This window comes from Schistocerca cancellata, chromosome 5, assembly GCF_023864275.1.
Source record: "Schistocerca cancellata isolate TAMUIC-IGC-003103 chromosome 5, iqSchCanc2.1, whole genome shotgun sequence".
NCBI classification, from domain to species: domain Eukaryota; kingdom Metazoa; phylum Arthropoda; class Insecta; order Orthoptera; family Acrididae; genus Schistocerca; species Schistocerca cancellata.
In genome coordinates, this window is record NC_064630.1 from 599,696,628 (window position 1) to 599,840,806 (window position 144,179).

Sequence of the window (144,179 nt, forward strand, 5' to 3'; positions counted from 1 at the left end):
ATTGTGGTTCCTCCGGGAACTCCGTCCGGAACGCATTTTCGAATATTTCCACCAATTCTCTGTTCGCCACGGCTTTGCAGCTCATTGCGCAGACCAGTGAAAGTTTTGCTTACCCAACGCATGCGCAGTGCCATTTCCCTGATGCAGCTATGAACATCTGGGATGCTCTGGTTTTCCGCCACAAGAAACACGCAACTCCTTTACAGACGCCATTTTGATGGCTAGGTATAGCGCGGCCGACTGTCGTGACCTCATAAAACTGTAGGGTCTGAACCGGGAGTATATCTCGTTGTCCCTCAAACAATTCCGCATTATCTCTACTGAAAATGACCGAGAAAAAACAATGGTGCCATTTCTTATTGTACGCCCCTCGTAAGTATATAAATCACGCTCGCGTGTCAGCAAAGGTTGCCCGTGACTGCAATATAGCAGCAGAAGAGAAATAACAGCATAAATATAGTTGATTTTAGGCAAATTACACTACTTGCCATTAAAATTGCTACACCAAGAATAAATGCAGATGATAAACGGGTATTTATTGGACAAATATATTATACTAGAACTGACATGTGATTACATTTTCACCCAATTTCGGTGCATAGACCCTAAGAAATCAGTTCCCAGAACAACCACCTCTGGCCGTAATAACAGCCTTGATACACCTGGGCATTGAGTCAAACCGAGCTTGGATGGCGTGTACAGATACAGCTGGCCGTGCAGCTTCAACACCATACAACAGTTCATCAAGAGTAGTGGCTGGAGTATTGTGACGAGCCAATTGCTCGGCCACCATTGACCAGACTTTTTAATTGGTGAGAGATCTGGAGAATGTGCTGGCCATGGCAGAAGTCGAACATTTTCTGTATCCAGAAAGGCCCGTACAGGACCTGGAACTCGCGGTCGTGCATTATCCTGCTGAAATGTAGGGTTTCGCAGGGATCGAATGAAGGGTAGAGCCACCGGTCGTAACACTACTGAAATGTAACGTCCACTGTTCAAAGTGCCGGCAATGCGAACAAGAGGTGACCGAGACGTGTAACCAGTGGCATCCCATACCATCACGCGGAGTGATACGCCAGTATGGCGATGACGAATACACGCTTCCAATGTGCGTTCACCGCGATGTCGCCAAAAACGGATGCTACCATCACGATGCTGTAAACAGACCCTGGATTCATCCGAAAAAATTATGTTTCGCCATTCGTGAACCCAGGTTCGTCGTTGAGTACACCATCGCAGGCGATCCTGTCTGTGATGCAGCGTCAAGGGTAACCGCAGCCACGGTCTCCGAGCTGATAGTCCATGCTGCTGCAAACGTCGTCGAACTGTTCGTGCAGATGGTTGTTGTCTTGAAAACGTCCCCATCTGTTGACTCAGGGATCGAGACGTGGCTGCAAGATCCGTTACAGCCATGCGGATAAGATGCCTGTCATGTCGACTGCTAGTGATACGAGGCCGTTGGGATACAGCACGGCGTTCCGTATTACCCTCCTCAACCCACCGATTCCATGTTCTGCTAACAGCGATTTGATCTCGACCAACGCTAGCAGCAATGTCGCGATGCGATAAACCGCTATCGCGATATGCTACAATCCGACATTTATCAAAGTCGGAAACGTCATGGTACGCATTTCTCCTCCTTACACGAGGCATGACAACAACTTTTCACCGGGCAACGCCGGTCAACTGCTGTTTGTGTATGAGAAATCAGTTTGAAAATTTCCTCATGTCAGAACGTTGTAGGTGTCGACCTTGGCGCCAACCTTGTCTTAATGCTCTGAAACGGTAATTATTTTCATATCACCGCATCTTATTCCTGTCGGTTACATTTCGAGTCTGTAGCACGCTATCTTCGTGGTGTAGCAATTTTAATGTCCAGTAGTGTATTACGGATGTGCCAAAATAATAACCTTTGCTTCACTTCAGTCTAATGTCCCACGTGCCCATAGATGTAAAAAGACTATGAATAAAGTGGACACACAAAAATTGCATCGTGACCGCTGGTTGTCCATTTGTCGTGACTTCACCCAGCTGCATCACGACGTCTCGATCCAGTAGCCACTGGACACCGTCATCCGCCCATATTCTGCTCTCTTCCTGCCTCTGAATGGCCGAACACGGCACCTGTAAGCAACCCGCGGCAGGCGCTCGGTCAGCGGGGACGCAGGAATCCGGTGGCGGAGCAGGTAGGCCTACCGTATAACAAGCGGCTGCTGCTGCTCCTGCGCGGTCGCGGACATTCCCACAGCGTTCGCCGCCGACCGGGCGACACGTAAGCCGCAGCCGCAACAAAAGAGGACAAGCAGCGCCGCAGCCCCCAATGTTTCCTGCAGAGCTATGCGCTAATGAGCGCGCGGACAATGAGGCCATCCCGCGACTCTCGCTTTGTCCCCCACCGCCGCCGCTGATGACCTCCGCGCCCGGTCACGCGGCAGGCGACGCCGCTGCGGGTGTCTAGCTTCTGCCAGACGGTGCCCGCTGATCTGGTAAGTAGTTACCCTTAAAGCGCCCCGCTTCTGTAGGATTACAAATTTCACTGAAAAGACAGGTTATTAGTGAAGACATGCAAGGCGAGCAATTGTGAACATACAAAGTTGCAAACAGAATTTCATCAGCATGTTACACCCCCAGCGCCCTGTAATCATTATCGTTCAAATGGTTCAAATGGCTCTGAGCACTATGGGACTTAACATCTGAGGATATCAGTCACCTAGAACTTAGAACTACTTAAACCTAACTAACCTAAGGACATCACACACATGCATGCCCGAGGCAGGACTCGAACCTGCGACCGTAGCGGTCGCGCGATCCAGACTGAAGCGCCTAGAACCGCTCGGCCACAGCGGCCGGCTCATAATTATGTCTTCGGTGTCTTTAGTTACGTATAAAGGGAAGTCAACTAAAAACCAGACACCCGCAACAATCGGACCATGGAATGGTACCGTTCAAAAGCAGTCACGATACGCGTTAAGTCATTTGTCCCACTGGAGACGAGATGATCCATTCCTCTTCTGTCGAACGCAGCCCTCTTTCACTTCCTAGTCCAACTGAAACCAGCATCCTCGCATATCCTTCTCCATCGTTTTTAACTATGGTGCGTCGCAGTTTCGACAAATTGTGTTCCTAGCGCTGTTATTTTCATTGCGGTTTCACGATGAACCCGACGTCCAGAGGGCTCCCGCAGTCGAAGAAGGAGGTCATCGTTGCCTTATCGAAATTTGTATGAACAGTTTTGGATATCAGAATGAGATTTTCACTCTGCAGCGGAGTGTGCGCTGATGTGAAACATCCTGGCAGATCAAAACCGTGTACCGGGCCGAGACTCGAACTCGGGATCTTGGCCTTTTGCAGGCAAGTTTCTGCAAGATTCGCAGGAGAGCTTCTGTCAAGTTTGGAAGGTAGGAGACGAGGTACTCGGAGAAGTAAATCTGTGAGGACGGGGCGTGAGTCGTGCTTGGGTAGCTCAGATGGTAGAGCACTTGCCAACGAAAGGCAGAGGTCCCGAGTTCGAGTCTCGGTCCGGCACACAGTTTTAATCTGCCAGGAAGTTTCAGTTTTGGATATCTTTGGCAGGGGACATGTCGCATGTTTCCACTGTTGGCTTTGAAGTTTGTTCTCGGTCTGTAGGAATGCTGTAGAACGGGATCATCCTCTTGCGTGATAATGCCCGCCCGTACATCAGCAATCGTACGAATGCTATGCTTCGGCGATTTCTTTCGGAAATACTGCAACATCCTCGGTACAGACCGGATCTTTCATCGTTTGGTATTCACATCTTTCGTGGCCTGAAGTCGGAAGAGCAAGTGCAAGAGTGCACTTGTGGATCCACAGCGGATGGCTGCGTTCTACGTAACAGGAACTTATCTTCTCGTCTCGTCTCCCTGTAGGATAAATCTCTTAGCACGTGTGTCGAGTACTTTTGAATAGAACTATTCCATGCATGGTCCCATGTGGCGGGTGTTTCGTTTTCATTTAACTGACCCTCATGCTGTAAGTTTCTGTCCACAATCGGTATGACAATCAGGTAGAATCGTCGTGGTCATTGAGACAAGCATCCCACTGACGTGCCACGTTGAACATAGGTGTTTGGAAAAACACCGTGCACCGTTGCATGAAGAAGTCGGTAAATGCCTGCTGCACATCCCCGTCCGACAGGAGCCGTCAACCCTTCCACGCCAATTACAGTTTAATGGGCCGAAAGCTTGATAATCGCATGGGGAGAGATCAGGATTATAGGGCGGGTGCTCGAGTGTCTCCCACTTGACCTGACGTAACTTGTGCGTTACGTCATTTGCACTATATGGGGACGTGCGTTTCTTAATAGCGTCCCCAGAGTACACGTTTCCTCATTTACCGAACATATATAGGACAGGCGAATGCCAGTCTAATCTATTGCCTACATGTCGGTGCTTATATACCCTTATCGGAATCGTGCAACATTGCATGTACACTGCAGCAACGCCCTCAAACAGAAACTTTTTGATCACTCCTCAGTTCTTAGCTATCGAATTAGTTTATGGAGTAACAAATGCACAAAATACGAACACATTTTTCAAACTACATTAAAGGACCAGAACCAAAAATAACAGTCGACCTGCCGGCCGCGGGGGCCGTGCGGTTCTGGCACTGCAGTCCGGCGCCGCGGGACTACTACGGTCGCTGGTTCGAATCCTGCCTCGGGCATGGGTGTGTGTGATGTCCTTAGGTTAATTAGGTTTAAGTAGTTCTAAGTTCTAGGGGACTTATGACCTAAGATGTTGAGTCCCATAGTGCTCAGAGCCATTTGAACCATTTTTGTGTACTCTAATCTTAGTACAAATGAGATCAGTGACATGCCATCTGTGGTAGCACAGAAGAGGTATGAAGGGAAGAAATGTCCGAGGGAAGGGATTTATCATACATTTGAACATTTTTTTTTGATAATACTTTCCAGTGTACCCTACTTCCTCTCTTATGTCTATACTTAGATTAGTTCCCACGCTTAGCAAAGCTTTTTCACTATAGTATGTCACGTATTGTCAAACAAAATATATAGCAGTACGTTTGCATGCTCATCTGACGGTAAGTGGCGTAAAGCAAATTCACTTCTGAGGTATGCAAAGTCAAAATTGAATCTTTAGTAACTATCTTAAACTCCTAGGGTCTTAAACCCACCATGATAAAAAATATCGTATGCTGATCTGATAATAAGACCAAGCAGATAGAAACCAACATGGATGACATATTACTCTCACCAATTTCATGCTATGAGTGCTACTGACCATTTAACTAATTATTTCATTTAATTATTAAGGAGTGAGGTTTGTTTGAATTACCTAATCGAGTCAAATTATTTTAGTTAATTGTCTCATAAATTGCATAAGCACGGAGTATAACACCAATACCTATTCCTTCCAAATGAGTCAGTCCAAGAATGTCGAACAAAATGGGGTTCTATAGTCGATAATAGTCTTTTTTATTAAGCCTTATGTCTGCGATTAGAATGTAGAACAGCGTGAGAGACTTCTAGGAAGCTCGCGCATATAAAACATCTGGAGTCCTACGCGAATAATCAAAGATAAAGTTATCGAAAAGTACGCGATCTTAGCGACAAATGCACGTGATCTAAATAACAAAAATTACAGTGCTCCTCTCTCTTATCTGTGGACCCCATATTTACCACACAATCAGTCACTGAGTCCAAAAGCTATCTCTTTATTTGCTAAGCATGACAGTAAACAGTTCTACATTTTTACATCAATACTCCACAAGCCACCTGACGGTGTGTGGCAGAAGATATTTCTGATACCACTATCTGATCCCCTCCCCCCCCCTCCCACTTTCCTAGTTCCATTGGCGAATGGCGTATGGGAAACTATGATTGTCGGTAAATCTCTGTATTACCTCTAATTTCTCGAATTTTTTCGTTGTGGTTATTTCACGAGACAAAAGTAAGAGGGAATAATATGCTGTCCCATTATGTGCTCTCTCAGAATACCACCAGTGAACCGCAAGGGCCTTTTTGTAGCGTCTGACACTGGAGTGTGTTGAGAATCTCTGGAACGCTCTCGTGCCGACCAAACGACCTGTGATGAGGCGTACTGCTCTTCGTTGTATCTCCTGCGTCTCGTTTATTAGTCCTGCTTAGTAAGCGTCCCAGAGTGAATGGCAGCACTCTAAAATGTTTCAAAAAATAGTTTCTTGAGCCACTTCCTTATTAGATGAATTACATTTTCCTAAGATTCTTCGTATGAATGCCTAGGAGCTGTTTTTCTTACTCTTTCTTTTATGAGGGAATTTCACTTCATTTCGCACCAGGTGGTTGCTCCTACATATTATACGGTAGATATCGTTTACAGCTATGTGTCATAAATGCTTTAATAGTACAGCAGTAGATTTCTTCTCTTAATCAAGTGCAAAACGATACCTTTATACACGTTCGGGGTCAACTGGCAGTCACTTCTCCAACTGCGTCTTCTCTGCTCGTTCCCTGTATGTCGCTGCGGACAGCGCTATCGTCTGCACATAGCTTCGTGGTGCGTCCTACGTTATCCACAAGATCATTAATACAATGGGCGTTCAGAAAGTTATGCAACACATTTTTTTTTGAAAGCAGGTTGGTTTTATTCAGAATTCCCATACACCACATTATTCCCCTCTCTTTTGGGGTAGTACACCCTATTTCTCAACATAATCTCCGCTCAATGCTACGGCCTTACACCACCTTATTGGGAGGGCCTGTATGCACACATTGTACCACTCCACTGTTCGACATTGGAACCGACGTCCTGATAATGAATAAGCTCCTCACCATCCACGTACCGCTACCCGTGGAGGTCATCTTTCATTGGCCAGACAGACGGAAGTTGAAAGAATGAATGAGGAAGAATAGTCCAAGTTTTGTGAGCTCCTCTCAGGTGCGTAGATTTCTGTGAAGCCTTGCGTTGTCATGGAGAAGGAAAACTTCATTTGCTTTTTTGTAGTGACGAACACATGCAACCGTTTTCTTCAGTGTCATGAGGATAACACAACACACTTCAAAGTTGATCGTTGTACCGTGAGGATGAGTTTCAAACAGAACAACCCCTTCAGAGTGCCAGAAGGTCATCGCCGGAGGATGCGGCCTCGTAATGCGCAAACAATCTCGTACAGATGGTCGTTCGTTGCTCTTTATGATCTTTGAGTGCCCCCACCTGATAGATGAGTGTGTCAGCACTACCAATAGAGACTTTGAACTCTAAAGGATGGCAACGGCGCTACTGTTTCTGACATAATGCGCAGAGCAAGGGTTCACGACAGTGCAGACAACCCACGTTACGACATTAAAGCATTACGGCAGGAACAGCAGGTATAACGTTTATAACAGTGAAACGAAGTCTTTCATCAGTAACCTGTAATATTCATTTCGGTAGAAAAAAGGTACATGTGCCATTGTTGTTGTTGTTGTGGTCTTCAGTCCTGAGACTGGTTTGATGGAGCTCTCGATGCTACCCTACCTTGTGCAAGTTGCTTTATCTCCCAGTATTTACTACAACCTACATCCTCCTGAATCTCCTTAGTGTATTCATCTCTTGGTCTTCCTCTACGGTTTTTACCCTCCACGCTGCCCTCCAATGTTAAATTTGTGATCCCTTGATGCCTCAGAACATGTCCTACCAACCGGTCTCTTCTTCTAGTCAAGTTGTGCCACAAACTCCTCTTCTCCCCAATTCTATTCAATACCTCCTCATTAGATATGTGATTTACCCATCTAATCTTCAGCATTCTTCTGTAGCACCACATTTCGAAAGCTTCTATTCTCTTCTTGTCCAAACTATTTATCTCCCATGTTTCACCTCCATACATGGTTACACTCCATACAAATACTTACAGAAACGACTCCCTGACACTTAAATCTATACTCTATGTTAACAAATTTCTCTTCTTCAGAAACGCTTTCCTTACCATTGCCAGTATACATTTTATATCTTCTCTGCTTCGACCATCATCAGTTACTTTGCTCCCCAAATAGCAAAACTCATTTACTACTTTAAGTGTCTCATTTCCTAATCTACTGTAATTCCCTCAGCATCACCCGACTTAATTCGACTACATTCCATTATCCTCGTTTTGCTTTTATTGATGTTCATCTTATATCCTCCTTTCAAGACACTGTCCATCCTGTTCAACTGCTCTTCCAAGTCCTTTGCTGTCTCTGACAGAATTACAATGTCATCGGCGAACCTCAAAGTTTTTATTTCTTCTCCGTGAATTTTAATACCTACTCCGAATTTTTCTTTTGTTTTCCTTACTGCTTGCTCAATACACAGATTGAATAACATCAACCACTGCTTCCCTTTCATGCGCCTCGACTCTTATAACTGCCATCTGGTTTCTGTACAAATTGTAAATAGCCTTTCGCTCCCTGTATTTTACCTCTGCCCCTTTAGAATTTGAAAGAGAGTATTCCAGTCAAAAGCTTTCTCTAACTAGATACGTAGGGTTGCCTTTCCTTAATCTAGCTTCTAAGATAAGTCGTAGGGTCAGTATTGCCTCACGTGTTCCAACATTTCTACGGAATCCAAACTGATCTTCCCCGAGGTTGGCTTCTACCTGTTTTTCCATTCGTCTGTAAATAATTCGCGTTAGTATTTTGCACCCGTGACTTATTAAAGTGATTGTTCGGTAATTTTCATATCTGTCAGCACCTGCTTTCTATGGGATTGGTATTATTATATTCTTCTTGAAGTCTGAGGGTATTTCGCCTGTCTCATACATCTTCCTCACCAGATGGTAGATTTTTGTCCGGACTGGCTCTCCCAAGGCCGTCAGTAGTTCTAGTTGAATGTTGCCTACTCCCGGGGCCTTGTTTCGACTCAGGTCTTTCAGTGCTCTGTCAAACTCTCACGCAGTATCGTATCTCCCATTTCATCTTCATCTACATCCTCTTCCATTTCCATAATATTGTCCTCAAGTACATCGCCTTAAAAAAACGTAACTTCGTGTTCAATGAGATGTTTGTTTACTTGTAGGGGCTGTACATTCCTGACCATTGTTGACCTCCTGAGGTATATGCAACCATAGCCAATTGCATGTTTTTCATTGTATTTCATTTCGGAAGTAAATGAAGTGGCAAAGTTAGGTGTGACATCTTACATGCAGTACACTGTCGAAGGAGATGGGAAAGAGTATTTATAATACATCTGTTGAAAAAGGTACCCAAATGTGCTCCATAAGTAGTGTGCACTTCAGAATTCAAGATTACAGAACTCAGCCTAGGGGTTCATAATAAAAGGGGACAATTCAGCGCCCTATCATTTTGTAATTCATAATCACATTATAATGCTATAATACTTCGAAAAGAGTATCATGTGCTCAAGACCTGCTAATCTCATTCTACTAATATCAAGATCTCATTCCTCATGTTTCATGTTGACTAGCGGGTGGCCTTCAATAAGTAACGTAACACCTTTTTTTGGCCAGTTTTGGTTGAAATCAATGCGGAATTTGTTGAGGGGCATAGTGCAGTATGCCTGCTTCAGCCCGTATAGTTTCATGAAGTTCCGAAAGTATCCTTCAAAATCGAGTCTGTAACGGAGGTGCATTCCAAGTAGAGAGCTGTCACTGAGTTTCTTTTGGCGGAAAACCAGAGCATCACAGATATTCATGAGCGTTTGCAGAAAGTCTAGGATACCTGGTAGTGAACGAAAGTACTCTGTATCGTTGGGCGAGACGTCTGTGTGCGGACACTCTCAAACGATGTGATCGATTGGCCTCTGATTCGTCGTGTATACTGATGGCCTGAAGATGGCGCACTGAAGCACCGAAACTAGTAGCCATACAATAAATGACAGCATTAGGATGGCTGTAGGTGTTTCATTCTGTTACATCCTGATTTAGGTTTTTCGTTTTTTCCTATTTCTTCTAAATCATTTCAGACAAATTACTGGGTATTTCCTTCGACAAGGCCATGGCCGACAATTATCTTCTCCTCGTTGAAGTATCCTGATATACTGCAAACGTATTTTTGAACTGTTAATCTTCGTAGTATTTATGATGACAAATTCCCTGTCCTAGATGATCCCTGGATCAACAAATAATTGCGTCGTTCAGTCTGCAGTTACTCGCTCCTGTTCGACTGGCGAGTGCCGCTGGAGGCTACCAGCTGTGCCGCAGCGACAGTGACTCACGCGGAACCTGCCTGCTCTGTGCAGTCACCGCCGCGCGGTCCGAAAGCGTCGCTAATTCGGGAGTTTTGGGGGCCTGGTGGTCGTAACTCAGCAGTAATGGTTTCCAGGGCGCCGCGGCCCCTTCCAGGAACTCGTTACGGCCAAGGAGGCCCGCCCAAGGCCTCAATCTGGAATGCCCGTGCACAGCGCAGCACGCCGCGCGCAGTATAATGATGTCACCCGCTGACCCATCCGACAGGCGGTCCTCCAATCGACTCCTGGGCTGCCAGTTGCTGCGAAATCAGCCGAGCCAATACAATAACACTGCGTCGCATTGAGAGTCAACTGACGTCTCAACTCTTGGACTACGAATTGAAGTCACTGATTTAATCATGAGCTGCACCGGTGTTTTATTCTTGGGAAGTGTACTGCTTATACACTGAAGCGCCGAAGAAACTGGCATAGACATGCAAATACAGAGATATGTAAACAGGTAGAATACGGCACTGCGGCAGGCAGCACCTACATGAGACAACAAGAGTCTGGTGCAGTTGTTAGATCTGTTACCGCTGATACAATGGCAGGTTATCAAGATTTAAGTGAGTTAAAACGTGGTGTTTTAGTTAGCGCACGAGCGATGGGACACAGCATCTCCGAGGTAGCGATCAAGTGGAGATTTCCCCGTACGAGCATTTCGCGACTCTACCGCAAATGTCAGGAATCCTTTAAAACATCAAATCTCCGACATCATAGCGGCCGGATAAAGATCCTGCAAGAACGGAACCGAGGACGACTGACGAAAATCATTAAACGTGACAGAAGTACAACCCTTCCGCAAATTGGTGCAGATTTCAATGCTGGGCCATCAAAAAGAGCAAGCATGCGAAACATTCAACGGATCATCATTGATATGGGCTTTCGGAGCCAAAGGCCCACTCGTGTATCTTTGATGACTGCACGACACAAACCTTTACTCATCGTCGGGGCCCGACAACACCAACATTATACTGATAATGACTGGAAACATGTTGCCCCGTCGGACGAGTCTCGTTTCAAATTGTATCGAACGGATGCACCTTTACGGGTATGGGGACAACCTCGAGAATCCATGGACGCTACATGTCAGCAGGGGACTGTTCAAGCTGGTGGACGCTCTGTAATAATGTGGAGCTTGTGCAGTTGGAGTGATATGGAACCCCGATGCGTCTAGATACGACTCTGACAGGTGACACGTACGTAAACATCCTGTACGATCACCTGCTTCCATCCGTGTCCATTGTGCATTCCGACGAACGTGGGAAATTCCAGCAGGACATTCGACCCCCCATACTTCCAGCATTGCTATAGAGTTTCTGCAGGAACACTCTTCTGAGTTTAAACACTTCCACTGGCTACCAGATTCCCCAGACACGAACATTATTGAGCATATCTTGGATGCCTTGCAACGTGCTTTTCAGAAGAGATCTTCACCCTGTTGTACTCTTACGGATTTATGGACATCCTTGCAGGATTCATGGTACCAATCCCTGTACTACTTCAGACATTGTCAAGTTCATGCCGCGTCGTGTTCTAGCACCTCTGCGTGCTCGTTGTGGCCCTACACGATATTAGGCAGGTGTACCAGTTTCTTTGGCTCTTCAGTGTGGTTATTTAAAATGATCTGGACACTTTCAAGTGATTGTAATAAATATTTGTACAGAGGAAAGGTGTTAGACGATAATATGTATGGAAATAACAATTCAAGCAATTGTTTCGTATAGTGTCGGCTCTTTTTGTTTGGTGCCATGGAATGATCTGACGGGAAACTGGTTATCTTAATTTCCATTCCTGGCTGAAAATAGAAAAAAAATGTTACAGTTATTCCTTAATCGCTGATTTCTATTGTTCCTTTTAATATATCCTCTGATGATGGTGCCGTAATTCGTAAGTGCAATGATCACTGTGTTGTTAATTAAAGTAGGAGCAATTTCTGCCCTGAGAACATGTGAAACTATTTCTTTTACCTAAAGCAACGTAAACAAGCAGCACAGTATCGCCTTATGGAGAGAAACACAATGTTCTACCGTACCTCATACATTTCTTACGATATCTGAAAATGACCTCGGTGGTTGGAAGTAAAATACTGAATTCTAACCTTTGGATTTATTAACGGCTACTTTTACATTAAAGAAATTTGAATTATGTATCACGCAATGTACTTAAATGCTGTTGTCCCTTACAAAATGAATACTTGACAATAAGTTTGAAGAGAAATTTATTATCATGGGGGGAGGGGGGTGTACCTCTATGGTATGAAGGGAAATGATTTTAAGCTTCTGCGTGATCCAGCATGATGCAACAGAGATAATCATTGCTGAGGGCAAAGAGGAAGAGAAAAAGTTGTTATTACTCATTCGCAGAGATTTCCAGGGCTGATAAACTTACAGTTTCGCTGCCCGATTTATACAGGACAAAAGCAGAGCCAAAGTCAACCTAAAACAGGCCGATTTAAAGGCTGCAACTTACGACACATATGACAAGGATTTCAGCAATTCGGAAAGACTTTGGTACGGTGACTACGAAGAAACTCCGATCGCAGTCTGACTAGTAGTACACCTGGAAGCAGCTACATTGCGCCTGACCGTCATTGCCTCGTGATACAACTGCACAGCGTGTCCCCACCGGTCCACGGCATCTCCAACATCTCTTCAACTGCCCATCGTCTGCTCTTCAATACTCCCGGGAAGATGTTCTTTTTGGGGCTAGCTTCGAGGCGCAACACAATGACCCATCACTCCCGTCATAAAGCGCGCCTTATGGATCTCTTGCTCGTCGATTCTAGCTCACAAATTTTGTAGAAAGAGCTCGGAGCATCTACCACGAACTTCCAGCAACCAATGGAAACAATCGCCCACGGCATCAGCTGGAAAGATCGCTCCACCCGTTCGCTCCAAGTCAGCTATGCTAAGTCAAAGAGAACTGGGGTCCTCTGCCATCATTTCTCTTCTTGTTCCTCCATTTCTCCCAGCTGATATTGTTCTGTGCATTCCAACGATTCAACTCTCCGTTTCTAAGTTCGGAGAGTGCAGAAAATTCGCCTTAGCTCACAGCCGAACTAATAGAATGGTTTCCTGCAAATTATTGAGTGTTTATGAAATAGAGGCTGCTGATCATTAAGGGGAAGTCAGGATTAAATAAAACGCAATCACCACTGGTAACTTTCTGTATGAATCCGTCCGAAGAAAATGCGATAAAGATGGCGTATAAAAATGATAAAAGACTGTATCTAGTCGATAGGACAAACTCTAATGAAATATGTACTGAAATAAATGTACGTCTTTCATGATGATCTCCAGAAACATGACTGCCAGACCAACGGAGAAGTCATTCTGCGCAGTCAGTGACGCAGTTAGGAGAGGGCAGTGATAATATCAATTTTCTACATGGTGGTGCTCCGCTGTGCTTCTACAACGATGTTCGTGAGTTCTTGGATACTGAGCTACTACAACAATGGACCGGTCCCGTACCAGCCGGCATTCTCCAGTCACTGGCACGGCCCCCATTTCACCGGACCTAGCTCCGTGTCAGTCTTACCTGTGGGATTGTACAAGAGCTACTGTTTTCATACCTCCACTTACCCACAACATCGCTGACTTACGGGTACATATCAGGGCAGCTGTGACTGATAATGACACGGACAGTTCTGAAAGAGTGTGAACGGAATTGGAGGTAAACTGGAAGAGCGCCCGTGTGGCTAAAGTTTTACACACTTAAAATTTGTGGGGATAGGCAAAAGAACTTCTTGAGTATCAGTCTGCATACGTATCGTCTTATAGTACCTGACCTCTACAACCCTGTAAACCTATACATAGAATTTGGATGTTATTTCCATAACCCACAGTAATTAGTCTCATTTGGCAAAGAATTCAAACAATACGTTTGTTTCTAAACTCTTTTGCATGCCAAACTCACTTTTCCTCAATATTTAAATCACTGAATCAAAAGAATAACTTCATAAATAGTGTTACAAGCTCTCTCGTCGGCAGCACGAGAGAGAAAAGCTGTTAGAGGGCCAGGAGAGGTGACAACAATAATTACATATTTCAATTTAAACTGCTATCAGTCAAATTGATTACCTAGCGCTGAGCAGCAAAGAGATTGTACGTGCTGCTTAAAGAACCAAAGAAGTAAAAAAAAAAAAGTAAAAATTCGTCACTCACGTAAAAGTTTTCAATGTATTCAGACTCTTCAACAAACGTCACGCCCTTTTTAAAATATCATGCGTACGCCTGTGACTACTTTGCTCTGTAAAATAAAATATACCATTCCATGTGTAAGTAGGCTGTTTAGGTTCTTATATTGGTAACGCCGCCGCCACGTAGCGCTCTGTATGAAAATCACTGGCTGTGCTGTGTGCAGTCTGTGACTAGTTTGCATTGTTGTCTGCCATTTTAGTGTTGGGCAGCCGCAGCTGGATGTGAACAGCGCGTAGCGTTGCGCAGTTGGAGGTGAGCCGCCAGCAGTGGTGGATGTGGGGAGAGAAATGGCGGAGTTTTTATATTTGTAAGACTGGATGTCAATCATGATTATTAAGGTAAATACATTGTTTGTTCTCTATTAAAATCTTTCATTTGCTAACTGTGCCTATCAGTAGTTAGTGCCTTCCGTAGTTTGAATCTTTCATTTAGCTGGCAGTAGTGGCGCTCGCTGTTTTGCAGTAGTTCCAGTAACGAAGATTTTTGTGAGGTAAGTGATTTGTGAAAGGTATAGGTTAATGTTAGTCAGGGGCATTCTTTTGTAGGGATTTTTGAAAGTCAGATTGCGTTGCGCTAAAAATATTGTGTGTCAGTTTAAGCACAGTCTTGTATAATTTGTTCAAAGGGGACGTTTCACATGAAAGTAGTCTCAATATATCGTTTCACGACTTCTAGATAACATTATTCAACTTCACAGGAAAAACTCTTTTTGACTTCCACTCAACATTAAACTTTTTAATATGTTTTCACCGTGTTTAAAAAAGTGTCACATACTCCTATACAGTACTGGTCATAACGAGAATAAAAGTTCCTTTACTAATATGTCTGGAAAACAATGCCTGTTCAGATACGGGCACTTGAAGGTCCCCAGCTCTCAGCCTGCATTTTATTTACAGGTGGAGCATGATTGACAGGAGACGACATTGCAATTAACGACAATAAGTATGCGTAGACAGACGCAACTCATCAAGCAGTCATGAAGGTAAGGCATGTTGGTCGCTTCAGTAACAATCTATGGCAGGAATTGACGGTGGCAGACTCAAACGACCATGTGCTTTACCAAATAAATTAATAGGTGGTGTGTGTCGAGGATTTCTGTACAAAGAAATACCAACACTGTCGGAGAAGGTTACCCTTGCTGAAAAACAACAGTCTGCAGCTCGTGGTCGTGCGGTAGCGTTCTCGCTTCCCGCGCCCGGATTCCCGGGTTCGATTGCCGGCGGGGTCAGGGATTTTCTCTGCCTCGTGATGACTGAGTGTTGTGTGATGTCCTTAGGTTAGCTAGGTTTAAGTAGTTCTAAGTTATAGGCGACTGATGACCATAGATGTTAAGTCCCATAGTGCTCAGAGCCATTTGAACCATTTTTTTGAAAAACAACAACGGTTATTTACGCACAACTCGAACCATCCCATTTTCTGTGGATCGTATGACATTACTTCACCAAAACGTTTCACCGACAACAGACTGGTTAAAGAAGAGTGGCAGCATGGCCTTCCCGTTCACTGAACCTGAATCGGTTGGACTTCTGGCTATGGAGACATATGAAGGCATTGGTGTATACCCACCCGATCGACAGCAGACGTTACAGGAACGTCTGACCGCTGAATGAGAGTTTCTAACGCAATCCGAATGAAACCAGATGTATCTGAAAGACAACACGATTCACTGCGAAGAAGGCTGAAAGATCTGTCAGGATGTGTGGTAACCACATGCAGCACTGTACACAGAGTCTAATTCTATAGTTGGTTCACAGTGTGATGAACGAATTCAGATGGAGATTGGAGAGCGGAAGAAGGAAGCTCCACCCACCGGCACCCAGCACAATGGCTCCAAAGGTGTGAGAGCCGTTACGGAGCCAAAAAGCCATGGTTACGTCACATACTGCTGGCACTGCACTTGGCGCTAACGTAACAGTTTATGCTCTAACCGGCGTCCACAGTGCTATCTACTGATCACCGTATCTGTCGTCAATGTTACGTACTGCACTTCTGCGAAAGAAAACTGAGGCAGGACTGTAACAGAAGCTTACAGGATTCTTTCATGTTGCATGGTGGTGGTTATTGCCACTAAATCAGTTCCCATAGAAACTTTGCAATTAAATAAGGCCAGTAGTAGCACTTATATTATGGGAATAAAAATAATGATTAAAGTTTTGAACAAACTAGTTTCATTATGTTACTCATCTGCGCATAATCCACTATTATCTAGCTATTGTATGATTCAGCAATACCAATAATGATTTCACCTATTGCGAGTTCGAAACCGTAGCTCCTAAAGTAATCCTCTTCCAGTTATTCTACCTTCTTAACATACTCTTTCGAGTCAACAACAGTTACTGAGAGAAGTGGTTCACTGGCGGCATTAAATGTTCCGCTCTCCGAACAGCCTTTCCATTTTAGCCTACGTGAATTTCACTGTACTTAAATCACAGTTATAGGGCGCCAACCGAACAACCAGTAATCTTCTTCCAGCCGTTTGACATTCTTTTAATACCCCTCCCAGCCATTAACCACTAATGACAGAAGCGAGTTATTGACGAACTTACAGAAGTTGCCATTGGACATATCCACTGAAATACTTCACTCTCTAAACAGTCTTTTCATTTTTGAGCACGACAGTTTCACCACACTTATATCATCGTTATAGCGCAGTAAATGAACAGTTATATGGATTTTCTTCTCTTTAGCCGTTTCTCGGCCACATACATCTTTTTAACAGAGCTACGTTTCTGAATTAAAGATAATAGGGCTTCCTCGCTCACTCTGTCACTGAGGGCAACAGTCTTGCAGCCACTGCAGCTTCCTCTCTTTTGTATCATACTGTTTAGGTGTTTTGTCCACCTTTGTGTTACGGTAGGGATCGATGTCCATCACAATGACGGCGCGTGGGGGTATACTTTGGAGTCACATATTCACAAACCATCTGTAAAAAATTTCGGGATTCATCCGACAATGCCCGTGGATTTAGCCCCGGATTTTCAATGAGCTTCCGTGACGAATCCTTTCCTCGATGCACGAATTTCTACGATAAGACTCTTAGAGGAGGTTCCTCATCCCACAACGTCGACATCATGTTTCTGCCAATATTTCCCAGTCGTCATATTACCGTCCATCTAGGTTTAATTGGGGTGGAATATTTCTGTGACTGCATCCCCAATATGTTTCAATTCTACAATGAGAGGCCACCTCGACTCAAAAATAGCTCCAGGCTCTAGGAGTGAAGAACTCTGATTGCACTTTTACCCATGTAAGTCCCATGGGTAACAAAATATTCTGTAGATTTCCCATAACCGAAGCCCAGCCGATCTTTCCCTCGAATACTGATCGAAGTTTCCGCAGATTGGGTGCAATCTTCTGCACCAAGTAAAAGTCTTCGACTGGTTGTCTGACGACATCCGCCGTCAATGTTATCCAACTGGATTTTCTCTGCAGATCTTGGCCTAAGTGAAAGCGAATTTCTTTTTAAACATTCAGTAAGTAGTAATCCATTCAATGCAGAACGTATAACCGTACAACAACTAAGAAGGATGGGATCGACTTTTGGAAACCACCTATGGTTACGCTTCTATGTATCATACCATGCGATCAGAGTTAACTAAATAAAAATAATTATGAGATTCACTTCTACAAAAATATATAAATATATTTGCACCTGATAGGACCCGTCCCCACTAACTTCAGCAAATGAGTGAAGTAATTAGACAACAGCGGTACACGCACATTTATGCAGTATACACAATATAAACACTTATACTGAATTTTATACTTATTTTTATTTTTTCAACACTTTTGGCTGAGGGAAAGGGTGGTGCAGGTCTTCATTTCTGCTCCTATGCTAGCGACATTCAGCGACATCATTATTTTTCCTAGATCCATTTCGTAAAGCACCACCCTTTTCGCTTCTCCGAGGAGTGTAAAGAGTATCTAGCGCTGTCGATGACGAACCAGGAACCGCTTCGTCACTATCAAGATATGTATTGGTGTACGACACAGCACAACAGGACACCACGATCAGTTTCGAGATTTTAAAATCCCATCTGCAGGTGTATGAAATTATAGTATTTGGTAAAACACACCGCGACGTCGTATCAGTCAGTGCAGACCTTCCAATCATTGCATGGTAGTGGAAACTGTCCATCACCGGACAGCCGCACTATAGGAACGCCAACCACAACTAAATTAATTATCATGCCTTTTAGTTGCGTCTGTTACTTGATCTTTCTTTGTAGTTACCTGTCTTACAGCTGTAGCTGTCTGTACAGCTTCTGTGATTGACGTTTTTCGAAATGTTTATTCCTCTCAGCTGAGTTTCTGCTCTGGTGATCTTTTCCATAGTGTTTACAGCCACAGAGTACTTTAAGCGTACCTCATCATTCCTCAGTACTTCAATACTCTGTATCTTTCCACATTGACTTTCAGGACGATTGTCTCTTCGGTATGCTTTTCATCGTTACTACACTCCTGGAAATGGAAAAAAGAACACATTGACACCGGTGTGTCAAAACCACCATACTTGCTCCGGACACTGCGAGAGGGCTGTACAAGCAATGATCACACGCACGGCACAGCGGACACACCAGGAACCGCGGTGTTAGCCGTCGAATGGCGCTAGCTGCGCAGCATTTGTGCACCGCCGCCGTCAGTGTCAGCCAGTTTGCCGTGGCAAACACTGGTAGCATGCCGCGACAGCGTGGACGTGAACCGTATGTGCAGTTGACGGACTTTGAGCGAGGGCGTATAGTGGGCGTGCGGGAGGCCGGGTGGACGTACCGCCGAATTGCTCAACACGTGGGGCGTGAGGTCTCCACAGTACATCGATGTTGTCGCCAGTGGTCGGCGGAAGGTGCACGTGCCCGTCGACCTGGGACCGGACCGCAGCGACGCACGGATGCACGCCAAGACCGTAGAATCCTACGCAGTGCCGTAGGGGACCGCACCGCCACTTCCCAGCAAATTAGGGACACTGTTGCTCCTGGGGTATCGGCGAGGACCATTCGCAACCGTCTCCATGAAGCTGGGCTACGGTCCCGCACACCGTTAGGCCGTCTTCCGCTCACGCCCCAACATCGTGCAGCCCGCCTCCAGTGGTGTCGCGACAGGCGTGAATGGAGGGAGAGTCGCTTCTGCCTTGGTGCCAATGATGGTCGTATGCGTGTTTGGCGCCGTGCAGGTGAGCGCCACAAACAGGACTGCATACGACCGAGGCACACAGGGCCAACACCCGGCATCATGGTGTGGGGAGCGATCTCCTACACTGGCCGTACTCCACTGGTGATCGTCGAGGGGACACTGAATAGTGCACGGTATATCCAAACCGTCATCGAACCCATCGTTCTACCATTCCTAGACCGGCAAGGGAACTTGCTGTTCCAACAGGACAATGCACATCCGCATGTATCCCGTGCCACCCAACGTGCTCTAGAAGGTGTAAGTCAACTACCCTGGCCAGTAAGATCTCCGGATCTGTCCCCCATTGAGCATGTTTGGGACTGGATGAAGCGTCGTCTCACGCGGTCTGCACGTCCAGCACGAACGCTGGTCCAACTGAGGCGCCAGGTGGAAATGGCATGGCAAGCCGTTCCACAGGACTACATCCAGCATCTCTACGATCGTCTCCATGGGAGAATAGCAGCCTGCATTGCTGCGAAAGGTGGATATACACTGTACTAGTGCCGACATTGTGCATGCTCTGTTGCCTGTGTCTATGTGCCTGTGGTTCTGTCAGTGTGATCATGTGATGTATCTGACCCCAGGAATGTGTCAATAAAGTTTCCCCTTCCTGGGACGATGAATTCACGGTGTTCTTATTTCAATTTCCAGGAGTGTAGATTGTGACTAGAGTCTATATCTGCTTCTGGATATGCCTTACAATTCAAAATCTGATATCGGAATCCATGTCTGACCGTAGTCTAGCAGGAACATAAATTATATTCATCATCTACATCATACTCCGCAAGCCACCTAATGGCGTGTGGCGGAGGGTACTTTCGGTAACACTATCTGATCCCTCCAAATCTGTTCCACTCTCGATAATGCGCGGGAGGAATCATTGCCGGTAAACCTCTGTACTGGCTGTACTTTCTCGTATTTTCTCCTCGTGGTCAATACAATACGTGACATGTATGTGGGGGGAAGTAATATTTTGTCCGACTCCTCCTGAAAATTTTATCTCAAAATTTCAATTTTAAATCTCTCCGTGATGCACAACACCTGTCTTGTAACGTCTGCCACTGGAGTTTTTTTAGCATCTCCGTAACGCTCTCTCACCAGCTAAACGACCCCGTGACGAAACGCGCCGATCTTCGTTGCATCTTCACGATCTCTTCTATCAGTCCTGCGTGATACGGATCCCAGATAGACGAACAATACTCAAGAATCGGGTAGACAAGCGCCTTATGAGCTACTTATTTCGTGGATGAGTTACATTTCATTAAGATTCTTCCGATGAATAAGAGTCTGGTGTCTGCTTTCCCCACTATCTGTTTTATACGGTCACTCCACTTAAGGTCGCTCTGGATAGTTACGCCTAGATATTTTACGGCAGACGCTGTCTCCAGCTGTTTGTCATCAATAGTGTAGCTGTACAGTAGTGGATTTCTTTTCCTACGTATTTGGAGTATGTTACATTTATTTACGTTAGAGTCAACTACCACAGTCTGCACCGTTCATCAGTTCTCTGCAGCTCTTTCTGCAAATTCTTATTGTCTTCTGGCGTTGCTACTTTGGTACAGACAACTGTATCATCTGCGAATAGCCGTAAAGAGCATCCGACCCTTTGTACTAGATCACTTATATATAATGTAAACAGCAACGGTCTTATCACACTTCCCTGTGGTACTCCGGATATTACCTTTACACCTGTCGGTTTAGATCTGTTAAGAGCGACGTGTTGAGTTCTATCTGCAAGAAAATCTTGAATCCAATCGCAGGTCTGCTCCGATACTCCGTAAGCTTGTATTTTTTTTCATTAAACGGCAATGCGGGACGATGTTAAATGCCTTACTGAAATCAAAGAACACGGCATCAACCTGAGCGCCTTTTTCCACTGCGCTGTGCGTGGAGGAACAGAGCGAGCAGAGGTTCGCAGGATTTCTGTTTGTGGAATTCATGTTGATTTTCATAGAGGAGATGTCCATTTTCCAAAAACGCCATAACTCTTGAGCATAAAACATGTTCCATACTTCTACAACAGATTGACGTCAACGATATAGGTCTATATTTGTGTGGATCTGTCTTACTGCCTTTTTCAAAAACAGGAATGACCTGCGCTTTTTTCCAGTCGTTTGGTGCTTTTCGTTGTTCAAACGATCTACAATAAATTACTGCTAGAAAAGGAGCAATTTCTTTCGCATAATCTTTGTAGAATCTTATAGGTATGTCATTTAGTCCTGAAGCCTTTCCACAACTAAGCGATTGTAGCTGCTTTTCAATTCCGCGATCGGTTATCTCAATATCTGTCATTTCGAGGTTCGTACAATGATTGAAAGGAGGTACGATAGAAAGTGTGTATACTGACACGTTTCATACAGGCAGCTGAATAGTCTACGCTGTACGATGAATGGATGGGCACGGCGAATAATGCATAGGAGATACAAAAATGACCATCTGTTCACTTAAAGGAAAAATACCAACAAGCTAAGCTATATGTCTCAAAGTTATGGTGCTGACACAGACAATTTCGAACTTACACTCTTCAGGAAGTCATATGCGATTTCAAGCGGTGTTGGAAATGTTGTCTAGAATAAAGTGAATCAACAGTAAGACAAATTAAATTGTAAATGGCAGATCTGAATACACTATACACACTTAAATAATATTTAATGGCCGGCTAGAGTGGCCGTCCGGTTCTAGGCGCTACAGTCTGGAACCGAGCGACCGCTACGGTCGCAGGTTCGAATTCTGCCTCGGGCATGGATGTGTGTGATGTCCTTAGGTTAGTTAGGTTTAATTAGTTCTAAGTTATAGGCGACTGATGACCTCAGAAGTTAAGTCTCATAGTACTCAGAGACATTTGAACCAACCAATATTTAATGGACGTGGAAAGGCAAACTGAAGAAAGCGAAACTAAGGAAATTTGTGCTGAATTTGAAGGTTATCCTGGTATGAGACGCCATAATGAAAGTTAACATTTGGGGTGACTATACAAAAATGATGATTGAGAATGTATGAAAAATCTAGTTTACTGACAACATTTATTTCTCCAAAAAAAAAAAAAAAAAAAAAAAAAAAAAAAAAAAAAAAAAAAAAAAAAGAAGACTGACGTAGTTTATGCAAAGCACGTTATGATAAAATATCATAAACAACTAACTGGTGACTTAAGACCACAATGGACAAGGATACTGGGTGGAAAAGTGAGTCAAATACCCTGACCCTAAAGATGTAGATAACGCAGTCTGAATTGATCAAACGCTGAGCAGATTTTGTTCGATAATCTACAGAAGTCTATATAGTTGCAGCTTAGAACAAGTGGCGATTGTGATTTGTACGCCCTGACAAGGCCAGAGCAGCAGTACGTTACCCTGTTTGCTTAATGCAGCGATATAACTTGCTGTTGGTGAGATGTGTGTGGCGGGGGGCGATGCGTATGACGGCACCTGTGAATCGATCGCGGCCACAAAAAAAAAAAAAAAATTCAAAGTCTCTCGGTCTAGCGATCAGGCAGACGGATCGCAATTTACTCTCTACTAGAGCCCTGAGATCACGGTAGATTTCATTGTGTGACACACTCGTTCGCTGGTCGTACCAAGGGTCAATTTGGTTCACTTGTCCGACAGAGCGCACAAGGATACCAAACATCAAGACTGGTAAACCAAAAACGAATAAGTGTGCCCTCGGCAAACGAGTAGTCTGAGACGTTTGAAGTCACACTGTCAGTACAGTAAGAACTTCACCACAGGCTTCCCAGTCTAACTACTCGCAAATGAAGTCAGTCGTAGGACAGGTCCCAAGTACCAACTACACATGCCAGAGCTTTGACCAGAAGTCGCTTCTAGACCGAAGTCCAGAGCTGAGTGCTCCACACCTCTCCAGAGGTTTCGCAAAGTGCACAACCAACACTGCCTTCATCGCATCTTGACTCAATCACAGGGCTTTAAAGGCGCTAAATCTCCCCTCCGACATGACGGCACAGAGTCATGTCGAACCGCGCAAGAGTTAATAAACCTGCATCTCTGGAAAAAAGAACCCCCCAGTTACTGGCCTTTTTAAGTTTTTGTGGACGGAGAAGATGTTTTTCTCCGAAGTCTCGTCCCTTCCCATGGCAAAAGGCGAAGAGATGCAATCTTAAATATCTTTATCCAAATCGCTTGTGTCTTGGAACATGTTAGTTCTAGCTATGAGGTGTCATAATGATTCTATCTCTAAACATTTCTGAGACGCCAGAGTTTCTTATACTACTGAGGTGGCTGATGGAAGTGGGTCACAAGCCTATTTGCAGTATCAGCGAACATGAAAACGTGTGAATTCTTATTATGTGTGGCGCTGCACACAGTGCCTGGTTTACAACTCCACTTTGTAGACGCGTCCCTTCAGTCTGTCGCCCCCAGCCAAGCCTTCGGCTGGCGCCAGTGGAGGTATAGCGGCATTGTCCTGTTGGAGACCTGTCTCGACTAGGGGGTGCTCTGTCTGCCCTGTGTGGCTGTGTCCCAGTCCGGCAAGATTTACTGAGGGATGGGCTCGCCGCCACTTTCTTTCAACTTCCAACATGCCGTTTCTATGATCTAAGAATCATAAAAATACCCCACACTTTAAGTGCACTACCAGGCTCCATCAATGCCTGCTCAGGCCGTTAACTTTCTCGCTCCAGTTGCGTAACGTTGTAACAAAATCTTTATGAAAAATAGGTGAGAGAGTAATTTGGCCTCTCTCAAATTCTTCCCAAGAGAAAGTTCTGTAGAAAACTACACAATGGATAATATGGAAGTGATGTCAGAAAAAAGGTAATATGTTAAGAACTGTAATATGCAGACCTCAGCGGGTAATTTTTATTCAACCAAAGACGAGAAAGAGCCAGTGAAGGTGACAGTATACAAATCTGACGTTTCTTAGTGATAATCTCTTCATTTCTCGTGACAACTATACCTGACATTCTGTATAACTTTCTTTACATATTCCAGTCTCACAGTGCAAACCTCTCTCTCCCTCTTGGTCTCTCTTACTCTCTATGAAATATTATTTGAACAGAAAACTCCTAACAGCCTTAGACATAGGGTAAGAGGATTTTCGACTTGACAGATAATATTTATCAAAGATTGCTTTCAGTGGACTAAGTAAATATGTAACTAGCAACAGAGATAAGCAACTGGTTTTAATTACATGTGGCATAAATATTACCATGTTGCATTACGATATGGGCATTCAGCTAGATGACAAGCTGGTACTAGCTGCAGGATTAAATAATTATCATTAACAACAGCAGTAGCTTTGGACTCACTATGGGGTTTTATAATATTTGTAACATGTACCTGCGTTTTTAGTTATGCTCCAAGATGAGTTCCACTTTTTCAACAAAGCATCCTCTGTGAGTATCCTGAAACAGTGCGCGATTTTTCGATTACAAAAATTAGTCTTTAAACTTAAAAGAAATTAGGCAAATATTTTATATAAAATAGAAAGTTCCTCACAGTAGAACGTGCAATTCGCTGCTTGAACATTTTGCAGTATTGCAACATGTGAGGAACCGGTTGAAAACTGTAACTGTCCTGTAAATTCACCGCAGTTTTGTACAAGTTCCTTGAACGACGTCGTCTTTCGTTACTTTTAGTTTTTACTTGTTGTCCGTCTGTCTTTCTTTTCTCTCACTCTGTATGCGCATGCGCGTATGTGTGTGTGTGTGCGTGTGTGTGTGTGTGTGTGTGTGTGTGTGTGTGTGTGTGTGTGTGTGTGAGTGTGTGTGTACAGATCTAAAACAGAGTTTTTCTTTAACGCACAAGATAAGGAGACTTGAGGTTTGTGATCATTTAACAGAATGTGTGTGTTGTATCAAATAATTGGTACATTCCTGCATTCTAGTTTCGGGATGAACTTTAGGTACTGTCTTGTCTTTTCTTTTCAAAATGTTTTGTTGTTTTCTGTGTTAGTTTATAGCTGTATGCTATTGTGAACCACTTGGGATTAAACACCAGCTGCAATAGAGAAAGACATGAAAAAAATTACAATAATGTATTTTGAAAATTTTTGTGTTTTTTATGTGTTAGTTTATGTTCGTATGTCACTGTGTAACATCTTGAATAAAAGGCCAACTGTAACAAAGAAACACATGAAAATACACTCCTGGAAATTGAAATAAGAACACCGTGAATTCATTGTCCCAGGAAGGGGAAACTTTATTGACACATTCCTGGGGTCAGATACATCACATGATCACACTGACAGAACCACAGGCACATAGACACAGGCAACAGAGCATGCACAATGTCGGCACTAGTACAGTGTATATCCACCTTTCGCAGCAATGCAGGCTGCTATTCTCCCATGGAGACGATCGTAGAGATGCTGGATGTAGTCCTGTGGAACGGCTTGCCATGCCATTTCCACCTGGCGCCTCAGTTGGACCAGCGTTCGTGCTGGACGTGCAGACCGCGTGAGACGACGCTTCATCCAGTCCCAAACATGCTCAATGGGGGACAGATCCGGAGATCTTGCAGGCCAGGGTAGTTGACTTACACCTTCTAGAGCACGTTGGGTGGCACGGGATACATGCGGACGTGCATTGTCCTGTTGGAACAGCAAGTTCCCTTGCCGGTCTAGGAATGGTAGAACGATGGGTTCGATGACGGTTTGGATGTACCGTGCACTATTCAGTGTCCCCTCGACGATCACCAGTGGTGTACGGCCAGTGTAGGAGATCGCTCCCCACACCATGATGCCGGGTGTTGGCCCTGCGTGCCTCGGTCGTATGCAGTCCTGATTGTGACGCTCACCTGCACGGCGCCAAACACGCATACGACCATCATTGGCACCAAGGCAGAAGCGGCTCTCATCGCTGAAGACGACACGTCTCCATTCGTCCCTTCATTCACGCCTGTCGCGACACCACTGGAGGCGGGCTGCACGATGTTGGGGCGTGAGCGGAAGACGGCCTAACGCTGTGCGGGACCGTAGCCCAGCTTCATGGAGACGGTTGCGAATGGTCCTCGCCGATACCCCAGGAGCAACAGTGTCCCTAATTTGCTGGGAAGTGGCGGTGCGGTCCCCTACGGCACTGCGTAGGATCCTACGGTCTTGGCGTGCATCCGTGCGTCGCTGCGGTCCGGTCCCAGGTCGACGGGCACGTGCACCTTCCGCCGACCACTGGCGACAACATCGATGTACTGTGGAGACCTCACGCCCCACGTGTTGAGCAATTCGGCGGTACGTCCACCCGGCCTCCCGCATGCCCACTATACGCCCTCGCTCAAAGTCCGTCAACTGCACATACGGTTCACGTCAACGCTGTCGCGGCATGCAACCAGTGTTAAAGACTGCGATGGAGCTCCGTATGCCTCGGCAAACTGGCTGACACTGACGGCGGCGGTGCACAAATGCTGCGCAGCTAGCGCCATTCGACGGCCAACACCGCGGTTCCTGGTGTGTCCGCTGTGCCGTGCGTGTGATCATTGCTTGTACAGCCCTCTCGCAGTGTCCGGAGCAAGTATGGTGGGTCTGACACACCGGTGTCAATGTGTTCTTTTTTCCATTTCCAGGAGTGTAGTTAGCATAAATAATGAGAGACATCTGCTAACTTTGCAAGAAATGTATTACACAGGGCGATTCAGGTGCCCCTACCTATGGGTTTTACGCAACCTGCAACGCCTTTAGCAACAACGTGCGACATTTTCGTATTCTCGCGATTGCAACGTGCAGGCTAATAGTTCTAGATAAAAAATAAACAGGATCTTTTTGTAAGACATTTAATATAGCTAAATTTTGTACTGGAGACAGTTTTCGAGTTTTTCAAGAAAAACGCATTTTAAGGTGCGTTTTGTATGTTTTTCTTTAATGATTCGAAAACTACAGCCTTTAGCAGAAACGTATCTCAGTACAAAATGTACTACATTAAATTTCCTACAAAAAGGTCCTGTTCATATTTTCTGCAGTTATCGAGAAGGAGAATATGAAAATCATAAGTATGTTGTCTGAAGGTGTTGCAGGTTGCATAAAACCCATATATTGGGGCAGCTGAAAAATGTGTGTGAAATCTTGTGGTACTTAACTGTTAAGGTCATCAGTCCCTAGGCTTACACACTACTTAAACTAAATTATCCTCAGGACAGACACACACACCCATATCCGAGGGAGGAGTCGAACCTCCGCCGGGACCAGCCGCGGGCTAATCGCGCCCGGCGGGGCAGCTGAATGACACTGTGTATAGGAAACAGAGGCAGAAAAGACACTACCATTAAATGGCGAAGCGAATATCACAAACAACTTGGTGTTTACGCAAAGTGATTGCGTAACCGTTAAACATCACGAAAGGCGATTTTAAACCCGATTACTCTATGACTGTACATAAATTTTAGAAAAGGAACTCCTTTTACACGTGAGCGTACGCACGTGGGCACACACACACACACACACACACACACACACACACACACACAGACACAAACACACACACATACGCACACACACACACACACAAACGCACACTTTACTTAAAAATCAGACAGGAAACAAACAAAAGCAAAAAAATGGGAAAATTGACGTCACTTTCGGAAACCAGTGGCACACGCTACGCATCGAGAATGCGAGTTGACGCCGGCCGCGGTGGTCTAGCGGTTCTAGGCGCTCAGTCCGGAGCCGCGCGACTGCTACGGTCGCAGGTTCGAATCTTGCCTCGGGTATGGATGTGTGTGATGTCCTTAGGTCAGTTAGGTTTAAGTAGTTCTAAGTTCTAGGGGACTGATGACCATAGATGTTAAGTCCCATAGTGCTCAGAGCCATTTGAACCAATGTGAGTTGAAACAATGATTCTTTATGTATTTACAGCGACTCTGTGTGAAAAATTGTAGCTTTCAGCTACTTTTCCACATAGGGAAAATCTGCATAATGTCCAGGTAATGGATTACACGTTTTACTGTTAGTACTTTTTCATTCTATTATAAAATATTTACGTGAACCATTTTACATCTGAAAACCAGTAAAATAAAACGAAAATCATGTAATATTCCAATGAGGATGCCTTGTTAGAAAGATGAAACGAGTCTGGGTATATAAATAAATGTTCGGTAGAGCATACAAAAAGTTGTTTTCTTGATAACTACAAAAATATAAATATACCTGCTGCGAAAAGTTGCTAGCACAACAAAGGATTTAACTTGAAATAAACTGGTGTTCATAATGCAGGATTTGTCTAATAATACCGCACAGCTTAAAGGCCACATTCGTGAAAACGACACGCTGGATTCTAATGGCGTAGCTGATAGAGTGGCTGCGCCTTGTGGTTGCCCGGCAATCGTGGACCGCATCTCTGCCGTCCTGTCATCTGCTGCGGATTGATTGCCTTAATGCCACGCCGGGCCGGCTCGGGCCGCAACGCCACAAAAGGAAGTGTAGGAGTGTCGTGTGGTGTGTTTGTGTGTGTGTGTGTGCGTGTGTGAAAGTGTCCGGCCGGCTCACACGCCGCTATTGTTTGTTCGCGGCCCGCCTGCGCGCAGTGGGTGGCCGGCCGGCTCTGACACGCCCCCGCGCCCGCCGCCCACGCCTCGCCCGCCAGCACAGTGGATACGTATCCTATAGCTTCACACCGAGCCCGTCGGCTGATCGGTCGATTATGAGGGGTCCGCTTCAGAAAGGCGAGCCACCCACGGCTTCACGGCAATGCCGACAGTATATTTTTGGGAATGGACGGACATCGTTCTGTTGATGGTTATTATTTCCCCTGTGGTATTCTTGGCAGGTTTATCCTCAAATCAGTACAACACTCACCGCCTGACAAAAAAATTCAAGCACAGAAAATGGAAGGACGAGACGAAATAAAACTTCGCGTATTGAAAGAGTATGTGACGTCTTCACAGTGATTACAAAACCGAGTCATGTTATAAGGAATTTGGCAGCATGAGCCATGATACCTCTCCCAGATACCCATGCAGTCCAACACAAGGCCACTGTCTCTTGCTGTTCTTTAAACAACTGAATGCCGCGTCTTATGTTATTAAAGACATGACGTAATGTTTGTTGAGAAAACAAAGTAACACGTTTTCCAGTCTCTTTCTGTAATTCGAGGATATTGCGAGGGTGTTACAGCAAACAGAATAATTAAGGTAGTTCCAAGATAAAAAGACAAATGGGATTAATCACGAAATCTAAGATCCCAGAAATCCTTCTAAATCACTTGTCCATTGAAGGACAGTTCCAAGATAGTCGGGTTATATTCTGAAGGAGGCCTAGGATTGTCCTACTGACATAACATATACTGTAGCTGGTTCTCAGGTCACAAGTCTTGCGCCATTATTATTTAACACTCACTCTTCACTATGACGTGAAAGAATCTCAAGAAAACACGTCTATGAGACACTGCAAGGTCACGCCAAATACCGTATTTTTTGCTTGCAGCTGAAATGAATTATCTGCAGGCCAGATATGCGATTTCTGTCCATTAGCGTGTCAGATAACAAAATCGAACTCTTATCCAGAGTCCTCTTACAGAGGACGCGACGAAATGCTTTATAGGAATCTGGGATTGGATTTAATGTATATTCATATAGCTTGTCCCCCGTTTCTTTGGTGCAGTCTTTGTCCATGAACAGTGAAATGATATCTAGTTTTACCACTTGGCTCTGTGGTGCTCTCTGAAAATGCGCACATCGCCGAGGACGGCCCTCTACCGTTTACTCGGTAACTCTTCTGAACCTGATCTGGTATCCTGTGCCGCTGCCTTTTACGGAGTCCCTCAAACAGTCTCTTCTCATCAGTCGCAGAATCCACATTTCCGTGATACGGAGGGACTGAAGATATTTTTCGAATTATCCGATACACTTTGTCAAATACAGGGAGCAGTGTGAGATACACTTGGGCTTGTACATTGGAGTGGAGTTTTCTGCCACACAAAAGTCCTGTGATTGTAAGCCGTTAGACACCATTTCCTTGCTGCAGTGTCTTTGGCTCGGGTGTCACCATTTATGAAATTACTGCTTTGCTTAATGGATCCCAGTTATAGGACATCATCACCTTCTCTTCTACTGGAATAAATGTTTTCCGTTCGTTTGCTCATGTGAACGTTCATACGTAAGTCATATTGGTGGAGTTGGCCACACTATTTTTCAGCGTGTTGGTGCAAGCTTTCTGTGTTTCTGGCAGCAAACGTTTCATCACCAAAGTACAGAAATGACTATTACTTGTTGTTGTGATGCTGTCCATAGCAAGTGTTGGGTTGGTGCATAAGTTCATGACGTTTTTCCATAAGTTTAATAAACACAACATATACACATAATAGAGAATTTAGTCATTAATAATATATTCACCTTCACTATTTACAACAGACAGTGGATCACTTTTGGAGTCCGAAACTGTGGAAATCACGTGGTTTCGAGGTGAAGAACTCTTCCAACAATATTCCGAACCAATTGTCATGAGAAAGGAAGCCTTGTTGTTCGACAGAAAGTGGGAAAGGTGAAAACCTGAGGGCGAAGAGCAGGTGAATAAGGTAGACGCGAAATGACTTCCCAGCCAACTGTTGTATTGTGTCCTTCGTCAGTCTACTAGAAGGCCGGCGAGTGTTACCGTTGAGTAGCATCACTTCAAGCAGTCTTCTTGGTCGTTGTTCTCGGACTGCGTGCAAGAAGTGTCGACAGAAAATGTCAGCAATGACGATTACTCCTCGGGAAGCAATTCGTACTACATCACACCGTCGCTGTTCCTCACATGCATAACTTTATCATTTGTGAATGTGAGTCTTCGCTGTGGGAAGTAGCTTCTTATCTTTATGATAGCATAAAGACACAATTTCTCGTCACCGTTAATGATACAGGATAGGAATAGTCCGTATTACTCACGATCAAATCGATGACAAGCAAGCAGAGATGCAGTTATAGCCATCTGCTGATTTCTGTGATTTTGGCTTAGAACACGCGCCTGACTTTTGAACTTTCCACATTCCATGAAAATGTCACACGATGGTGGAATGATCACAATTCATCACATACGTACCGAGCGGGGTGGCGCAGTGGTTAGACACTGGACTCGCATTCGGGAGGACGACGGTTCAATCCCGCGTCCGGCCATCCTGATTTAGGTTTTCCGTAATTTCCCTAAAATCACTGCAAGCAAATGCCGGGATGGTTCCTCTGAAAGGGCACGGCCGACTTCCTTCCCTAATCCGATGACACCGATGACCACGCTGTCTGGTCTCCTTCCCCAAACCAACCAACCATCACATACGCCACCATTCGAGTACATTAACGTGGATCATTGTGATTAATGTGTTTAAATGATCTTCATCAAACGTCTACGCTTTCTGAACGTGGAGAGTCACTAATGTCAAAACGAACCTCTTCAATAGGAGAAAACCATTTCCTTGCAGTGCTCTATATAGTGGCATTGTCTCCATGTCCACGCGTGGTACCCGAGCGGTCTGAGGCGTCTTGTCACAGTCTGCGCGGCTCACCCCGTCGGAAGTTCGAGTCCTCCCTCGGGAATGGGTGTGTGTGTAATCCTTAGCGTAAGTTAGTTTAAGCTAGATTAAGTAGTGTGTAAGCTTAGGGACCGATGAACTCAGCAATTTGGTGTCATAAGACCTTACCACAAATTTCCAAATAATTTGTCCACATACATGGCGCAACTGCTTCTGGCTGCCTCCGCTGCTGTTACCCATCTGTTGAACTCATACAGAAGAATATGTAGGGAATGTTCCGATTTCTTCACCAGGCACACTATTTGCTAGCGTCCACAGCTCCATTCGCTATCTCCAGATGACAATACATAAACTCAAATAGCAACAGCGAAGTACAAATAAAAAATGACAATCTATAACTAAGCGCGTAGCAGCCGGATTCATTGTTGGAATATTCGCTTGTGTAGTGTTGGGCAGTTGGATTGCACAGCGCGTAGCGTTGGGCAGTTGGAGGTGAGCCGCCAGCCGTGGTGAATGTGGAGAGAGAGATGCCAGAGTTTTGAGGGGTCACTATAAGCGGACGATCTGGACGTGTGTCTGCCAGAAAAAGGAAATTCGTAAAGATGGATGTCATGAATTGATATGTATATATGATGACTTTTGAACATTATTACGGAAATACCTTGTTTGTTCTCTATCAAAATCTTTCATTTGATAACAATGCCTATCAGTAGTTAGTGATTTCAGTAGTTAGAATTTTTTATTTAGCTGACAGTATTAGCGCTCGCTGTATTGCAGTAGTTCGAGTACGGTAACGAAGATTTTTGTGAGGTAAGTGATTCGTAAAAGGTATAGGTTATTGTTAGTCACGGCTATTCTTTTGTAGGGATTATTGAAAGTCAGATTGCGTTGCGCTAAAATTGTTGTGTGTCAGTTTAGTGATGATCAGAATAAGTAAAGAGAAAACTGTTTGAGTACGTTGAGTTTTGCTCAGCTGTTTGAAAATCAAACAACGTAAGAGTTTTTCCAGCACAGTCATTCATAATTTTTCTAAGGCGACGTTTTAGGACATCAGAAGCAGAATACCACTGCAAAAAGGGAATTCCTGGCCAAAAGAAGTCTACTAACATCAAACATAGACCTTAATATGAGGAACAAATTTCTGAGAATGTACGTTCGGAGCACACAATTTATTGTTTTGAAACAAGGTAATTTTAAAACTGGGGCTACCATATCCAAAATAGTGACACATGATTACTGACAATTGATACAGGCAACAGTCTTTGAATACAGGTGTTAAAATTGCTAAATATGAAACTGAATGTAAAGTCCAACAGTCCGCTCTAGCTACAACATACTACAGGACGTCTCATTCAGTTTGTAGTTTTAGCGCCTCTGTTTACTGTATGAATTGTCAACCAGTCAAATGAAACATGAACTGTGGGATATTTGACAGAGAAGAGAACGAAGCATCTGAGATGTGTTCCTACAGAAGAATGTTGAAAATTAGGTGGACTGATAAGGTAAAAATCGTTCTCCGGAGAATCAGCGACGAGATAAATATATGGAAAATACTGGCAAGAAGGGACAGGATGATAGGACATCTCTTAAGACAATAGGGAATAACTCCCATGGCTCTAGAGGGAGCCTTAGAGGGTGGAAAATGCAGAGGAAAACAGAGATTGGACTACATCAAGCAAATAACTGAGGATGTAGGTTGTAAGTGCTAGTCTGAGATTAAAAAGTTGGCACGCCAGAGGAGAATTTCGTGGCGGGCTGCATATATCGGAAGATTACTGACTTAAAAATAAAATAAATAAATAATTAAATGAAAGTAAATAAAGAAACTGCAACCTTCTTAGTCTTTTATACCAACAGTTACTTCACAAAAGAAATCAAGGACAGGAAACACTTCGCACTATGATTGTGTACAGTGCCATACTTTTACCCCATGGCAGAACGTGGAATTGTGGAATTTATTTCCATCATAATCCACAGTCACACCGAGTAACAAAGACATGAGTATGTACGATGTTTCGGCATCCTGCGATGTATGCAACCCTCGCTGCAGCACTAAGAATACAGTCAGTTTAATTACAACCACCCCGTGTATTTCCTGTGCACACAGGACAGATCTGCTTCGCGAAACGCAGCGCGACTCCTAGGATACACTTGAAAGCCCGGTGCCGGACTAGAAACGAAACCGTGCAGCTGGCCGCTGCAGTAGAGCCAGCTAACACAATCTGCCCGCCGGGAAGGCCTCGCCGCTGCGCGGAAACGCGATTGCCGACCGTCTGCAAGACTGGGTCGGCCTTGGGCATCACTCTCGTCCTTTTACGCTGCTTGACCCTTCCTCTTTTTTCCAGTAGACTCCAGCTCGCTTCGCCTCGTAGCACAAAGGTCATTAAGCAAACTAACTGGCATTTACTCGATGCCCTAGCGGCAGGACGGAATTTAAGTAAGAACGACATCCGACCTGCAAATGATACCCTTCGAGATACATTCACACATGCCATATGTTACGGTAAATGTGGTCGCAGTGGTGTTGCCGTCAAAGTCCCTGCAATGCTGATGCTTTACGCGGCTGTACTGCGGTAAGGCCAGAACTATTGGTAATGGAACAAAATCTTGCAGTTGAAAAGCTGGAGGCGCACGGTCCGTGAATTCGAACGTGTACGCTGACAGTGCCAAATTTTGGTGCCAGATATTCTGAACGCGAGTGTGAACGTAGACCAAGCAGATGGAAGTACACTCCTCACGTTACGTGACGCATCTCTCTTCAGTACAGAATCGGAAGACGCCTTATTGGCTTGCAGATGAAGCCTGTATTTGGTGGGTTTTATATGAATAGATGCCTTCTCAGAACAACAGTATATTGAGAATCTCTCGAAACCCCCTCGTTAATTGTTGTAATAAAGTGATGGTAAACGTCATATTGGTTGTTAAGGAATTTGAAATTGTAACTTGGTTGTTATTACAACAGCATGTCATTTAAAGGCAACAGCACATAGTGGACCCATCAAAAAGTTCTTACTACAGTATGTTATGCTTAAATGTCAGTTAACGACATATCTACGATTAAACCTGTTTGTACAGCTTGCATGGTCAGTGTAGCGTAATAAATAGAGAAGCGAAGGTAAAACTAACGTGATGTGTTGTTGGTTCTCATCGCAATGCATCCGAAGTTTTTTCTCAGCCGCACGTTTTATGTTAAGTTATGACATTTCTTATTAATTTGTAGAGGAATCTTCTACTATAACAGTAACTGAAGAAAGCTGCAGAAGCCAAGATCGCTACAAAAGCATTTTACTGGATGACGGGTCATGCTATGTAACGACCTTGGTTTGTGAAGTTTTCTTCAGTGACGTTGCAGATCTCCCCAAAACTGCCCATGTCATGAATATATATGTTCTTTAATATTCGATGTTTTGTGAATATAAATACGCTTTCTGTGTAGAGAGAAGTCGTTCGGTCAGCTTTACCTATAAGACAGTTTGCATTAGGCACAAGTACCTGACTCACAAAGCGATTCGTTGCTGAGCGATCAACTGCGCGGTGAACTCGGCAGACTCAACGTCTACGTTCTAAAGCACGGTCCCTTTGCTGATGGCTTAAGTTCCAGTGGTATGGTCGAGATGTCAACCGGTGTCATCCACGAAAAGGGAAAAGGTTTCATACGGTGGGGCCACATCTACCTATGTCCTTATCTGTAAACGCTTCCCTCTCACTCTCAGCCTTCCTGCCTCTTTCTCGAGCCGACAGCAAAGCCACCAAATCTGAGCTATGAAACAATGTTATTTAGGAATGCTGGAGTTCTCGGCGAATATCACTGATGAAATATTCTCGGGTTATCAGCCGAGTCGTAGCACCATATTATCGCAACGTTATGGCGACTTTCCTATTTGTCATCTTCCGGTTTGAAGATCTTGTTGAGGAAATCACTTTTCCTCACATCGTTCTTAGTCATTTGCCTGTTACTTTCTCACAGTCTTTCCATCGGACATATAGGTGTCTTTCAGCAGTTTCTCCTGAGAAAATTGCACACGTTTCGTAAGTATATTGATATTTTTTTCTCAATTGTGATGAGGGTTCGTTCGATTGAACAGATGTGCGTTGGTCGGTGCAGATGCCATGCCTCCAATGGGAATTCTGGTTCCTTTACATAGGTACTTATTTAGTTTTTCTAATAGGCCCTTTGCCGCGCACCCGAAAACAAAGGCGTCATAATCAACGTATGAGGATATCAGTGCTTGTTATATACGTTCAAACATGTATTTGATCTGCTCCTGATTTAATGCCAGTTATCGCGCATGTTACTTTGAGCATTTTCGCATCTACATCGACATGGATACTCTGCAAATCACATTTATGTGCCTGTCAGAGAGTTCAACGAACCACCTTCATTCTCTATTATTCCAGTCTCGCATAGCGCTCGGAAAGAACGAACATCTATATATTTCCGTGCGAGCTCTGCTTTCTTTTAGTTTTATCATTGTGATCGTTTCTCCCTATGTACGTATGCGTCAACAAAATATTTTCGTTTTCGGAGGAAAAAGTAGGTGATTGGAATTTCGTGAGAAGATTCCTCCGCAGCGAAAACCGAATATGTTTTAATAATGTCAATACGAAAACTTGTGTCGTTTCAGTGACACTCTCTCCCCTATTTCTCGATAGTACAAAACGTGCTGCCCTTCTTTGAACTTTTTCTAGGTACTCCGTCAATCCTATCTGGTAAGGATCCCATAACGCGCAGCAGTGTTCTAAAAGAGGACGGACAAACATTGTGTAGCCAATCTCTTTAGTAGATCTGTTAGATTTTCTAAGTGTCCTTCCAATAAAAAGCTATCTTTGGTTAGCCTTTCCCGCAACATTTTCATGTGTTCCTTCCAATTTAAGTTTCTCTTAATTGTATTTCCTAGGTATTTAGTTGAATTTACGGCCTTTAGATTTGACTGATTTATCGTGTAACCGACGTTTACCGGATTCCTTTCAGCACTCATGTGGATGACCTCACACTTTTCGTAATTTATGGTCCATTTCCAATTCTCGCAATATACAGATGACTTTTCTAAATCGTTTAGCAATGCTTTTTGTTATTTGGTCTTATGATGACTTTACTATTCGATAAACGACAGTATCGCCTGCAAATAACCTAAGAAGGAAGCTCAGATTATCTCCCAAATCGTCAGTATAGATAAAGGACAGAAAAGGGCCTCAACATTACCTTGGGAAACGCCAGAAATCACATCTGTTTTACTCGATGACTTCCAGTCAGTTACTAAGAACTGTGACTCTCTGAAAGGAAATCACGAATCCAGCCACATAACTGAGACGATATTCTATAAGCACGCAATTTCACTACAAGTAACTTGTGTGGCACAGTGTCAAAAACCTTCTGGAAATTCCTTGTCAATAGCACTCAACACTTCGTGAGAGTAAAGAGCTAGTTACGTTTCACAAGAGCGATGTTTTCTAAATCCATGTTGACTGTGTGTCAATAGCCCGTTTTCTTCGAGATAAATCGTAATGTTCGAACACGATGTAAGTTCCAAAATATTGCTGCACATCGACGTCAATGATATGGGCCTGTAATTTAGTGGATTACTCCTAATACCTTTCTTGAATATTGGTGTGACCTGTGCAACTTTCCAGTCTTTGGGTAGGGATCTTTCGTTGAGTGAACGGTTGTATATGATTGATAAGTCGTTTGTTTATTTGTTTGGTATAAATCTATCAATACTGCCGATATTATTTCTGTGATTTTAAGCCACATCTGGTCTATGCTTACATTAGTAATTTGAAAGGCGTGGAGATTGCTGTCTCAGGAAGGTGTCATGTGTATTTTTAACTGTTTCATTCGACAGGTATATTTTTCGCTTATTTTTTGAGGATTTGGCAGTCACAATATTCAGTCTCGCTACGACAAACCTGTGTTCATTAATGCCTATTTTTGTTGTGATGCTCGTTATTAACTCAGGATTATTTGTTACTACGAGGTCAAGTGTGTTTCCACAACCGTTTACTATTCGCGTGGGATCATGAACTAACTGCTTGAAACAATTTTCAGAGAATGCATTAGTATGATGTTTCATGCGAACCTCCGGAAATAAACGTGTATTTTCGCCAACATATTGAGCGTAAATTAAAGTCACCACCAACTATAATTGTGTGAGTCGGGTACGTGTTTGTAATCAAAGTCACGTTTTCTTTGGACCTTTCAGCAATTGTATCATCTGAATTGGGGATTAGGAAAATGATCCAATGATTATTTTATTGCGGCTGCCCAGAATGACCTCTGCCCATCTCAGGAAGGTGTCAAGTGTATTTTTAAGTGTTTTATTCGACAGGTATGTTTTTCGCTTATTTTTTGAGGATTTGGCAGTTACATTATTCAGTCTCGCTACGACAACCCTGTGTTCATTAATGCCAATTTTCGTTGTGATGCTCGTTATTAACTCAGGATTATTTGTTACTACGAATTCAAGTGTGTCTCCACAACCGTTTACTATTCGCGTGGGATCATGAACTAACTGCTCGAAACAATTTTCAGAGAATGCATCAGGATGATGTTTCATGCGAACCTCCGGAAATAAACATGTATTTTCGCCAACATATTGAGCGTAAATTAAAGTCACCACCAACTATAATTGTGTGAGTCGGGTACGTGTTTGCAATCAAAGTCACGTTTTCTTTGGACCTTTCAGCAATTGTATCATCTGAATTGGGGATTAGGAAAATGATCCAATGATTATTTTATTCCGGCTGCCAAGAATGACCTCTGCCCATACTAACTCACAGTAACTATCAACTTCAATTTCGCGACAAGGTGAACTAATTGTAACAGCAACGAACGCGCCACCAAAAATGGTTCAAATGGCTGTGAGCTCTATGGGACTTAACATCTATGGTCATCAGCCCCCTAGAACTACTTAAACCTAACTAACCTAAGGACAGCACACAACACCCAGTCATCACGAGGCAGAGAAAATCCCTGATCCCGCCGGGAATCGAACACGGGAACCCGGGTGTGGGAAGCGAGAACGCTACCGCACGACCAAGAGCTGCGGGCAACGCGCCACCGCCATCTGTGTTTAGCCTATCCTATCGTAACACCGTTAGGTTCTTTGCAAACATTTCAGCTTAGCTTTCAGAGCCTATAACGATTTGACCATCAGTGCTTTCTATTAGCGCTTGGAGGTCTGTAAAATATGAAAATGAGCGTACGGCATTGTTGGCCGGGAGGCCCCATCCGGTTAAGTTCGACCCGTCAAGTGCAAGTCTTATTTCACTCGATGACACCCAACCTGCGCACCGGTGATGAGGATAATATGATAATGAGGACAACATAAAACCCAGTCCAAGCGAAGAAAATCACCAATCCTTCCGGGAATCGAACCCGGGCTCGCTTGCATGGGAGGCAAGCAAGTTACCACCCAGCTATGCAGGCGGTCGGAGCACTGGTACTTTTCCAACACAGCTACGACAATTTACAACTGTTATTCCGATGATTCCTGTAACTATGGTCTTCCTCTCTTCTGCCTGTACCTTTTGTGACTGAAGCCCTTTTTGTGTTTTCCCAAGACCCTCTAACCAAAAAAAATCGCCCAGTCCACGCCGCACTGCCCTTGCTGACCGTGTAGCCTCCTCATGCATGCAGTGGACTCCTGACCTATTCAGCGGTACCCGAAACCCAACTACCCTTGGGCGCAAGTCGAGGAATCTACAGCAAACACGGTCGCAGAAGCGTCTGAGCCTCTGATCCAGACCCTCCACTCGGCTCTGTACCAGAGGTACTGTGTCGTATGTGCAGCCCAAATTAGTGCGCTGTCGGTACAGAGATCCAGATTTTTTATTTTTCTGGCAGGGAACAGATAAGAACCGAGTTTGACTTTTTGTGTCTGTTATGTATTTCTTGTGTAAATACAGATGGACGAATTGCTCGGTGATACGTCCAAACACTTTATGATGGAAACAGTTAATTGTTTGTCAATCATTTTTCCCTTTCAACTAAGTCGTCACGAACTATGTAAGTTAACAAGTGTTCGGTATAAATAAGTATCTTAATATCTGGGGTAAACGTACTGTACACATCAATGGTAAGTACACTACTGTCCATTAAAATTGCTACACCACGAAGATGACGTGCTACAGACGCGAAATTAACATTCACACAAGGTTGGCGCCGTTGGCGACACCTACAACTTGCTGACATGAGGAACGTTTCCAACCGATTTCTCATACACAAACAGCAGTTGACCGGCGTTGCATGGTGAAACGTTGTTGTGATGCCTCGTGTAAGGAGGTGAAATGCGTACCATCACGTTTCTGACTTTGATTGTAGCCTATCGTAATTTCGGTTTCTCGTATTGCGACATTGCTGCTCGCGTTGGTCGAGATCCAATGTCTGTTAGCAGAAAATGGAATCGGTAGGTTCAGGAGGGAAATGCCGTGCTGGATCCCAACGGCCTCGTATCACTGACAGTCGTGGTGACAGCCATCTTGTCCGCATGGCTGTAACAGATCGTGCAGCCATGTCTCGATCCCCGAGCCAGCTGATGGGGACGTTTGCAAGACAACAACCATCTGCACGAAGAATTCGACGACGTTTGCAGCTGCATGGACCATCAGCTCGGAGACAATGGCTGCGGTTACCCTTGACGCTGCATCACAGACAAGAGCGCCTGCGATGATGTACTCACCGACGAACCTGGGTGCACGAATGGTAAAACATAATTTTTTCGGATGAATCCAGGTTCGGTTTACAGCATCGTGATGGTCACATCCGTGTTTGGTGACATCGCGGTGAACACACGTTGGACGCGTGTATTCGTCATCGCCATACTGGCGTATCACCCGGCGTGATGGTATGGAGTGCCATTGGTTACACGTCTCGGTCACCTCTTGTTCGCATTAACGGCACTTTGAACAGTGGACGTTACATTTGTTACGACCCTTGGCTCTACCCTTCATTCGATCCCTGCGAAATCCTACATTTCAGCAGGATAATGCACGACCGCATGTTGCAGATCCTGTACGGGCCTTTCTGGATACAGAACTGCTGCCCTGGCCAGCACATTCTCCAGATCACTCACCAACTGAGAACGTCTGGTCAATGGTGGCCGAGCAACTGGCTCGTCACAATACGCCAGTCACTGCTCTTGATGAACTGTGGTACAGCTTTGAAGTTGCTTGGGCAGTACCTGTACACGCCATCCAAACTCTGTTTGACTGAATGCCCAGACGTATCAAGGCCGTTATTCCGGCCAGAGGTGGTTGTTCTGGGTATTGATTTCTCGGGTTCTAAGCACCCAAATTGAGCGAAAATGTAATCACATGTCAGTTCTAGTATATTGTATTTGTCCAATGAATACCCCTTTATCATCTGCATTTCTTCTTGGTGTAGCAATTTAAGTGGCCAGTACTGTAGATTAAAGATAATAGGAGACAATATTGACCCTTGAGGTAAACCTTTACTTTTCCTTATAAGACTTACCAGATTACTTTAACATTCATTGATTCTGTCTGTAAGCGAAAAGAGCGCGAATGTTTACTACCCCCGAACCAGGGACATTAAATTTTCTCACCTTCTCTGCCATTAGCGTAGACTAACATTATGGTAAGCATATTCTGCGTCTGTATCCACACACATTAGATACTTGTTTTTCTTGAAATATAACAGCACATTTGATACCAAACTCAGTCAAATTTTACAAGCGCTGCGCCATTTACTGACCCACATTTGCGAACTTAAAAATACATTTCCACAAAAGCGTTATTTCTACGTTACCTTTTGGAGAGATTTTCTGGGTTGCTGATTGCACTTCCTCTTTAAATGTTCTTTCCTGTGATATAAAATTTGGTGATGAGGATTATCTGGTACTAGTAATGAATTTCTTGAACACGACATCGCTCTGTTTAATTACTCAGTGGAAACTTCGGGATTCAAAAAGTGTTCTTGTTCGTTTTTCATCTCACCTAATGATATCTCCAGTGAGTATGGGGCAGTTGGTTTAAGAAACTTCGGTGATCTTAAGCGAGAACGGAAGAATAGTGATGCTGAGACTGTGGTCTCCCAATGATCTTTTTTCCGCATTCCACAAGAAGGTGTTTTACCAATGAAGCTCTACAATTTTTATCCCATCCAACTCACTTTTTTTATTCCAATATCCTTTTCGTTTTCACTTCCACATGTCTAAGATTCATATAATTACTAGAAACATAGATAAACATATTAAAACGTACAAGTACATAAATAAATTTTAAATTATTTTTTCAGTTTTGTGAACTTTCACATTCATAAGATACTTAATTTGAAAAATTGTTCTACATTTTTATTTAACGTACCTGAAAGAAAAGAAACACTCATATTTCACACGTATAGCTTTGATACTCACTTATCAATTTAATAGATGGAAGGCAACACAGCGAGTGTAGTATCATCAATCACTAATCAATATGGGCAGAGGGAAAACTTTCTGTCGTAATCGTTCCTCTCGAAAATAGTTTTTCCTTTTTTTTTTGGGGGGGGGGGGCTTGGGGTGTCTTCTGACTGGTTTGATGCGGCCCACCACGAATCCCTCTCCTGTGCCAACCTCTTCATCTCGGAGTAGCACTTGCAACCTATGTCCTCAATTATTTTCTGGATGTATTCCAATCTCTGTCTTCCTCGTGTGTTAACATTTCCTAATGCATGCCTATTGACAAAGCTTTTGCTTTCTGTGGCTGGGAAATCTGCCATGTAGGTGGAGAGATTTCCTGCTATCCCTCCCATGCCGAACCATTATTCATTCCATGACAAAATTATTGACTGGAACTCGCAAGGTCTGCTGAAACTGGCTGGCGACGTTCCGACTGTGGCAGAACCAGCTAAGTTTCATAGAGGAAAGTCATAACACACTTACAGGAGGGGCATCAGATACTGCTCTTGCTTCAGGGATACTATCGATTTAGCACTTCACATTAGCCAGCCTTAGAAAAATATAGGCAGCGAGAGATGTCTCCAAATTAGAGCTAAGTACAAACGCTCAGCTGGACTCAGAATTTCCAGCCATTTCTGCAGTCATCTCCCACCCTTGCACATTTAAGGGTAATGAGAATGAACTGTCAATGCAACCACAAAGGCTAGGGGGTGTCTGAAGCTAGTTACTACGTATCAAGGTTTTAATGAGCAGGTTCACATCCAGCTAGTTACACTTAAGCGAAAGTATCGGCGTTTGTCCTTACTCTTCCAGGGATGTTTCTTCAATTCATTAAGTTTTTTCAAATTCATTGGCATATCCGTGATTCAGAACGACATAATGGTTTCATGTAGACATATCTACATGACCATTATGCGAGTGTGCTTGATTTTGTTCGGGAACTCGTAAGAAATTCTGTGGATTCCATGTCTAATGAGTTGTGGTTGCAGAGGTGAGTCTTCTACAGGCACGTGCAGTTGATAATGCTGTCCACTGCTTGCTTGCGCTTACGGTTTTCTCATAATAATTTCGGAACCATCTGTGATAGAGAAGTTGTGCAACACAGACAGTTCCTGTATTTGTCGTTTACTTTGACGCTCTGGCAACGATTTTCGTCTCTTGCCTGGTATACCTGTGCGCAGTTTGCGCAGCGTATTGTGTCAGAGCTGCATGAGGTGGTCGAGTGGGCCATGCTGCACTCGTCACAAAAAAATGGTTCAAACGGCTCTGAGCACTATGGGACTTAGCATCTGAGGTCATCAGTCCCCTAGAACTACTTAAACCTAACTAACCTAAGGACATCACACACATCCATGCCCGAGGCAGGATTCGAACCTGCGACCGTAGGAGCAGCGCGGTTCCGGACTGAAGCGCCTAGAACCGCTCGGCCACCGCGGCCGGCGCACTCGTCACACAGCGGCCTTCCTGTACACTGTTTGCTTTTACGTCCAAACCTGATCAATTGTAGCAGATCCTAACCGATAACACTAAGCGGACCACCTCACACTGCGTCGCATGGAAACAGATGCAATGACAGAATTTGTTCCCTTCTAAGGTTATAAATTCTGATTGACATTATTACGATTTAATTTTGGGCCTAACCTTGTCGTGGAATACTGCTTTCTGAAGTTCACTCACCGAAATCCTTTACCGGAGACTTCTGTCAAAAGTTCGGCTACCTATAGGCCAGCGGCCACTCCACGAATGGCACTCTGTTTACGGACAAGAAGATATGAAATGGGGCCTTCGAGTTTTCTCTAACACATTTGATAATACTATGCTGTTAGTTGCTGTCGCTGTGATGCTTTTTCTCCTGACCGTTTTATGTTGTGACCTAGTAAGTCTGGTATTTCTTGATGGAACCATTTTCCTACTGTCATGGTATGGATATTACCAACGTTCGATGGATATTACCAACGTTCGACTTTCTTCCTTCTAACTAGACAACGTCCAAGTGCTGCTTTCTGTGTTATGCACCAGAATTACTCCCTAATACTGAATGTATTAACTGAGAAACATGTAGCTAATGTTCGCACCCAGGAAGCAACACACAGTGGACTATGCGACATGTCTGCACAGTCTCAGAGCCGGATACTCAGTTTGAGTAATAACGCTGGACTAAGTTCATTAACGTAAGTGGAAACTGTGTTGAAACGAGGTTCATTTTGAATCTGCAGCATGTATTTCAGGACTCAGCTACAGTAACAGAGTAGATGGTAAAGAAGGAAAGTAAATTCCAAGATACGAGGTTGAGCTACTTCAGAGATTCGATGGAAAAATATGACCAGTGTACTTAGGAGTGAAGTGTTAGAAAGAAGTAGAGAGTGCGAAAAGAGAAAGTTGCTGAACAAAGTACAGCATATTCTGCCGGTGACTAAGGGCTCATCCAGCTGCATAATGTGTACGCCGGAGCCCATTTCGTATATGGTAAGGGGATATGCCAAGCTGGTGGAGATGGTGAGAGACACGGGTAGCCATAAATTTTTCGCTAGGGAACCTCCATAAACTTCTTTCTAATAGGTCTGAGTCCGATACACTGACTTAAGGGCTAGTGAGTTCCCTATGATTACAGGTGTTTCAAGATACTTGCTGGAAATAAAGTTTTAAAAAGTTCCGGAACTAAGTAGGACTTTGCAGAGGAGTGTTGTTCGTGGGAAGAGGAAACGTTTGCACTCTGTTCACTGAAAGGGGTGGACATTAAAACGATTTCATAGAGCTAGCAAAACTGACAAGTCAGATGACAGTCCTCAGCTACGAAAAGGCGAATTGTGGACCACACAAGCAGCGTTGCTGTAGGGTGCGTGAAGATGGGAGTGAACGATTCTCAATGAGAGATAAAGTTTTTCAGCAATTAGGGAGCCAGCAGGAATCTGGAACAACAATCCCAACCGAAGGCGTGGATTGCAGCTTAGTTAATTTCCAGTGTTTTGGACGAGAGTTGCGATTTAGTGAGTGAGCAAGAGGCCTTATAACATATCGTAGAGACATTCGCTGTCTGGTTACGGACTTGTGCGAGGTCTAAGTGGGGCCAGTAAGGTAAATTCTTTGCTATGGTTTACTCTTTCTGGCGTGGCTTATTTTCTTTTCCACTTTGAACTTTTATCCTGTATTGTTCACGGAAGCGGTTATCAACGGGAGTTCCTAAACGCCAACTTTTTGGATGGGTTGAGACTTTATGTGAGGTGCATTTCCCAACCAAATGGTCGGATCTGAGAGTTTTTCTGAAAGTTGCAGAGGTTACTTCAGGGCATTATTTGTGGTAAGTAGTGACATTCTTTACGCTGGGACTTCCTGGCAGAGTGAAACTGTGTTCCGGTCCGGGACTCAAAACTGAGACGAATTACTAGTCCTGTATTCCAATTCTCCAGGTAATAGGTGCTAGAAGTGGAGTTTCCCATTTTGACTATTTCAACTCTTTCAGATCTGAAGTTATTCTGGTGGAAGGAAAAATTTTACTTAATGTGGTAATGCTCTTAGGTAATTTTTTCATGATTTTGGATCCAAGATTTATACAATAATATGTACTCTTTTCAAACCAAACTTTGTACTCTTGGCTCCATTTTATGGCGTAAAGTAACTTGTTGTAATAAACAGTAAAATGATCATCTAATAATTACCATTTAAAATAGTAATAGCAGTATACAAAAACAAAGTGGACTATATCGAACCAACCACATCAACGTATTCCGGCGGTGACAGGCTGCTGCGCACTGCTACATTGACTTGCTGATATTGTCATTGTGATGCCCAACAGTTGGCAGCACTTGGGCATGATGAAAAGGTTGAGCATTCACAAGTGCATACCTCAGGATTCCATTGGGAAAAATATTCTGTTGCAGCTAATACACAGCAAAAGTTAATGTACACAATTATAGCCAGAGAGTCTAAATGGTGTAAAACAACCACAAATTTTTCTGTACAATCTGGAGGAAGCGCGTCAGGCTTTCACATACAAATCACATCTGAACGTGAAAATCGCTCGAAACTGCACATTTGATTGAATGCCTGCTCTACAGAATGAATCCAATTCTTGATTCATAAACATATGGCCAGCTTTCTTTTCTCTGCTGATCAGTCTTGTGACCGATTTGTTGCGGCCAGCCAAAATTTCCCCTCCAGTGCCAAACTTTTCATCTCAGAGTAGCAGTTGTAGCATACGTCCTTAATTATTTGGTACGTCTGTTACATTCTCTGTCTTATCCTTTAGTTTCTAGCGTCTTCAGCTTCCTCTGGTGCCGTTGGAGACATCCCTTGTCGGAACTTTCCTATCATCCCGTCCCCTCATCTTGTGTGTTCTCCTTTCCTCGCTGATTGTGCGGAGAACCATGTAATTCCTTTTGTTATCAGCCCAACAAATATTTAACATCCTTTTATAACACCATATCTCAAATGTTTCGATGTTTGTCCATTTTTTTTCACTGTCCGTGATTCACTTCCATACACATCCGTGCTACAGACCTATGTTTTCAGGAATTTCTTCTTGAAATTAAGGCCAATATTCGATACTAGTAGACTTGTTTTTGCCAGCAATACCCCGTTCTGCTTCTAAGGTAGCAGAATTCCTTCACTTCATCTGTTTCGTGTTCACCGGATTAGACCTTAACTTTTTCGATAATCCAATTTCTGCTGCTCCTCATTACTTACGTCGTTCTTCGCTTCACACTGAATCCATATATCGCACTCATTAGAAAGTTCATTCCACTGCACAGGTCCTTCACTTCATCTGAGGATAGCAATGGCCATTCAATCACATAAGTTAGACTTATGATATTCTTTATCACATTGTGTCTTCATTTTTCGAATAATTAAGTGACTCTAACTGATATGATAAACACAAGTAGATCTTTGTGGTCTGTATCCGTGAAAAGCAACTTTTCCTCCTTCCACTTATTTCAATTTGAATCCATAGCAGCAAGAGTGTAATATTCACCACTGCTCCTGAAATGAGTAAATGTTAACTGTATTCTCCCTCTTGATTTCCACAACATGATAATAGTACTAAAAAGGAAATATTTCCAAATATTTTGCAAGATTACATTTATTTAGTCGCGAACCGGCTTCCAGCTTCTTAGGCCAACTTAAGAGGCCGGCCGCTGTGGCCGAGCGGTTCTAGGCGCTTCACTCCGGAACCGCGCTGCTGCTCCGGTCGCAAGTTCGAATCCTGCCTCAGGCATGGGTGTGTGTGATGTCCTTAGTTTAGTTGGCTTAAAGTAGTTCTAAGTTCTAAGGGACTGATGACCTCCGATGTTAAGTCCCATAGTGCTCAGAGCCATTTGATCCAGCCTACTTTAGATGTCAACTGAATGCCCTAAAGGCAAGTAAAATGACGTGCGACTTACGCAGATTTTATTTACACAGAAGGTACAAGAATGATGAAATGTCGAGTTCTTACATAGGAAAGTACCACAGAATCCACATGTTATCATTTTCACACCTTCTATGTAAATAAAATCTACGTATGTCGCACGCCATTTTATCTGTGTTTCCGACATTCAGCTGTCACCTGGGCTAAGGCGCCGAAGCCAGTTCACGATTAAATAAATAATTTTGCAGTGCATTAGGAAAGGTTTTCTATTTAATATTACAAATAAATGTGCAAAAACGGGAAAAATAAGTGAAATATAAAAGTTTCGGTCTTAGCTCAAAATAAAGACGAACAACATTATGCTGTCACGCAGTGCACTTTGTTCGTTCCAAAGATACTCCTACTCCAAGATCTGGGCCAAGTGTATACACAGGAAGTCGAACTGGAGGAGATGGCACACTGTTGTAAAGCACTAACGAGTAACTAATTACTGTCGTTCCTTTTGGAAATCGACCGTGGGGCGGACCCTCAGTATAAATCAGGAATGTTTTTTGACTGCCGCCGGCGCAGAGTAGGTATGCGGGCCGAAGCGGAATGCGCTCGGCGGCTGCGACGCACCGCGGCCTATCTCCGCTAGCGGCTGGCTATTGCCTATTGTCTGGCCTGGCAACGCGCATAGCCCGCACAGATAAGCATCGCCGGCCTGGCCTGCCTACCATGGGCACCACCGCTACTCAGGAGACTCGTCCGTCTCAGAGGCTCTCTGCAGAGATGAGTTTCATCTCCACTGTTGCTGACCTACTCACCAGTTCTCCGTGGCTCTACAACTCCCTGCAGTGCTCGCTTTTTTTTTCTTCATCTTACTTGTATTTCGGTCTGACAACAACTCAAACTCCGACTCGTGCACGTACCGGCACAGCTTAATGAGTGACAGGCAGCGTGAGCCGCGCTAGAAGATACTCGCAGCACGTCTAGTCGAGGCCTCATGATTATTAAATAGAGATCTGCTTCGGCTGTGAAATTTAACTCTGACCATACCTCACTTTCCCAACTTTGATAACTCAATGGATCCCTATGTGTATGAAACGCACAAACACAGAAATCCCACTTTCGCACCAAACTTTCCCAACACTGCACGATGAGAAGATATTATAAAATCACTCTCTAAAAAGTCAAGCACTGCTCCTGGTCACGATGCAACTACCTACCGCCACCTCAAGGAATGTTCCAGAGTCTACCTCGAAACTCTTGCTATCCTTTGCTATAGTTTCCCCTACAAACGTTCTTAACCATTTATAGAAATTTCTGCTCTTCCTGAAACCCGATAAGCACCTTCACTCACTTCCTCCTATCGACCCCTCATCTTCAAGTCAGAAATGCTTGAAACCGTCTTACCCAACGTATCCATCTTGCAACTCATCTATTGATTCCTAACATACAATGTAACTTTCGCCCAACTCTTCCATCGGCGATCAACTTCTGTACCTTATGCACCTTAACTCCCATCAACTAGAAGAAAAATGCCATATTTGTCTCCTTTGAGATCCAAGAGCCCTTAACCTGGTATGGCTCTCTGGACTGCTCTTCAAGCTGCAAAGCTAAGACTGCTTCATAAAATACCCTTCCTTCACCACCATCCTACTTGTGACACAATCAGTCGTGCATTCTCCCATGCATTTCTCTCCCACATATTTCACCCCACTATAGGAGTGCATGTAGACTCTGTCTTTTACCATCTCCATTAAACCCCAAAACATCGCCCCCAGCTCCCTCCTGCAATAGGATGATGAGGCCACTAGTCTAGCAACTCGCCATACAATCCAACTCATCTTCACGTAAATCCATAGAAAAGCTGAGCCACCACTCTTGGTCATACTACACGTTTCCGTCCTGCAGACATCCACCTCATCTCTTATAATCACCACATCCTTCCGACTAAGACAGTAAATTATTTAAAACAAACTCTAAGCGATAACCTAACATAGAGTGCACATCTTCTCACCCAACATAGAATTCGAAACCGAATAAATCTACCAACAGGTAGCATCTGGAGTCCGCATCCTTCTATCATTGCATTCACCTGTAAATCCCTCTTCCTGCACATCCAAGTTGCCTGCATCACCGTCTACCCTAAGTTCTTCAAGTCCCTTAAAATTCTGGAAGGCCATGCGCTTCGCTTTGCCTTCTTCTTCCGCCTAACTTCGCCAGCCCACATCCCATACCAACTCATCTACTTATCATAACGTTTTCTCTTTCTAGAGTATCCTTAGATCTAGCAATTTAATTGCAAAGTCCAGCTACGACGTCCAGTATTTCACTTACTGATCACCAGTCCTGATACCTTCCTCGTCCGCTACATCCGTAATCCACCTCGTCTGCACTTTCATGCGTTATCCATCCTCTCACACCGTAATTTCTATTACCCAAAGATGAAATTTGCCCCGAGATATACCCTTCATCCCAACCCTAATCACAACGCTACACATGACACCTCCGCTGTAGATAACGGCGTGTAGGCTGATGCTGTGTTTGTCGAATTCAGTGTGCATTTGACACTGTCCCGTACTGCAACTCAGTGAAAAAATAAATGAGCTTATCGAGCATCGGACCAGATTTGCAATTGGGTTCAAGACTTCCTTGTAGTTACAACTTAACATGTCCTTCTTAATGGAAAAAAGGTAATTTCGTGAGTACCCCAAAGAAGTGTTACTGTTTATAGGGTACATAAATGTTATAATAGAAGGCATCGGGAGCTCTTTAAAGCTGTTCACAGTTGATGCGGTTGTCTATAAGAAGTTAGAATGACAAATTGTTGGCACCAGAACTACCGCAAATTATCTAGAAGTGTCTATCCAGAATGACTTTAAGTGAAGTGAGCACATAAAACAAATGTTAGGAAAAACCGGTGCGAGACTGAGATTCAAAGGAAGAATAAGGAAATGAAATTAATCAACTAAAGAAGTGGCTTACAATGTGCTTATTCAACCGATTGTTAAGTATTATCCATCAATGTGGGATCGTTATCGGGTAGCACTGATAGAGAAGATCCATCTAAGAGAGGTATATTTCGTCACGAAATCGTTTAATCCGCTTGACAATGTTACAGAAATGCTCACGAAATTCCAATGACAGAAGCTACAAAAAAGGCGTTGTGCAGCATGGTGAGAATTATTATTGAAATTTTGAGAGTGTATTTTTCGGCGGTGGCCGTGAGGTTCTAGGCGCTCCAGTCCGGAGCCGCGCTACTGCTGCGGTCGCAGGTTCGAATCCTGCCTCGGGCATGGGTGTGTGTGATGTCCTTAGGTTAGTTAGGTTTAAGTAGTTCTAAGTTCTAGGAGACTGATGACCACAGCAGTTGAGTCCCATAGTGCTCAGAGCCATTTGAACCATTTTTTTTGTACTTTTCGGAAGGAGTCGGGAATGTATGATTTCCTCACACATACGTCTCGTGAAATGTCCACGACGAGAAAATTCGAGAAATTAGAGCTACCGACGATCATTCTTCCTAGACGCCGTTCGCGAATGGACTAGCGAAAGGGGTAGTGGGGGGGGGGGGGGGGGGGAATAAGCTAGTTGTACCACATACTGTTGGGTAGCTGTGTAGTACTGATGCAGATAGAGATCAATTATTCTCCCCCATACCCCTTCCTCGACACCACTGACCTTAGTTATGATTCCACTTCAACCATTCCATGATCTTTTTCGTACAGTATAGACATCACCAGCCTGCCGACTCGTTTTATACGGTCCACCACAAAAACTTCTCCTCTGCCAAACTCTACATCTTAGAGTAGCAATTATTTGCTGTATGTTTTCCAGTCTACCTCTACAGTTGTTACTCCATATTGTACCCTTAATACCATGGAAGTTACTCCCTGATGCCCTAACAGATGTCTTGACAGATGTCCTATCATCCTGTCTCTTCTTTGTATCGATCTTTCCAACTCATTCCTTTCCGCTCCGATTCTGCGGAGAACCTCCTCATTCGTTACCTTGTCAGTCCACCCAATTTTCAACATTCTTCTGTAGCATCACATACCTCAGTTCTCTTCTGTTCCAGTTTTCCCAAAGTGCATGTTCTAGTTCCATACAATTCTGCACTCCAAACGCGAATACTCAGATACTTCTTCATCAAATTATTACCTATGTTTGATACGGGTAGACTGCTCTTAGCCGGGAATATCAATTTTGGCAGTGCTAGTCTGCTTTTTATGTTCTTGCTCTGTCCATCACGGGTTATATTGCTGCGCGGGTAGCGAGATTCTTTAACTTCGTCTACTTCGTGATCCCCAGTTTTGATGTTAATTTTCATCTACTACAACTCACTACTTTTGTCTTTCTTCAGTTCATATTTTGCATATCATTAGACTCTCCATCCACTTTGCAGATCCTTCGCTTTCACTAAGGATAGCACTGTCATCAGCGAATCTTATCACTGATATCCTTTCACCTTGAACTTTAATCACACTCTTGAACGTTTCCCTTGTTTCCGTCTTTGCTTCTACGATGTAAGGACTGAACAGTAGGGGCGAAAGTCAACATCCCCGTCTTGAACCGTTTTTAATCCGGGAACTCCGTTCTTGTCTTCTTATCTTATTTTTCCCTCTTTGCTGCTGTATATATTCTGAATTACCCGTTTTTCTCCATAACTCAGAATTTCGAAAAACTTTGCACCATTTTCACTGTCGACCGCTTTATCTATATCGACAAATCCTATAATAATGTCTTAATTTTTCTTCAGTCTTGCTTCCATTATCAACCGCAACGTCAGAAACGCCTCTCTGATACCATTAGCTTTTCTAAAGCCAAACTGATCGTAATGTAACAGATTCTCAAGTTTATTTTCCTTTCTTATGTACGCAATTTTTGTCAGCCACTTGGACACATGAGCTGCTAATCTGATTTTACGATAATTCTCGAAATTGTCTGCCCTTGCTGTATTTGTAAGTGTGTAGATGATGTTTTTCCATAAGTTCGATTGTATATAGCCAGTGTCCTATATTCTACACACCAACGTGAGTAGCCATTTGGTTACCATTTCCTCGAATGATTTCAGAAATTCCACCATTTGATCTCAAGTCGTTCAAAGCTCTTTTAAACTCTGATTCTAATACTGGACCACCATGTCTCTTCTCCGTCGACTCTTGTTTCTTCTTCTGTCACGTCATCAGTTCTTCCCACAGAGGCCTTCAACGTATTCTTTCGACGTATCTGCTCACTCCATCTCCGAATTTAACAGTGGAATTCCCGCTGCACTCATAATGTTACCACCTTTGCTTTTAATTTCACCGAAGTTTGTTTTGACTTTCCTATGTGTTGAGTCAGTTCTAAGGACAATCTTTTTTCCGATTTCTTCGCGGTTTTCATACAGACATTTCGCCTTAGCTTCCCTGCACTTCCTAGTTATTTCATTTCTGAGTGACTTCTATTTCTATATCTCTGAAATTCCTAATCTTTTTTGCACTTACTTCTTTCATGTATCAACTGAAGTATTTGTTCTGTTACCCGTGGTTTTTTCGCCTTTATAATATTTGTACCTACGTTTTCCTTTCCAGCCTCTGTAACTGTCCTTTTTAGAGATGCCCATTCCTCTTCAACTGAACTACTTACTGAGCTAGTCATTATTGCAATATCTACAGCCTCAGAGAACTTCAAACATATCGCTTATTTCCATAACATCTGCGTATCTCACTTCTTTGGGCAGTGAGTCTTCCTGACTACTCTTTTAAACTTCAGTGTTTTCTATATCATGTGCTAAATTGTGATCTGAGTCTGTATCTGCTCCTGGGTATGCCTTACAATCCAGTAACTGATTTCGGAATCTATACCTAACTATGAAGTAATCTGGGATCACCTCCTAGTACTCGCTACTATTAGGCGAAATTTATTGGAGAACACAGTCTTTCTCCTCTCTCATTCCCTTACCACCACTTTCCAGACCCCCAAGACTATTAGGTTTTTATATCACTTCACGTACTCTATTACCTCTTCAATATCCTTTCCGTCTCTTCGTCTTCTGCTTGTGACATTGGCATGTAGCCCTGGACTAGTGTTGTCTTTGTTTACTTGTTGCCGATTCTGATAAGAACAACTCTATCAACGAAATGTTCACAGTAACATACTCTCTTCCCTGCCTTCCTACTGATAACGAATCCTGGTCCTGTTATACCATTTTCTGCCGCTGTTGATATTACCCTACACTCTTCCGGAAAGAAATCCTTATCTTCTTCCCACTTCACTTCACTGACCTAGACTATGCTTTAACATTTCCATTTTCAGATTTTCTAGCCTCCCTACCAAGTTCAAACTTCTGATATTCGACACTCCGACTCACTGAACGTAAGTTTTTCGTCGGTTATTCAGTGATTATATTTAATTGTAACTTAAAACTGTCTAAATGTTTTAAACACCATAAAAATTTGTTCATCAGTTTCATTTTTTTTGAAATATATAGTGACTGTCATCTATTTTCATGTATTCCAAAATTTTTTGGAAGTGTATGTAACTTTTGGCTCAAGAGCGTGTTATGTTCGATGCCAGTCCATCTCTTAGTGGGGAATTGGGATAGCAGTAAAAAAAAAAACTTTACTTTGGATCTCGAACAACTCGTGACATCTCCTGAACCGACAGTGGATATCTTCCATTGCCTGTGGACTTGGGTGCGTACTAGACCATCACATTGGAGGAGTTTGCTATTGCGTATTACGCTTTGGCTTTGGATCCTGGATATTTTGTTTCAAATATATTCTTCTGTTTCGAACTCCTGTGGACTTCCACTCAGCATGGACAGTTTACCAACCAATTCCCTTGTTGTGCTGTGACTGTTATTTCACATTGCGAATGGATCAAAGTATTCGTCAAGTCAGTGACTTGTGAGTATTACTCGATTAGATTTGGTCCTAGGGGGGATAAAGAAAGGTGTGCTCTGGGAATCATGCCACGCGTCATCCCGAAAAAAAATCGTTTTGGTAGAACCATGTAATTTTTACGTAATGGTATCAATTTAAAATATCGCAGTTATTTTCAAAAAATAAAGTATCATGAAGACGAAGTGCCTCGAAAGTGACAAAAATATTTTGAAATTCCAAACTACATTTAATACAGAATGCTTTACCGTTACTTGTAGACTGTTAAGCTCTTTGGTTGCACATTTGATTCTTTATTTTATTACCGATTTCGATCAACACTATCATCAGCCATGTTTTCCATTGTCAACTGTTATACGAAACATAAAATAATAATACAATAGTTTAGAATGAAAGACATACCTACTAATCATATAGATATAAATTTGTAATTAAATATTAAAATGTATAATCAAAGACTGATATTCTACAAGCTTTTTATGGCGACTGTTACATTCGGAGTGAAAATCTCAGATTTACCGTTTTTTCGGTTCTCCTGTTTGTTGACATTGCCATCCAGGAGGTAAGTGATCTCTTGTAACATTTTTTGAAAATAATGTTAGGAACTGAAAACCCATGCAGTCAACACCGCACATGAAATCTTCTTAATTCAGACTGATTACTAATTTTAAGTAACAACCAAGTCATCTTCATATCATGAAACATTCTTGATTAGTGTTGATGCTGTTACTGCTTCGCACAGAAAATCTTACTTAAAATGTCGTCATCAGTACATGACATAATTAAAAACAGCTGTTCATCGTCAGTGGCCAGTGTTGAACGATGGTCATAGAACAAATGCGTTATACCGTTACTACTTATTATCTGGCAATATCAGTATTTAGATAAAAAATGGCTCTAGGCACGATGGGATGTAACATTTGAGGTCATCAGTCCCCTAGACTTAGAACTACTTAAACCTAACTAACCTTAGGACATCACACGCGTTTATGCAGTAGGCAGGATTCGAACCTGCGACCGTAGCAGCAGAGCGGTTCCGGACTGAAGCGCCTAGAACCGCTAGTCCACAGCTGCCGGCATGTAGATCAATTCGTAACAGAGATCATCATACACGATGTGATGTAAATAGAGATTGTGTCAGTTACTAAGCTGTAACGGTATAACGTCTTCTTTGTTTTATGACCATCGTTCAATTACACTGGCCAAGGACGACGACAAACTGTTTTTGATTATGTCATGGATGGATTGTATCACTTAGAGAAATATTTTGCGTGTGAAGCCATAATGGAACAAACAGTAATCAAGAACGTTTTCAGGGGATCTCAAGTTGATTCCGTATTTCTATATTTCCGGAAAGCTTTTGACACCGTTCCTCACAAGCGACTTCTAATCAAGCTGCGGGCCTATGGGGTATCGTCTCAGTTGTGCGACTGGATTCGTGATTTCCTGTCAGGAAGGTCGCAGTTCGTAGTAATAGACGGCAAATCATCGAGTATAACTGAAGTGATATCAGGTGTTCCCCAGGGAAGCGTCCTGGGACCTCTGTTGTTCCTGATCTATATAAATGACCTGGGTGACAATCTGAGCAGTTCTCTTAGGTTGTTCGCAGATGATGTTGTAATTTACCGTCTATTAAGGTCATCCGAAGACCAGTATCAGTTGCAAAGCGATTTAGAAAAGATTGCTGTATGGTGTGGCAGGTGGCAGTTGACGCTAAATAACGAAAAGTGTGAGGTGATCCACATGAGTTCCAAAAGAAATCCGTTGGAATTCGATTACTCGATAAATAGTACAATTCTCAAGGCTGTCAATTCAACTAAGTACCTGGGTGTTAAAATTACGAACAACTTCAGTCGGAAAGACCACATAGATAATATTGTGGGAAAGGCGAGCCAAAGTTTGCGTTTCATTGGCAGGACACTTAGAAGATGCAACAAGTACACTAAAGAGACAGCTTACACAACACTCGCTCGTCCTCTGTTAGAATATTGCTGCGCGGTGTGGGATCCTTACCAGGTGGGATTGACGGAGGACATCAAAAGGGTGCAAAAAAGGGCAGCTCGTTTTGTATTATCACGTAGTAGGGGAGAGAGTGTGGCAGATATGATACGCGAATTGGGATAGAAGTCATTACAGCAAAGACGTTTTTCGTCGCGGCGAGATCTATTTACGAAGTTTCAGTCACCAACTTTCTCTTCCGAATGCGAAAATATTTTGTTGAGCTCAACCTACATAGGTAGGAATGATCATCAAAATAAAATAAGAGAAATCAGAGCTCGAACAGAAAGGTTTAGGTGTTCGTTTTTCCCGCGCTCTGTTCGGGAGTGGAATGGTAGAGAGATAGTATGATTGTGGTTCGACGAACCCTCTGCCAAGCACTTAAATGTGAATTGCAGAGTAGTCATGTAGATGTAGATGTAGATGTAGAAGTTCTGAAAACAACAAGATTGTTAGCCGAAACTAGTATTCAATCCAAATTAAAAATATTTTATGCGCGATCCTGACTTTGTATGTTTGAAAGACGTAATATAAATAAAGAGAGAGAAACTTTTCAATTGTGCGACACCGTGGAAGGGCTTGTTGCGTGGTTGCCTGCAGACGACCTTCGCTTGCTGCCATCAACAAATCCGACATCGTCCCTGAATCCACAGGCAGAACCAGCAAGCATCCGTATGGAAAGATAGAAATGGATAGAACGTCTAATAAGAAAATAAATAACAGAATGTCTAACTTCCCGAACTTCGGCGGAAATGGGATAATGAAACATCATTCCCGATCTCTACGCACAAGCACACGATAGCCAGTCGGCTTGCGCTGCTAGTCAAATGGTTCAAATGGCTCTGAGCACTATGGGACTCAACATCTTAGGTCATAAGTCCCCTAGAACTTAGAACTACCTAAACCTAACTAACCTAAGGACATCACACACACCCATGCCCGAGGCAAGATTCGAACCTGCGACCGTAGCAGTCCCGCGGTTCCGGACTGCAGCGCCAGAACCGCACGGCCACCGCGGCCGGCGCGCTGCTAGTCATAGTAGTAAATGTTGAGCTGATAATGAAGAAACTTTGATTTCATGTTGTGTAAATTTCATCGCTGTCTTAGTTGCAAGAGATACTTACTGTTGTAATTCTTAAGTTAATTACATGACACATGCGTTTCTCAAACTCTGGTACAGAGTGCTATATTTCTCTGCTCAGTGATCTTGTGTTCAAGAGTTTTACTTCAGTGATATCATCAGCTGGTCACTCCAGGTATACATGTGAAGAGACGGCTGCCGAAAAAGCATGAGTTTTATTTTTATTACTTCTATTAGAATGAACTCAATTACACTCCAGAAGATCACTTTATTTGCAAACCACGCTACTTACGTCTTTGGCCTTGTCAAAGTTAAGTGAAGCAGAAAGCAGACAACCAAGAAACCGGACAAAATACCTCTGAGAAGACAAACTTTGAATCTTCCATAGAGGCGAGGTATATCATAACTAACGCTTCAGAGGAAATACAGATTTTAGTTAATTAAAAAATGGTGATAAAGTGATACACTATAAATCCAGAGGTCTAGAGTTCGATTCCCTGTCAACCTTCGGACTGATGACTGCTTCATTTTTTTTACTACAAAATTTATTTCTTGATTGCGAATTCTTTGACATTAGCTATATTGCGTCTAGATATAACACCTATTAGTGACACAAGAAAGTTTGCACAAGACTGAGACTCAAAACCGGATTTCCTACTTTCACTATCCGTCCACGTTTCCAGAACTGATCCAGAGCTCCATATGCCACATGTCTACATTCCGTAATGGGAAGATATAACATACTTTGTTTCACTTAGGCCCTACGCACTGAGGTAAATAAATAATGGTCTTATATTAAAACACTTTATATATTTTACAGTAATAAGCATCTTTTAGTATTATAATAAGACGATTTACATGACTTATTGTCATTGTTATTAATAATGTAGGCATTTGTGGCACGTTATAAGTGAGGGTCATGGCAAGTTAGATTTGGGGATGGAAGTGACAGAAGGATAATAACGAAGTAAGGCTTGACTCCCCTCCTCTCCAGAACAGAACACTACGTGGTGTCGTCGATGTCTATCAGTGGGCTCACCAAGTTGAGTTAGCTGCATTCCAGACCTGCTCGATCTTAGAAGGTTTGACCTAAGCGTTAAGTCAAGCTAAAGTGGTCAAAATAGATGCTGCATTCTGCTTTATTGTCAATAGTGCACATACTAGGAAACAAAACAAAATAAAGAAGATAAACACATTTCCAATTGGTAAACACGAGAAAAGAAAGATAAAAAACCTTACGAAAGATTCCACTGCAGACAATAGTGTTTAGTCTGACTGCAATTTTGCATAACACATTGTTTATGAAGTAACTGCCTCTCTCGTAACTGGAGACACTTTTGATTACGGTTAGGCATACTCCTTACTTAAGGATAATACTGCGGGTATTGCTCCACAGCGGCTTGCGTGCGCTCTTTAGTGGGACAGGACGATTGACAAACGCTCATTTTAGCATAGTCCACACATTTTCAGTTGTTGAAGATATGCGTCCATCCCATCTGGCTATTTGTGTGCACCAATAGGAAGGTGTTCACAAGACTGCGACGATGGCGGCGGGCGCACATTGTCGTCTATCAGCGTGAATCCCACTTCAATACTTTCACCAAACGGAGGGACAATACATGCAAGGATGTCGTCCCGATACTTCACACCAGTCATCTCTCTATGTATTGGCACAAGGGATGTCCTGTGGCCATACATGATTCCACCCCAAAACCTTGATAAGGGTGGCGTTCTACAATGCATCTGGCGTGTAAACTTTGTCCTCGTTGCCTCCACGTCAGTACCGTCAAGGTGCAGACTGATACGGGTTTCAGAAGGGAGCGTTATGCCCCACTGCTAACTCGTCCACAAAGAGTGGTTTCGTGCCGATACAAGCTCCTCTCCGAACCCAATTTAGAGCAGGAGCGTTGAGAGTCTTCTGGCAAGTATGGTTCAAATGGCTCTGAGCACTATGGGACTTAACTTTTGAGGTCATAAGTCCCCTAGAACTTAGAACTACTTAAACCTAACTAACCTAAGGACATCACACACATCCATGCCCGAGACAGGATTCGAACCTGCGACCGTAGCGGTCGCGCGGTTCCAGATTGTAGCGCCTAGAACCGCTCGGCCACTCCGGCCGGCTCTGGTAAGTAATCCTTGCTCATGGAGCCTATTTCGTATCGTTTGTGTTTACTGCTGCACTCCGGTAGGAGTTTGGAACTGCCATCGTAGACGTGTCGCATTGGGATGCGGGTGTTTATTTGCTTACTTGCATGTTTTTTTTTTTTTTCCCACGGACAATTGTGCGACGATCCCCAACTGATCCTGCAGTTAGAAACTTGTTCCAGTTTCTAGAGATACTTTGCTCACAGCGACATCCACTGCGACGTAAACCTGTCTCATTCGCTGCCTCAGTAGTAACTACACGGAGCCTCTGATCGTACGTTATTGTTGTCCGAACTTCCCTGAAGCAGCGCAACTCTCTTGATGGTGCAGGGGGCAAGTACTGCAATGTTTACAGGCGACACAGTTGCCACTGACTGCACATATAGTCCCCTCACGTTAGAAAGCAGGACTGTTGCCGCTAGAATTACGTTACAAACTGAAGTATTCATTTCAAAACGTGTTTCTGGATCAAAAAGTTCAATTTTAAAGGTGCGACAGTATGCACGTTTATGACCAGTGTATATGTCGAGACTAAAAGGAAATCTATGGGGCTGGCCATAAAAGGTGGAATTCTTTTGCGAACAGGTATGTTGCATCTAGATGGCAGACCACAGCACTAAGGCTATCGAGAATTCTTCGACAACTTGGATGCGATGTTCACGTTGCCCGTATTTTCAAGGTGAGGACATATGTTAAGTAAAAAGCACGGCATGAGGTATGAGCCATGGACTGAAAGTGACTTCCGTTTTCGACTGAAATTTTGTTGTTATTACGATCTCTGCACTCGGGTGAATACGTTATCATAACACACATAGGAAGAAAGTAATTCGAATGTCATTTTTATTTCAATTATTCTCTTCTATAGTTTTACGAATGTAGATTTTGACTGACACAACAACTTTACTGCCAAAAGTCAATGGCAGCAAAAAAATTATTATTTTAAACGTTATCAATAAAAGTAAACACTAACCTGAAACATTCTCAGTTGGTGCATATAGATTTTGACTCATTTATTGCAATGTGCAGTTCGCCGGTCGAGCTTTCCCTGAAATTCCTACATAGTTGATAAGCTCACTGCACAGTTCCAGGTCGAAGACGTGGCTGGTGATGTTCTGGACGGCGGTGGGATGCCAACCTGACTCTCGCCCCCAACACGAGCCGACAGCCGGGAGTGAATGTCTAGGCTGCCAATTCTTCTAATTGTAGGACCCCGTTGGCTGTCACTCGAGTCCCCTTACACCATAGCCGTACCGCGACAATGTTCTGCGCCCCGATTTGTTGGCTTCACGATAAGCTATCCTGCGCTTACATTTGAGCATGATAAAGCCCACCCGCATATGGCAAGAGTTTCTACTGCTTGTCTTCGTGCTTGGTCAGGAAGGTCACCGCATCTCACCCTAATTGAGAACTTTAGGAGCGTTATGCGCAGGGCCCTCCAATAACCTCGAGATTTTGATGGTCTAACGCACCAATTGGAAAGAATTTGGCAGCATATCATCCAACAACTCAGTCAATCAGTTTTTTTTTTGGGGGGGGGTCATCAGTCTTCTGACTGGTTTGATGCGGCCAGTGACGAATTTCTCTCCCGAGCCTACCTCTTCATCTCAGAGCAGCACTTGTAACCTAAGTCCTCAATTATTTGCTGGATGTATTCCAATCTCTGTTTTTCTCTAGTTTTTGCCCTCTGCAGTCCCCTCTAGTACTAAGAAGTCATTCCCTCGTGCATTAACAGACGTCCTGTCATGCTGTCCCTTCTCCTTATCAGTGTTTTCCACATATTCCTTTCCTCTCCGATTCTGCGCAGAACCTCCTCATTTCTTACCTTATCAGTCCACCTGATTTTCAACATTCGTCTGTAGCACCACACCTCAAGTGCTTCGATTCTCTTCGTGTTTTCCCACAGTCCATGTTTCACTACCCTACCATGTTGTACTCCAGACGTACTTTCTCAGAAATTTCTTCCTCAAGTTAAGGCCTGTGTTTGATACTAGCAGACTTCTCTTGGGCGGGAACGCCCTTTTTGCCAGTGCTAGTCTGCATTCGATGTACTTCCTGCTCCGTCTGTCATTCGTTATTTTGCTGCCTAGGTAAAAGAATTCCTTAACTTCATCTCCTTCGTGACCGTCAATCATGATGTTATGTTTCTTGGTGTTCTAACTTCTGCTGCTTCTCATTACTTTCGTCCTTCTCCGATTTAACTAAGTGCATATTCTGTACTCATTATATTATTCATTCCGTTTTCAGGATCATGTAATTCTTCTTCACTTTACCTCAGGATAGCAATGTCATCAGCGATTCGTATTCAGCGAATCGTATCACTGATAACCTTTCACCTTGAATTTTAATTCCACTCCTAAAGCTCTCTTTTAATTCCATTGTCGTTTTTTCGATGTAGAGATTGAACAGTAGGGACAAAGGCTACAGCCCTGACTTACACACTTTTTAATCCAAGCACTTACACTCCTGGAAATGGAAAAAAGAACACATTGACACCGGTGTGTCAGACCCACCATACTTGCTCCGGACACTGCGAGAGGGCTGTACAAGCAATGATCACACGCACGGCACAGCGGACACACCAGGAACCGCGGTGTTGGCCGTCGAATGGCGCTAGCTGCGCAGCATTTGTGCACCGCCGCCGTCAGTGTCAGCCAGTTTGCCGTGGCATACGGAGCTCAATCGCAGTCTTTAACACTGGTAGCATACCGCGACAGCGTGGACGTGAACCGTATGTGCAGTTGACGGACTTTGAGCGAGGGCGCATAGTGGGCATGCGGGAGGCCGGGTGGACGTAACGCCGAATTGCTCAACACGTGGGGCGTGAGGTCTCCACAGTACATCGATGTTGTCGCCAGTGGTCGGCGGAAGGTACACGTGCCCGTCGACCTGGGACCGGACCGCAGCGACGCACGGATGCACGCCAAGACCGTAGGATCCTACGCAGTGCCGTAGGGGACCGCACCGCCACTTCCCAGCAAATTAGGGACACTGTTGCTCCTGGGGTATCGGCGAGGACCATTCGCAACCGTCTCCATGAAGCTGGGCTACGGTCCCGCACACCGTTAGGCCGTCTTCCGCTCACGCCCCAACATCGTGCAGCCCGCCTCCAGTGGTGTCGCGACAGGCGTGAATAGAGGGACGAATGGAGACGTGTCGTCTTCAGCGATGAGAGTCGCTTCTGCCTTGGTGCCAATGATGGTCGTATGCGTGTTTGGCGCCGTGCAGGTGAGCGCCACAATCAGGACTGCATACGACCGAGGCACACAGGGCCAACACCCGGCATCATGATGTGGGGAGCGATCTCCTACACTGGCCGTACACCACTGGTGATCGTCGAGGGGACACTGAATAGTGCACGGTACATCCAAACCGTCATCGAACCCATCGTTCTACCATTCCTAGACCGGCAAGGGAACGTGCTGTTCCAACAGGACAATGCACGTCCGCATGTATCCCGTGCCACCCAACGTGCTCTAGAAGGTGTAAGTCAACTACCCTGGCCAGCAAGATCTCCGGATCTGTCCCCCATTGAGCATGTTTGGGACTGGATGAAGCGTCGTCTCACGCGGTCTGCACGTCCAGCACGAACGCTGGTCCAACTGAGGCGCCAGGTGGAAATGGCATGGCAAGCCGTTCCACAGGACTACATCCAGCATCTCTACGATCGTCTCCATGGGAGAATAGCAGCCTGCATTGCTGCGAAAGGTGGATATACATTGTACTAGTGCCGACATTGTGCATGCTCTGTTGCCTGTGTCTATGTGCCTGTGGTTCTGTCAGTGTGATCATGTGATGTATCTGACCCCAGGAATGTGTCAATAAAGTTTCCCCTTCCTGGGACAATGAATTCACGGTGTTCTTATTTCAATTTCCAGGAGTGATGATGATGATGTTTGGTTTGTGGGGCGCTCAACTGCGTGGTTATCAGCGCCCGTACAATTACCCAATCTTTGCTCAGTCCAATTTCACCATTTTCCTGAATGATGATGAAATGATGAGGACAACACAAACACCCAGTCATCTCGAGGCAGGTGAAAATCACTGACCCCGCCGGGAATCGAACCCGGGACCCCGTGCTCGGGAAGCGAGAACGCTACCGCGAGACCACGAGCGGCGGACAATTTCCAGGAGTGTAGTTCTTGCTCGTCCACTCTTATTATCCCCTGTTATCTCTTGTACGTATTGTATATTACCCGTCTCTCCCTATAGCTTATCCCAATTTTTCTCAGAATTTCGAACATCTTACACCATTTTACACTGTCTAACTTTTTTCCAGGTCGACAAATCGTATGAACGGGCCTTGATTTTTCTTTAGTCTTGCTTCCATTATCAACCGCAACGTCAGGAATGCCTCTCTCGTGCCTTTACCTTTTCTAAAGCCAAACTGGTCGTCATCTGGCACATCTTCTATTTTCTTTTACATTCTTCTGTTTATTTCTACCACATCATTCAAATCTCCCCCCTCATAAAGGCTTTCTATGTATTCTTTCCACCTCTCCGCTCTCTCCTCCTCATTTTTTAACAGTGGAATTCCCGTTCCACTCTTAGTGTTACCACCCTTGCTTTTAATGACACCCAGGTTGTTTTGACATTCCTGTATGCTGAGTCTGTCCTTCCGACAATTCTTTTTGATTTCCTTACCGTTTTTCATTCGGCCATTTCATGTTAGCTTATCTGCACTTCCTATTTATTTCATTCCTCAGCGATCTATATTTCTGTATTCCTGAGTTTCCCGGAACATTTTTGTGCTTCCTCCTTTCATCGATCAGCTGAAGTATTTCTTGTGTTACACATGTTTTCTTCGCAGGTACCATCTTTGTACCTACGTTTTCCTTTCCAACTTCTGTGATAGCCCTTTTTAGAGATGTACATTCTTCTTCAACTGTACTGCCTACTGAACTATTCCTTATTGCTGTATCTATCTCGTCATTCTTTATTACTTCCGTATCCCACTTCTTTGTGGCTTGATTCTTTCTGAGTAATTTCTTAAACTTCAACCTACTCTTCATCACTACTACATCGTTATCGGAGTATAATTTGCTTCTCGGTACCCCTTACAATCCAATATCTGAATTCGGAATCTCTATCTGACCGTGATGTAATTTAGCTGATACCTTCCCGTATCACCCAGCCTTTCATATGTATACCTTCTCCTCTTGCGATTCTTGAACAGAGTATTCGCTATTACTAGCTGAAATTTATTACAGAACTCAATTAGCCTTTCTCCTCTCTCATTTCTTGTCCTACGTCCACATTCTCCTGTAACTTTTTCTTCTGCTCCTTCCCCTCCAACTGCATTCCAGTCCCCCATGACTATTAGATTTCTATCTCCCTTTCAGTATCCTCATACACTTTCTCTGTCTCTTCATCTTCAGCTGGCGACGTCGGTATGTATACCTGAACTATTGTTGTCGGTGTTGGTTTGCTGTTGTTTCTGACAGGTAGAACCCTATCACTGAACTGTTCAAGTAACACACTTTCTGCCCTACCTTCCTATTCATAACAAATCCTACTCCCGTTATACCAATCTCTACCAGGGTTATAACTGTGGTTAGAGGTGAACCAACGCGTTATGGTCTTCCTCGATTTGTGAAGCTCTTCTATAACTTACGCAGTATCACTGAAATTGCAATGATTTGTTTGTTTTTACACGTAAATCATACCTATTGATTTCTGTCTCATTCAAATAATTCATTTGCGATGCGTCGTTTCCTTTTTTCTTTTAGATTGTGTAGAACTGGTACCAGCGACCATATGACTCTCCATCGTTGTAGGAAGCCATGGCAGCGGTGTGTACGTGTCTGGCGGTTGTATGGGCTCTGAGCAGTAAGATGGGTCGACTTAGTGTCGTAACAGAATGTAAAATAGAGCTATCGTGTTTAGGCGCGCTAATGAATACACCGTGAATGGAGGTGCACGGTTTGCTGGCGAATCAATGTACTTACAAGGAGTGCTGTACCGCTCGCAAGTAACACGACGTAAATACAGTTGTCAAAAATATCCTAAGAGACTGGGACGAGAGACGAAAGTCACGCCTTGTGAATTATAAACATTTTCACAGAAGAAGGGTTGCTGCTATCAATGCCTGAAGGCCCATCACAATCAGTTTAAGAGTGAACGTTGCGAAGTGAACTTCGTGCAAACGACATTTAGAGTAGGTTTTATCGCAAAAAGCAACTGCTCACATCGAAAAAACGTTATACATCTTCAGTGCGCCAAACAACACAGAAACTGGACAGTACCCGAGTGAAGGCGTGTACTGCAGTTCAGTGAGCCGTGATGTCGCCTTTTTCTCAAAGGTTGCGAGGCATCCAGTGCACCGATGTCCCCGTGATGTGTTACATACGCAGTGTGGAGAAGATGTTGTTCTTTTGTGAGTGTTATTTATACCATAATTTAGGCCCACACCTTCCGGTTACTATGAACATGGAACTTGATGTGGTTTCAGTTTTCTCTACGACCAGGTATCATCCTTTCTTCTACACCCTGATGATGAGTACGCAGTGGATTCGTCCAAGACACAAGAGATGTGTTCGGAAACCTGGATGCATACGTTCCTAGTTGACCAACTCTCTTACACCCTGTGGCACCAAGATGGCCCTCAAATCAACAAATCCTAATGCTAAATGAAATGCCAGGAACTGCTTTTAACAATGAGTTGCAATACATCTTTCACCATTACAACATCAGGTAGCTGTACAGATCAGTGAGTGGGCTCATCTGGATATGGCCTCCTCTTCCTCGTCGAATTGAAATCATCATGGCAGGGGTAGCACTGCACTATATTAGCCTGATATCTCTTGGTGATGTCTTATTTTTTGTCCAGTGGGTTTATATAAATGAGTGCCAGAATTAATTTTGGTTTTCGCTTCTTTCAACGTAGGCAACAATATGAAAACTTGAAAAACTACCGTTTCTTTGTCGTTCGGTGTCCCTGTTAACCTGTAGATCCCCCTTTAACTGGCTGTATTGGCCAGTTTAGTTTCCACAGGCAGGCACATGTTTTCCAGCTAAAATACGACCACGCCTGGTAAATCACTGCCAACCGTCAAATGAAAGCATAAACCGCGTGACGTGAACTGCACCATTGAGTTACGATCTTTTCACTAATTTGTACACTCCATCGTGTGCTCACGAGTCATCTGTTGTGAATAGTGTGTGAAGATGATGACGGCGGTTGTTTAGCTGAATATGTTTACGTGAGATGAAGTCAATATAAATAAGCACAAAATAAGTTCTCCATATAGTGATGGCGTATTTCTAAGATCCTACAATCAAGCGCCACACCCGGATTACACACAGGTGCGTCTGGAGGCATAGCAACGACGCACAATTTTTTCCAGCGGCTCCTTTAGTGATGGCATATGGCCTTAACAGCTACCAACAACGGAGACAATGCTTTACACGCTATGATTGAACTGTGCGCTAAAAATTACCGGACGTTAGAAGAAGCGACAAACTGCAATGTCGTAAATTTTTAATCAAAATCCAGTGGTTGTATGGTTTGTGTGTTTGCTGATGTAGGTAGTTAATTGTCACTTTATCGATGAGACAGTTGTACTGAAAACTTTAGCTTAGCACAGGCTTTCGTGTTAGTTTGTAGGAACAATCCATCTGGACCAGGGAGAGGAAAGGCGGAAGTAACAGGACAATGGGCTAAACATGCGGTTTGAGGGGATCATCTCGATTATGGCTTCTCGCAATTGTGGCATAGTTTTTTCACTTCTAGACTTTTCATGCGTCCTAAAGGATGTTATCTATTAAGACTAAATTAATAACTTGTTATAAGAGACAAGAGATGGAAGTACAGACACTGTATTAGAAAGATGATGCAGTATATGTAACGAGTGGCTTAAGTTCGTAGTCACCGAAAGCCGACTGCGTGTCACAGAAATATGATGGTGCTAATTATGTCATTTGATGGGAAAAGAAACTTGGGTCACAACTTCCCCACTCAGAAACAAGGAAACAATGGCAGCCGAGTTATTTATCTTTTCCTGGGATTGCTGTGTTCAGGATGAGGTATAACATACGTAAAATTTTAATGTAGCAAACCAGTCACATGCTGGCCTGTGAGTCTCGCAACTCTGGTTAAAAATCATCCCTTGTACAGCAGTGATCACATTGTTACGATGTGATCACCGTAAGAAAATTTCTGATCTCGAACCTGACAATCATATTTAGGGGACGTATCTAAAATGTAGAAGAGATTTTGTATGTATAAGGAAAAGAGTTAGTAGACATAGCTCCGTAAAACATAGCGGATGTCATAAAGCACGATGTTTTGCTAGTACAGTTTATAGAATTTTACTTCAAATAAGATTTACACTGTAATTTAGTGAAAGAAACACATAAAATGTTTTTAAAACATAGCTTTATTTACTTGTTGCCTTACTGCCTGCGTTTTGGAACCGTGACTGTGTGCAATAAATGCTTATTTGTGTTTTCTACTACCATTCACTTAATTTGTTATATGTTTAATTTAACATAACACAATGCATTTCGAGTGCTTTCTGCCCGTTTTGAGTCGTTTATTCATACAGTAAATTGTTAGTCTACGTAAATTTTCTTAAATTAACTTAAAATAGAAATTTTCCTTTACTTTTCACTGTTTCTTGACATTAAAATATCAAAACTGAACTAAAACACAGTTTTCAATATTTACACAAAACCTACTGGTACAGACACCATCATCCTAAACTCCTTCACACATCCCACCTGCCACAAGAAAGCTGCATATAGGTCAGGGATATACAGAGCCCATTTATTTCCATTTGAACATACTGAACTCCAACAAGAAGTAGAAACCATAAAATGTACAATGAATACGATCCTTCACTTATTAATGTCATGTCACGACAGATAAACAATAAACAACATCAAACCACACTCACAAATGACAGCACCCCAGCAGTTAAGCATGAAAAAATGCCGTGTCTGTGTATAATGTCTGACAAAGTAGCAAGCCCACTAGTAACAAGAATGTAAAAATAAGCATCAGCAGGTTATTCAAATTATAAAACCACCAGATACAGATCTTGATGCATCTGGTATTGACAAAATTACCAGCAACCAATTCAATAAATATCGAATAAACCAAACAGGCAAGAATTTCATAATTCGATTTAAATAACTTTTAGACTGCTTCAGAGTGGATAAATGAAACAAATTAGCAATAGAAACACATATTATAGACACGCTCTGAAATCGAAAGCAGTCTCGAGAATTTGCACAAAATCCTAAAACGCAAAACAATGGATATCATGCACGAAATATAAATTTTCGTTCATAATACAAAATATGGAGACAATACACTTAATGAAATAACAGAATTCAAGAACTCAAAATTCTTCAGTAGTCTTAAGCCAGTTGTACTACAATAAATATAATATGTGCCAATGTGAAACAAACGACAACCAGACTACCAGCATTGCGAATATCGATGTAAAATCTGACAGCCCATACTCATTCACATGCTCGAAGGCCATAGTGCAATAGTGTAATGTCTCACAACGGCTCCGCCAGTGTACCAATGATGCAAACATAGCTTTCGGATACCAAAGTCGTAAGCGAAAATTTGTCAAATAAAGAACTGTATCACTCGAGTTTCACACCATAACAACTGATGCAAAACTATCTGCATCCCACATAGGTTGTGGTGTATGTCATAATAAACAACGAGACACAGCTTCAGACCAGCAGAAGACACCAATGGACAATAATTTCCGGCCAACAACTGCCCCCCCCATTTCATTAGTATACCCCACCTGCCCCTCCAGCTGGTAATAGTAGGTAAAAAGTTCTATGTTAATTCGGTTAAGAAAGTTCATTTCAACTAACAATTTTCTGTATAAATAAACACCTGAATATGGGCAGAGAATGCTCGAAATACGTTGCCACTTGTTAAGTTAAACATAAAATAAATAAAGTATCTGAAAGCAGAAAATACAAATAATTTTATTTACGTTGAATAAACAAAGAACAACGAGCACAGATGTTTATAGCTAGATAGACGAGTTAGTATTATTGTGATCCTAGAAAAAAAAAACGAATGCAACATAAAGGATAGGAGAGGAAGTTTGTATTTGGCAGATGACGGCTTTGTAATTACTTAAATCTGGAAAGATGACTTCTATCTGGGATTAACCAAGCGCAGTGTAGCCTACATAGGTTTTGTGCCTTGAATCCGTGTGAAAACGAAGAAGAAAATCTATACATTTAGAAATTTGTTTCAAAATGAGATGAATACATTTCACTTTATCTGAAACGATCTTGAACATGACATGGTTTAATATGGTTCAAGTACGGGATGCATAACGCCGATTAAAACGTTTTCTATTTGGAAATTTTGGTGTCAAAGAGGTACTTCGGTTTTCTCAACAGAGCGCTGGGTAAGTTATGAAATGACGAGGAAAGTGGAACGACAACGCCACATCTTCAGCCAAATAATTTGCAAGGACTTAACCATCGACCACAAAACAGTTTTAAATCGTTTAGATAAGTCCGTATAGCAACAGCTAAATTTCACATCATCTGACGGTAAATCGAAATACTATCTGCGAAAAACTGCTAAAGAAGAAAGAATTTTCATAACTGGGCAGTAAAATTTGGCCGCGTACGACTGTGATGAATGAAAAAGGTGGTTGTCGAAGTGATACCTCTGTGCCAGGTAACACAATGGCGTAAGAAAAATGCTACTCCAGCCGAAAAGCACTGTCTCGCACAGTGTTCTGTCCTTGTTCTTCATTTCCAATGGCTTACTCCCATTGGTTCGTCCCTTGTACCTTTCGTAGCCAGTGGGGCGCAACTTTACAAATATTCAGCTTTCACGTAGTCTTCTTGGTCTGACTTTCTTCATCTGCCAGATAAGTCCCACAGAAACTCGTTGTGATCACATTCTTCATATTTGGCTGCAACATTACGATTTTTTCGGAAACGAAAATATCTTCCATAAGAAATCGATATGGTTTCCGGAAAAAGATCTTGTTAAACTCAAATTGCTCTGTTCATCAATGACATTCCGAATGCCGTAGACATCGCGAATGTTTTGAAATACATTTGCAGTTCCGTTCTGTGTGTAATAACCAAAATAACTATGGCGCTTCCTGCCGTACGCAGTAGTTTCGGGTAATCACATTTGGACTTGGGCTGCGATTTTCCTACCATTATCATCATGCATGTTCTGGAAAAGACGTTTGCCTTGAGGAATCACAATTTCCTTCTTTTTTCACCCAAGATTCGGAGATATGTCAGTACCATCATTGGGCTCATTTCATTTTCTGTTGAAAGACACGTAAAAATTTACTTGGAAATATATAAAGTTTTGGTATTGTAGTGATTGCGTTCGTAACATTTTAACAAAATGTGCACCTTAATAACACATGCAGATATCATATAGCTGTCAGCCGTCTCTAGGTCAACCGGTATTTTGGTGTAGGGCGTCATGTGCAACTAACGTGAATTTGTTTATAGTGCGTATTTTAACGAAAATGCTAGACATAAAATGAAACTGTTGTTATCTGAGTTACTTGGAGGCTTGTTAATGCAGTATTATCTTACTGCAATTATTTCCATATTAAATCCAGTTATAGACAGTCTTTTAATTTGGGATGTCGTTCATCTAATGCTAGTAAATGAAAGGCTGTTTTTATTACGTAGTACGCGGTTTGCTTATTTTTACTTGCGACGCATGCTCAGTGGCCAGTAATACGTGTTTGTTTTTATACATAATAACTGCGTCATATAATAACCACATATTTGTTACTATATTCAGTTTATTGTTGTCTCTTGTTCTTAAGTAACAGAAAACTTTTTACATCAGAAGTTTCGTGAGATTGCGTCACTGTTTGTTCCTGCTTACAGTTTGATGTCTAATTATTGAATATGTGCTGTCCTGGAGATGTACTTACGTGGTTTGCGTATCCAGTATGTCCGTTTTTCGACGTTGAAAGAACACATATCGACTTAGTATGTCACCTCCACTGTTCACTGCATTTTCTTTTGCTTTTTCTACGTATGTAGTGTTGCAAACTGACTGTGTTTTTTATTCGTCTCTTGTTTGTGTTGCGGTATCTGCATGCAGTTTGAAAACAAATGTAATATATTGTGTTGTTCAAACTACATACAGATGAGAACGAAGTCTTTCGTGACGGCACAGATATGTAAAACATTCTCGGTTTTCCTGAATCTTCGATTCGGGATAAAATCTCGAGCTTTCGGCGATAACCTCCATCGTCATACTCGCGAGAAAGGAAACCGAGAATGCTTTACATATCAGTGCCGTCGCGAAACAATTCGTTCTCATATTACTTTTCTCTATGGGGAGGACATTGCTCGTGAGGTTCGTCAAATATGCGCAGTTACAGAGTAATTTGGCATTTCTGCAACGCTGTTGTGATAAGGATATTGTGCCTACGTTTGCTGTGGTTAAACACCATACCAAGTCGGCTGGAATGAAGAATATATTAGGAAGACCAGCCTGGCGGTCGTCAAAGAAAGGTTACCTCACACAAGGTAGTTCCTTCTCTAGATTGTCGTACAGATGACAAAATGGTAGATATACAAATAGACGACAGAGGGATAGAGATACAATTAAAATCGCTCAAAAGAGGAAAGGCCGCTGGACCTGATGGGATGCCAGTTCGATTTTACACAGACTACGCGAAGGAACTTGCCCCCCTTCTCGCAGCGGTGTACCGTAGGTCTCTAGAAGAGCGTAGAGTTCCAAAGGATTGGAAAAGGGCACAGGTCATCTCCGTTTCCAAGAAGGGACGTTGAACAGATGTGCAGAGCTATAGACCTATATCTCTAACGTCGATCAATTGTAGAATTTTGGAACACGTATTATGTTCGAGTATAATGACTTTTCTGGAGACTAGAAATCTACTCTGTAGGAATCAGCATGGGTTTCGAAAAAGACGGTCGTGTGAAACCCAGCTCGCGCTACTCGTCCACGAGACTCAGAGGGCCATAGACACGGGTTCACAGGTAGATGCCGTGTTTCTTGACTTCCGCGTTCGATACAGTTCCCCACAGTCTTTTAATGAACAAAGTAGGAGCATATGGACTATCAGACCAATTGCGTGATTGGAATGAAGAGTTCCTAGATAACAGAACGCAGCGTATCATTCTCAATGGAGAGAAGTCTTCCGAAGTGAGAGTGATTTCAGGTGTGCCGCAGGGGAGTGTCGTAGGACCGTTACTATTCACAATATACATAAATGACCTTGTGGATGACATCGGAAGTTCATTGAGTCTTTTTGCAGATGATGCTGTGGTGTATCGAGAGGTTGTAACAGTGGAAAATTGTACTGAAATACGGGAGGATCTGCAGCGAATTGACGCATGGTGCAGGGAATGGCAATTGAATCTCAATGTAGACAAGTGTAATGTGCTGCGAATACATAGAAAGATAGATCTCTTATAATTTAGCTACAAAATAGCAGGTCAGCAACTGGAAGCAGTTAATTCCATAAATTATCTGGGAGTACGCATTAGGAGTGATTTAAAATGGAATGATCATATAAAGTTGATCGTCGGTAAAGCAGATGCCAAACTGAGATTCATTGGAAGAATCCTAAGGAAATGCAATCCGAAAACAAAGGCAGTAGGTTACAGTACGCTTGTTCGCCCACTGCTTGAATACTGCTCAGCAGTGTGGGATCCGTACCAGATAGGGTTGATAGAAGAGATAGAGAAGATCCAACGGAGAGCAGCGCGCTTCGTTACAGGATCATTTAGTAATCGCGAAAGCGTTACGGAGATGATAGATAAATTCCAGTGGAAGACTCTGCAGGAGAGACGCTCAGTAGCTCGGTACGGGCTTTTGTTAAAGTTTCGAGAACATACCTTCATCGAAGAGTCAAGCAGTATATTGCTCCCTCCTACGTATATCTCGCGAAGAGACCATGAGGATAAAATCAGAGATATTAGAGCCCACACAGAACATACCGACAATCCTTCTTTCCACGAACAATACGAGACTGGAATAGAAGGGAACACCGATAGAGGTACTCAGGGTACCCTCCGCCACACACCGTCAGGTGGCTTGCGGAGTATGGAGGTAGATGTAGATGTACGAATTGGATTTTAATGAACGCGGACTATATAGTTTCCATTTTTTATTTTCTACAATTCTCTCACCTTTTGACTCGTAGTGGGTCAATATGACGACGGACGCTCATCAAAGATTTCATATTAGCCATTCATCGGTTGAACAAGTAAAGAAATTTGAGCGTTTGCAGCTATGCAAAAATCGGAGTCCACCTGTCGGACAAGAACCTGGACAAAGGAACCTTCTCGGCCCTTAATAAAAGTTAGAATTTCGCTCATACATTTCGTGCTATAGCCATCGTGGATCTCATCAGTGGAGTAGAGCAGGCGGTGCGCCATCTTGCACACGACGACGCCGACGAAGTGAGACTTATCAGTTACTTTTTTTTTAATCCTCCCGAATCTAGTATCAGTAGAGAACACAGAGAAGGGTTCCACTTGCTTCGGAGAGATGAAGATCTTGTCTTATTATCAACTGACAAACGGAATACCACCGTCGTTCTTAAAACTACCGAATATCTTAGCAAAATGACATCACTATTGGAGAGCAGCACGTACAACTATCTTCAACGGGACCCAACTTTGACGTAAAGCAGAAAAAATAAGGAGCTACTGAAGATTTCCGATCTACCAGATGATTTATAAAAAATCTCAGAGTCCGAGCTCCAAGACCTCCCAGATTGTACGAACTATCGAAGATCTACAAGAATTTTATTCCCTTGAGACCTATTGTCAGTGCAATTGGTTCTCACACCTACAAGCTGGCCAAAGTTGATGACTTCTATAGTCGGCCGTTGTGAACATCACATCAAAAACTCCCAGATGTTCACTGAGAAAACTGTAGTTGGTTCAAATAAGATTTTAGTCAGCCTAGATGTTGTATCGCAGTCCAAAAAAGTTCCTATGGAGGACACTTTGAAAATGCTAGCGGATCTACTAAGGAGACTGCCTACACTACGCTTGTCCGTCCTCGTTCAGAATACTGCTGCGCAGTGTAGGATCCTTACCGGATAGGACTGACGGAGTACATCGAAAAAGTTCAAAGAAAGTAAGGACGATATGTATTATCGCGAAATATGGGAGAGAATGTCAGAAATGATACAGGGTTTGGGCTGGACATCATTAAAAGAAAGTCGTTTTTCGCTGCGACGGAATCTTTTCGCGAAATTACAATCACCAACTTTCTCCTCGGAATGCGAAAATATTTTGTTGACACCGACTTACATTGGGAGGAACGATCACCACGATAAAATAAGTGAAATCAGAGCTCGTACGGAAAGATATAGGTGTTCATTCTTTCCGCGTGCTATACGATTTGGAATGATAGAGAATTTTGGAAGTTGGTGCGATGAACCCTCTACCAGGCACTTAAATGTGATTTGCAGAGTATCCCTGTAGATGTAGATCTTTTTCCTACTGAAACTATGAAATTGATCCGGCATGACGACCACCTACGCCTTGTATGGCAGTATATTTTATGAAATGACGGACGGTATGGTGATGGATTTCCGTTGTCTCCATCATTGACTAACTCTTTTATGGAGGATTTTGAGTAACGTGCATTAAATTCGGTTTCCCTCCGTCCATCCTTATTTTATTGTTATGTTGACGAACGTTTATGGTTTGGTCACACGGTGCAGAAGCTCTCGAACAATTCAAGAAATACATGAACAGCATATATCCAAACATCCAGTTCACTGTCGAGATGGAGAAGGAGGGAAGGTTGCCATTCTTAGACGTTTTAGTACGACAGGGGGACGGGATGCTCTGCCACTCTGTGTACCGCAAGCCGACGCATACCGATTTATACATTAATGCAGAGAGTTTCCATCATCCTGTTCAGAAGAGAGCCGATTTGAACACAGTATATAAATGTTTCTGACGGGGACTACTTTAAGTCCGAAATTAACCATCTGAAGTACGTATTCCGAAAAATAGTTATCGTGCACGCGGTATAAAGGTAGCGTTCTCCAAGAAAAGAAAACGTGAAAATATTGCACACTGACTAGATGAACCACAAAATGCGGTTCTTCCATTCTGTGGCACTATACCCAGTAAAACAGGAAGAGTCCTGAATAGACGGGGTATAAGACCGATTTTGCGTCCTCCTAAGAAAATTAAGGAGATGATGCACCCGGTTAAGAACAGAGCATTCGTAGCACATCAGATCACTGTGCAGAACACCAATAGCATATTAAAAATAGAGGACTAGAGAAATCAGCAATTGCGGACCACAGCCTCACTAACAAACATAAAATATTGTTTGAGGAAACAGAAATTTTTTCCCATGCACCCACATACTGGGATTCTGTTATTATGGTGGCTGTTGAAATAAGAATGAGCGAGAAGAGCTTCAGCCATGATAGCCAATATTGTCTGAGCAGTACATGGAAACGAGCGACCAATGCAGAGAGGCAACAGAGACATTCCTTGCAGTTTTAACGTTCCCATGGAGGCGGTGGCACCATCAGCGCAGACATTGACACCTTCTGCAACAGCAGTACGTAATAGCCGACCAATAAGAAGCCGCCCACAGGCTATATAAATCCAACACAGCAGCAGTGAAGAGAGTCAGTTGCTCCTGACAATGACGATGGAGGTTATCGTCGAAAGCTCGAGATTTCATCCAGAATTTATACGGCAAGATAACCGAGAATATTTTATTTTACATACACATGCCAGAACACAGACTGAAGACGGAAAAAAAGCACACCCAGAGCGACAGTTGGTAACATTACCTACGGTAGACACAAAACAAGATCACACTGAACAGTTGAAGTGAAGTGCTAAGTTGAAATGTGTTCGTAAAATACAGAAAATCGGACATCCAGTGTACGCAAACAATCTAAGTACGTGTCCAGGACGACACGAATGCACTACTAGGACCACAAATCGTAATTAAAAACGATTAGTAATTGAACCTAACGTCACTTACGCTACAAAATAGTTCTTTCCCACCTAACAAGAAAAAGTTCACAAAATCCATTGATGTATTAACAAAACGGTAATTATTATATAACGTAGGTATTATACACAATACAAACATTATTACAGGCCACTAGAGGTGCTTCACAAATAGAAAGAAGCGAAACGCATATGCGCGCAATAAAAGCCGCCTTTAGTTTAGTCGCATTAGTCACACCATCTGTCAAGATTATGGAAACCATTAAGGAACAACGTAAAACTTAAAGAAAATGATTCGTTCAGCGTTCGTTTGCTAGGTTATTGTTACTGTTTTCGAGAATGCTTCTGCTTATTGGCTGTGGGGCATGTTACTTGTGATGGGCTCCCTGAAAATTGGTGGGTATTAAAGGGAGGGGATGGTGTCTAATTTGTTATACTTACTTGTTATGGTTTCTACGTTGTCATGCTCTAGGCAGAATTCTTTTCTAATGATGATGAAATCATGTGACTAGGGCCTCTAATCGGGTAGACCGTCCACCGGGTGCAAGTCTTTCGATTTGACACCTCTTCGCGACTTGCGCGTCGATGGGGATGAAATGATGATGATTAGGACAACACAACACCCAGTCCCTGAGCGGAGAAAATCTCCGACCCAGCTGGGATGCTGGTTATTTTTAGAGCTGTAGATTGTTTTTACTGGCGATCATACGTTGTTTTCGCTTATCTGTGAAATTTGTCATTGAATAGGTCTCCATGAGCAGTTGGTGCATAATATTGTAAAATAACTATCACTGGATAAAGCAGAAGCTAATCAAACATTGTAAAGAGATGAAGCACACGAGGAGGTAAGACAGAGCATCATTGCGATCAGGCCTATGAGTAGACATCTATGGCGCCGTAAGAAAGGAAGAACTCATATAACGTGGAGAATATCTGCAGACATGCAAAAGGCAATCTACAAATAAAGAAAGCCACTGCAACCGCGGGCGAAGAGTAGATTTTATCCAGTGAGAGTTATTTTACAGCATGACGCGGCGGGACACCAGGGAAACCCTTCTGCTGACGCAACATCTCTCAGGTGCAACTGCTTTACCAATTCAAGAGGGAAATCCTCACATGATTTTTGAAAGCCCTGATAATGGTGCTTTAACTTCGAAATACGTATAGGAAATGAAAATCTATGAACCGAGACTCAGTGAACGGACTCTGTTCATAAAATACACATGCTTGCAAAGCTTAAGAACTTCTGCAACTGTCACGTGATGTGTTACTGCTATATAGCTCGATGAAATTTGGACCATACGAGGGCAGAGAAGTGAACTGATGCAGTATAGTACAGAAGGCAGCCCAAAAAATATACACAATGAGACGAACAGAAATGGCATTTTCCTGAAAGACAATGACTGCGATTAATGACTACCTGGACATTACAAAAGGCGCCACACGATTCCTAATAGGATGTGCGATCACCGAGGACAGCAATGCACACTCTGGAGCGTCCTCCTACGGTCGTCCCAAGTTTGGTAAGTTCCATTCCTCCACCATCGTGGTTGACAACTGATGGTCGTCACCATATGCAGGCGTGCTGCAATACGTCACCCCACCGCTTCCCACACCTGCTCGATGGGATTTAAGGCGGGGGAACTGGCAGCCCAGTCCATACAGCGAATATCCTCTTCTTCCAAGAGCTCCAATACGTATAATAATCGATACTGTCTCAAACTGTTATTCATAAAAATAAAGTCAGAGCCGAATTCACCGCTGAAAAACGCGCATAAGGATGGTGAACACTGACGCAATAACAGGGACGAGGAGTGTACCTTGTTCTATGATTTTAAGGTCAGTACGCCCATACAGTATTACGGCTAACAACACCATAAATCTGGACCACCAGAATGATCATGTTCGGCAATGTTTCTAGGTTCATTACGTGTTCCCACCTCTGGTTACTTAAGGGCATGTCCAGAATCATCTGAGACTGAATCTGCTCTCATACGAGACCACACAGCCTCACTCCTCGTTGGTGCAGTCCGTATGCTCTTGGCATCATCGCAGACGATGCCGTTGATGTGCGGATATCAACAGAACGCAGTGTACTGACCGTCCGAGAAAGAAATTGCTGTGTCGTCCGAACAAGACACAGCCAGGGAGAAAGCAATAACGGGCGGCGCTGAGGATGAAGATACCTACTTCGCCTCGGCCAACTGCTAGCAGATTAGAATCCCCCAATGAACGGACAACGGACAGAAGCCTACTTGGAAGGCAGAAGAGCAGCTCTCGAGCACTCGGCTATAGATCATGTCCAGGGCTGACTTAGACAGGGAACGTCGTTTAGTGAACAGTTATTGTAAAATTGCATTTTTACTTAGCCATTGAGTGCCGTTTTTGAGTTTTATTACAAGCACTTAATAATGTAAATACGTTCATCAAAAAGGTTTTGCATCACCTCGGTTCCGCGAGTTTGGGAACCTGTATAGGAAATTGGAATAGAGATCAACATAAACATCATTTCCATCATTTTTATTGCTCATGAAAACCATACATTGCATGTTGTACTACCATACAGCGAGACCTTCAGGGGTAGTGGTCCAGATTGCTGTACACACCGGTACCTCTAATACTCAATAGCTCGTCCTCATGCATTGATACATGCCTGTGTTCGTCATGGCACTCTATACACAACTTCATCAAGGCACTGTTGGTCGAGATTGTCCCACTCCTCAATGGCGATTCGGTGACGATCCCTCAGAGTGGTTGGTGGGTCACGTCGTGCATAAACAGCTCTTTTCAATCTATCCCAGGCATATTCGATAGGGTGCATGTCTGGAGAACATTCTGGCCACTCTAGTCGATTGATGTCGTTTTCTGAAGGAAGTAATTCATAAGATGTGCGCGATTGGTGTGCGAATGCCGATTTGGTTGGACTATCGGTTGGAGGCCGGCATTCACGTATCGTACCGCCGTTACGGTGCCTTCCATGACCACCAGCGGCGTACGTTGGCCCCACATAATGTCACCCTAAACTAGCAATCACTGGACAGTGTGTCTAATGCGTTCAACCTGATCGGATTGCCTGCGAACGCGTCTCCGGCGATTGTCTGGTACAAGGCATGTGCATCACTCATCTGTGCAGAGAACGTGATGCCAATCCTGAGCGGTCCATTCGGCATGTTGTTGGGCCCATCTGCACAGCGCTTCATGCTGTAGTGGTTGCATAGATGGACCAAACCATGGACGTCGGGAGTGAAGTTGCACATCATGCAGCCTATTACGCACAGTTTGAGTCGTAACACGACATCCTATGGCTGCACGAAAAACATTATTCAACACTGTGGCGTTGCTGTCCGGATTCCTCCGAGCCATAATCCGTAGATAGCGGTCATCCACTGCAGTAGTAGCCCTTGGGCCGCCTGACACATATCATCGACAGATCCTGTGTCTCTCCTCCATGTCGGAACAAAATCGCTTTGGTTCACTCCGAGACGCCTGGACACTTCCCTTCTTAAAAGCCCTTCCTGGCACAAAGTAACAAATCGGGAGCTATCGAACCGCGGTATTGGCCGTCCAGGCATGGTTGAACTACAGACAACACGAGCTATGTACCTCCTTCCCGGTGGAAAGACTGGAACTGATCGGTTGTAGGACCCCCTCCGTCTATTAAGTGCTGCTCAAGCATGGTTGTTTACATCTTTGGGCGGGTTTAGTGACATCTCTGAATAGCCAAAGAGACTGTGTCTGTGATACAATAACCGCAGTCAACTTCTGTCTTCAGATCTGGGAGCCGGGGCGATGCAAAACATTTTTTTTTGACGTGTGTATAAGTAAACCTCTTAACTCATTTGTTTGACTTTGTTACTAATCTTTGGTGGGTTGTAGAAATTTCTTTATCCTGTGGTACCTGACCCTGGGGCATAGCTGTGTAATAGTGGCAGGGAGAAATTGTCTTAGCGGTGTACAGCACCAAAAACCGTTTCACGTACTCACTAACTCGGCCTCCACAGAAGTAGCGAAAAGGCCTTTACAAAACTGGCGACGACGGTATACAAAAGAAACCACCACTTTGCAACCGTTGTACCAATGTGGAGCGTAAGATTGCGTGCCTTGCTGTCGGTCGAATATGTGGTTATGGGTGAACCCAGTGTTCGAGTTGGGATCATTACTGTCTTTGCACAATGTAGTGGTCATATACCGCTTTAGTTGACCGTGGTCGACCACCTCCTCTTCTTCGGCTTACAGTGCCTGTGTTTCCCGAACGCCTCTCATGCAACTGAAACAATGCTGTGAGCGATACCAAACTCCCGCACTACACTCATCACACTTCGTCTTTGTTTCAGTACCCTGAGGACTCCTCCACGTGCGGAGTCATCCAGATGTTGCCTCTGGGCCATGCTGTAGTGAAGAACACAACTGGAGTCCACTGTAAGTGCTCGCTGATTGACACACGCTATCTTTTCCCGTTTCTTCATTTGTTTTATACTTCGAGGCCAGCCCCATTTGGCACTATAGGCCACATCCAATTTTCTGTGCACGATTGGGAAACCTATTGCAACAAGTTCCGAACTTTCATTCATTTCCACTGAGTAGTTAAAATGTTATATTACTTTACCTATCTCGTCCTCACTTCTTCCAGGGAAGTATATTCATTTATCATGAAGCATTTGTAAATAGTGGAGGAACAGACGTCTGATGTGGCTAAGTAGAAGGCAAGAGTCAAAATCATACAGTGAAGGCTTTAAGGACCGGCCTAATTACTGGTGAAGATGATGATGTTTGGTTCGTGGGGCTCTCAACTTCGCGGTTATCAGCGCCCGTAGAAATTCCCAACCATTGCTGAGCCCAAATTCGCCACTTTCATGAATGATGATGAAATGATGAGGATAACACAAACACCCAGTCATCTCGAGGTAGTTGAAAATCGCTGACCCAGCCGAGAATCGAACCCGGGACCCCGTGCTCGGGAAGCGAGAACGCGACCGCGAGACCACGAGCTGCGGACAATTACTGGTGAATCCTTTGGACTGAATAGTGGTGCTCCATGCAACTTCTGCTTGTGTCTCGTCCAGAGTCGTGTTGGACATCTTTAGCGGTGCTCCAGGTTCCGCTATGTCTTTCCGACAGACGGGTCGGACGTCAGAGAGCGAAGTGAATATCGTGTGAGCTTGTACAGCGCCCCATTTTCACGGTCGTGTGGACTAAGCCCGTACAACCCGGAAGCTTCACCATCAGTTAAGAACGTTCAAAAGTGGACAAAGGAATGATAGTTAGACAAAATGGAATTGTTTTTAACGCTCCTGTACGGGTAAGAACAAGCAGCAGGCGTCGGTGACCTTGCAGCGGGACCAAGTTTGGCTGACTGGGAGTGAGATGGCTGCCGTGACGCTTCGCTGGCGAGGAACGACGAACCCGTGCTTTCTTTCTGGATCGCTGGTGGAGTGTGGCGTGGCCGAAAAAGAGACCGAGGCTCTGCGGTCCAGCAAGCGTCGCGGGCGCATTTTTACTGCCCCTCCGGCGACTTGCGGTCGCCACGAATTGGCGAATTCATTTAATGGCAGGCCACGGCGTCGGGAATGAGCACCGGGAACCACTGTCTGCGATAAAACACGGCCGCAACTTCGGGAGATTTTATAACCTCCCGTCCGACAGCGAAAAAATGGGTGCTGGATACGAAATTATGAAATATCCTTTTGCGTTCTGTACCATCGTCGTTTTTCTCTCTGTCAGGAACATTGTCCAACCTGAGATTAACTGCATTATCTGAAAGACTCTTTCGTTCCTTTGCAATGCTGTAACGCCACGAGCGACTCTACTGCTAAAACTGCGGAAGTACGTGTTATTAGCTGTACGTGAATTCATCTGTGTGGTGACGACTTTGTGCAGATAAAAATGAAATTGAAGGAATGTCCTTCTGGTGTCAAATGCTAACGTTCCAGCACTTCAAAGAAATGTCTGTTTCGGTATCCTTTTACAATTTATCATTTGCGTTACGTCCCTAGGGAAAAAAAAATGGTTTCGTCATATTAACCTAAGATTTGTATGGCACCCGAACTGAGTATTCAACATTCAATTTTGGAAACAAGCCATTTACAAACCGAGAATGGAGCTGATAAAATACGGATTGTGCAAACGGACAATACACTCCTGGAGGTCACTGCTACTAAGCGTATGACTAGAAATGAAGGATTGAGTAAATAAGAAAGAAAGATTACATGGAGAATGTTCCTGACTTTGAAACGGCAAACTATCATAGATGCAGTAAGAACAGGGATACAAATAATCCCATAATGCCACGAAAAACTGAGATTCTTAATGTCTCTGCAGAAAGTAATTCGTCAGCCATGACCTAATGAATAAGTTCAGTTTTGAGGTTAACAGCATGAAAAATTCAGCTACGAAAATAGGGCCTGATGGAATGAATGGAGTGTTCTGAAATGACATGGGTCGCGACAGAATTTGTGTTACTGGTTATATCACGTAATGTCCTACTATACCAACGCAGCCACTACAGACAGAAGAGAATATTTTTGTTTGTAATTATTTTACTTGAAAAGTCACACCTATAAAAGTTGTGTAGTGCCAATAAGGTGCATATGATACAGTGGCTGCATACAGTGCCCACCCATAGTTGCAGGTAGACATGTGACTCTAGATGTGTTTTAGGAACGTGTTAGTTTATTAAGATACCTCGAAGAGGCAGCAATCCGGTATACAGGGTGTAAATTTTAAGTTGACAAACCAGAATAGCTCGAAAAATAAGCTACACACGAAAAGATGTGTAGAAATCAAACTTGGTTATTTTCGAGGGGGACATCTGCTGGTGCTAAATTTAGCCCGCCACCCCAGCCCCCTGGGGGTCGGACGGGAGGCAACTTGAAAATTTCAAATGGGAATCCCCATTTTTTATTGCAGAATCAGATTCTACATAAAAAAACTACGTACATTTTGTCTTAAACATTTGTTTTTATTCTTGGTAGTTGACACTGTAATTCAAGAAAATCCATGTGGTGGGCTAATTTTATCACCAGCAGATGTCCCCCTCGAAAATAGTCAACTTTGCAGTCTACACATTTTTTCGTGTGAAGCTTATTTTTCGAGCTATTCTGGTTTGTCAACTTAAAATTTACACCCTGAATACACCGTGTCCTAGTAACCGTACTGTAATTGCGGAATCTGAATGTCTAGCAGGACTTTCGTGAAAAATCACTAAATATGACACACATACTTGTGAAGCTAGCCTGAGGACTGTGCGGCGTGAGACGACTTGGTACCGAAACAGGTAGCCTGTAGAAAAAATAAAAGTGCCACAATATACCAAAGCAGATACTTCCTTCGAATTACTAAATAGATTATGAGTCCAGAGAAACATGACGTCGGTAGATTCAAATTGACAAGTACGAGATTCCTTTGCTTATCTAAAGCCAACCTTTCCTGTGTAAGGTCTATAATTTATAACTCCCCTACTCCCTCGCTTTTTTTTTTGTCATCAGGTTTTTGACTTTGTAGATGCAGACTACCATGATTTCCTCTTATTTGATAACGTTTTCATCTAAGAACAGCAGATACACCCAACGTCCTCGAATTTTTGCTGGAGATGTTTTCCTATAGATCCATCTCGTAACGTGGAAATTACTCCTTGATATCTCCTAACGTGGTGACCTATTTGTTATCATTCCACTTACTTTCAACAGCCTTCTATAACATCACATATTAAATGCTTTGATTCTCTTCTTTTCCTGTTTTACGTCTCACTTCAATACAATACTAGGCTCCACAGTATATTCTCAGAAATGTTTTCCTCAAATTAAAGCCTATGTCTGATATAACTCCTGTCAAGGTGATTATTTCTCAGTGTTGTTCACTTATCCTCATCAAGCAGGTTTTCGGACAGTTACATTGGATTCTACTTGTCTTCAGCCCGATATACGACTCGTATAATCCAGGAAAGATCCATGGAACACATCAGATACATCCGACTCTTACATCCCCATAAACTGGCTGTGTCAGAACACTACATCGATACCGGTCATTCATGCGGCATGAACATGTCAAAATTCTGGCATCGACTCCGTCTTTTTGGCACTCGGTGGTGAAAGAAGCATTTGAAATTCGTTGGGCAGAGACTTTAATTAAGAAGGATAGCGATTTCAACCTGGAGACAAAGCGTGGAATCCTGCGCTTTGTTTAATAACCTGGCGAAGATATCGTTCAAGTGCAGGTAATAATGACAAATCGATATCCTGCCAAGGATATTCCGCCTAGACACAGATTCAATTTATACAAGATCTTTCCCGCCGATCAGCGCATTTGGACCGTGTGTTTTCTATGGTTGAAAACAATGGAACACGCACCGCATCTTCCGTAGGTCCTCACTGAAGATGGCCAAAAGATATAGGTCAAAATATTTTCTGTGCCAGCACTATCGAAATTTAGTCGATCAATTACCGCACCGCGAAAACATCAAAATCCACACGTTAGTACCACTCCTCGCGTGAGACGAAGACGAAATATTATTTTTGACGGCTATTATACAACGAGAATCCCGCCATGATAGGAAGCGAAATGGATCAATACGCGGGTGACAGGTATAATCTGTGTATGTCTACTACACAGATAGCGAGTGACCATTACCCACCTTGTTGACCGCTGAGAAACGTGCAGACTTCTACATGTTTTTACCTGGATTAAATCACGGGTTTACCAAGAGACGCCTTCATAAATTCCAAATGTGAGTTTTACTCTATTTGCTTCTGAAGGCTGTAACTGGTCTGTACACTGATTTAACATTAAAACTACAACAAAATATAGACAAATATTTCTTGTGTATTTACAAAACTTTTGCCTAAGTTATTTCATGCAAATTCTAACTATATACGAGTGTATGTTATTTTTTATTGCTGCAAAGGAAACTGTATAGCAATAAGTCAAAGAAAATTGTAATGTAAACTATGATGACAATCTCATCCTGAATGTTATCGGTAGTTGTGAATCTCTGAGTTTCGGAACTACTGATGACATGGAAGACGGGAAAAGTTGCCCGCCCCCCTCCCCCCATAACGAGCGTACACAGATAAAGACGCAGACCATAGTATGCATTCAAATGAATAACATATATCGAGCATTGTTGCTAGGCGAAGTAAGAACTTTGAGCAGATAGGTCGTCTGACCGTAGCAAATGTGATGTGAAGTAGTGGTTAGAACAACTGTAGCGTATACACTCGTAAAAGTATGCCAGGTATTCAATCTGAAACAAGAAGAATATTAGAGCGCGTGCATAATGTAGGTTTTCTTATCTAAATCCCTCCAATAAATAATCCACATCACGTTCAGTAGAGTATTATAAGCACGTAATAGTGAATCAACAGGATAACGTGGTTACATCTACGTCATCTGTATTAACGTGGAACCACTGTTAAGAGCAGCTACAATCTGCTCACACCATTCCTCACCCACGACAACCAAAAGACAAGACGTGTGTGGGATTAGAAAGAATTTAATTACTGCGTTACTGTAATTGAGATAGTGTACGGTTTCCTGAGCCTTTTCTACAACTGGTGCACATACCAAAGGTCGTCAGCTATTCAGCGTGGTAGCATTTATTCAAAATGATTAAATTAAGAAGCAACTATTTTCATACACTTACTATACGTTCGACAGCAAGTCAAAGATTTTAATTATATCACTGCTATTAGCAGACTTTCAGGTGGATAGTTCAGTGGTAAGTACGAGATGCTGTCATAACCACGTGTACTGCACTACCACAAAATGTATTTAAGAAGAAGTAGCAAAGTGAAGCGATTGCGTTGATTAACGACCAGTTTCCAGTAGTTTATTTTTTATGTCTTCGGAACGTCATGGTCTATACGTTTGCTAAGTCACGGTCGAGGCACGCTGCTACTCTTTTGGTAGTTGGTTGTTTCGTTAACGTGTACAAGAAACAACTTTCGAATATTTACTCTTTTCATAATCAGAAACAATTAAATACGTTACTGTTTTTTGCATAGACAAAGTGATTTCTTTATAAACACCTCGTAAAGGTGGCAGTTTATTTAAATTGGTGAGAGTGATTAATTAGTTAACTCAATTTCACAATACTAATTAGTTGACTAAGATTAGGAGTAAATTAAACTCAGCTTCAAAGCGAATATGAGGGAATGAACTGCGACTGTTAGATGCATTTTCTAGGTAACAAGGCGTATGATAATGTGCTTGAGCGTCATTAGAACTGTCTCCGTTTCGATTAGCAGAAATTATTCTAAATTTGTATCGTTGGATTTTGGATTCCCGTAGCAGAAGAAAAATCTTTGGACCGTCGGAAGACTTTTCAACCGTCTGAACAGTGAGCTGTGTAGGGAGACGCAGCCATTGAAGGGTCTGACAGCAAACAGTCAGGCGATGATGTTAAGGCCCTGTATTCGCGTTCGCGTGGAGTACTGTTGAAATCCCTGTGAGGGCATTAGAGTTAAGTCTGTGGCTTCCTTTAATCCAATGGAGCACCATTGAGCAGGTGACAGCCTGCTCTCATCCCCATCCTTATTCATGAACTGTGCTGTCAAATAACTTCAATACTGAAGCGACGTTAAATTCAAAACTTCCTTCATTTGGGTCAGTCAGGAAATTAGGTCGTTCCCACAGATTTCGGATTAGCACTGTTGGATACTGATGCAGTGGTACCGAATTCGATTCCCTATGACCATCTCTATTTTTTTTCTGTTGGAAACGTCTAGGAATAAGGTGCATTTTATTTCGCGAGTACAGCTGAGAAAATTTATGAATAAATAAGTACTCAAACTGACACATAAACCCGTAACTGGCGTCAAATCAAATGGCGTGCGCTGGGTTTGAGGCTAAATTATACGATTATTTTATAAATAAAGTGCATTATTGTCACTGATGAGATGCGAAATAAGTAATGGGTGGGGCAGTTCGTAGTGATAGAAAACTGTTGAAAGCTGACTAAGAGGAAAGAGAAGATAGTGGTGCATTCGGATATCGACCCAACGTCTACTCGCATGACTCTGTCTCCTTTAAAATTACTGAGTGATGGAGGTCTTCCAATAGCTTTTGTACTCAGATTTATAAGTTAATTTGATACAATAATTGTACTGTACACGGAACCTCTCAACAGTTTCACATTCAGTGCTGTATCGGATACCGGAAACGCACACTTGCCTTCTACGGGAATTGCTCTTAACAACTGAGTACTGAAGCTATGAAACAAATCCCGCTTCACAGCCTCGCCCTGCCGGTACGTATGTCCTACCTTCCAATTCAATCACAAAATGAAGTTATACGAGTAATGCACGATAACTTTTTTTCTTGGCTGGTACTGCAGCTGGAATGTTAAAATATAGTTTGAGGTTTGCGATACAGAGGGTGTTTTGTTGTCACGCGCAGCTCTGGTGAGAGTAACCTGATCCACTAAACAAAACACAGCGCGCTTGTTTCTGCCGTCAACTTGCGAAGAGCGGTGATGCGTAGTTCGTGGGCCAAAGTGCACAAAAGGAGTGAAATTCGCAGGGACATGCGTGACGTGTTTGAGGATGACTGTATGGACTGTAGCTATGGAGCCAGGTGGTGTGCATTCTTCCAAGAGGGCCGAGGGAACGTTAGTAATACGCCACGTTCCGTGCGGCCAGCCAGTAACAGCTGCAACCACGCAGAATATCTGAGCTCTGTTGAACTGCGTCGTGTCCATCGTGAGAACGCCACGTAGTTAATACCGACGATGTCAGATTTCTTCATGACAATGCTCGCCTCCCTGTTGCTGGACCTGCATACAGTCCGGAAGCTGCAACGCTGGACTTTCAACTGTTTGGTCCAAGGAGGAATTTCCTAGCCGGCCAACACCTTACGAGAGATGCGGAAGTGAAATCAGCAATCCGCAGGTGGTTACACTGCGACCAAACAGACTTATACGAACAGGGCATATTGAAACTGGAACCCCGATGGGAGAAATATGTTGAGGACGTCAGCGACTGTGTAGAAAAGTAGGTAAAATGTGAATGTCGTGTAACTAGGGCCTCCCGTCGGCTGCAAGTCTTTAGATTTGACGCCACGTCGGCGACTTGCGCGTCGATGGGGCTGAAATTATGATGATTAGAACAACATAACACCCAGTCCCTGAGCGGAGAAAATCTCCGACCCAGCTGGGAATCGAACCCGGGCCCCCTTTTTTTTGCATTTTGTTCGTTGTTGATCGTTGTCTTTGGTCGTTGTGGACGTCACATGACATCCGTTCAAGTTTGTTGTTGATCCTATCACGCAGTTTTTTATTACAGATTCTAACCACCTCTCTGACCGAACACGATCAGCTACCGTGCCGGCAAGGTCCTTCGGATTGACATTCTGTCGCGCAGACCACTCAGCTTCCACTCAGCTACCAGAGGGGCCGGCCAGGATGGCCGAGCGGTTCTAGGCGCAACAGTCTGGAACCGCGTGACCACTCCGGTCGCAGGTTCGAATCCTGCCTCGGGCATGGATGTGTATGCTGTCCTTAGGTTAGTTAGGTTTAATTAGTTCTAAGTTCTAGGGGATTGATGACCTTAGTAGTTATGTCCCATAGTGCTCAGAGCCATTTGAACCATTTTGAGCTACCAGAGGCGGACATAAAAGTAGGTAAAAGATGTAAGTTCATTTGTGAATTTTTGGTTTGTTACCTAATAAACTTTTTGATACTACTTATTGTGCTTTACTTAGCCATCTTCCCTCGTAATGACGGTAACATGCTCTAGACCGGTGTTAGTCAACTTTGCTGTAACCGCCCACTCGTTGGCCCTCCAGCTTTCATGGCGTGTAGTTGGCGTTTAGAGGTTAATGATATTTTCAGTTGTTGTTGTTGTGGTCTTCAGTCCTGAGACTGGTTTGATGCAGCTCTCCATGCTACTCTATCCTGCGCAAGCTTCTTCATCTCCCAGTACCTACTGCAGCCTACATCCTTCTGAATCTGCTTGGTGTATTCATCTCTTGGTCTCCCTCTACGATTTTTAGCCTCCACACTGCCATCCAGTACTAAATTGATGCCTCAGAACATGTTCTACCAACCGATCCCTTCTTCTAGTCAAGTTGTGCCACAAACTCCTCCCCAGTTCTATTCAATACATCCTCATTAGTTATGTGATCTACCGATCTAATCTTCAGCATTCTTCTGTAGCACCACATTTCGAAAGCTTCTATTCTCTTCTGGTCTAAACTATTTATCGTCCATGTTTCACTTCCATACATGGCTACAATCCATACAAATACTTTCACAAACGGTTTCCTGTCAGTTAAATCAATACTCGATGTTAACAAATTTCTCTTCTTCAGAAACGCTTTCCTTGCCATTGCCAGTCTACATTTTATATCCTCTCTACTTCGACCATCATCAGTTATTTTGCTTCCTAAATAGCAAAACTCCTTTGCTACTTTAAGTGTCTCATTTCCTAATCTAATTCCCTCAGCATCAACCGACTTAATTCGACTACATTCCATTATCCTCGTTTTGCTTTTGTTGATGTTCATCTTATACCCTCCTTTCAAGACACTCTCCATTCCGTTCAACTGCTCATCCAAGTCCTCTGCTGTCTCTGACAGAATTATAATGTCATCGGCGAACCTCAAAGTTTTTATTTCTTCTCCATGGATTTTAATACCTACGCCGAACTTTTCTTTTGTTTCCTTTACTGCTTGCTCAATATACAAATTGAACAGCATCGGGGAGAGGCTACAACCCTGTCTCACTCCCTTCCCAACCACTGCTTCCCTTTCATGTCCCTCGACTCTTATAAGTGCCATCTGGTTTCTGTACAAAATGTAAATAGCCTTTCGCTCCCTGTATTTTATCCCTGTCACCTTCAGAATTTTAAAGAGAGTATTCCAGTCAACATTGCCAAAAGCTTTCTCTAAGTTTACAAATGCTAGACACGTAGGTTTGCCTTTCCTTAATCTTTCTTCTAAGATTGCCTCACGTGTTCCAACATTTCTACGGAATCCAAGCGGATCTTCCCCGAGGTGGTCTTCTACCAGTTTTTCCATTCGTCTGTAAAGAATTCGCGTTAGTATTTTGCAGGTGTGACTTATTAAAGCTGCATGCCCTGGGGAAAAATTACGGCTGCATTTCCCCCTTGCTTTCAGCCGTTCGCAGTACCACAACAGCAAGGCCGTTTTGGTTAGTGTTACAGGGCCAGACCCAGACTGTTGCCCCTGTAACTACCGAAAAGGCTGCTGCCCCTCTTTAGGAACCACACGTTTGTGTGGCCTCTCAACAGATACCCCTCCGTTGTGGTTGCACCTACGGTACGGCTATCTGTGTCGTTGATGCACGCAAGCCTCCCCACCAACGGCAAGGTCCATGGTTCATGGGGGGAATATTAATGCGTTTTTAAAAAAATCAGGGGACAAAATGTTTAGTAAGAAATAGTTATTATCTCCTTTAACTTGCTACAACTCTGTTTTATAAATTTTATGACATAAAGCTACTTTCTTTTATTATAAATCGCCATTACTGTGGAACTTGTGAGCGCTTGGAAAATTTTACTACTAATAGAGATACGAAAGGGGGCCGTGGGTAAAAAAATTCTGACTGACCCTGCTGTAGACTGCAGTTCACCCATTCATCGTAGTGTAGCTTTCCCTGTAATTCTAGGCCAGTAAGGTGCGTAGAAGAACGTCTGTGGGGTCTTGAAGTTCGGAGAGAGTTACGACGGAATGTAGCTACGAGGCATGTCGTGGACCGCTCATTTGTTAACGACATTGTCTGCAAAGGACAGTTGTTCATATTCGAGTACTGATCCGTCAAAAACGTAATCTGTCAATAAGTTTCACAACAAGGTGTACTATGCCGCAGGGCGACATATTCACACTGGATTCTTCGTGTTTCGCTTCGTATTGGCTTACGTTCACTTTACGTCCCACAGCCATCGACTGGATAAGGAAGCTGGCTGCAGTTTAGTGCTAAACCAGCACGATTTACATCTACGACCTCTCGGAATCAAGTCGCCGTTTTAGGGAATATTACTCCATATTTCTGTCTACCATTAATAGGAATTTCCGGGAATATTCGGAGAAATCTTGTGGTGGTCCCACTACCTCGTTCTTTCGTGATTCATGAATACTCGCGCTATATAAATCAAGCAGTAATTTCCCTCAAGAGGTGCCGCAGAACCACCGACCGAGTTCTGCGGTCAGCTCGTTACCGGCTTCGCGGAATCTGGCTGAATTGTCTCACCGGAATTTCCGCAGATCGAGGACACGAATACGAAAAGCTGTTTATGAGGGGCACTAGCGGTTGGTCAGATGGTCACCTCTCTCCAAATGGAAGGTAGGATATAGATATTCCACTACTGGCTGATTAGCTTGTCAGGCTTGAAATGAACTGCTACACATCGTACTGCTCTTAAAACTTGTTTTATTTCATCCCGTGTGAAAATAAACAAATCGTACGTCTTCCGCTGACGAAAAGACTAATAACAGAAAAAAAAATCTGATTCGCCCGTAGCATTTACTGAATCAGGTTATCTTCTATTAGGAAAGTGGGTGCACTCAGCGAATCTTATGTGATTTCTAAATTATAGAGCGCAGCAATCAGTCGTCCCTTTTCTTTTGCAGGTTTTATTACGCAAATCCAGATTTCGGCTAGTGCCTAGCCATTATCAATCCCAAAAATACAAGAAGTACATTGTCAGGTGATACAATAAAAAGATACAGCTCATGGCATAACCTATATATGGCTTATATAATAGATTACATACCACTATTCTTTAATCTCGATGCATGTTAGTTCCTTGTTCGGGCATCAGTCACGGTGTTTTGAATAATACTGTATAAAGAAGGTAGGTTGTGTGGAGAACACATCGATTGCCTGTATGGCGCCCTCTGTGTGAACTATGTATATAACATTTAAGGGAAAGTAAACCTTCAAATTTGCGTAGAAATTAAATAAAATAAAACATAAGGAAAATTTTTTACATTACTGTCCGACTTATTCCACATTTGTCAGTAAACATAGAAAATATAAGAGAATTTTTTCCAGGTGCACTCCTTGTGAGTCAGTTGTTTTATTCTTTAAACACGTATGTAACGTCAGATGGGTAAAACCCTTTTTTAATTTACTTATAACACACAAAGAGGCACATGCTATATGGAACTATTAGAACTGATCTGATTTAAATGTTTTTATCTTTGTATTCATTTAACTTGTTCAATCTACATCTACATCCATACTCCGCAAGCCACCTGACGGTGTGTGGCGGAGGGTACTTTGAGTACCTCTATCGGTTCTCCCGTCTATTTCGATTTGTCGTAATCGGAAAACCAACTACTTTTGTGATATCAGTATGAGTGACGACATACTTTTGCAGTACAGATATTACAATCAAAGTATGTTTTAATCTTAGTTCCTTCAAAACTAGGTAGCATCCGGGGAAACAAGTTCCCTCCAACAAATTCTATCAGGTGCTACGTTTTCAGCTTCCACCCAGTTCACGTCCGTGCTTGGAAGATCCTATGGAATTTCGTTTCCAGGTGTTACGACTTCTTCCTCTACTTCCGTATCCGTCAATTGGTTTGCACAACAGTGCTGACTTGTATGATACTGATATATTTAGCATCGTGAAAACAATATCTGACAGAACAATAATCGAAGAAAGAATTTCGGAAGGGACATATAAATAAGGACTTAATTCAAGGCGTATTATTAAACAGTCGGAGATGTGGGACGCATCAATAAATCAGATAGGATTTATAGAATAATGAGAACAATACATTTTACAATTGCCACATTTGTTAAATAGTGACCAATTAGAAATGCAGACATGGATTTTTCAGCAATATTTTAATCGTTTTTAAAAGAACGAAAGTGATTTTCAGTACTCTACATTACTAGATTAAACGAGTTCTCAATGAAAAACGTTCCGAGTCTATTGGAGCGATATATAGGAATATGGCTTCACAGACGGACTCTACTCTCAAGACAGTCGTTGGGCAAATTTCGTTGATACAAAAGAAGACGATGCTGAAACGTAAAATCACAGTCTCTTCCTACCACACCAAGAAAATTTTGTAACCATCTTAGCACAACGTCGTTGTGAAATAAGACGAAACAGCGTACTTCCACGACACACGTCAAATAATAATTCAAGATGATTGAGATTAGTTCCTAAAAGATAATTATTTCTATGACGTATGAAATGAATGTGATAAAAATATGATGTTCTTCGAGAGTTTGTATACCACTGCTCGAAAACGGGTAATATTACGTGTCATGTAGGATAAGTATGTAAATACATTAGTTTCCTACAAAACACGCTAATGAAATACAGCGTAACGCATCTCCTAGCGCTTCTACTCGTCTCATTGACAAGCGACTCCTAGAAATCGCCATTGTTTGTCACTAAGATCAACTATGTCAAACTTTCCACTTTCCAAGTGTCTGATTTTCTCTAATCATTGAAACGTTTAGGGCATGAAACAAAAACGTAACTGACTCAGAATCAAACAATTTTTATGTGCAAAAATGTCGCAGAGCACCATTCCCCTCTAGGGATCCTTGAAAGTTTTGACACTGGTGACGCTCAGATAAAGTACTGAGCCTTTTATGTGGTAAATATTGTTCTATAGATTGCTGAAACCGTCATCCGCTTGTATTAATGCCCAACTCCCACCAATGTGCTAATAACTATCGGAAACATTCAAGAAAAACCAGGAGCAATAGCTGCATATTCAGCTCAACGATCTACCATCTCTTCTGAAGTACCTGTCGGTGTCTCGTACACCAAACGCTTCATCTCCCTCCACAAAAAGAGATACATAGAGTGTGATCGGGAAAGCGTGAACGCCACTACTGGCCCACCCCTCCCAATCCATCAACTGCAACGACGAATTGTGGTAAAGCTCCGACATGCTGGAACAGTAATCAATGCCCGACTGCTAGCGGGGCCCCGCCTAAGTTTCCGGTAGGACTTCAGGGAGACAATTACGGCAATTTACTCCCTCAAACGTGTTTGACAGAACATACGGCCCAATCAAATAGTTGTGGGCAATACCACCCCATATATTTGTGGTAAATCGCTGTTGATGATTGAACACACGAGTTGCCTCAAGATTTTCCATCTTCCCGGTGTGGTTATTATAGATTTTGAGTATTCCTTCCCTTGTGAAGCCATCTTTGTCAGTAGAAAAAAAAGTACCTTTGGAAAGCAGGGATGTTTACAATTTGGTGTCGATACTATTGATAGAATTCCGCTCACTGGGGAAAGCCGACATCTTATAGGCTTTGTAATTTCTTCTCATACTCGAATAGTTGCATGACAATCTCCCCTGCAGAATGATCCACACATTAGTTCCTTGTCTATGGACCGTGTGATTGTGCTGGAGTCGCCCTCTGTTTGATGAAACTGAACAGTTAACACACTGCGAGGCCTACTAAATTCCCCTCCGTCTGGTATAAGGAACACTGCATCACGAAGACGGCCATCATGTCCTTAAATTGTGACATAATGAAGTTGCCTTCTTCTTGGGAGTCTTTATACAAACAGTCGACTTGCTACTTGACCGTTGCATCCTGGACGTCTATCATCTATTTTAGAGATTAATCATCCAGCAAGAACCTGTACGCGTCGGTAGGAAGTTACATGTAAACACCTAACATAAAAATTTGTAGTGTACGTTTTCTTACTACAAGTAACAAAAACATGCCCTTTCTGGTAGATAAGCGCTTGTGTAGCAGTTCGGATTACAATATCATCGAGTTGCAAACAAAACAGTCAAAACAAATGTGTACGTTGTCCCAAGAGAAGTGTAGCGTCTAATACTTCAAGAACTTCTAACGTGAATAGGTGGCTCTATGGCATTTGTGTCACCTTTAAAAAAAGCGTTCCTCTTTTCTTATCTTCTTCATCGTAGAGATAGTTACTGCTCAACATTCCATGTTCCAGGATATATTCGTCTCTCTCTCTCCCTCTCTCTCTCTCTCTCTCTCTCTCTCTCTCTCTTCTCATTCCTAAGCTTGGCCAACCACTACGGGAATACATCACTTGACTAAGTTGTTGTACGTGTCTTAGTTCGTCGGAAAGTAAAATTAATAGTATCATCCGTAAACTGTTGACGTCCCTCCTGGGACAGATTTGAGGAAATAAAATCGACTCCATTACTGGTTGACCTCTTATAACGTAATTTCATGAACAAGTTCTCTCTTCGAAGTAGTGGACATTTTCTTTGCAGCTATAAACGAACTGGTCTACATAGTTCAACCTTGTAGAATAAAAGGTACTTCTATGTGTCGCACTTAATCATACGGTAATTTGGGAGCTAAGGGGAGTGGCTACCGTAAGGACGTAATAGAGAGATGTTTCGTAATATAACCTTTGCTCGGTCGCGCGTTCCAGCGTTTTAGTAAATCATCGCCGCTGTCCGGTTCATTAAGGAACGCCCAGTACTTAAACCGGGAAGAGAGCGAGAGACACATATTACAGCGTCGGTGCGAACGAGTCGACTCGAGGAAAAGCGGCTTAGGAGTTGTGTGGAAAGGCCGTTCGGTGTGTCACCGACAAGGCACTGACACACACACACACACACACACACGCACGCACACGCACACATAAACAGCGCACGCACAGGAGCGAGTCTGTACCGCGAGGTGTGGGCGACGGCGGATAGCTGTGGTACCTGGCACGAGGTGCCACCTATTGCAGTTAATCACGGCCGGCAGAGACGAGGAATGAACGAGGGGGAGCTACGGGGCGCCGTCTCGTACCTCCGTTTGTGGGGTGGTGGAAAGGGGCCGGTGGTGGGGGGAGGGGGGGGGGAGGGAGAGACGTGACGCACTCCTCCGCGGTCGTCCTTCGTTAGGCAGCAAGATGGATCGAGCCGATAATTGTGCGCCGGTCGCTAGGCGATACCGGCCGATGAACTGGAAAAAGTGAGGCGCATATATCTTTGACGTATTCCGTCCCCACCGGAACCGGCTTACGAGCGAGCGCACCTAGCGGCAAGAAGGCGGAATGAAAGCGGAGGAGACCTGGCCGCGGTAGTTAGGACGAGGACGCGGACGGGCACGGAGGGGTGAGGGGAGGGGACAGAAGAGGTGTGTGTGTGTGTGTGTGTGTGTGTGTGTGTGTGTGTGTGTAGGTGCATAGCGGCAGGACCGCAGCAGGGTCTGGCGGCGCTGCGATCGGCCCGCCGCGATAAGCGACGATATATTGCCCTGCGGGGCCGATGCGAAAGGAAGAGTATACCGCCTGAATAAAGATTTACTTTGGGGACAGCTATTCGAGCTATTTCGGAAGGAGTCTGTGTAGTAGCCTCGCAAGGCCTAGAGGACGCGTCGGTGGCAAAATTAATGGGGAGCTTCGTTAGGCCCGTTTTGTCCAAATTAGTAAAAAAGGAATAGGAATTGAACGGGGAAGGCTCGTTTGCAGAAGTATTCGATACGTCAATGCCAAGTGACAGACATCGCTGGAATACCACTGCTACTTACCTAACATTTATCTCCTTCTTACTGCACCGATCATCACGATTTCCGCGTTGCACTTGAAAAGGAATATATGCTAACGAGTATGTTGCCTTTTTTGGAGAGCGAACTTCTCTGCAGAAAGCAATACGGGGTTTGCAAGCACAGATTGTCTCAACCCAGCTCGCTGTACCCATCCACTGGATCCAGAATGCTGCATGTAGCGTGGCTTACAAATGGCTCTGAGCACTATGGGACTTAACTTCTGAGCCCATCAGTCTCCTAGAACTTAGAACTACTTAAACCTAACTAACCTAAGGACATCACTCACGTCATGCCCGAGGCAGGATTCGAACCTGCGACCGTAGTGGTCGCGCGATTCCAGACTAGCGCCTAGAACCGCTCGGCCACCCCGGCCCGCCTAGCGCGGCTTACACTGACATTTTTTTTTTTTTTTGCTTTTTAAAATATTTTTTGCAATTGGATCCTAGTAAACAAAATGCATGGTAATGCAATAGGAACATACAGTTCTGAATGGGTAGAATATTCCCTAACAGTGTCGACTAGATGGAGGGTAATTATGGTTAAAGTGCAGCTACTTACGGAGGCCCAGTGTGGGTTGTAATTATCGCACAACAGTGGAACATGCTCGATATGCTAATGCGTTAACGCGGAACCGTTTTATGATGGAAAAAGAATTAGTTGAAATTTTAGCCACTATGTGAAAATCTGGCGCTGCACACTAATTGTATGACGGTATGATATCCACGTTATCATTTGACAAACTGTAACGTGAGTGAACAGAATGGGTATCGATGAGGGAGACCATGCGCTGTTAGTGAAACTGTTTTATGTGGCTGGGAGCATTTACAGTGATGCACTGAGAGAGTATCGCCGACATAAAGGTCTGAGGAGACGTCCGATGATATAAAATGCTTTAAAGAAACTGATAATTAAATTCAGAAATACGGGTGAACTTGGTGTGGCATCTGGCTGAGGAAGATGTCCTATTCCGGTCGATGTTACTGACGAGGCGGCTGCTGCTGCTGTAATTGGCCATGCAACACGTGCCCCAGGTTTTGCTAGTGCTCGCGCAGCGTCACGATGATTGCCTGCCCCATGGTCAACAGTACAGAAACTTGTGGGCTCTTTCACACTGCTACATGTGCACGACCCAGACGGTGTAGTAAATGAAACGCCCTGATCCGCGGCAGCGTTCTGAATTTGCTCTTCAGTTTCTGGTACGGATCAGTGTTGATGATATATGGCTGGGCAATATCCCTATGTATGAAATCGTACATTTTACACTACAGGGCACAGTAAATACACAGAACAGCTGAATTTAGGAGGTGGCGCAGTGGTTAGACACTGGACTCGCATTCGGGAGGACGACGGTTCAATCCCGCGTCCGGCCATCCTGATTTAGGTTTTCCGTGATTTCCCTAAATCGCTCCAGGCAAATGCCGGGATGGTTCCTTTCAAAAGGGCACGGCCGACTTCCTTCCCCGTCCTTCCCTCGTCCGATGAGACCGATGACCTCGCTGTCTGGTCTCCTTCCCCAAACCAACCAACCAAACCGTGTGTTGCACAGTAACAAGGGACTGTACGAACTTCCCCTCGCCGATTCCGTTCATACTGACAGAGTGTATAGAGCACGATCAGGAGTTCAGCATAAGTAAACAAGAAAACCCAACTCTCAAGCGGTTTCGAGAGATTCGTGTTTGATAATTTTAGGTCTGCTCATATACTCTGTATGGCCGCTAGCATTCAAGGAGTTCGCAGCTGAGCTAATAAGCAATTAATTTCAGAAGTATGGCGCCCTTGGATCGAATCTGGCCACGGGTACCTTTTTTCTCATTTGCACTTTATTCTGAAAACGTGCAATATTAAATTAATCCCTCTTAAATATACTCCATTGGTGCAGCTGTCCCACAATTATTTTTACATGCACGTGAAGAACCTCATAAAACGACTACAAAATTGTGAGTACAGCAGCCAGCAGAATAGAGAGACACCTTCTAGAGAAGACTGCGTAAAAAATTCTATGAATCGTACTCCATCAGTCGTCTGTACCAATATTCAATGAAATGCTTCGATATGCGTCGCACACCATTGTGTGATGACCGAGAACCGTTTATAACAGTAAACAAATTTTTTTTGGCAATAGACGCATTGAAAAATCATGCATGTACAAAAGTTCGGTGTTCATCACACCTGTTTTATATCGCAATAACTATTCTTCCATAATTATTGATTTATACGATCAGTGTCATCTTGATGGAGCACTCCAGATGTTACAAATGGTTCAAATGGCTCTGAGCACTATGGGACTCAACATCTGAGGTCATTAGTCCGCTAGAACTTAGAACTACTTAAACCTAACTAACCTAAGGACATCACACACATCCATGCCCGAGGCAGGATTCGAACTTGCGACCGTAGCAGTCGCGCGGTTCCTGACTCAAGTGCCTAGAACCGCTACGCCACCGCGTCCGGCCAGATGTTACATATTATACTTGCCATAAATGTACGAGGGACGTTCAATAAATAATGCAAGACATTTTTTTTCCTGAAAGTTTGTTGGTGTTATTAAGTATTACAGTGCACGATATTATTCTCTTTACTTTTGGCTACAAAACCCTATGTTTAAACATAATTTACGTTCAATGTGACGGCCTTACGCCACCTTCCTGGGTAGGCCAGTGTGCCGTCATGTTACGACTCTACTGATCGACATCCGAGCCGTCTTGCTGCAACAGTCCCAATGATCCACGTACTGCTTCCCGAAGGATACATCCTTCATAGAGTCAAACAGTTGGAAGACGGGAGGTGCGTGATCCAGGCAGTATAGTGGATGAGAAAGAAAAATCTAATTGGTCGAGAAAAGAAATGTGTTGCATTACTCGTTGATAACTCCTCATCGTATGATGACTCATTCTGAGACCAAACAACTTCTCTGCAGGAACTAATAAGGAATTTGCAAGTACAGACTGAGCCGAGCTTGTTGTACCCATGCACGAGATGCCGAATGGTGTGGATAGCACGCGCGATACCGTCTTTGTTTTCCCTACTACTAAAAAAATACGTCTGATTTAATATGAGCAATGACTTGTGAATCGGCACAAGAAAACAAAATACGTGTAGCTTAATACGTACACTGAATTATGAATGGGTAGAAGATTCCTTAGTAAAGAGTTCTTTAGATTCAGTTCGCTCCGAGTAGTAAAATTCACTGGTGAGCGAAAATATTGTTATCGCAGTTCACCGCTAGGATGTCCGCGAGAAGTGGCCGCGCGTTTTGAGGCGCCATTTCAGGGACTGCGGAGACCCTCCTGCCGGAGGTTCGAGTCCTCCTTCGGGATGGGCGTGTATGTTGTTATTAGTATAAGTTAGTTTAAGTAGTGTTTAAGTCTATGGACGATGATCTCAGTAGTTCGGTCCCTTAGGAATTCACACACATCTGAACATTTGAAACACTAGATTGAAATGCCTCGTCATGGGCGCGTGAAGTGATAATTAAAGCGTACAGGATGTTTGAAAATTTCTATTAGAATCTTCTAGGGGTCATAGAGGAGACTTAGTGGTTAAAGTTTTGACAAGGAACGCATGTCCAGAAATGTACCGTTTGGAATAAAATTAAAATAAGTCTTAATATTGGGTCACTTTCAAACCTTCCATTTCAACGTACACGCACAGCCAAGATAGTGAGCTATGACCTGCGTACCCTACAGGAGGTCATGCCATGGGCAGAGTTTCGAAGACTCGCCGTCAGAGTGTCTTATGAGTAACGGAGTACGTCTTCTTCCAGGTCGAGATCTCGCCACTTCCGTGGGGCACCGCAGTCCACTCACGTAGTTTCGAAGCGGTTTCTCGCCGCTGTTGTTCCATTCGGACGAAATTGTTATGTGGCGTCATAATTACAACATGCAATGACGACAGTGTCCCGTACTCTGTCTCGAAATCTGGCAGTAAAAGCCAATGAGATTCTGTTCGTACGTAATGTACACCAGCGGCAAGCCACGTTCATTAATGCTCCTTTGCGGTAGCAGCGGTTTTGTTAACGATGACGGTGTCACTAAAGCGGAGTTATACACACAGTTTTTCGAAATTCTTTCACCAAGAAGACGAAGTAAAAATTTCAGAATTCGAATCAAAACTGCTATCAATACGAAAAACATGAGAAGAAGGCGTCCTCTGTGTAACGAAGGAGCTTAAGTTATTTAATAAAGGTAAGTATTCCAGTCCAGACTGTATACCAATTAGGTTCCCTTCAGGCCAATCTGATGTAAGAGCTCCATACTTAAAAGTCGTATACAATGGCTCGCTCGATGGGATGCATATCTAAACACTCTAAACTTCCACAGGTCATACAAATATTCAAAAAGGGAAATAGGAGTATTCCACAGCATTATTGACCAAGATCACTGTCGCCGATTGGTAGTAGGATTTTGAAAGATACGAGTCTACTACGATGGAACATTATGAATTGACTCGAATAAAACTATATATTGACACATTGTGAACATTGTTTCAGAAAATATTGTTATTGGAAACACAACTAGCTTTTTATCCATCCGAAGTAATGAGTGCTATCGACGGAGAATCTCACAAAGATTCCCTGGTTTTAGATTTCCCGAATGCTTTTGACACTGTTCTCCACAAGGGACACCGAATCAAGCTGCGAGCGTATAGAGTACGGCAAAAAGTCACTGAGTAAACCAAAAATGATATCTGTCGTTCCCCAGAGAGGTGTTATAGACCCTCTGTTGTTCTGAATGTGTATAAACGATTTAGGAGGCAATCTGAGCAGCCCTCTTAGATTGTTTGCAGACGGTCGAGTTAAGCCATCAGAAGAACAAAATAAACTACAAAATGATTTAGACAAGGTATCTATTTGATACGATAAGTGGAGACTGACTTTAAATAGCGTAAAGTGTGAGGTCAACCACATGAACACAAAAAGGAACAGGCTACATTTGCATTAGACGGTAAGTCACACAAATATAAAGACTCTCAATTCAAGCAACTTAATCTGGAACATTCCCAGAGATAACGTTGCGGGAAGGCGCATCTAAGAGTGTATTTATTGGTAGAATACTTGGAAGATGTAACAGCACTACTCAGGAGACTGCGTACATTACAATTGTCTGCCCTCTTATGGAGTACTGCTGCGCGGTATGGGATCAGTACCAGATAAGATTGAGTGAGGATATCAGAAAATTTCAAAGAAGGCAGATCGTTTTTCACCACCGCAAAATAGAGGAAAGTGTGTCACAGGTATGATACGTGCGTTAAGACAGCAATCATTAAGACACTGGCGTTTTCCTTCGAGGCGAGATCTTTTTTTAAAAAATTGTCGATCTTTTTTTGCGCCAGCTTACGAAGGGAGAAAGGGAGAAATGGTCATGATAATAAAATAAGAGATACCAGAGCTAGCAAAGGAAGATTTGTGTTTTAGTTTTTTCCGAGCGCTCTCCGAGAGTGGAAAGTTAAAGAAACAGTCCGAAGTTGGTTCGATGGACCCTTTGACAGGCACTTCAGTGTGAGTCTCAGAGTAGTTATGGAGATGTAGGTCTGGACATGACTAGTGCACAGTTCTGTGAAACAAAAAGTAATTCACTGCACAGTTTACTGCGAAGACAGGACTAGCCAGGACGACCGGGCCGTACCAACCTGTGAAACTTTGACTACTGTAACTTCGCTATCAGTTAGGTTATTTGAATATAACACCCTCCTCTTTTCTTGCTCCCTCCCTACTTACCTCTCTCTCTTTCTGTTTCATCATTCACAGACGATGACACACACACACACACACACACACACACACACACACACACACACAAACACACACACACACACACACACAGAAAATGCCTTGCCGAGACTGATGCCTGAAATACTCCTCTGTGATACTGACAAGGGGGTGACTGAGTCAGTAATTAATTCACTGATTACTAATAACTGTCATTGATTTGATGGAGTGCTTAGCAGAATCTTAAAGTACTGTGCTGCACATGTTAGCCCTGTATGTAGCCACATTTGAAATGTTTCCTTTAAGAATGGTCAGTGTCCTGAACGATTAAAGCACTCGGTAGTAAAAATTTCTAAAAAGGGAGAAAGGGATAATGTAGAGAATTTTAGACCTGTTTACATGCCATCAGTATTTGTTAAAATTACTGAAAGGCCGTGTATGTAAGGATAATTGATCATTGTATTTCACATAATTTGCTGTTAAATGTAGAGTTCGTTTTTAGAAGCAGTTAACAACTGAAAATGCTACATTCTTATTTCCCCGTGAGGTTCTCGATGGATTAAACAAAAAATTTCGCTAGGCATCTTTTCTGATTTGCCTAAGACGTTTGATTTTTTAACACAAAATATTGTTGGACCAATATTGAATATGGGCAGTAGCTCACAATTGCTTCACCTCTTATTTTAACAATACACAGCAAAAGGTAATTATCCACAGTGTTGAGAAAGGCTGTGATGTTGGGACCGATTGGGACATGGTCAGTTGGGGGTGAGGAGGGGGAGGGAGTGCCCCAGGGATCAGAGCTGGGGCCACTCCTTTTCCCTATTTATATAATTGATATGTCCTCTCATGTTACAGGTGATTCCAAAATATTTCTATTTCCTGATAACACTAGCTTGGTAGTAATGGATGTTGTATGCAACACTGGCACTTTTTCAAATAGTGCAGTTCATGACATAAGTTCATGGCTTGCAGAAAATAAACTAACGCTAAATCACAGTAAGATTCAGTTTTTACTGTTTCTAACACACAATTAAAAAAAATCAGATGTTTTAATTTCACGGAATGGCCATATGCTTTGGGAAACTGAACTGTTCAAATTTCTAGATGTTCAAATAGATAGTAAGCTATCGTGTAAAGCCCACGTTCATGATCTTGTTCAAAGATTGAACCTTGCTATTTTTACTACTCGAGCGGTATCTGAAGGAAGTGATAGTTCGACGCGAAAAATAGTCTACTTTGCTTATTTCCATTCGCTTATGACGTATGATATTACATTTTGGGGTAACTCCTCCCATTCTCAAAGGATATTTTTGGCACAGAAACGGGCGGTCCAGGCAATAAGTAGTGTAAGTTCGCGAACCTCTTGTTGAGCCCTGTTCACTAGTCTCAGTATTCTGACACTGCTCTCTCAATATATATATATATATATATATATATATATATATATATATATATATATATATATATATATATATATATATTGCCTACTGTCGTTTCTTGTTAACAATATCAGCTTATTTCCAAGATTTAGCAGCTTTCACTCAGTTAATATTAGCCATAAATACGATATTAACTCTTGTGCAGAAAGGTGTGCAGTAGTGCAGTATACAGCTGCACTCATTTTCCATAAGCTACCACAAGAATTCAAAAATCTTTGCAGTAATCCACGCTCTTTGAAATAGAAACTGAAGAATTTCCTCATGGGCAACACCTTCTATTCTGTCAAGGAGTTCCTTGAAATATTAAGCTGATTCCTGTGCTATATTGTCGACTGTGTTTAAGTAAACTTATGACTTGACTCGTTTTGGGTTTATAAGCATTTTATCTTTATCTTTTATTACTTTTGTGTTGTAATTTCATGTAATGACACGTTCCGTGACCTTGGAGATTTGCTCCTCAATTTGGACCTACGGAGCTAGACGTGTAAAATAAATCACGTACACGCACACGCACTCACTTGCTCGCACACATACACAGACACACACACGCACACACACACACACACACACACAATGCCTCTTTATCCGCCATCGCGTTTCTGTATTATCGTCCGTTACAGTACTTCTACGGTGTTTAGCCAGCGATAGTAACTATGCTCCTAATTCAAGAGAAAGTGTTTGCCTCCACTCTAGAGCCTAAAGTTTCATAAACTGTGCAGCATTTATTACAAGTCTGTATAGTGGCAGGACATATTTTTTGGCAACTAGTTTCGAACTGAATAGTTCATTCTCAAGCCTGACCTACTGAGGCTGCACTGGAAATACCTGATCTTAATAACACATCAAAAATTCGCAATACATGCATCACACGTTGACGATGGATAAATGTCACAATATACACATCCTCGCTATAGAAGTCAGAGTCAGTTTGATTCTGATCGCGCAGAACAAGGCAAATCGAGGTTTACAGGTCGCAGAGTAGACACGTGCATACACAATATGACACACTATACTTGGCATCGTAAGTGAGACGTAGATTTGGTATAAGACTTTCCCCATCGGCCGTGGTGGCCGAGCGGTTCTAGGCGCTTCAGTCTGGAACCACGCGACCGCTACGGTCGCAGGTTCGAATCCTGCCTCGGCCATGGATGTGTGTGATGTCCTTAGGTTAATTAGCTTTAAGTACTTCTAGGGGACTGATGATCTCAGACGTTAAGTCCCATAGTGCTCAGAGCCATTTGAAGACTTCCCCCACCTAGTAAATTCGTCACCCGTCGCAAATCCAATCTCGAATGTCGCAGATCGCAGTTCGTATTCAGAGCAGTTCCTTGAACACTGGCGTGATGCAGACTCTGCGTGTTGACGCGCAATAACAGAAGTGGTCGACCGAAGGAGCGGGTTGGCGGCAGCTGGGTCGTGTCTCCAGTAGTCAACCGGCCGACGACGTCATTGGCGGCCATTTGCATGGAGGGGCGCAGACGGCGGGAAGTGCTCCCATCCGGGCTGGCGCCGCCGATTAGGGAGGACCCAGGGCGCCGTGAACCCGGGGCCGCGGCCCTGCCGTCAACGGCGGACGTGCTGCGAATCGCCGGGTATCGTAGCTCCGCCTCTGGCCTTGTTTCCGCTGCTGTGGCAGCGACCTACATATGGGACATGTGGGTCTCCACTGTGGAGGGCCCCAACAGCTAACTACGGCGTAAAAATGCGTCAGCACTCCATGCTTTGCTTCCTCGAACGCTGCAGATTTGAGTTTATGCCCAGTCAGTTTCCAGTGACGTTTATTAAGCTGGCCAATATGTAGAGGCAATGCAATGTTTTTGGCAGACCGAGACTCGAGCTGTATTTCGTGCATATCGCGAGCAGTGGCCTTAACTATGAGTCTGTTCCATCAAGCCTCCGGACAAGACAAAAAGCCAGACGACGACGCTTTTCGTGTCGAAACAGGTAGCATGTTTCGAATAGCTGACGTTTGAATTACAGTACAGCTGTTGGTTTCAATTTTCGTTATCCAGGCACTTCTCATCCGGCTGCTGTCCCATTGTCCTCAGTGGTTTGCCAGAAACTTTATACGATGAGTATTCGAAAAGAATTTTGAATTACAGTACAGCTGTTGGTTTCAATTTTCATTATTCAGGCACTTCTCATCCGGCTGCTGTCCCATTGTCCTCAGTGCATTGCCGGAGACTTTATATGATGCGTATTCCGAAAGTAAGGTCCAATCCGTCGCGAAATGGAAACCACTGTGAAAATCAAAAGTGTTTTATTTGCAAAAGTTAGCTACAAATTCCAGCTACTTATCTACATAGTGGCCGATCCGACTTAGACGTTTGTCGTAGTGTTGTACCAACTTTCCAATATCCTCGTTATACAGGGCAGCCGCCAATTCTCTACGCTGGCCTACAGCTTGTTGTCCGTGCCAAAATACTGTATTCATAGCCAGTGATTCATGTGAGCAGAGATGAAACTCAGAGGGAGCCAATTAAGGGCTGTGTTGTGGGTAATCAAACACTTCCAACTGGAAACGCTGCAGGAGTATCTTCATTGCCTCTGAAGAATGCAGCTGACGACTGTCTTGAAGAAGAAAACGCTTGACAATTATGTAATGTGGGCTGCATAGCTTCAGGCGAAACTTCTCACCAGGCCCACGTACTTGGCGGGAGTTTTCTAGGCACCTTTATGTGCTCAACGTGCCCGTAGAACTGAAAAGAGCGACATGATGCAATCGACGGGCGTACTAGAGACATTGCCCAACACATTAGTGCAAAGCTTCATTAGATTTTCACAGTGGTTTCCATTTCGATACCGATCGGACCTTACTTTCCGAATACGCTTCGTTATTGGCATCCTAGCGCTTACCACTTAGCTATCGAAGCACAACAAGGTCGTGTAATTCATCCACGAGGAAGTAAAGCTTGGCGAGGGAAATGTGGGGCCAAGCTGTGATGCATAACAGTAATAATTAAAGCATACATTTTATCTATGATATTAGTATTTGAACGATTCTTGGGTGCTGACTGGCAACGTGTTATCCGTAACATGTTAGTTTATTGTTTGAGACAGAAAAAGTTGGAACAATTATTTAGGAAGAGAGGGGTGCAGGAATGCTCTTCGGCCCCCAGTTACTGACAGAAGAAGAAATCTACTGCGCTTCCAACGATTTTTTTTCTTTTATTTGCAATTGCGGAAGTTGGAAACAATATCGTAAAAATGAAAGTTTCTAAACTAAATAAAATTTAAGACTTTTATACTTGCATGTAAGTGCGATAGCAGCCGTTCTTCTTCCACGTTATCTACGGTTGGGACAGAAATGATACATAAAAATATTGACAGATTATGTACCAGCTGACTGGCACGTATGTTGCAAGGGAAATATGTTACTATTATTGCAGACACTGGTTCAAATTATGTGCTACATCAATACGAGAGGGCTGTAATGAGTAAGATATATATTATTGTCGCAACCCATGTAACTTTTATTGAATGCTGCAGTACACACCTAACCGACACGCACATACGACACCATTTTTTCAACATAAGTCACCAAGACCCTGTAAAAATGGTCGGAACGATCGACCAGTCATTCAGCTCCTGTAAGATAGAAATCAATTCCTTGGTTACGGAACCACTCGTAAACCGCTGCGTGAAAGTCCTCGTCATTAGAAAATCTCTTTCCTACCAAATGTTCTTTCAGCTGGGTGAAAATATGACCAATAGAAGTCACCTGGTATAAATAATCCTGGTTAATCGGAGAAAGAAATTTGTAAGAATGTACCCTTGCAGCACAGCACCTGAACTGAAGTAAATCACGAAATGTGGGGAAAAAAGGAAAAGAACAGAATCGAAAATATTTGGATGTGATTGTACGGAAACCTAGGTGGACTGATAAGAAATTAGTTTCTCTGCGGAATCGATGGGGATAGGAATATACAGCAAACTTTGAAAAAGCGAGGAACACAATGATAGAGCATGTGTTAACACATCGAGGAATAACATTTATGGCACTTGATGGACCTATAGAGAGAGAGAACTTGTTGGGAAAGACAGAGATTGGAGAATATATAACAATTGAGGACGTTGAGTGCAAATTCTGCTTTGAGGAGAAGAGATTGACACAGGTGAGCAACTGTAGCCAAAGAGTGATGACAATGATAATAAAACACTATTAAAAACAAAACCTAACCTGCTCACCTGATTAGCTACCGGCAGTGTGTGTTTCTCAGAAAAAGTGAAAAAATATCTTAGTTATTAGTTCCACCTCCAAGCGCTGCTGATAAATACTTCTTTATTACGACAATTTCCGCCATATGATCATCTTCAGCTATCTTAGTCATTTGAAACAGATTATACGGCCATTCTACAACTGTGGCAGCAGGTAGCATAAAATCCTTTTCAAATCCATTCAGTATCGTGAAGTAATAAAATACGTAAGACACATTTCATGCTCTTTAATAATGTACGTATCATATGTGGATGTAAGCCATTTTAGACTACTATATAATATCTGGCGATGATTTGAGGATTGAAACATACGTAACAAAGAAATATTTCTTAGCAGCTCTTGGAGTTGGAGCTGAGACGTCTGTTAAATACTTACGAGCTGTGGGGCAGCATCCACAGAAACTGTATATACATAATTGTTGTCTTTTTAGGCTGTTCATTAGGACCATTGAACCTGTGCGTCAGTTTTGGTACTTACGCTAAACGGATTGATGAATGCTGTGTGTGGTCTTAAGGGTTCAGAGAGAGCATACAAAACAAGAACATTACGGTTCAACGCCCCGTCAAAAACCAGCTGTAATGGGGAAGGATGAGGAATCGACTGTACCCCATCAAAGGATTGCCTTAAGCAATTAAGGGAAATAACGACACAGATAAATCTGAATGGTTCAAAAGGTTCAAATGGCTCTGAGCACTATGGGACGTAACTTCTGAGGTCATCAGTCTCCTAGAACTTATAATTACTTAAACCTAACTAACCTAATGACATCACACACATCCACGCCCGAGGCAGGATTCGAACATGTCACCGTAGCGGTCGCGCGGTTCCAGAATGTAGCGCCTAGAACCGCTCGGCCACACCGGCCGGCCTAAATGGTAGGCCGCGGTGTTACACTACTGTTCTACGAAGCTTGAACCCAGTAATTTAGCACTGTACTCAATAGATCAGCCACATAATACAAGCTATAGCTCAATTCGTGTAACAAAAATCAGTTCCTTTAGCGAATGTGTTAGAATAAAAGAGAGGTATTTTCGAAGTACAAAACAGTATCTTCGAGGGCAACTATGCAGCTCGTAAAAACTGAAACGCTCTAAAACCTCTACGGTTTTCGGAATTTTGTGTAGAGACCGACCTGCAAGTAGTGAGTGCAGAGTCTGGTGATTCGAAATTTGCTACTCAAGGTCAAGACGTGGGTCCGTTCCACGCTGCGTACTAATATAATTAGGCGCGGTGCCCAGATAGGTCCATCGTCTTATAACAAGACGAGCATTGTGTGAACGAAACAAAAAATGGTGGCGAAATGAAGGTGAAGGCTCGGGGGCACATAGAAGAAATAAGCAGGAGGAGAAACGAGGTTAGGAGCAGCTGCACCAAGACAACGTGAAGTGGTGCTGACCGAGATTCGCGAGATAGCCGGGCGCTGGACCGACGCCGAGCAGCTGGGTATCTCGTTACGTGGGAGGGAGCTGAGCCGCTTATCTGGGGACGGTTGCGCTCGCCACCGGTACCGCTGTGGCCTGCAGCAGTCAGCAGATTGGCTCCACTGTCCGGTGGGCGCCCCACTCTGCAGAAACTCGAAACATCCAGCAGCACCGGGACCAACAAGTAGCAGGCGCAGCGTCTTGGTGGAACCAGTGGCGAACGAGATTGCTTCCTAGGGGCACTGCACACAGACGACTAGAGGATGTCTACTCTACGGCAGCTGAGGTGCACAAAAAAGCTGGAAGATATTTTTCATAAGCTATTCGACAGGCGACAGGAGTGAATGCTTAAGTCTTATGGGTATCAGTTTGCTGGACGCTGCCTGTTAAATGTATCCACAATAACCAATAATGGGCTTAAGGGCGTAGCAGACACTAACATCAGTGAGGATGATGTGGCGCTTAGACGGGGCCGCTCTGCAGTAGATGCCATTTTTGTAGCGAAACAAATGACTGAAACAAAGAAGAAGGGAACTCATTTTGGAAGCTCGTATCACTGTCTTGGGTTTTCAGAACATGTATGATAGCCTGAGCGGAGACGTGGTCTGGAAAATTTTGCTCAGAGAAGGTTTACCAGATAGTCCCGTAAACGCGGTCAGAAGTCTGTGTGATGTCGTCAGTCATGCGACCACACCGCCACCTGAGTGATCGATCCGCCCCATGCGATTCTCTCGATAAACGGAACAGAAGAAAGGCTGTGCTAGCCAAAGAGTACACACTTCGACCATAAATATAAAAGACTGGCCATGACGTCATTTTCGTGGCTCCAACATCTCAGGGCTAAAGTCACGTGAATGTTGGCAAAACATGGTTGTTTCGTGTTGTGCTTACGGCTGTACTCAGCGTTTTGTCGGGGGAAATGGTATTACATTTCACTTGTAAGTGTTCCTATGATGGTGCAGATGCGTTTATGGAAATCAGCTGAAGTGACTTTTATGTTTTTTACACTTGAAATAGAGTATCACGTAAATTAAAGTGTTGAAAATGATACCTGTAAAGTCAGACTCATATTCCATTTTCGAAAGTATCTGTGATAATTCGGTTACAGAAGTAAGTATAACTGTTTCTCGTTCCTACTCATAGGTTTCCTAAGGATGAAAACCGAAGGCAGCTTTGGATACAGGCCCTGAAATGGAAAAACTTTAAGCCATCTGCACATACGCGCCTTTTTGTATATACAAGTGAGATTATAATAAGGTAAGAGCACCTATAGTCGACACATGAAAATTTCTTTCTACCTTCTGATACTATTAAATAAATGTAGGCTCCAAAATTATTTTCTGAAACTTCAAAGTCTCACCTTTCATCTAAAATATCATTTTTTCAACTGATAGTTTAAACTTTTGTAAAAATAGTAGGAACTGAACCTTTAGAGTGCACCTAAAATTGATACTCTAAAATGGACCTGCTCCTAAAGTCGACAATTTTGGCACCTATAGCTGACGTAATTCCCATATCCCATTTTCTTTTATAAGTGACTAGAGCTCAAAACGCGGCGAATCCAATGTCAGAAGTTTTGACACGAGCCCACTCTTACCGTTTAAAAGAATTTTAACGACATTTTACTTTAACTGATAGTTTATAGTAATTTCGTCCCGCTGGCCACCAGATGTATTCGATGTCTTTGTTAGATTTTATAAATGGTACTGTGAACAAATCCAGGTCAAATGTAGTTCTGACATAATTTTTCGCAAATAAAAAAGTAATTTTTGTTGGAAGCGTTTGGCAGTCAACTGAGAAATGTGGGTAAAATACGATACAAACATAGGATGGCAGACCGCTGATTTGAAATCCCGCCACGTTTTGCCAACAGTCACGTGGTTTATGTTGGAGCCACACCAGCCCTATAGCTTCTGCACAGCAAGGCCAGTCTACTAGTATCTATGGTCGAAGAGTACACAGCCAGTCGCAGTACTTCTGCTCGCCGCGAGGCGCCGCTAGGCCATTTCGTGTGTAGCAGGAGTGTAGCGCAGTTGTGCCAGTCTACAGTTCGTAGCCGAACTCAGTGGTCAGCTAGCGCCGATGTTAGTCAGTCATCGTCTGCAGCTCAGTCATTGCTGCCATCAAGGCTTTGTCGTTCAATTCCAAGTTAGTCTTCAAATTCACCGGAATCGACATTCAACATTACGAGAGATTAATTCGTCACTGCAAGATTTGTGACTTGTAAATTATGTCATTCTACAGATGCTTAGTCTAGTCGCGTCTTCTATAATAGTCAACCAACAGATCATGGACTACAACGAAGTAATAAATATTTTCTTATTTTTTACTCCTGCTAATTAATTGTGTTTTCCTGTTGTAGCTACCAAGCAGTCTTGGCATAGTAGAACCCACGTTTCCACCTCCTTGGCTACCTCATGTTGATCGACTCGGTTATGGTGGAAGATCGAGAGCCTTCAGTCTGTACCAAAACGCCAATGTGTTTTGTTATTTTGAGTTGCGGGTAACTGTAGACAAATATCCACATTTTTATAAGCAAGGTTTTTAAAATTTTTCTATTTCAATTGTTTTCTGTAAAGCTCGGAAAACTGCTGTCTCTTCTAACATGTGTGTCGCATTTACTCGGCATAGGACATCAAATCACGCACATACACGAGAGTATGCAAATCATATTTTCTGAGAATAACGATAACAATCCTAATATTTTAGAAGAGATGCCGATCTTCCGAGCCTTGTAAAAATCTCCTGAACTGACCTTAAGCACACAGACAGAACTGAGACATAAGAACACTTTAGGCACTTTTGACTACCTAACCTGGCAGCTCATCATCGTTTCATTTACACTACGTATTTTGCTGCACGTAAAAACTTTTCCTGTTTATAGATTCTCCACTGGTTTTCAAATTGCATGTAGTAATATACGTTATAAATATTATAGTCTGTATCATAAAAAATTTACTGTATTGGTTTCCTATCGACGCATCGTTCATGTTTTATATCTCTTGCTGATTTAAAATTTGATTTATTTTTGTGTACAGCACCTCGCTCTGTTTCACGCTTCACCGTTCGATGCACTAACCCAACCTTCTGCAGCGCCATCTTGTAGGTTTTCGGAAACCACGCCCAATACAGTGGTTGCTTGCATAGTTCAGTGTTTTTTATGACCGTGCCCACATCGCCTCCAGATGAAAATATGGTATGTTTTTATTGGTGCTTATATAAATTTTCACACTCTTATAATGGTCTATTTCATTCTCTCTGCACGAAATACTCGTTTTATTTTGTTATATTGAAACCCTCCTTTTTCTCAATTTTAACAAATGCTTCTAGAGGGTTTTAATTTATCAGTGACGTGAAGGACATTCTACATGGCAGCATAAAATAATGTACGCACTATTTATGTAAGTACAATAATATTCAATAAAAGTTAAATTATCTGAGGATGCGACTTAATTGGTGTGAAACCATTCGTGGTTTTAGTAACGAACTTTCTACAGGTACGGCCAAAGCGGTGGTTTTTGCCTCCTTATAAAATCTGCTGTGTTTATTGACACGGAGAAGCCACTATGAGCACCAATACAAGAAAACAAAGGAGTTAGATAAGACTGCCCTTTTTTCTTTCAGCATTTTCTGTAGCGAGATCGAAGATGGAAACAAATAGTCAAGTGTACTATTATGCTGTCACCACAGCATATATTAAGTAGTATTTTATATGCAGACGATGTTGTTACTGTGTAACAGATAGAAGTTTAATTTACAAACGGGTTTATACATCTTAAGATATACGGCAGAAGAAACACGGATTGATAATACACTCCTGGAAATAGAAAAAAGAACACATTGACACCGGTGTGTCAGACCCACCATACTTGCTCCGGACACTGCGAGAGGGCTGTACAAGTAATGATCACACGCACGGCACAGCGGACACACCAGGAACCGCGGTGTTGGCCGTCGAATGGCGCTAGCTGCGCAGCATTTGTGCACCGCCGCCGTCAGTGTCAGCCAGTTTGCCGTGGCATACGGAGCTCCATCGCAGTCTTTAACACTGGTAGCATGCCGCGACAGCGTGGACGTGAACCGTATGTGCAGTTGACGGACTTTGAGCGAGGGCGTATAGTGGGCATGCGGGAGGCCGGGTGGACGTACCGCCGAATTGCTCAACACGTGGGGCGTGAGGTCTCCACAGTACATCGATGTTGTCGCCAGTGGTCGGCGGAAGGTGCACGTGCCCGTCGACCTGGGACCGGACCGCAGCGACGCACGGATGCACGCCAAGACCGTAGGATCCTACGCAGTGCCGTAGGGGACCGCACCGCCACTTCCCAGCAAATTAGGGACACTGTTGCTCCTGGGGTATCGGCGAGGACCATTCGCAACCGTCTCCATGAAGCTGGGCTGCGGTCCCGCACACCGTTAGGACGTCTTCCGCTCACGCCCCAACATCGTGCAGCCCGCCCCCAGTGGTGTCGCGACAGGCGTGAATGGAGGGACGAATGGAGACGTGTCGTCTTCAGCGATGAGAGTCGCTTCTGCCTTGGTGCCAATGATGGTCGTATGCGTGTTTGGCGCCGTGCAGGTGAGCGCCACAATCAGGACTGCATACGACCGAGGCACACAGGGCCAACACCCGGCATCATTGTGTGGGGACCGATCTCCTACACTGGCCGTACACCACTGGTGATCGTCGAGGGGACACTGAATAGTGCACGGTACATCCAAACCGTCATCGAACCCATCGTTCTACCATTCCTAGACCGGCAAGGGAACTTGCTGTTCCAACAGGACAATGCACGTCCGCATGTATCCCGTGCTCTAGAAGGTGTAAGTCAACTACCCTGGCCAGCAAGATCTCCGGATCTGTCCCCCATTGAGCATGTTTGGGACTGGATGAAGCGTCGTCTCACGCGGTCTGCACGTCCAGCACTAACGCTGGTCCAACTGAGGCGCCAGGTGGAAATGGCATGGCAAGCCGTTCCATAGGACTACATCCAGCATCTCTAAGATCGTCTCCATGGGAGAATAGCAGCCTGCATTGCTGCGAAAGGTGGATATACACTGTACTAGTGCCGACATTGTGCATGCTCTGTTGCCTGTGTCTATGTGCCTGTGGTTCTGTCAGTGTGATCATGTGATGTATCTGACCCCAGGAATGTGTCAATAAAGTTTCCTCTTCCTGGGACAATGAATTCACGGTGTTCTTATTTCAATTTCCATTAGTGTATCTTCACGTACATTAAAAGTAATGGCATTTCCAGGAAAAGATACGGAAAGATAAAAAAATGAGGTAAATGTAAAAATATTCGAGCAGTTATACATTTAAATATCTCGGGTGTGAAATTCCCTAACAATAGATCGCAACATCGAAAAATATAACATTGCATATGTGAACATGTATGTGCAACAATTCATGAAACCCTGAAATGTAAAACGAGAAAGGAAACCAAACTGGAAGTTTATAAAACAATGGCGGTACCGGTAGTATTATACGGAAGCGAGACGTGTTAGTCCGAAAAAAGGCATAAAAATATTACGCTAGCTCGGTTGAAAGTTCTCAGACCAGTCAAGCGCTGTAAGTAGGTGTACAACGTATGAAATTGGAAATAGCACAAGTGTGACATACTTTTTATTTGGGAAGCAAAATTAAAAAAAAAATACAAAGTCAGCTGGTGTTGCCGTTTAGAAGGATTGAAGCGAGGCCGTCTGTCTGGTATCACCATGAACTACAAGTGCACTAGACAATGCAGTGACAGACTGCTGAGGACAAAAATGGTTTGCAGAACAGGGTGTGCTGCCAGCCCCATGAAGTCAAGATGATGATGGTGCTCTTCGATTCATTGATATATTGTAAATTGTAATAGTCTCTCTCTCTCTGTTCCATGTTACTAATTTATTAAATTTTAAATTTTGACGATGATCGTCACACGAAGTAAACTCACTGGACAAGAACATAGTCGTCCATAGAAATCATTGCAAGCATCATTTAACACCGTATAATGTCGCCTCTGAAGTGATAACCGTCTGGATTCGATTAGCAAGTGAGTTGACAAAGTCTTTCAGGTCCGTCGCATCCAGCTTGAGCCACTCCCTGAGGATTTGATAGCGTGATTAACTGAAATTACGGGGTACTGATGTTGGCATTTTACCCGCTGTTCCAACATGTCCCACAGATTTCCTATGGGTTTCGATTCAGGTGATTTTGTAGGCCAGTCGACATGTAATAGAGTGGGAGAGCGTTCAGAAAAATAGTCACATATTCTTCCAGTCGTATGAACGTTGGCGTTCTCATCTTGGAAGATAGGGCGGTCTGTGGCCTATTGCAAGGTAACCGACTCCAGATGTTTACTGCTTGCGGTTCCCGTCGCAGTGTTCTCTAGCTAAAAGGTTTGGATGGACCTTCTTCCACCGCCTGCAGCAGTTCCTGTTGGTTTAGGGAGCGATGTTGAGGCGCAACCCATGAAACGCGCCAACAGTCCCTCTCACCCAGAATCTTTTTCCGACCTCAGTCCTGAAGTCGTAATTCATAGCCATAGCAAGTTACACCACACCCTGTGTACACGTTGAGCAGTACGCCGCGAAACAGCAACTTTGCACACTGTATGGACATGGACATGGTCAAACACGAATTCCCCTTTTTACCACTCTGTCACGTCCTTATATTTATCCATGTTTAAGTATGACGTCCGGTTGACGTTGATGTAGAGGCACTGCGCGTGCAGTTGAACACGTGATGCGATCGCTGCGACGTCTGTAAATGCTTAACCATTCATCTGCGAGTGCGCTTTTGGATGAGTAGCTTTTTGTTCAGTGAAGCTATCTGTAACCAGACGTCAGAAGACAAAGGGGTATTCGACGGTCCAAAATTGGACATATGTTTCAGTAAACATGGCAACTGCAATGTTTAAACTCAAAATCTGAATAAATAAATTAAGTTTCGTGAGAGAAGTATTTTTTGGAATCAACTCTTCACCACTGCACTAATTTTGTTCGTCGCTATAGGATCCTAATTGACAAGAAAATCACTTCCACAAATCAACATTACGAAAATAGCCTGGATGGTTCTGAATAAATCAACCTCTAAAGTTGTCATGGAAAATGATATGCAGGCCTACGTTCCTTACGTATACTCTAGTCTCAAAAATGGTTCAAATGGCTCTGAGCACTATGGGACTCAACTGCTGTGGTCATAAGTCCCCTAGAACGTAGAACTACTTAAACCTAACTAACCTAAGGACAGCACACAACACCCACTCTAGTCTCACACAAAACCACGGAGAGCTAATCAAAAATTAAACATTAATGGTATATTTGTTGGTTAACAATATCACGTTCAAGCCACTTGCAAACAAATGACAGTTTTGAAAGAACATATGTTATTTTAACTCACATGAAACTTATCTATTGGTCTTCCTCGTGCAACTCGACTAGTCTCTTCTACCTCTGACAGCCTTCTTTAGAATTTATTTTACTGTTTTCAGCATGGTTATAACACTAATATTATATCACAGTTAACATGATTTGGATCGGTGACAGTCTTAGTACACAGGTAAGTTCAATTCTGTCAGTATATTCACAAGAAAAACACACGTTAACTACAAACAGTACTTTGTCTGGAGGTGACTGTCAAAGAGCTGTGGTGGCGTCGGCGATTTTTAAATAACTTATTTAAATAAACTCAGTTTTTAAAATGCCACTAATTTAAATCAGACTAAAAGTATAAGAAAATTTCTCGTAGCCCCGTAAAGAGTCCTAACCCCCACACAGCTTGTCCCGAAAACTTGTGACTGGGAATTTTCCACGGCTGAGAAAATAGTCATTTTGATTTAAAACGAAAATCGTAGGGCGCATGCAATAGGAAGTGAACTATTCACACATCAATTAAGAATGCCGGGCGCTCCACGTTTTTCACAATATTAGAAGTATTTTCATAGCTACTACAACTTTACCATCGAAAGTTACATGCCGATCTCTGTGGGAGTTAGGAATCTGTATGTGGCTAGGAGAAATTATTTTATACTTTTTACTCCTAATTAAAAACATGGTGTATCAAAAATGGATTTTTTACGAAATATTTTTTCCTTTATCTTTTAGTCTTGTGTGTGGGTGAAAATTATTAAATGTGGTAAATTTTTGATTTATTTCAGCTTCTCTTAACCTGAGTTACATAATACATCGTTTATCTTGTGCTGTGAACCATTCAAGAATGGAGCAGGAAAAGTGGGAAATCGCAGTGGTACACAAAGTACTCTCCATCACACACTAGGCAAGAAAGCGAGTTAATATTGCATTGCCATCCTGTTCTCAGCTATGCTGAAAGTTCCAGGTCTCTAGCTCATGGGAAATTTACTTTAAAATCAGCTGCAAAATGTATACCGAACAGACAGATGGACAAGGAAGCGTGCTAATATAAACCTACTAATAACAGAGGGTCATCATTTACATGCCACCTCATAAGCTCTTCTTCCAGTTACCAGTAGCCATGGAGCACACAATATAAATATTTCAGTTTTTTAAATGTAGAACTGACATTCATCCCTTACTCTTATTTCTTGAAACTGCAGACACTTTCGCTACGCATCTAGTCTAACGATTACCAGTCGATTGGGACTTTATTCTGAGTTTGCTCACATATCACCTTTTACTTAGGTGCATTTTTGCCTCCCTTAAACAAGTCCTTCCATCTAGTTGTTCATGTTCTGTTGTTACAATTTTATCGATCCTGTTCGTGGACTAATACATTATGTAATATTTTGAAGTTTACAATAGACGTACAGAAGACGCGCATATTCAGAACAAAAATTAGAAATAAACATAAATGTTTACAAACCATGTGCACAATAGAGGTAAAAGTTATTTACAAACAAGTGAAAATAGCGTGTGACATTAAGGATTGATGTTCAAAACATCTGAATCATTTTTTGTGTCAGTCAGCATTATACAGTTAAATGAAGTAAGAATTACGCAATGTATCTCTTACTGCGAATCTGCATGGACCTAAAAGATAGCTGACTTTTGAGAACTGAGCAATCGCAGTTCTTAATCCAATCTTCTCATCTGAAATTGGGATAATCCACTAAGTAAATGTTACCACTGATCGCATGACAGCAAAATTAGATATAATGCACACGATAACATTTCGATGTTTACCGAAAACCAATTGATATATAGGAAATACCGAAAGGAATCGAAAAGTTATACAACACAATCGCTACTTGTCTTTAGTTCACAAATCAAAAATCTGAATAATGATAAAACTAATTACTTCATACGTAAGAAGTTAATTTTTAAAGGTTTCATAGAGCTACTTCAGTAGTACGACAGTGGGAACTCTAGCCCACAGTTTCAGTTTCTGCCATTATGTGGCACCACAGTCTTGGTACTGTAGTTGATATGGCGCGAATATCGATACATTAAAGAAGGGAGATAGCGATTAATGCAAAAAACTGGCGAGAAGTTCAAAATAGGCTATTTGTTCTGTGTATAAAAATGGCGGCATATAAAAAAAAACTGGCCGAAAATATAAAAATAAATACGTAGTTGCCACATTACAAGCCAAATACTGCTGAGTCTACAGTATACAATATGAATATACATACGAATCAAATGGTCCAAGGTTTCTATCACTCGGCAATTGTGAATTTTGACTGTAACATAGAAATTTATAAATGAAAGATTGCAATTAAATAAAATCTGCAGGTACTATTTTGTAATGACTTTAAATGACGAGTACTATAGCAGAAGTACCTTTGAGAATGCCGTTTATTATTGCAAACACTTATTGGTGTGTATGGTCCAGAAAAATATAAGCTGTCCAACAGAGAAACAATAGATTCCTATTTCACATAATTAGTTATGAACAACAACATAGCTCACAAGATATTCACTTCTAAACACATACCACATTTTCACTGCAAAAGCCACAAAAATCTCACAAGTCGGCACTACGAAATGTTCCTACCTCCCGCGACCACGTGCAAACTGCTCAATACTCTTCAAGTCTTTCCCATGACCGTCTGTTGCGCCTTCCTGCCCAGCACTCCCCTGTGTCCCGTGCGACCCGATGCTCTTCCCCCACTTCCATACCGTCTCTCCACTGACTGGACCATACACATGCTCTAACAAACATTATTAAATACATAAACAAATCAAATAAACATATATCAAAGGAATAGAAACAAAAGTAGGCCAGTAGCCTAATGTCTCTATCCATTCTTCATGAATAGTATATATCGGATATAAACAAAGACATAGACGAATAAATATATTTATAAAAATGCTGCTACCGTTTTATCATGTAACTGTGGAGTACTTATGGCCTGATCAATAGTAATCGGCCGCTTCGACCTCCAATAACTCATGTACTATTCAAGTTACATGCCTGTAATTCATACCAATTTAGGTTTACACTAATAGCTTTCTAAAAACACATCGATGGACAAAATCGGATGAATCTTTTAGGTTTTGTTAATTCGTTTCTGGGTGTTACTTGTATAATTTACAGTCAGATACTAAATTTTAAATTAATAACGACATTGAAATCTGATTGCACCATCAGATATGTCGTGCAATTAATGGTTATCTACATGTTTCTTTTTAAGCTATCATGATTCCTCTTGCTAATATAAATTTCTACATGAACTGTGAAATGACTGCCATTATGGTTCCACAAACTCCGCCATCTTTGGCACTCCCGACATACAAATCTCCTGCATTGACACGAAGCCCATTCGTCAACACAGCGTCAACATGGAATTCCCAGCCACACGGTTGGCCTGCACCACACATTGGGGCTACCCCTCTTGCTCCAGCTGATGTTCGCGGTACCATGCGGTTGCTGGCGAGCCCTGGCTTGTCGAGCAGACCGTTCGGCCATGCCAACTCCAAAGTTAGAATATTTTCATAGTGCCACTATTCGCCTGATACCTCACACACCTCCACTTATTAACATTCTGGCTTGCCAGATTGTTCAGAAGTAACGCCCTTCAGTTCATACAAATACATATAAAAAAATTACAAAAAATAGAATTCAGTGGTTAAAACGCCAGTCCAATAGTGTTTACTAAGTTTTTTTAGTTGTGTGGGAACATCATGAATTTCGCAATAAGCTTAAAGTAACACAAATTATGAACGAAACGGCATATTAAATAAATGCCTGCATTTCAGCTACGCATAAACAACTTTTTTGGACAATAAATAAAAATTTTTACATGCACTTTCACTTATGTACGATTCCGTAAGCACTTCTTGTGCCACTCAATCAGTGCTAGGCGCCTACTTTCACTAATTTATCCGTCACACTACACACACACACACACGGATTTTAGCATGAAGTATTGATCAACTCACATCAGTCTTTTGACAAAGTGCCTCACAGAAATCGTATATGCCTCTGAATTCCGAGCTCCACCGTTTATCGTGACAAATCCGTCTACAACCGAAACCAAAAGTAGAAACCCCCTCAACAAACCATTTCCCAGAGCCAACCAGGATTCTCGCTAAAGATTCCCTCCACAGGAAAACGATACTTTGGGAGCAAAGTCATAAGGCAAATGACTGAATCACAGTAAGCTCAGATTCCTACAAGTTCTATTTAATTGACTTTAATAAATCCTTCGTACCTCCATGCACCAAAAAATGCGTGCACATACAGTTAAAATGTTAATACTCTTCAAACTCACCACCAAATTCTTTGCCACAGTCTTATACAAATTACAAATCAATACATATTTTACTTAAATCCATAAGGTCACTGACCTCCACGCACCCTTAGTGCCTACACTTCCCCCTCTTGCGCACGTGCAGTGCCGCAATAAACTAACAAATTTCTAATGAATAATCCAAGTAAAATATATAAAATCACCCCTTCAAAATTACGACTACTAATTACGAATTAGAACAGCTTTTCATTTCTCCCCTTTCTTTATACACAGCCTCAACTCCATCACGTTTCTTAGACCCAAAGGTTTTTCTGAGACAGGGTATTTTAAACGGTATGAATTTGGGCGAGGGCACTCGGCCACAAGAAATGGTCCATAGTATAACTCGAATAATTTCTTAATCTCCCCGTCCACTTCCTTGGAACGCTCTTTGGTGCGTAGAAGCACTTTGTCCCCCACTTTGTACTTCATCGGTTTGTATCACCCATCATGTCACCTTTTCCTTTCAGCAGCTAACTGCCTGTTCTCTTTCAGCAACCGATTCATCTTCCCGTCGCGGGATTTCTACCGTTTCTGTGAGTAGGAACTTTGGTTTCACCCTGGTCATGACTTACAAAGGTGAGTACCCCATAACCTTACTTTTTACGCTGTTGAGTACGTCCTCAAACGCGCTCACATACTCCACTCACTTGGAATGACGATTGCTGGCATACGTCCTACATAAACGTCTTACTTCCCACATATACCGTTCACACGGGTTGCTCGCTGAGTGGCCGACGGATATACGGGTATGTTGCACACCCTGGTCGTTAATGAGCGTGTTCCAATCGTTCGAAGTCAATTTTGATCCGTTGTCAGACAACAGCCTTACTAGTTATACAATGTTCTTGAAGGATTCCTTCTCCAGTTTGGTGATCAGAGTTTTTGTATTCGCTTTCCGTATCGGATACAGTGTAATGAAATTTCAGAACACGGGCCGGCCGCGGTGGTCTAGCGGTTCTGGCGCTGCAGTCCGGAACCGCGGGACTGCTACGGTCGCAGGTTCGAATCCTGCCTCGGGCATGGGTGTGTGTGATGTCCTTAGGTTAGTTAGGTTTAAGTAGTTCTAAGTTCTAGGGTACTTATGACCTAAGATGTTGAGTCCCATAGTGCTCAGAGCCATTTGAACCATTTTTTTTCAGAACACGTCCACCACAACAAAGATGTACTTCATCCCGCCGCGTCCTGAGGGTGGTGGGCCAAAATTCTCAACGGCCAGTAACTCGCTTGCTTTAGTAGATATAATGCTTTGCATTTCCCCCTGTTGCGCGGTCGTGTTGGCAATTATCGCACGCCGCCAGCTGCGCGCGGACCCGTCTGGCCAGGTTATTTACGTGGACGAATTCCTCGATGATTTCAGTGCACTTTTCAGTCCAATAATGTCCGTGACTTAAATAGACGTAGTCGATTAACTGTTCCACATATCTATTGTGAAAACACAGTCTTTTTGTCCGTCTCTTCATCTTAAAGCCAGAATGTGTATCATAAAATATGATGGTACTTTCTCGTATCCCTTGCTGTCGAAATTCACCTTATTGCGTTTCAGTTCAGGATCGCCGTTTTGTGCTCGCCGCATATCTTTGCACGCAACACGAATTTCTTTCTCTCCCGCTACCCCCTTCATATACAGTAGCTTAAGTTCGTTCCGCTCCTCCGGTCCATCGTCTTCCGCGTCCAAATGGACCGAGATGAGATAGAAAACCGGCTGTGTTGTGTTAAAAGGAATCATCGTCAATATATTACAATGGAGTGCAAAACTTAAGGAAGAAAGAAACCTTCACATAATGTGTCACTGTCAAGTAACATAACTCAATGGAACTTGAACTTATACACAGAAAGAAATGGCATCTGAAGAAAACTTCACAAGCCAGCATCGCTAAAGAAAGCATCGCCCTCTATAATTGCATGATATAAATAACTTGAGGGTTACATAAGAGTAAACCAAGACGACCATTTCGTCAGAGCTATGGTGTCATCATATTGTCCATCAGTGTTCCTAGTTGCTTCACATTGCAACATTGATAGTCAATTTGTTGAAAGAAATTCTGAAGCAAAAGTTCCGATGATCATCCAATGAAATTCGTTTCTTCGGCGGTTTAGGCTTGTGTTCTTCAGTTATCATGAATCGCAGATCGTACCACTCCAGACTGACCATGCCAGGAATATACTGAAAGAAGTGCTACAGTTTAGTCCAGAAGGTAATTATCTATTTAATTGTATGGTTGTATGGCTAGCCCCCCCCCCCCCCCAAGCGGGCAGGCCGTTCAACGGGTGCCTGTCTTTCAATTTGACCGACCTGCAGTCGATGAGGATGATAGGGTGATGATAAGGACAGCACAACAACCAGTCCCTGGGCAGATAAAATTCCCCAACCCAGCCAGGAATCGAACCCAGGCCCAGAGGAGTGACAATACGACACGCTGACCATTCAGCTACCGGGGGCGGATAGAAGTTAAAGAAGTACTCAAGGAGATAAACCGAAAATACACCTTTATTCATTCACAAAATTTAACTGCAGTCATCGCGATTTATGATGGTCCGTGGTCTTTACGAAAGGCGGGAAGTGGTTGGCAGAAGAGACAGGCCAGTGCATTCATCTTGTTCTGAGAGCTCCTCCGCTTGTGCTCTTTCGTGAAGTCCCACATTATCGTGCATAAAAATGAAGTCACTGCCAAATGCACCTCTGAAAAGACGCACGTTGGTAACGACTGCAGACAGTGACAGTAATGTAGGGGTCGCTGGGATGTGACACTACGGTGACGCATATCTTGCGTTTTGGTTGCTCTGAAAGGAAGAACGGAGCAATAATTGATCTAACATCATTGGTAACGTTCATACTATGTGAACATAATTTATTAAATTCACACCTATTATAATTAAAGCAGTTCACGTTAATTTAAATGGACAAAATTCATGTGCTGAATTTTCAGACCTTAAAGATGACTTAAAACCAAATATAATTAATAAAAATTAGAATTACATAAGAAAAACTTTCATATTTAAAAATTTAATCAAGCATAGTAAAATTAATCAACAGAAAAAGACTTTAATTCAGCCACAATCTGAAAATAAGTTCATAAGTTTCTCCTGTGGGAGATAATACCAAGTAACAGGAACTCCCTGCTGCCCCACAGTCGTGAACTGTAGCTTCACTTCTACATGCGTGAAAAAAAAAAAAGGTAGAGCAGCATCATCAAATTTAAAAATTAAAAGAAAACATCGGGATGCCTTAAAACGCCGGCAAACTGGGGAGTACCGAGATCTCTCTTTTATAAAAAACAGTAAATAATTTTAATCTCAGGCAACATTGTATTAAAACAGTTTATGTAAGATTCCAACCTTAAGAGGAGCGGACAGTACAGAGGCTACGAAACACAACTTAATCAAAAACCCCCCTCCCCGCCCCCCAAGTGTAGTATGATAAACAACAGACTCAGAACAGTAGTTTAAGCTCCTCATGCATGAACACATGAGAACAAGGTGCTACCTCACAATAGCAGAGTTAAATTACACAGAAATATTCTTTCAACAGACAAAGCGGAATTTACAGTGGCAGAATAAAAATGGCTCTGAGCACTATGGGACTTAACTGCTGTGGTCATCAGTCACCTAGAACTTAGAACTACTTAAACCTAACTAACCTAAGGATATCATACACATCCATGCCTGAGGCCGAATTCGAGCCTGCGACCGTAGCGGTCGCGCTGTTCCAAACTGTAGCGCCCAGAACCGCTCGGCCACTCCCGCCGGCGCAGAATCAAAGACAGATTTACAAAATATGTCTTCACGTAAAATATGTCACTTGGGGAGAAACACACTTCAGTACAAAATACAAACATTAGGACCTTTTAATTAAAAAAAGTCTTACAGAAGCCAAGGCATACACCGTAATTAGGCTGAAGTGTGCAGACACTTCAATGAGAGGCTGAGAAGAACAGCACGTTTAACAATGCCTTCAGAAAAAAATTACAGTAGTTGAGAGGACCAAAACAAACTGGCACAAATTTCACTCCAAGTGGTAACGAACTGTCCGGCACACCAAAAACAGAGGATCTCTAAAGTATTAGGCGCTGTTAAGCGGCTTACGAATCACCAAGCACTACGTAAAAATCCGCTCAGTATATAATAAATCCTGGGTCCTTATTCGGACCTAAAAATACCAGCCCAGACACGAGAAGTGACTGTGATGGTCACCAATCCAAGAAAAAGACACAGTTGACAGCAAGAGAACCCCAGCAGAAAACGGGTGAAAACTCGACTCGGAAGACTCGAGTAACAAGAGCCTCGTCGAGGAACTTCTTCTCGCACACACAAGAACAAGCCCGCACGTCTCACATCAGTAACGGGCTCTGTACGTGCTGCTATCGGCGCCTCACAACTCGACCCAGCAGTCTCACCCTCGCAGGCCGTGCCCCAGCACCTCTGCCTCGAAGCCCCACTAGCCACACACGTCGTGGCAATCAGACCACACTTACGTGTTCTTGGGCTATGACCAAATTTGAAGACGTGACGCGACTGTCTACCGTGGAAATGCTCACCTATGGCATTGATTGTGGTGGCGAGGGCGTCTAATGAGAGAGTTTTAGTGGTCTAATCATTTACTGTTTTATTTTTACAAACGACTCATCTTCTCCGTACCAACCACGACGGCAGCAAAAGCAGCACTCGAGGTTGGAATGGAGATTGATGTGTCCACCTCAGTAGTCTCGATGGCATCAACATGGTCGAAGCAGCCAGTACAACAGAAGCGGCCCTGTGCGAATAACCCCGCAGACAGATGGTGGCAGGCTTTGCCAACTCAACAGTGATCCAAGAATGCCATGACACAGTTCACTAGGGCAAACTTGTGTCAGCATTAAGCGGGACGGCAGCGGTTGTACAGAGTTCCTTCGTGGCCTCTCCAGTAGTGAAAGGCTGTGGGTACTGGTTTCCACTCACAGGTGCAAGTCAGGAGGCACCAGGAACTAGTGCTCCTCATTGAGAACTGACAGTTAGACATTGTGCTAAACACTATTACTCTGGCCTCCAGTGAGCAGCTGGTAAAAGGCTCCAAGTCTTCACATCAGTGGTGAAGAGCTCCGAATGGGGAAGTCCAGCAGGCCGGAATGCCTGTTGTCTCAAGTGTATAGCTGGCGAATGGTAGTCATCACATCGCAGGTCCTTCCTCAGATCTGGATCGCTGCATTTTAAAAAGTAATGCCTCAGAAGTCCGAGTCTTTGTACATCCCTCATCCTAAAATGCACACATACGAAAGACTGCCGTAAAGACAATTCCTATCATATTAGAAAAATTAAAATCTTTCAAAAGAGAATTTACACGGCGTCCAATGATAGCGACTGTGCCAAATATCTCACTAAATATGCATCAAACGAAAAAAACTACAAAGAACGAAACTCGTCTAGCTTGACGGAGGAAACCAGATGGCGCTATGGTTGGCCCGCTAGATGGCGCTGCCATAGGTCAAACGGATATCAACTACGTTTTTTAAAATAGGAACCCCCATTTTTATTACATATTCGTGTAGTACGTAAAGAAATACGAATGTTTTAGTTGGAGCACTTTCTTCGCTTTGTGATAGATGGTGCTGAAAATAGTCACAAATGTATAAGTACGTGGTATCAAGTAACATTCCGTCAGTGCGGACGGTATTTGCTTCGTGATACGTTACCCATGTTAAAATGGACCGTTTACCAATTGCGGAAAAGGTCGATATCGTGTTGATGTGTGGCTATTGTGATCAAAATGTCCAACGGTCGTCTGCTGTGTATGCTGGTCAGTATCCAGGACGACATCATCGCCGGCCGCGTTGGCCGTGCGGTTCTGGCGCTGCAGTCCGGAACCGCGGGACTGCTACGGTCGCAGGTTCGAATCCTGCCTCGGGCATGGGTGTGTGTGATGTCCTTAGGTTAGTTAGGTTTAAGTAGTTCTAAGTTCTAGGGGACTTATGACCTAAGATATTGAGTCCCATAGTGCTCAGAGCCATTTGAACCATTTGAACGACATCATCCAAGTGTCCGGACCGTTCGCGGATTGTTACGTTATTTAAGGAAACAGGAAGTGTTCATCTACATGTGAAACGTCATCCACGACCTGCAACAAAAGATGATGCCCAAGTAGGTGTTGTACCCGCTGTCGCGGCTAATCCGCACATCAGTAGCAGACAAATTGCGCGAGAATCGGGAATCTCAAAAACGTCGGCGTTGAGAGTGCTACACCAACATCGATTGCACCCGTACCATATTTCTGTGCACCAGGAATTGCATGGCGACGACTCTGAACGTCGTGTACAGTTCTGCCACTGGGCACAAGAGAAATTACGGGACGATAACAGATTTTTTGCACGCGTTCTATTTAGCGACGAAGCGTCATTCACCAACAGCGGTAACGTAGACCGGCGTAATATGCACTATTGTGCTACGGAAAATCCACGATGGCTGCGACAAGTGGAACATTAGCGACCCTGGCGAGTTGATGTATGGTGCGGCATTATGGGAGGGAGGATAATTGTCCTCCATTTTATCGATGGCAATCTAAATAGTGCAATGTATGCTGTTTTCCTACGTAATGCTCTACCGATGTTACTACAAGATGTCACTGCACGACAGAATGGCGATGTACTTCCAACATGATGGATGTCCTGCACATAGGTCGCGTGCGGTTGAAGCGGTATTGAATAGCATATTTCATGACAGGTGCATTGGTCGTCGAAGCACCATACCATGGTCCGCACGTTCACCGGATCTGACGTCCACGGATTTCTTTCTGTGGGGAAAGTTGAAGGATATTTGCTATCGTGATCCACCGACAACGCCTGACAACATGCGTCAGCTCATTGTCAATACGTGTGTGAACATTACGGAAGGCGAACTACTCGCTGTTGTTAGGAATGTCGGTACACATATTGCCAAATGCATTGATGTTGACGGACATATTTTTAGTATTTATTGCATTAATGTGGTATGTACAGGTAATCACGCTGTAACAGCATGCGTTCTCAGAAATGATAAGTTCGCAAAGGTACATGTAACACATTGGAACAACCGAAATAAAGTGTTCAAACTTACCTACGTTCTGTATTTTAATTTAAAAAACCTACCTGTTACCAACTGTTCGTCTAAAATTGTAAGCCATATGTTTGTGACTATTACAGCGCTGTCTATCACAAAGCGAAAAAAGTGGTCCAACTAAAACATTCATATTTCTTTTCGTACTACACGAATTTAAAAAGAAAAAAACGCAGTTGATATCCGTTTGACCTATGGCAGCGCGAACTAGCGGGCAAACCATAGCTCCATCTTGTTTCGCCCTTCAAGCTAGACAAGTTTCGTTCTTTGTAGTTTTTTCGTTTGACACTTATTTCGTGAGATATTTGGCCCGGTCACGGTCAATGGACCAGCCTGTAAATAGACTTACTGCACTCGTGGCATGTGGTGACGGTTTCCCGTCGGGCGGACGGTCACGTGGTGCAGGTCCTTTACGGTGACACCGCTTGGGCTATTTGACTGTCGATGAGGATGATAAGATGATGAAAACCACACAGCACCCAGTCCCTGAGTAGAGAAAATCTCCGACCCAGCTTGGAAACAAAGCCGGGCCCCTCGCATGGCATATTGCCCCGCTGACCACTCAGCTATGGAGGCGGACGATTCATAGTGACACTTATCAAAGTAAAAGCAATGTACGTTCAGAATAAGCCTAAACACCACACAAAAATCTAATCACAAACTACTTATCCAATGATATGAGTGCGTAGGGTACAATGTGTGTATGCTGAACATCATTAGGTAATCGTTTCCTAGTTTTCTTAGATTTTTCTTTAACTCTGGCGCAGCTGTTGGAACTTGCAGCAGAGCATTCACAACTCCTTTGAATGGCTTGACTATAATCACATGGACACGTCATCGGAAATTCTAATTTAAAATTTACTGGTAAAATCATTTCATTAACTTGATGTGGACCATGGCACTTATTGGAAAACTTTTTAGTTTTACCTATAGGGTTATTATAAGTTTGTAACGAGTACCCACTGCCATATACTATAGTGCAGCATTTTCCTGCGTGTTGCCTCTGCTATTCCTGATGTGCTAAGGCTTTCGTGCTGGCTTACTTTACCTCTGCCAAACGTCACGGAAACGTTGTGCAAGTCCCTTTATTATCTCACTCTTAGATCGAAGTTCAGGCTTTGCCATGTCAAAGGGAGATGGCATCTTTCTCGCGTAAATCACGTCGTATGGCAAAGGAACCAAACTCTTACAGAATTTACAGTTGTACGGCGACACTATAAACTGAAAGTAAGTGCTCCACTCTCTGTGTTGGCTGTTTACATTGTGGTTTATCATTTTAGAAATAGTTCTAAGTACTATTTCTGTTCGTTCATTTACTTGCGGATGAAAAGAATTTTTTTTAGCAATTTTCGAATGCAAAGCATGCCACATAACTGTTTAATTAAATTTGATATGACATTTGTACACTGATATGTAATTAGTGTATCTGGTACAGCAAACGACAGTACCAAAATATTCACCAGACCTCCTGCCACTGTGTTACACTGGTGACCAGAAATCGATAACATTTTTATGCGTCACGACAAATGGTCTATTATTGACTGTACCGAGAATGTGCACCTATGGCCTAGGCATAGCCTCTTTGGGTAGCAATCAGAACATCCTGCGTCCCGAGCTCGAACCTTGCCACTGCTTAAACTTTGAATTAAAATCATTAACAACGACGGCTGAAGATTTCAGGCATCAGAAGTCACCTTTTTTTCTGCCAAAGGCCTTGTCAAAGAGGACGGAGGGGGGGACAGAGCTTCATGGCACTCTTTTGATCTTAGGGGGGGAATCTGCCCCTAAAAGTCGAAAGAATCAGCAGCGATCAACAGCATGAAGATGCAAAAAGCAATTAAACAACTGCTTCGAAACACGTAATGTGCATCCACAGGACATGTTGCCCGTAATTGAAGAAACTATCGTGATAATCTCTCCATTGACAATATGTTCCGGACTAGTCCCCCATTCGGATCTCCGGGAGGTGACAGCCAAGGACGAGGTCACCACGAGAAAAACGTTGTGTAACCAATGAAGTGGTAACGTTCTACGAATCGTGGTATGAAAAGCCGGGCGGTGTTGCCGTGCGGTTCTAGGCGCTTCAGTCTGGAACCGCGTGACCGCTACGGTCGCAGGTTCGAATCCTGCCTCGGGCATGGATGTGTGTGATGTCCTTAGGTTAGTTAGGTTTAAGTAGTTCTAAGTTCTAGGTGACTGATGACCACAGATATTAAGTCCCATAGTGCTCAGAGCCATTTGAACCATTTTTGGGGCATGAAATGTCTGAAGTTTGAACGTGGTAAGTAAGCTGAAAAATCTGAATCAGTCTAGATACAGTGGAAGTGAGTGAGGTGAAATGGAAAGAAGACAAGGATTTCTGTTCAGAGTATGGGGTAATATCAACAGCTGCAGAAAATGCTATAAAGGGATTAGTATTCATTATGAATAGGAGGTAGGGCAGAAAGTGATTTACTGTGGACAGTTCTGTGACAGCGTAGTTTTCATCAGAACCGGAAGCTAACCACCCCTGACAACAGTAGTTGAGGTATATAAGCCGATGTCGCAAGAAGGGGATGAAGAGACAGAAAAAATATATAAGTATGATGATAATGGATGGGCAGTTCAGTACGTAAAAGGAGTTGAAAATCTAATAGCCATGGGGGAGAGAGATGAGGAACGCTGAGTTCTGCAATAAATTTCAGCCATGAATAGTGAATACTCTGTTCAAGAATCACAAGACGAGGAGTTGTACTTGGAAAATGCTGGGAGATACAGGAAGATTTCAGTTAGATTACATCACGGTCAGACAGAGGTACCGACATACTGGATTGTAAGGCGCACCCAGGAGCAGATATAGGCTCAGATCCAAATTTAGTAGTGGTCAAGACCAGGCTGAAATTAAAACGTAAATGTCGTGTGACTAGGGCCTCCCGTCGAGTAGACAGTTCGCCGGGTGCAGACAGGCTGAAATTTAGGGACTAGTCAGGCAAAATGACTGCGCGAGCAAGTGTGGTACCGAAATACCATGGAATGAGATGATATGTTTTAAGTACTCTGAGGCTATACCTACCACGATAATGAATAAAAAATGGTTCAAATGGCTCTGAGCACTATGGAACTTAACATCTGAGGTCATCAGTCCCCTAGAACGTAGAACTACTTAAACCTAACTAACCTAAAGACATCACATACATCCACGCCCGAGGCAGGATTCGAACCTGCGACCGTAGCAGTCGCGCGGTTCCGGTCTGCAGCGCCTAGAAACGCATGGCCACCACGGCCGGCAATAATGAATAGCTCACTATGCAGTTCAGTTGAAGTGAAATGGACACCTCCACGAAGAGCAATCACAGAAAGTGGAAAGCACACATTAGGTACAAGGAAAGTACCTGCAAAGAAACCGTGGTTAACAGAACAAATGCTTCAGTTGATTGAGGGAAGAAGTAAATACAAATGGTTCAAATGGCTCTGAGCACTATAGGACGTAACATCTATGGTCACCAGTCCCCTAGAACTTGTTGTTGTTGTAGTCTTCAGTCCTGAGACTGGTTTGATGCAGCTCTCCATGCTACTCTATCCTGTGCAAGCTTCTTCATTTCCCAGTACATACTGCAACCTACGTCCTTCTGAATCTGCTTAGTGTATTCATCTCTTGGTCTCCCTCTATGATTTTTACCCTCCACACTGCCCTCCAATGCTAAATTTGTGATCCCTTGATGCCTCAGAACATGTCCTACCAAACGGTCCCTTCTTCTTGTCAAGTTGTGCCACAAACTCCTCTTCTCCCCAATTCTATTCAATACCTCCTCATTAGTTATGTGATCTACCCATCTAATCTTCAGCATTCTTCTGTAGTACCACATTTCGAAAGCTTCTATTCACTTCTTGTCCAAACCATTTATCGTCCATGTTTCACTTCCATACATGGCCACACTCCATACAAATACTTTCAGAAACGACTTCCTGACACTTAAATCTATACTCGACGTTAACAAATTTCTGTTCTTCAGAAACACTTTTCTTGCCATTGCCAGTCTACATTTTATATCTCCTCTACTTCGACCATCATCAGTTATTTTGCTCCCAAATAGCAAAACTCATTTACTACTTTAAGTGTCTCATTTCCTAATCTAATTCCCTCAGCATCACCCGACTTAATTCGACTACATTCCATTATCCTTGTTTTGCTTTTTTCGTTTTGTTTTTGTTGATGTTCATCTTATATCCTCCCTTCAAGACACCATCCATTCCGTTCAACTGCTCTTCCAAGTCCTTTGCTGTCTCTGAAAGAATTACAATGTCATCGGCGAACCTCAAAGTTTTTATTTCTTCTCCATGGATTTTAATACCTACTCTGAATTTTTCTTTTGTTTCCTTTACTGCTTGCTCAATATACAGATTGAATAACATCGGTGAGAGGCTACAACCCTGTCTCACTCCCGTCCCAACCGCTGCTTCCCTTTCATGCCGACTCTCATAACTGCCATCTGGTTTCTGTACAAATTGTAAATAGCCTTTCGCTCCCTGTATTTTACCCCTGCCACCTTCAGAATTTGAAAGAGAGTACTCCAGTCAACATTGTCAAAAGCTTTCTCTAAGTCTACAAATGCTAGAAACGTAGGTTTGCCTTTCCTTAATCTTTCTTCTAAGATAAGTCGTAAGGTCAGTATTGCCTCACGTGTTTCTATTTCTACGGAATCCAACTGATCTTCCCCAAGGTTGGCTTCTAATAGTTTTTCCATTCGTCTGTAAAGAACTCGCGTTAGTATTTTGCAGCTGTGGCTTATTAAACTGATTGTTCGGTAATTTTCACATCTGTTAACACCTGCTTTTTTTGGGATTGGAATTATTATATTCTTCTTGAAGTCTGAGGGTATTTCGCCTGTTCCATACATCTTGCTAGCCAGATGGGAGACTTTTGTTAGGACTGGCTCTCCCAAGGTCGTCAGTAGTTCCAATGGAATGTTGTCTACTCCCGGGGCCTTGTTTCGACTCAGGTCTTTCCGTGCTCTGTCAAACTCTTCACGCAGTATTGTATTTCCCATTTCGTCTTCATCCACACTCTATTCCATTTCCAGAATATTGTCCTCAAGTACGTCGCCCTTGTATAGACCCTCTATATACTGCTTCCACCTTTCTGCTTTCCCTTCTTTGCTTAGAACTGTGTTTCCATCTGGTCTCTTGATATTCATACAAGTGGTTCTCTTTTCTCCAAAGGTCTCTTTAATTTTCCTGTAGGCAGTATCTATCTTACCCCTAGTGAGATAAGCCTCTACATCCTTACATTTGTCCTCTAGCCATCCCTGCTTAGCCATTTTGCACTTCCTGTCGATCTCATTTTTGAGACGTTTGTATTCCTTTTTGCCTGCTTCATTTACTGCATTTTTATATTTTCTCTTTTCATCAATTAAATTCAATATTTCTTCTGTAACCCTAGAACTTAGAACTACTTAAACCTAACTAAACTAAGAACATCACACAACACCCAGTCATCACGAGGCAGAGAAAATCCTGACCCCGCCGGGAATCGAACCCCGGGAACCCGGGCGCGGGAAGCGAGAACGCTACCGCACGACCACGAGCTGCGTACAGTAAATCCAAAAATGGTCAGGGGTATTCCGGAATACAGAAATACAAGTCACTTATTAATTAGTCACTTCTAACTACTTACATCTTACTGAAGGTAAATAATAGCAGTGCAAAGGCTGGTCTAATACTGAATCATAAGAAAACAAAAACTATAGCAACCACACCTATCACTCCACGGCATGAAGGAGGAGAAAAATGGAGGTAGTTTCTGTATTCACTTAACGCGACTTCCAGATTTCTGCTGATGATAATTGCACCAACGAAATCAAGGAACGCTTGTTACTTGGCAGAAATGCTATTTACCTCCTTGACAATGTTTTAAGGAGTACAAACATAACTTTAAAAACGGAGATCAGTGTAGGAATGGGTTTCGGAGGAAACTCTTTAGAGTTCCCCGGACAGCAAAGAATAATAGTATGTATTACAGCTCCGTGGAAGGTCTGATATTGAAACAAAAGGTAGCCTACTTTGAGCACATTATGATAAGACACGATTCGCTGGGAAAGACGTTAATACTGTGGAAGATCAAAGGCAGAAGGAGAAGACGGAAGAGGATGAGATTGATCTATGACAACACAGAAGTAATGGATTCCAAACTAGAAAGTCTGTGGGAAAAAGTGCAGGACAGAAGAACTTGGCGTGCTTTAGTTAATGGGATGACGGAGAGTCGGAATTAATTAAACGAATAGAGAGAGAGAATGTAATTTTGCCCTTGTCCAAGTTCTTGCATTTCTGCACACCTTTTACAACTGATACAATCATTAACCTGTGTTGTGTATTAAACCTTATCTGCATCTTAAGTAGTTCATTCCAGTGCCAAGTTACCTGTTCTCGGATGTAGTACCACACGTCAATGACATGTCTTCTAACGTAATGTTCCCACTTAAACCATCTATTCTCATATATATTTTTTCTGCTACGAAACTTCCGTCATCCTTTTTAAAAGCTATAGCCTACAATGCTACAACTAATCAAGGCTGAGTCAAATAAAATCCCTCGGTGTACATACAGTAGTCAACAGTCAGTGAAATGTGTAAATCAGTAAAGTTCCACCTTCCTCTCACTTAGTATCTATTCGTGTCTCAGATTTCACGTGCCCTTATCTCAGGGTTCACCTAAAATGATTGAGAGAACTGAAAGAAAAATTCATAATTATAAACTTAAATTTCAATTTTGCTGCTTGCGAATAAAATTTTAAAAAATTTCGTAAGTTATTTTTAAAGTCACTGCTACTAACTAAAGTACAACAGCGATTTGCTTTGGGATTATATCCTGAAGGATTGTCTGTTGTGTCCCTTGCTGTGAGTGTGCTGCAACATTTAATATCAGTGACGCAATGCTTCCTTCGGATGTCTTAGTTATTGCTTGTGTAAAAGAGGCCCTGTAGAATAAGCATGTGTTTTGAAATGCCATGACATCCATAGTTACACAGCATTTCCAGTCTTCCCTCAAGGCACCAGTATGTGCCAATAACGTTGGATATTAGATGTTGATGAGCGAACCGAGTTCTGCAAAACTCTATTCAGATGCCGGCAGATGTAGGTAAATGCAGTGACAGCAAAAAGAAAAAAAAAATGTACTAGGAACCGTGGAAGTTGTAAAAGAACGCTCTTTGAAGCCTGGGAGCAGAGTGTTGCGCAGAAAAGCCATAGTAATGTCGGTCAACGAATAAACGTTGAAGTGTAAGCCTAAAGTAAAAGGAAGAAGACTAAAAACAGCCGACCAGTTGCAATGGATAAAGTAATCTTTACCTAGGTTTCGACAGATTTAAATCTGTCTTCTTCAGAAGGCGGTAGTATTACATTAATATGGAATGATGTATCATCGTCGTTTTTACAAATATCTGCATAGATCCATTAGTCCAAATTAAAATATAGCCCTGAAAATAGGGTTTGTCATGTAAATAAAAATTAGTACATGGATGTTGAGTCGCTTGTGAGCTCTGCAACATCCATGTACTAATTTTTATTTACATGACAAACCCTATTTTCAGGGCTATATTTTAATTTGGACTAATGGATCTATGCAGGTATTTGTAAAAACGACGATGATACATCATTCCATATTAATGTAATACTGCCGCCTTCTGAAGAAGACAGATTTAAATCTGTCGAAACCTAGGTAAAGATTACTTTATCCATTGCAACTGGTCGGCTGTTTTTAGTCTTATTACGTGGAACCGTTGCTGTTGCGCAGCTATGTTTAAAATACTGTAAAAGGAAGAGTGAATTTCGCAACAAGAAGTTTTAACAAGTGGGGTGCTCTTGGAAGATTCTCTTACCATACTCAGAAACCAAATTAAAATGGAGTAAAAACGACGGACGCCATTAAGGGCAACGCAGCGCACAGCGTCCTTTCGCAGAATTCTTACAAAGATAAATTATGTGAGAGCTGTTTTAAAATAAACCTTTTTCTTTAAAAAAATTTTGCTCGTTGGATGGACGCAATTTTCTGCCTCGAAAGCATTCATCTCCAGAGGAATTACAGTCCTCATATTCTCTTCATGGAATGACTTCTTCTCTTTATCGTACGTTTTTAACTCGAGGACAGCAAGACCAAAAAACTTTTTTGTATGGTGTAAGAATCGCTTTCCAGTGTATTACTTCGACAGCAGCTCTTAGTTCCCAATTATACAAAGAACACATCAGGAGGTAGCGCTTGTTCTCGACCGTGAGAGAAATTATAGGACGAGAATGTCGAATGAGCAACGCGTAGAACAAGGTGGTGCCATGTCCAAGCATCAGATGTGAATCATAGTTTTGTATTTTCTTCAGGAGTATGATCCTGTTAGCAAGGACGAAACTCAGGAGGAATCCTGAGCTGGATCGCTGCACTAACAAATTAGCTACCTCGCATGGCGCCAAATTGTTGGAAGCAGATATCACTAACACAAAAAAAAGTATATGCTAATATACAAAACAACAGATCTTGTGAAATCAGCTTTCATAAATACCTTGTTATGCTAATGCTAATGATTATTATTTTTTTCCTCTCATAGTGTTACTTATATTTCCTTTATTTTTTAAGACAAATCCTGTAGTTATCCACATGATCTTGGTATGGGTTATTGGGTGACAGGAACTCCGGCAGATATATAAATATTATGTGCACACTTGGTATACGTACATATCCATTATTCTCAGGCAATAATCGTTGTCGGGATAAGAACCACCTACCTATCATTGTTCAGGAGATATGATGTCATAAAGAAAGAGGTGCGTGAAAAACTGCGCACCCTGCACCACGTTTAAATTGATTACTTCTGTGCTACTAATTCTAATTACAATGAATATCGCAGGCTGTATCCACATACGGCGCTAAATGTACCTACAAAAGTACATCATGGCGCCACACGAAGTTAAGGAAGTAAAACGTCATAAACACTGAGCAGCGTGAAAAAATGCAGCGTCATGCATGAAGTTTTAATACGTACATATACTTTTTACTGCTTAGACACTCCTACAGCCGAGACAACTTGAAGAAATCTTCGAGACCTGGAAGCGCAAACTGCTGTAAGCGAAAATGCTAGCCATCTGTGGAACTATGAAGAGGTGATTATAAAATCGCAAGCAACGCGAAGCAACAGTACTTGTACGTTTGTACATTGTGCCTATTTCTGTGTAGGCCCTACAACTGTTTTTTAATTTCAAAAGTGTTTCCATACATACGTGGAAATGAAATTATTTCGATATTACAGTACAAATACACTTCATGTTTTGTTTCTGTTCCTCCTAGAATGCTGGGTTTGTCAGCTAGTTACTTAATCTAATGCTAGTTGATATGCAATGGAACGGAAGCACTGATTTACCATTACCAGGACACAAACTATAACTGATGCTAATATCCCAAGCGTTTGTTTTCATCGTTATACACTGACGTGACAAAATTCATGGAACAGTGATTTGCACATATCCAGATGGAGGCAGAATAGCGTACACAAGATGTAAAAGGGCAAGCATGTGCGGAGCTGTCATTTGTATCCAGCTGATTCATACGAAAAGGTGTCCGACGTGGTTATGGCTGCGCGACGGGAATCAACAGACGCTGAACGCGGAATGGTAGTTAGAGGTAGTTGTATGGGACATTCCATTGCGGAAATCGTTAGGGAATTCAGGGATCCACAGTGTAGACTGTAGAGAGAATGCCGTACTGCCCCTCACCGCGGACCACGCAATGGCCGACGATCTTCACTTGACGAAAGAGAGCAGCGGCGTTTGTGTATAATTGTCAGTCCTAACAGACAAGCACCACTGCGTGAAGTACACACAGAAATGGAATTTTCTCAGCTTGAGAATGCTGAAGGTGCGATCTGTTTTAGTTGCTAAAGAAATTTAACAACCTAGATCGCACAAAATAATTATTTATTTAGGACAGCCGTTTTCGACAAACTTTGCTGTCATCTTCAGGTCCTAGACCTCATGCCAAGTTGTCAGGTGGTTATAAATACATAAATTATGAAAGGTCTGTCATAAGTAAGATATCTAATAATTTAAATCACCTTGTGCAATAGGCTATGTACATATATATACACTCAGGCCATTAAAATTGCTACACCACCTAGAACCGCACGGTCACAACGGTCGGCCATATTTCGTTTCTTCAACGTGTAGTGTTCCATTATTAAGTTGAGGTTGAAAATTGGTTCCAAACATGACCTTCTTTTCTGAAATGCAGCTTGATATTCCCCGTATGCCTAACGACTAATTTTTCTCATTTGGATGGTACTGTACTAGTAATAATTTTGTAAATTTTCGGAGTAACGAGCTGTTCATTTAATTGTCTGTGTATGTTTTTCCTCCATTCTTGTGAAATTGCTGGATAACTGGATTTTTACATTCTACTAGCGCTTTTACTGCTTCATATTTCTTTTAGAAACGGATTGCATGAAACTTCTTTCTTCTAATGCAGGTCAGTTACTTCCACATTTCTGCTGTATATGTCCTTCTCCTGACGGTTTGTGATTTTCTAACACTCGGATTATAGTTTTTTTTTAAACTTATTGGCTTCCTGACCTGCTTATTCACCACCTCAATAGTAATGTTAATTACGACGATACGAATGTAATACCCATTCTCCGAGCTTTGAAAATCTCCGACATGACCGAGAATCGAAACCGGACCTCTTTGTTTAGCAATCCACCTCGCTGATCGAGCAGCTACCAAGGCGGACCATTATTGTGTATATGACCTTCAAATCAGGCGCCGAGCGGATTATACACTGACGGAAGAAAAGCGCAACACCAATAAATAATTAATGAAGAGTAATGAAATTTCGGAAAAAGTTTTATGTAGGAAACACATTTAAGTGATTACCATTGCAGGATCACAGCGTAAGGTAAGTCATTACAAATGTGAAATGCTGGTACACTTATAACAGGTGTAAGCCACATCAATGTTGAATGCAATCATGCAAACAGACATGCATTGTGTTCTACAAGTGTTTGTGTTTGTGGGAAGGGGGTTCCATGCCTGTTGCATATGGGACAATAAAAGCTGTTTCCAGTTGACGCTAAAGTTGTCTTCCGATTATGTCCCATATGTGCTTCATAGGAGACAGATAGGGCGATCGTGCAGGCCAATGCAGTAGGTAGAAATTCTGTAGAGCATGTTGGATTACAACAGCGGTATGTCGGCTGTTCACAATTGGCAGCACGACACGTTGAACCATCAGACTGACGTACAAATCTGCAATCACCGTGCGTGGGATAACCACGAGAGTGCTCCTTCTGTCACACGAAATCGCACACCAGACCATAACTCCAGGTGTAGGTCCACCGTGTCTAGCACACAGACAGGTGTGTTGCAGGCCGGCAACTGGCCTCCTCCTATCTAACACACGGCCATCGCAGGCACCGAGGCAGAAGCAGCTTTCATCTGAAAAAAAAAAAAAAAAAAAAAAAACAGACCTCTATCGTGCCCTCCAATGAGCTCTCGCCTGACACCACTGAAGTCGAAAATGGCGGTAGTTTGGTGTCAGTGGAATACATACTGCAGAACGTCTGCTCGTAGCTGTCCTTGAAGTAAATGATTTGTAACGGTTCGTCGTGTCACTGTGGTACCAACTGCTGCTCAGATTGCTGCTGCATTTGCAGTTCGATGCGCCAGAGCCATAAGCCGAAAATGGCAGTTTTGCCTCTCAGCAGTGTTGACCCAGAGCATGGCATTCTGGCGACCGTACATCTTCGTGACCACCGCCGACAGCAATCGTGTACAGTGGCTATATTCCTGCCACGTCTATCTAGAATATCGCAGAAGGAATATTCAACTTCTCGAAGCCCTACTGCACGATCTCGCTCAAACTTAGTGAGGTGTAGATAATGGCGTATTTGTCGCCCAAAGGCATTCTTGACGAACATCAGTCTTAACGGTAACTAACGCTCACGACCGTGTATTTAAAGCGTATATTTAAAGCAAACTTATTTCGCATCTTCACAGTGGCGCTATTAGGGCCAGCGCGATGCCACTGGTGCAAACTTTGAATAGACATCATGTTTCAGATGTAGAATGACGCCTTCCAGCTTTCGTTTATGTCACGCAACTCCTTCTTAGTGTTGCGTTTTTTTCTGTCAGTGTATTTGTGATTTCACTTTCCTGAAAAATTAATCTTTCTTTCAGTTCTTCTGTGCTAATTTTTAAAGAACTTCGCCAGTAGTCTGCATGATAGTTAAAACCGTCTGAATTGTTCGTTCTAAAATAATCGACGTTTCGACCCTTCTGCTGGGAGCTTCTTCAGGATGTTTCGGTGTCCACTATTGCTAGAACACTGTCAGAGATCAGTGTCCACTATTGCTAAAACATAGTCAGAGATCAGTGTCGTGATTCCCAGCAGAGGGGTCAAACGTCGGTTATTTCAGATGAAAACATGACGCGGCCTAACAACCCAGAAGATTGTAACTTCAGTGACAACGACCACGAAAGACTACAGACTTAGATAGCCTGCAAGATGTTGAGTGCTTGTTCTCTGTTTTATTTTCCAAAGCACAGGCTTAAAGTCTAATTTTTCTACAGTACATTCTTGAGCGTTCTATACAAGTTCCTTGTTTTGTAATTATTCTTCGATATATGTATTCTAGTTACTTCTTATTAAATTTAGCGTTGCCGGCCGGAGTGGCCGAGCGATTCTAGGCGCTACAGTCTGGAGCCGCGCGACCGGTATGGTCGCAGGTTCGAATCCTGCCTCGGGCATGGATGTGTGTGATGTCCTTAGGTTAGTTAGGTTTAAGTAGTTCTAAGTTCTAGGGGACTGATGACTTCAGCAGTTAAGTCCCATAGTGCTAAGAGCCATTTGAACCATTTTGAAATTTAGCGTTGCCATTTCTTATTGCGTTAGCTGTTGATTTCCTGATTTCTCGGAATTATTGGTAAGTTTCCTGTCATTTCTTATTGCGTTAGCTGCCGACTTCCTCACGCCTCGGAATTATTGGTAATTTTCCTGGTTTTTATTAGAGTATCATATTTTTCACTATTTACATCCACTATCCATATCTTTGTCACCTGTCTTTGTTCTGTCATCTGTGTTTTATAAATCTTATTATGTGAACTATTTCTTTCCCTGGTTTGGTAACTCCTTAGACTATTTGCTTCCAGTCACTGTTCTTAGTTTATAGTTAATGCAGTAATATTTACTACTGTTATGTCAATGTATTAAATTTAAATTACATATATACCGTACAAATCAGAGATCTACACTCCTGGAAATGGAAAAAAGAACACATTGACACCGGTGTGTCAGACCCACCATACTTGCTCCGGACACTGCGAGAGGGCTGTACAAGCAATGATCACACGCACGGCACAGCGGACACACCAGGAACCGCGGTGTTGGCCGTCGAATGGCGCTAGCTGCGCAGCATTTGTGCACCGCCGCCGTCAGTGTCAGCCAGTTTGCCGTGGCATACGGAGCTCCATCGCAGTCTTTAACACTGGTAGCATGCCGCGACAGCGTGGACGTGAACCGTATGTGCAGTTGACGGACTTTGAGCGAGGGCGTATAGTGGGCGTGCGGGGGGCCGGGTGGACGTACCGCCGAATTGCTTAACACGTGGGGCGTGAGGTCTCCACAGTACATCGATGTTGTCGCCAGTGGTCGGCGGAAGGTGCACGTGCCCGTCGACCTGGGACCGGACCGCAGCGACGCACGGATGCACGCCAAGACCGTAGGATCCTACGCAGTGCCGTAGGGGACCGCACCGCCACTTCCCAGCAAATTAGGGACACTGTTGCTCCTGGGGTATCGGCGAGGACCATTCGCAACCGTCTCCATGAAGCTGGGCTACGGTCCCGCACACCGTTAGGCCGTCTTCCGCTCACGCCCCAACATCGTGCAGCCCGCCTCCAGTGGTGTCGCGACAGGCGTGAATGGAGGGACGAATGGAGACGTGTCGTCTTCAGCGATGAGAGTCGCTTCTGCCTTGGTGCCAATGATGGTCGTATGCGTGTTTGGCGCCGTGCAGGTGAGCGCCACAATCAGGACTGCATACGACCGAGGCACACAGGGCCAACACCCGGCATCATGGTGTGGGGAGCGATCTCCTACACTGGCCGTACACCACTGGTGATCGTCGAGGGGACACTGAATAGTGCACGGTACATCCAAACCGTCATCGAACCCATCGTTCTACCATTCCTAGACCGGCAAGGGAACTTGCTGTTCCAACAGGACAATGCACGTCCGCATGTATCCCGTGCCACCCAACGTGCTCTAGAAGGTGTAAGTCAACTACCCTGGCCAGCAAGATCTCCGGATCTGTCCCCCATTGAGCATGTTTGGGACTGGATGAAGCGTCGTCTCACGCGGTCTGCACGTCCAGCACGAACGCTGGTCCAACTGAGGCGCCAGGTGGAAATGGCATGGCAAGCCGTTCCACAGGACTACATCCAGCATCTCTACGATCGTCTCCATGGGAGAATAGCAGCCTGCACTGCTGCGAAAGGTGGATATACACTGTACTAGTGCCGACATTGTGCATGCTCTGTTGCCTGTGTCTAGGTGCCTGTGGTTCTGTCAGTGTGATCATGTGATGTATCTGACCCCAGGAATGTGTCAATAAAGTTTCTCTTCCTGGGACAATGAATTCACGGTGTTCTTATTTCAATTTCCAGGAGTGTATTTAATATGAGCAATATAATGTAGAATAAAAGTATAATTTAAAAGGACGGATCACACTGAATGACAATAAGCCTATGTCCGGTCCCGGTGTAGGTTTAGTCTGTAATCCTGTCGACAAAAATTTTTCGAATCATCGATTATGAGCAACACGGTATTTTGAGTGTGGGTAGTGGTTCTATTTTCTGCCTTTAGCAAAATCTGCCGGACGTTTATTTCGCCTCCTGGAGAGGACTCCCACTCGCGAAGAGGACAGCTTCGGGGGTTCGCCGAGACTGCTTGGGGACCGGAGAGACGAGGAGTTTCGTAAGAGGCCGCCACTTTCCTAATCCCATTGCCGGCCCATTAGGGAAGAGGTAAGCAGCGGCGGCGGCGGCAGCGGCAGCGGCAGTAGCAATCCGGATCGGGGCCTACAAGTTCCAGCACTTAACGGCCGCCACCGAGTAATTTAAACTTGCACGCGCGCGCGCGGAGCAGGTGTGAAATTGAAACACAAGTTTCGCGTCTGGACGGAATTAAGTGATTGTTCCGCCCACATGGGGCTGCAGCTGCTTGCGGTCGCACATCTCACAGGAATGCAGTACTGCTCTGCAATTACGTCTGAATACGTCGGCGTGAATCACACGGACTGCAGCACAGCTTGGAGCGAGAGAGAGTTGTCTTAAACCTTACCGCTGCCTCAACACCTCTTCCTACGTGTCTCTTTTTGTTTCTTCAAGTCAAGAATTACTTTGCACGTTTCGAGAGAATATTCAATACATTTCCTTCTTCTCATCTTCTCTA